Raw genomic sequence first — 144179 nt, 5'->3', positions numbered from 1 at the left:
TAAAAACTTCAGTATTTAAAAATACACTCTTCCCTGAAGTTTTTTTTTTTAGAGTACTTTATGGGATGTCATTCTAAGTGATCTGAACATGAAGGAAATATCGCCAAGATTTCTTTCATTTTCTCCTTCTCCACTTCTCCAAGGTACTTTTCTCATGCTCTCTTCAGCCAAACTCTATTGTGTGGACTGCTGTTTATTTGAAAATCCAGCAAGAAAAGGCCAGCAAGAAATTTCCCTCTAGAGCTATCACCAAAAAAATTATCTCCACACGGGGAGTTTCATGTTTTTGTGAGCTCATAAAAAAGTATAATATTTACTCTTGTACTCCGTAACATTTACTCGCGCTTTAATTTTTTGCCTAAGCTTAAAATACTGGTTTTGACATTTTTCCTCAAGAATGTGTTGCTTAGTCTGCCAAAAGGGAACTAACATGAGCTCAGGCTTTATTAAGGAGGTGAAATTTTACTGTGCTTCTTCCACCTTTAGAAAATTCTGTGTTGTAAAATTTGGCATTATTGTATATTCCAAATTCCACATGTACCAAACAAGCTAATTTAGGACAATGCAGACCAGATAGGCTTTTAAGCAGAAACTGTTCCTGGAACAAAATCTGACAGGTCTGCACTGCTGGAATAGGTTTGAGCCCTGGCTCTAAAATATTTTGGAGAGGTTTTCTCTCACCATATGGACTTTAAGAACAAAAATTCTCTGGAGTTGATGTAAACCTCCAAAACCAGATCCCTGAAATTTCAGCAAAGAGGCTAAAAGCTAACGGCAAAAGTTGACATCCACAGTGAAAGGAGTCCCACAGGACTTTGGGATACATAAATATGTATCTCCCCATACCCATGAGTATGTGGAAGGTAAATTCAGAATGGAATTTGTGGTCATGGCTTGTGGTTTGCATCACTAAATTGGTTGTCTGCAGCCAGAGCCCTAAAATCTACACCCTGAATTCTTTCTTCCTACAAATGCCTCTCATCATTTACTCTATACCACTGAGAATTCTGCACCACTTACTGTCTCTCATAATATATTTGTTTACTATTCAGTAAACCTCTTACCCTGCTTTGCTGTAAAAGCAGCTAGAGCCCTCCTGATTATTTTGTGGCTCATGTAGTATAAACAGCTCTATTGGAGCGGAGATTTCACAATGCGTCTACATAACCCGTATGAACATTGCTGGGAGGCTCTTGTTTCTGTCCAAGGTAAAAACCCACTCCTTCAGTAATGTACATCATGTTGTCCCTGAACACATCCCACCATAAAACACAAAAATGTGATGATCTGGAACCTCTAAACTTGCAGACTCCCATCACTCTCTCCTTTTGCACATATTCCCTTGTCCTTCCCAGTACACCATCTTCTGTGCTAACCCTCTGAGCCACCAAGGACAAAACATAGAATGGGATGCCTTTTGTATTTCACTGTCTCTCCAGACAACACATTAGTCATGCTTAGAAAAGCAGCACCTTTAAGGAATATGTTTCTCCAGAGACCCTTGCAAAAATAATCTGTAGTATTGGGGTTTATCTGTGTAATCATTCTGTAATCTGGGTCAAAACCAGCAATCTAAATGGTAAGCTTCTTTTCTCCTATGAAAAATGTTCACCTTCCAATCTAGAGCTGGAACATTTCAGACCTAAAGGACCTGCCTCACAGATTTATAAACTCTTCTCAAGACCCTGAGTTTGGGTGCCCAGTGCTCCTACTCTACCAGCATCCCTTTGTCAAATTACCACTCCAGACACTCATGAGAGCGAAGATATTCCATGGGAAATAAAGTAGTATTGGTTAGACCCCCTCCAGAGGAGACAGCAGAGTGCCATAGCCACCAGGAAACACCACAGCTTGCAGCCAGAGCTGGTTCTGACAGAATGTTTTTAACCCATCCCTTGGGGACACCTGAGTCCTGCTGCCTAGCTGAGGCCAGCAGTTTTGCTGACTCACCTTAAGCAGCAAATACATGAGAAGGACCTTCTTAAGGGATAAACCTACAGCTGGGCAGAGACAATGTGGGAGATGTGGAAGAGCTGTGCTGAGGAGAACACTGGGAACATAAAGCATCCAAGCCAGCTTACAACACAAGGGCACTCACAGTGCCAGCCCTCCAACAGTACAGAGTTAATGGGAAGCTGTTACATGCTGCCTCTGTCTCTTTCTTGGCAGTCCCTCAACTTCATAATTAAGAATGATGCAAGTGTGATTAGAATATTCAGCAAAATCCGAATAGTTTTTGGCTTCTACTAAGTTATTTCCCATGAATCCAAAGAGCTCAAAAGATCATTCTGAATAATAAGTTATTCTTATAGGGACAAGGTATCATTATCTAATATTCATCATGACAGAATATAGTCATCTCACAATTTATACTGCAGTATCCAAGATATTATCTAACATCCATTATCAGCTATGTCTTGAATTGCCTATATTACATTTATATAAAGAAATTCAGACAGGTGAGATGTTCTACAAAGAAGCCATCTTCAAACAAGCAAATGGGGGAAAAAGCACTGACTGCTATAAATATAATAAACTCCTACTGACGTCTCAGACTCATTACAGTTAACCAAAACATATAAAGGCTGATTATGTGGTAAAATAAATAGAGAGAAATAGCTTCCTTTCCTTTATAGGAAAGGAGGGAAGTGTAACAGCTACTCCTCATCTGCCCAACATGTTTCCCATCCTTTTTGTTAATGTCACATTCATAAAATAACCTGTTTTTTCCCCTTGATTTTGTAAAGCTAGGCTTTGAACACAATTTGGCATATAGGGAATGCAATTTGAGAGCTATATTTGCTGTTCCTAGGGAAGTAATTTAACTCATTTCTTTTTCAAATCCAAAAAATTAAAGAAATTTTGCAGTACTGTTGATATGCCAGTTCCTCCCTCTGTCTTACTGATAATCAGATACCAATGAGATGAAATTCATCATGCAACTAGGCAACTAGGGTACCAGAAAGGTTTTAATAGATTTAATCCTGTCAAAAACCTCACAGAAAGATAAAACCCACCAGGTATGTAATCAGTGGCAGAAGAGTTAGATCATTCTAATTACTCATCTTCTCAACACAAACTAGCACACCTAAACTCTCATGATTTGATAACCCTGGGGAAAAAAGCTATTTTGGAATAATAATGGTTAATATAATTTCAGGTAAAACAGACAGGATCCTGATGTCAAAATATATATTTGGAAAAGATTTTCTATGGTGAGTTTGCTCATGTTTTTTTCCCTTGCACATCATGAGGATTTAATCTTGCCTGGAATTTTCATCACCACTTTCTTATTGATGATGTTAAAAAGACAAAGTCAGACTTGGTAGGATGCTAGAGAAGACAAGATTTCCCTGGAGCCTGGGAGGGACTGAGCCAATTCCTCTTAGCCCACGGATGAGCTTCAGTACCTGTGCTGGGGCAGGCAAAGCAGGTAGTGAGGATGAGCCCTTCTTCCCTTCTCTCCACTCTGCTTCAAAATCCTGCTACTGCAACTATAAAATTCAGTTTGCTTGTGATGCCAAGATGCCTGAGGAGCAAACAGGGCAGATTTACCACGCTGAGTGCATTTATTCAAAGTCTTTCTGGTTTTGTCTTTTAAATTATTGAACAGCAGAGTGAAATAAATGAAAAAGGGACATCAAAACACAACCGCAGTGTCCTGGGGTGACTTTATGATACTGGTATCCCCAATCGTCTGGTTTATGTTATATATTAAGCTCTGTACCTTTAAGACTGGCTCTGAGAGCAAAAGAGGGGGAAAAAGAAGCCGCAGTTTGTGTTAAAGAAAATATAACTCCCACACATCTCGCTCCTGGACTGTGTTGTCTGCAGCACAGACAGACAGCGGGACAGAGCTTCTCCCTGGCTTTTAGTTAGTTTTAGCTAGCTGAGGCAGAAGAATTCCCCGGACCTTTGGTTTTTTTTCCTTTTTCTTGGATCTGTGCAAGCCTGCTCTGGACTGAACACCCAGCTAAACCCCGGGAGCCCACGCCTGTGGCCCACCAGGGCCTGGGCCTCGGCACTTTTCCAGCGCTGGAGGGACTGATAAGAAACTGAGCAAGCCGAGCTACACACCACATGAAAAGGACTTTTCTTCCTAGATTTGCCATCCCATCGAACAGCAAGAGGTTTTATTATTTAATATTATTCAATTTTCTGTTAAATAAACAGCTTTTTCCACTTCTCTCCAAAGAAATTTTTTCCCTTTCCCGGACCGGTTGGTGGGGAGGGGCATTTCCCTGGGGAAATCCCCATCCAGAGTTTTCCTCCCTAATTTGCCCTAAACTAAGACATATACAGCTTTTGGCGCCCAACGTGGGGCGAGAGAAAGTGGAAAAACCTGTACTGATTGTTGGTTGTATTTTTGGTTGTATTTATTCTGTGTTAAGATAAAGCAGTCAGTAGCCATGTTGTTTGGATACATAATATCTCTCGGGGTGGAAGCCTTCATGTCGATCTGGTCCCTAGAATTTTTTGAGGTTTTAATACTTGTCTTTTCCCTCTTTCACAATAGAGGGGCATGGATTAGAATGGTTATTGTGCTGGGCTTGGTGATAATTATTTGTAGGAAGTTTATAGAACTACTGAAGTTTCTGTCAGGTATGTTTGGCTTATGGTTTCTTCGCCCGACCCTGCCTCCCAGTCCCAGTAGCACATTTTGGGAGTTTATTGGTAATTGTACCCAGTTTGTTAGAGGAAGAGCAGGGGATGAGGCTTTTCAGCCTTTTCTTTCCTTTTTCTCCTTTGAATCTGTTATGTCCCTCTTTGAGAATATCCAGTTTCCCCTGAGTGTTAAGGATACTACTTTCCTGGTAGTTCAGCTGTTAAGCTTCCTCTATACGGCCTGTAACTTCTCTAGAGTGAGGGCTGAGATATCCAGAGGAGCCAATGAAACCCCTGTCCCAGAAGTAGGCTCAGGTGTGAAAAATCCTGAGTGGAGTAGAGAATGGGAAAGAATTGGCCGAACTCTGGAGGAATTTTCTGATTCCCCAGCCTGGGAATTTTCACGTGAACAAATTCAGAACCCAGATGAAGTAGGGAAATATCTGGAAGAGAATTGCTGTGATGATTCTAAGAAGAAAAATTTCATTGCAATAAGCTGGGCCCTAGTGTATGCTTATCGCACGCTGCTAGATACTGTAGGGCAGGCAGATAAATCAGCAGCTACCCCAGTCACTCAGGCTGCAGCCAAGTCAGCAGCCAAACCAGACAGTGAGCCTAAGCCAGCAGCCAAACCAGACAGTGAGCCTAAGCCAGTGGCCACACCAGACAGTGAACCTAAGCCAGTGTCTGTTGCTCCTACCACGAGAGGTATGAAATTCAAAACCAAAACCGATCGGCCAGTAGATGATGATAATGGCGATGAGGGGGAAGGACCCTCAAGACCAGCAACTGATCAAAAATCAGAAGGCGCTGGTGAACCTTTCTCCCTGAAGGACCTTCGTGGCCTGAGGAAAGATTACACTCGACGACCTGATGAATCTATAATTAGTTGGTTAGTCCGTCTGTGGGATGCTGCAGGTGAGGCTACAGTTCTGGATGGCACTGAAGCGAGGCATCTGGGATCCCTGTCACATGATCCGGTTATCGATCAAGAAGTGATGAGGGGGGCTGACCCTTACAGTCTCTGGGAACGGGTCCTAAGAAGTGTGGCACAAAGATATCTGTGTGCAGACGATCTCTATATACAGCAAACTCGTTGGAAAACCATAGAACAAGGGATTCAGCGCTTGAGAGAAATGGCAATAGTAGAGATTGTCTTCGTGGGTGACTTAGGTACTAGAAATCCAGATTTGGTGCCATGTACATCTGTGATGTGGCGAAAACTTGTTCGACTTGGGCCACAAGAATATGCTTCTGCTTTAGCAACAATGAAGCGGGATGACCGAGAGGAGACTGTGCTGGATATGGCGAAGAAACTTCGAACATATGCAGATACCGTGCATGGCCCCATGCAGGCAACAATTGCAGCTGTGAGAACAGATATGCGAAACCTCCAAGACAAAATGGAAGAGAATTTCAAGAAACTCAAGGAAGATCTTCTTCCAGTCTCGGCAGTACAGTCCAAGAGCCCCGGGACCCAACGCAGAAATTCCCCAGATAGAGAGAAAAAGCTACGAGCTGAGCTGTGGTTTTTCCTACGTGACTGTGGAGAAAACATGAAAAGATGGGATGGAAAATCTACTGGTGCTCTGGCACAACGAGTGCGTGAATTAGAAGACAGCAAGACTCAGGGGGGATACTCCACCAAAAAGAAAGCCGCTCCAGTAGCCTGTAGTCAAACTGACAAGTATGATGATGACATGTCTGATTCTCTTGAAGGAACCTCCAAGACATATACCCAAGGAAAGAAGGATAACCAGGCTTAGAGGGGCCCTGCCTCTAGCCAGGTAGAGGCTAGGGAAAACCGTGTCTTTTGGACTGTGTGGATTCGTTGGCCTGGCACATCTGAACCACGAAAATATGAGGCCTTGGTTGACACTGGTGCCCAGTGCACCCTAATCCCATCAAAATATGTAGGGGCAGAATCTGTTTCTATTGCTGGTGTGACAGGGGGATCACAGGACTTTACTTTAGTGGAAGCTGATGTGAGCCTGACTGGAAATGAGTGGAAGAAACACCCCATTGTGACTGGCCCAGAGGCCCCGTGCATTTTGGGCATAGACTACCTCCGAAGTGGGTATTTTAAGGACCCAAAGGGGCTTAGGTGGGCATTTGGGATAGCAGCTGTAGAGACAGAGGGTGTCCAGCAACTGAACACCTTGCCTGGACTGTCAGAGAACCCATCTGCAGTAGGACTCCTGAAAGTGGAAGAACAGCGAGTACCAATTGCCACCTCGACGGTGCATCGCCGACAGTATAGAACAACTCGAGATGCTGTGATCCCCATCCACAAGATGATCCGAGAGCTGGAGAGCCAAGGGGTGGTCAGCAAAACCCACTCACCCTTCAACAGCCCCATCTGGCCTGTGCGTAAATCTGAAGGAGAATGGAGATTGACTGTGGACTATCGTGCATTGAATGAAGTGACTCCACCTCTGAGCGCTGCCGTGCCGGACATGCTGGAGCTCCAGTACGAGCTGGAGTCCAAAGCAGCAAAGTGGTATGCCACTATTGACATTGCCAATGCATTTTTCTCCATTCCCCTGGCAGCAGAATGTAGGCCTCAGTTTGCTTTCACGTGGAGGGGAGTGCAGTACACCTGGAACCGACTGCCCCAGGGGTGGAAGCACAGCCCCACCATCTGCCATGGACTGATCCAGGCTGCCCTGGAAAAGAGTGAGGCTCCGGAACATCTGCAGTACATTGATGACATCATTGTTTGGGGAAAGACGGCTGAAGAGGTCTTTAAGAAAGGAGAGAAAATCATCCAAGTTCTCCTGAAAGCCGGTTTTGCCATCAAGAAGAGCAAAGTTAAGGGACCAGCTCGTGAGATTCAGTTTCTGGGGGTAAAGTGGCAAGATGGACGGCGTCAGATCCCTACTGATGTCATCAACAAGATCACAGCAATGTCTCCACCAGCCAACAAGAAGGAAACACAAGCTTTCCTAGGTGCCATAGGTTTTTGGAGGATGCACATTCCTGAGTACAGTCAGATTGTGAGCCCTCTTTACCTGGTCACCCGCAAAAAGAACACTTTCCAGTGGGGCCCTGAACAACAACAAGCCTTTGCTCAGATTAAGCAGGAGATCGCTCATGCAGTAGCCCTTGGCCCAGTCAGGACAGGACCAGATGTGAAGAACGTGCTCTACTCTGCAGCCGGGAGCCATGGTCTGTCCTGGAGCCTGTGGCAGAAAGTGCCTGGGGAGACTCGAGGCCGACCACTGGGATTCTGGAGCCGAAGCTACAGAGGGTCCGAAGCCAACTACACTCCCACAGAGAAGGAAATCTTAGCTGCCTATGAAGGAGTTCAAGCTGCCTCAGAAGTGATTGGCACAGAAGCACAACTCCTCCTGGCACCCCGACTGCCAGTGCTGGGGTGGATGTTTAAAGGAAAGGTTCCCTCTACCCACCACGCCACCGACGCTACATGGAGCAAGTGGATCGCCCTCATCACGCAGCGCGCCCGTATTGGAAACCCAAATCGCCCTGGGATTTTGGAGATAATTACAAACTGGCCTGAAGGTGAAAACTTTGATCTCACTGATGAAGAGGAGCAGGAACAAGTGACACGGGCTGAAGAAGCTCCACCATATAACCAACTTCCAGCAGAAGAAACACGCTACGCTCTGTTCACTGATGGTTCCTGTCGCATTGTAGGGATGAACCGGAAGTGGAAAGCAGCCGTATGGAGCCCCACACGACAGGTCGCAGAGGCCACTGAAGGAGAAGGTGGATCAAGCCAACTTGCTGAACTCAAAGCTGTTCAACTGGCCCTGGACATTGCTGAAAGAGAGAAGTGGCCAAAACTCTATCTCTACACTGATTCATGGATGGTAGCCAATGCTCTGTGGGGATGGCTGGAAAGGTGGAAAAGAGCCAACTGGCAACGCAGAGGAAAGCCAATCTGGGCTGCTGATGAGTGGAAAGACATCGCCACCAGGGTAGAGAAACTGTCTGTGAGGGTCCGTCATGTAGATGCCCATGTCCCCAAGAGTAGGGCTAATGAAGAGCACCGAAACAATGAGCAGGTGGATCAGGCTGCAAAGATAGAGGTGTCAAAGATAGACTTAGATTGGCAACACAAGGGAGAGTTGTTCCTAGCTCGATGGGCCCATGATGCCTCAGGCCATCAGGGTAGAGATGCCACCTATAAGTGGGCACGAGACCGAGGGGTGGATCTAACCATGGACAGTATTTCCCAGGTTATCCATGACTGTGAGACGTGTGCCACGATCAAGCAAGCCAAGCGGTTGAAGCCCCTCTGGTACGGTGGGCGGTGGTCCAGATACAAGTATGGGGAGGCCTGGCAGATTGACTACATCACACTGCCCCAAACCCGCCAAGGAAAGCGCTACGTGCTCACGATGGTAGAAGCCACCACTGGATGGTTGGAAACCTACCCTGTGCCTCATGCTACAGCCCGGAACACCATCCTGGGACTTGAGAAGCAGGTCCTTTGGAGGCACGGCACCCCTGAGAGGATTGAGTCAGACAATGGGACTCATTTCAAGAATAACCTTATAAACAGCTGGGCTAGGGAACATGGCATTGAGTGGGTGTACCATATCCCCTACCATGCACCTGCTGCAGGGAAAGTGGAGAGGTACAATGGACTGTTAAAGACTACCTTGAAAGCATTGGGTGGGGGATCTTTCAAAAATTGGGAGCAGCATCTAGCAAAGGCCACCTGGATAGTTAACACCCGAGGTTCCACCAACCGAGCAGGCCCAGCCCAGTCCGAGGCCCTGTATATAGTAGACGGAGACAAAGTCCCAGCGGTACATCTCAGAGGTTTGTTAGGAAAGACAGTTTGGATCAATTCTACTTCGAGTGCAAACAAACCCATTCGTGGGGTTGTTTTTGCTCAGGGACCGGGTTGCACATGGTGGATAATGCGGAAAGATGGAACAACACAATGTGTACCTCAGGGAGATCTGATGGTTGGGTGAAGATCGTGAATTAATTCCCTTGTCTGTATAATGTATGTGTTGTAGAGTTAAAATATATATATATATTAATTTTGATAATAAGTTGACGATATGGGGATAAGGGGTGGAATGTCCTGGGGTGACTTTATGATACTGGTATCCCCAATCGTCTGGTTTATGTTATATATTAAGCTCTGTACCTTTAAGACTGGCTCTGAGAGCAAAAGAGGGGGAAAAAGAAGCCGCAGTTTGTGTTAAAGAAAATATAACTCCCACACATCTCGCTCCTGGACTGTGTTGTCTGCAGCACAGACAGACAGCGGGACAGAGCTTCTCCCTGGCTTTTAGTTAGTTTTAGCTAGCTGAGGCAGAAGAATTCCCCGGACCTTTGGTTTTTTTTCCTTTTTCTTGGATCTGTGCAAGCCTGCTCTGGACTGAACACCCAGCTAAACCCCGGGAGCCCACGCCTGTGGCCCACCAGGGCCTGGGCCTCGGCACTTTTCCAGCGCTGGAGGGACTGATAAGAAACTGAGCAAGCCGAGCTACACACCACATGAAAAGGACTTTTCTTCCTAGATTTGCCATCCCATCGAACAGCAAGAGGTTTTATTATTTAATATTATTCAATTTTCTGTTAAATAAACAGCTTTTTCCACTTCTCTCCAAAGAAATTTTTTCCCTTTCCCGGACCGGTTGGTGGGGAGGGGCATTTCCCTGGGGAAATCCCCATCCAGAGTTTTCCTCCCTAATTTGCCCTAAACTAAGACACGCAGTCAGAGATCATTTAATGTTTGTTTTCCTCAAGGCAAAATATGTATCTTGATGTTGCATAATGTTGCTATAAATTGATTAATAATTTGACAAAATAAATTATTATTTGCTCATTTAAAGATTGCTTTTCCTTATGTCAGTCCCTTTTTGATGATGAGACATGTGCATGAAGTCCTTCTTAATATCAAGCCACAGCCATACTAGGATTTTTCTAAACCAGCGTGTATGGACGCAGTACCACGGTCCAGTTGACAAGGAGGTGATCAGTCAAAGATTGGATGTGATTATCTCAGAGGTCTTTTCCAACCTAAATGATCCTGTGATTTTGTGAAAAGGCTTTTGGCAGTGCCCCAAAACCAGCACCAGGCCTAATGCCCTAGAAAGGCCAAGGGATTGCTGGCCTGCCAGCACCACAAATACCCCAAGCTCTTTGAAGCAGGGATATTCCATCACTGCTTCCAACAGCCATTGGCAGGGGCAGGAACCCACAGAAATGCTGGATCTGTTTGGCCATAAGATGGGGTGTCACATATCTCACAGAACTAAAGAGAAAAAAATTGCTGCAGGGGGTGTAAAAGGAAGGCCCCGGCCCTGCAAAGCTTTGTGCAGGGAGGGCCCTGGTGCCCACAGCACAACTTAAATGTCTGGGGTCAAAAGACTCTTAAAGAATCCCTTTCCCCACTAATTCAAGTCTTTTCCATGCTGTTTGCAATTAAGGAATAATGTGTTTTGTTACAAATTGCACCTATCAGTCTTGACTTCCAAAAAAGTCAAGGGAAAGTTGTCTTCCCTTACTTCCACTCATGTAATTGGCAAGCACAAGCCAATATGCAGACTAAAAAGCAGTGGGTTTATCTATTGGAGTCTACATCCTTCTTCACTTCCAGGCCGCTTTGGTGACAGTGATTCTGGCTGGGCTTCTGGTCCCTTGTTGTACAGTAGTTCTAAACTGAAAAAAAAAAAGAAACAAAACAGAACAAACTTTGCAGAGCCAGCATTTCTTTTATAAAAATACTATCCTACTTTAAAGAAAAAAAAAAAAACATAAAGAGAAAAGCAAATATGTGAAAAAGAAAAAGAAAAAATGTTCAATCTCTTAAATACAATAATAAATACCCAAATCTCTCTGTAAATTATTTTGGAAATATGTACTGTGGTTCAGGTTTGGCTGTAGCACAGGAAGCTAGTCACCCTTGAGAAGAGATGCCAACAATTTTGCAGTGAGCAGTGTCATTCGAGTCTTCTATGTGAGCTGCAAGCCTTACAAAGAAGCCTTGTGGTGTTTCTGAGCTGGTGGTATTATTAGGCAACAGCATATGTAAGCATCCTTGACACATACAGCTTGTCAACACATTTCAATCTCAGGAGGAATCTAAATAAAATCTTTGCCTAGTACGTTCAATTCTGATCTCAAGAGGCATGAAGGAAAGGGGAGAGCAAGATTAACGCATACAAACTGTGGAGATCTTGGATTTTGAATCATCCAAAGCAATGAGAATCAGCAGTGGCTTACTTAATCTTTTATTTCCTTTCCATAATGAGCCTTCCTCTATGAATGCAGTTCTTTTGCCTTTCAGCTGTTTTCTGCCACTTTGTAAAGCAAACACAACTTCAAATTTGACAGTTTTGTTGTTGTTAGTCTGTGTTCTGGAACAAACTCTCCCATTGATCTAAAAAGCCAGAAACTCTCAGTCCCATCCTGCCCTCATCACAGTCTTGTCTCTACAGTGCAAAGACTTACTTCAACTTTTTGTTTTTTCAATGTTTTATCTCCCACCCACAACTACTCCCACATTTGTATTTCATCCTTAACCTTAAAAAGGGAAACCAAAACTAGCAATGCTGCAGGGCAGTGATACTGCATCCTATAAAGTGTCTGATCCTCAGCTGATAGAAATTTTTCTGACAAAACTTCAACTGCAAAAATATTTGCAGGACAAGGACAGCCAGTAACAAATTCTACCAGTCACAGCAGCATTACAAACACCCACAGAAAAATTGTTTATTTCTTCTGTCAAACAGCTTCTGAGGGAGGACACGTTTTGGGAGTTGTTGCTTCTTAAAGCCTGCAGCGTATGAGCAATATTAGCTAGGTTTGTAACCTCTTGTTGGAACAGCTATATTTAATAAGAGCAGTCCCTCTGAATGTGACAGGGAAGCTGTCTACTTCACACCCAGACACCCACAGCAATGAGCAGCAGATGCCTCTGATACAGAACAACTACTGGGCAAGTATGTCAGGATACCTCCCCCAGTGTCACTTCCCTGCTTCAAATAGCCTGAAGTTTGGGCACATTCTCAAACAAAAATATGATCTACTGCTTAGCAGGCAAAGGATTTTTCTTCTTTTACTTTTTCTATGTTTTGGCGTAGATAAGCCTTTGCAAATAAAGCCTTCTTTAACAGTGATTGTCACTGTTGGCCAGATGCTGTGTAAGGAAGGACCTCTTTTGGTTCATTTGCAGTCTTCACAGACCAATTCAAGACTGCTTGTTTTTGTAGTATAAAAAGTTATAATGACAAGCATTACCACTGCATTGTTCAAATCATGGCATACGCAGCATTTCAAACCTGAGCATTTTTTTCCCTTTTACCCTTTAATTTCAGTTACTTTTTAAATCCAAAATACTACGCTCAGCTGAAGGATCCTAAATACTTGTAAAAAAAGGAAATTAAGATATGCAGTTTCCAGCTTCTTCAAATTCATGAATTATTTAATTTTAAACAAATCTTCATTTCATTTTCTTTTTTTTATTTTTTTAGTAGCTAGAAGAGATGAAGACATTTATAACACTTACTGGGAGAAAAAACTTTTTACTGAAAGAAACTTCTGGATTTATACCCAAAAGTCAGGCATTCAAGAATGATCTAAATGTAAGTATTTTAGCCCTGATGACTGGCCACCTGGTTTCATCTGCTTGGGTGTATACACAACCACACAAAAGCCTTCTGGCCACCTCCTATTTAACAAGGCAGATACTGCTGTGGCCCATTCACCCTTCCACACACCATCTCCTCTGTAGAACCTCAAACTGCAGTCTTGGGCCTGCTCCAGACACAGCCAGGTGTTGAAATGAAGGGAACATAAGAACATATGGGAAAATCAAATTTAAATGTGGGTTTGCCCTTAATCATAGGGTAAAGTCCCAGCAGAGGCAGTCACAGTTACTTTTCCCTTACCCATTTCCCTGGGTGTTCAACATAAACAACTCAGTACACTGGAGTCAAACATCCTACTCCCTAACACCCTTATGGCTGCTTCTAGCTCTAAGCAACTGTCACTAAAGCAAGGTTAATAATGCATGAAACCCCTTTGTGAATACACACTTTGCAAAACACTTCAAATCCATCATCACTTGTTTTTTAATGAAGAATGCACAGCCATGCAAACTACCCCACTTGGCCATGTGTGCACACATGGAGAGACAGAAAAAAGATGTTAAGAAAATGCTTCTGTTTCAAAGGTCTCATGATGAGACATTTCCCAGAAAATGGCATTTGGACTTCAAGACAGAGAAGCAAAAAAAAAGCCTCAACTCTAACAGTATCAGCTTCAGTAAGGTTTGGTAGAGAAGTATGGCAAACAACAGTGGAAACATTCCAATACTTACAGATGCAACTTCTTCTCTTTAAGTTATAAGTTAAGAAGAAAGCCAAAATGCTAAGTACAAGAGCTTGCTAAAAATATCACACAAGGAAACTAATCAAAGCTTAATCATGACTTGCTTAAATTCACTCATAATAATTTTAACTTAAACTTGTTATTAGAGTGGCCCAGGTCTTGGATTTCCCCCCTGACAACAGCAAAAACTGTTCAAAAGCACTACATAGCAGTGCTCACTGAGAGAAAAAAAGCTTTCCAGCAGTATAGGAGGAGGGTTCAGATGGGTGTAAATACTGCTTATAGTCTTAATATGTAAGGGCTATTTTGAGTTGTACTATCTGTTCCCTCTCTTTCTCCCACACAATGCAAGAGTTGTCATGATGAGCAGGGCTGCCGAAGTTTACAAAGCAGATCCAAACAAACATGTCCATTACCTGTCAAGCTCCTCAGTCCAGCACATCTGCCTATCCACCCCTGGTGCACTTTCACAGCTGGATTAAGATGATCTAAAGCCACACTCTCATCAGAAGGGGTAGAGCTGTCCCCAGCCACTTGTTCATGTTCTGTGCCAGAGGCTGGGGTCACACAAACGTCTGTCTGCTCAGACTCACAAGTTGATGCACAATTGAAAATTAACCCTGAAAAGCAAGGTTGCTGACTGAAAACATGTTCAGGTCACTGCACAGTTGCCTGTAAGTCAGCGCTGGTAGAAGGAAAGGAGCACACAAAGGCAGCAGACAAAGGGCAGCAGTGGTTGGTTCAGAGACGGCACGGATTTAGATCTGTCAGCAAACTGCACCCTGAAATCAATCCCTGCATTGCTCCATCTCCCAGGGACATCAGTTTGGTACATCTCTTGCTTCACAATGCGTGTTTCTGGAGCAGCCAGGAGCCCCTACCCAGGGAAGTGGGTTCAGAGCTCAATCTTCCACCTGCCTATCTCCTTAAGAATTCCAATTCGATCTCTGCTGCTCCATGCCCCATCCATAGTGATGGTAATCAACATTACCAAGATGTTGATAAAACTTCTCAGACTATATCAAAGTACAAATCCTCCTTTCCTTTTGGTATAGCTTCTCTGGAGAACATTTCTCTTAGAACCACATGCAACGTAATGAATAATTTTTCCTTACACTTTCACAGTCTACCTTGTCTGGTTTACCTGGTTTGATATAAATGGGATATTCAGCACAAGTTACCAAATACAAGTGTGTGAGATTAACATCAGGAGACAAGAAATTCTTGTCTGAGTTGCACATATCATCATGAGACTATCCATTGGTCATCAGCTCATTAACTAAAGATTACTGACTTCCCATCTGAGATGTCTGTAGATTCTGCCTGAGTACCAGGGGTCCTTTCTGTTTAGCAGACAATTTTTTTCAAAAAACCCTAAAAGTACAGACAGAAGACAAATAGCAGAATTTGGAAGAAAACTGTAGTTTGAATCACAGATACTTCAACCATCTGGCTCTGCGCAGGTTGATCATCTCACAACAGAGTCAGTTAAAACAAATACAAAATGAGGGACAGTCACGGTGGGACATCTAAACCACAGACTATTCACAAAACTGTTTCCCTCAAAGGTCTTTCTCAGTGCTCAGGGAACAACTCTGGAGGTGTGTTAAACGGGAGGAAGTTCACTCCAAGGAAGGAAAGGTCTAAGAAACAGACACTATAGGAATATAGGCACTTTGTAAGTTGGTCCCATGTAAGTATCATTTTGGAGTCTTGGTGGGAATAAGTATTGTTTTGATACTTATGTGAAAGCAATAGATAAGAGAATATGCAAATGAAGTTTAAGTTTATATTTTTATCACATTTCAGGGCTTTAAGATCTCCACATGGCAGGTTGGCAGGGTAGACATAGCAGATAATTCAAACAAAAAGCCAGAGGGAAAAAATACACTTTCCAATTTCAGAAAATAAAAATAATCAGAGAACAATTATCAGAGCTTGAACTATTTTTCCATTTGAAAATAGAACAAAGCAAGAGTTGAAGAGTGAGTTTTAAAAATTAATGATTCAGGCTTAACATGCTTTAGAGGAGATAAACTGGAATTTAAAACAGTTTTGTAAAACAGGGCGTGAAGTTGACAGCTACCCAGTAAGGGAGGGTTTGCCTCTTATTTGATTTCTGACATGAAAGTCACTAAATCCCAACTCTCCTGATGAATCACTGAGAGTGGGTTATGATAAGCCACAACTCTATATTTTTTGTTTCTTCAAAGTTTTGTGTTATGGTCCAATAAACAAGATTTCTCTTGAGTCATCGAGCAGTCAGCTATCAGCATGAGATTTATTTTCATTTTCTGAAGAGTATGAAGTGCCACCATCACTTAAGCCAAACAACTTAGTTCATTTTTGCTAAAGTAGACAAGACATATAGCTTGTTTCAACAATGGAAGAGGGCAATATTTTTAAAGCTAGCATATAGCATACTTGTGGTAAAAAATCAAGAAACCTTGATTCTTTTTGAGCATCTCTTTCTCCAGGCATTTGGGAAAGCAGTAAATCACAAACACATCTGTATATCAGAGTCTGTATCTGAAGGGATCCATTTTCTTGATGCTGTCATTTATAACCATCTATTACCACAGCTTGTAATCTACACCTGTTTGTCCACAAGTGGACCAAGAGCATTATCCTAGAGTATACAGCATACAGATTTAGCTCTACAGGGGATTTTTGATAGTTGTCAATATCTTATATGGCCATAACATTTCCAACCAACTAAATCCTAGACAGGAGCTGTCACTAGCCCCTTGCTGGGAGGGAGAGAAACTATTAAACATACATCAAACCAGCTGCCATGCAAACCTAAAATGCAAGAAAAAAAAAAGTACAAATAGATTTATGGAAAATGTCAGGGGGAAAAAAATCCAAAACCAAACAAAACCCAGTGGTTTGAGGCTAATGGCAACCACAAGATTTTCAAAGTACATTCATACGCAATAACAACAGCCTACAGAGCTGACAGCATCTGCTCTCTGGCCTTTCACAGTTTAAAATGCAAGTAGGTCCTTCAGAATGAATCAAGGCAAAGAGAGCAGGAACAATTTCTAAAAAGGAGTAAAACATTCTATAGCTGTTAATCATTACCACACTTTAGTAGGAAAAGTGAATAACTAGCTCTTTTGATCCTAATTTATTTTTTACCAGATTTTACCCAAATGTACAGCTTGACACAAAACATATGCAACCAATCTGGGACCTGGCTCTCAAAGATGGTGATGCAACTTTATGTTCATTTAAGTTGCATGTCAATGGGAATCAGGTGTGTCAAGCATCTTTCTGGATTGGGAACCTTAATGAAGGCAGACAAGATTTATCTCTCTCGTCCATTTCTCCATTCACCAAATTTACCCTGTGGCTTCTTTGTCAGGTCTCAGCCTTGGTAGGAAATGTGTTCTTCCTCACAGATGATCAGCTCTTTGCAGATATTGCCATTTTTGCTTAGTCTGCTCTATCACTGTCCATGGAAAGAAAGACCTCTTTTCAGAAGAGTTGCAAGTGAGGAAGGCTGTGGCGTCCCCCTTTCTGGAGATATTCAAAATCCATCTGAACATGGTCTGGAGCAACTGACTGAGTTTGGACCTGCTTAAGTGGGACCAGCTTAAGTGGGACCTGATAATCTCCAGAGGTCATCTCCCTCACAACCTCAACCACTCAGTGATTCTGTGATGTGCAACCTCCTCTCAGCCACCTGCAGAGAGATCTGTAGTTCTGAATTACAGAAAAAAAAAGGCTGCCAGAACAGAATTACCTTCAGAACAACAGCCAGAGCATTTGTGTGTCACATATAAACCACACAGCAATAAAACTCTCTCTTCAGGCCCAGTCTTTCTCATGGCTTAAGTATCTGCATATAAATACCTGTACCTTATATACCTATAAATACCTGTATCAGTTTGGGATTTACAGGTGATCTAGATTACAACAGATTATTTCTAGAGCAGAGAAGAAGCAATTTAAGACATTGCCTGGGAGCAGCACCAGGCCCCACTCTTTGTTTGGCAATATCTCTGCTTGAGCATCTGCAGGCAGGACTTGTGCACACCTGGCATCAGAGAGGATTCAAACCCACACACCTACTCTCTTAAAGCTACTGGAGTTTTGCAGAGGTTATGGGGGAGAAAGATGTTTAGCCACATTTTGTCAGAAGCCACACTGTTGGACCAGAGCTGTGCTTGTTCTCATGAGTGAAAGAAACCAGCAGTGTTTTTGCAGAAATGGGAAGAGCCATTCCCACTGCAGCATTACTTGAGCAAGATGATGAGAAGGAAAGGCTGGCTCATGCCAGGTCTCTCATTTCCCATGGATGAACTTCACAACCACCAACCAGCTCCACATACATGAGGACAGGGTGTCACTGACCCTCTTTACCCAATTGTTTGGGCAAGAGTGTCAACAACTACCATTTCCAGAATAACTTTTAGGTACCAGCTGCTGTCTTGCAGACATAGTGACTGACAGATATGATGGAAATTCTATAGCCCACAAACACACTCATCATCTGGGTCCCAAAGGAGGCTTGGAAATGTCTGAAAATTACCCTTTAAAACTTAGGCACTTAATTTTGCTAAACTCTACATGACTAAACCTTTTTGTATTTCTCTGAGGTATGACTGCAGGTAGGGACACATGAATTAAAAAAGACAAGAATGAGAACAGATTAGTATTAAACAAGCAATATAATATAGGAGAATATGAATTATGCAATACCCGATAGTTTATTAACTCGCTTTATTTGGCATTCTGCAGTGATAAATCCTGAGGAAAGACTGTTAGTGCCGTTTGGGGGACAAAAGTCTGAACAATTGAACAAGATTGGTTGTGCCTTTGGAGAAAAATATTTCTGCATGTCACTGTTCAAATTTGGCAACTGAAACAGGCAAAATCACCAAAAAGAGACAATTAGAATAATAGATGTTAAATAATGGCACCTGTAATAAATAATCTGTACAATTTATAAACTCTAGACTTAAAAGTCACTTAATTGCAAGCAGAATACAATCTCCCCAATGTATCAAATCTTATATTTTTCACTAAAAATGAACAGCCTAAACTTAGTCAATTTTAAATTTGACTCCATAAAATTATCTTTTTCTTAGCAGTGATCATAATGAAACACTGTGCTACTAAAGCTACCCATATTAATTTGTGAGGAGAGCAGTACAAAGATACTGCTCTAGCAGCAACTTTAACATTTACTAAAGTTGTTCATGGATTTTTATGTCCAGTCAGGAAGATTATTACTGTGGAGACTGTAAGTAAGTCTGGGCTGCTATGAAGCACCAGTGATAGACAAACAATTTCTGCTTCAAAGACCATAAATTCCTGTTGAGACTCCTCCTCACTTTCCAAGGGCTGTGTAGATTTACAGTTTTTATGTTATATTCTGTGACACAGTGGCTGTTGGCCCTTTCTGTTAAATATGTACCCCATGAGCATAAATAGAGTGTCTGTCTATACACATACATGGGTTTTAAAATGGGCTATAAATTAAGAAATCTTCCATCTTTCAGAAGAATCAATTGGATGTACACTGGAAGTCTACTTGAAGAGTCCTCCTCTTCTCTTGGCCCACCCCCAAATTGCACCAATCAAACATTGCAACCACCTCATCACCCATCTTCTTTGTAAAACCTGAACCACAAGGGCAGGACACAGGCCCAGTCCACATCTTCATAAATACTTCTCCATCAAGGCACTGTATCACCTGAATCAGAATTTTCATTGCCATCAAGGGAGGGATCTGTGGTCCTAATACCTCAAAAGACACAAAAAAAACCTTTTTCCTACAAATATAACTGCAAAATCAGCCTTTGCATCACTATGGCAGGACCTTAAGCTGAAAACAACTGTAATACGGTCACAGAGTAGAGTAGCGGCAACCTTATGGGTTTCCCTAGATAATATCCTTTGGACCATGAGCTGCACTGAAACTCCAGGCTTTCCAGAACTGAAGGGGAGATAAGTCTTCATGAACAAGTGTTGTGGACCAGCTTTGATAATCAGCCAAACTCCCTCCCAGTTCTCTCCCTGAGATGTTCACACCTCTTTGCTTGTTCCTGTCTTATTTAACTATTTTATTTAACTAATTTTTTAACTATTTATTTAGCTAACTTATTTAACAGGGGAGTAAATAGCAAGAACAGAAATAAAAAGTTTGTGGAGTGCAATAAAAACAGGGAGATTGCTTCCTGTTATGAGCTCAGTTTGGTGAAAATTAACTTAATTTGTTGCCTACCTCTTAGGGTGGCAGGAAACAAAAAGACAAACGCTGAAACAATACCTTTCCTTCCCCTGCCTTTCCCACAACCAGCCTCCTTCCTTCTCTCCTGCCTCCTCTACCAGCACCAGGAGGTTTGGGTGTAGATGAGGATGGACAATTATGATCTGTACACAGCAATTTCTATCTGCAACTCCCTCCTCCTGATATCTTCCCTCTGCTCTGGCATGGCTTTCCATTGCCTACAGTCCTTGTCAAGAAAGTCTGCTCTGAGATGGTCTCTCACTGGGCTGTGGTATCTGTTCTGGCACCTGGAGCACCTTCTCCTCCAGCCTTGTTTTTGAACCTAGTTGTTTCTCACCTTTTTTCCCTCCTCTTCTGCCTGCCCTGTATTTTCTGCCAATGTATCAAATCTTACGTTTTTCACTAAAACTGAACAGCCTAAACTTAGTTCATTTTAAATTTGACTCCATAAAATGATCTTTCTTAGCAGCGGTCATAAAGAAACATCGTGCTGCTAAAGCTTGAGCACATTTTCCCAGAGGCACCACCAGTTGGGCTGAGGGGCTCAGCTGTGTCCTGCAGTGGGTCCACTGGAGGCAGCCACGTCATGCAGACCTCGGTCTGTTCTCATGGGGGTCACCCAGTACATCAGCAGGATGAAAGAGGCAGCGCCACACTTCCAGTTTCTGCACCAGATGACTGTCAACACCTGCTTCGGGCCTTTTGGTACACACCAGATTGAGCACTCATTTCTGAAATCTGCCACTTGTGAGGCAATGGAAGCCCTGGCAAAGCACAAGGCTTTACTGTATAAAGCATTCTAAGAAAGAAATGAGTTAGAATGAAGAATGGAGTTATTTGGAAAGAATGTCCTTGCTGGTTTAAAAAACCTGCTGTGTAACTGGGAGAAATCCAGACTTGCAGACACCAGAAACAGAGAATGAGCTGGTGAATCTGCAGTGTCAGAAAGGAGAGGAAATGTCTTTTTGAAAAAATGTAAATTTATTGGCGCTTCAGTAAAGAACATGCAAATTTTAATTTTCATATATTTAAATGGTCCTGAAGTGTACAAGGTAGAGACTCCACAAATGTGTATTCCCACACTACAAACAGATGCCTTATTCTGCAAATTACATTTATCATTCATACCTGGAATAAATCCCCTTGTACTGTCACAAGGAACACTGAGCTCCCGTGAGTCTTTTGCAAGCATCAGTGCTTCCTTAGGTGAAACTTGGCAAATGCTACTGTTATATATAGCATCTACTAGACAGGAAAGCCCCTCATCTTGATGTGATCATATGTTCTACACCATAGCAAAGAAAAATCTCTAAATCTGAAGAACAAGATTGAGATGGAACAGACTGTTGCAAGCACTGCTCTGTATATTAGAGATTTAGACACATTTATGAGAGAATTTTCTTAACCATATAAAAATACCACATAGGGAGCTTAATTTCACTCTTGTTTTCAGTATTAAGCAACATTTGGAGGCATTTCAGGCAGCATTGTGGAATGAAATAAAAATAAATAATTATTGGTCTGAGAAATGAAATAAAAATAAATAATTATTGGTCTGTGATTTAAATATTAAAATGTTGCAGCTAGAAATCAATTATTATTCTGATCACTTTGAGCCCCTTTGTACTACTGGAGCTAAAGTCTGACCACAAAATTCTGTACTTCTGAAGACTAGCCATTTCTCAGAAGTATGAAAATATTCAGGGAAAAATAACCTGTTTGGGTCTCCACAGGCAAACTAGAGTTTAGATCTGGTAATATTCAAATGAACAAACAAAAAAGGCTCTCTCCATTTTCTAGCTGTAGACAATTTCTCTCAAGAAAATCTAAATGAAGTATGACTGCACAAGTTTCCCGAAGGCTCTGTTCTTTGCTTTGCCCTAGTTTTTATTTCTTCCCCTCAAGTAATGTCCGCAGGTTTTTCTGCTTTATTCTCAGCATAATTTTGTTTAGCAGTGGTCTTCCTACAGCAAATTCAAATAGTGCTGCTGTTTCTCGTTTAAAACTGAGAAGGTCTCTAACTACTTTAAGACCAAGGAAAACTGGATAATCAGTACTGGTCATGCTCTGGAGAGCACCCATGTGGCAGGTCATCTAAAAGGAAGTATACAGAATCAAATCTTTCCAGTCCTCTCCAGAGCAACCCTGTATTGATCAGTGTTTGCAGAAACACAGAAAACAGTGTCATACAGCCTGATGGGAACCAAAGATGCACAATGCTTGATCATTGACTTGTATGAGCATTGAATCCAGAGACATGATCTCAAGAATAACACAGAAATGTTAACAATTTAAATATTTTTCTAAATATTTTTCCTTTACTACCTGGCTAGAAGTTATAGCACTTGTACTTCTGTCTTCTCCATTTTCTAATCTTTAGCAGTGTAAGCTTCACAGTTTTGGGCTCAGCAAGAACAAGATATGCACTGTATACAATTTTAGGATCTCCATGGCTTTCATTTAATCCTCAATATGAATGTTTTGGAATCCAAAGTCAAACAACATTTCTGAGATTAGGTGTTGAAGAGCAGGAGATGAAGAGCAAGATAAAAACAAGCTAAAAGTTTCATCAACACAAAGCCAGAGGTGGGTGAAGGTGAGATTTTGAGCTGTTTTCTTCTAAACATCTGCTAAGGATGAGGCACTGATTGAAAACCACTGCATTTGAGCGGCTGCTCCGACTGCAGTAATTAGTCCTGCAATCACTGCATGCAGGTGTTTAATTACGGAGGTCCCGCTAGCAACATGGTTTTATTGAATTGGTGTTTTCCTTTTGTGGCTTTTGCTGATGTGTGCCCAGACTTGCTGGGATGGTATCCTTGGGAGAGCACATCTCTGACCTTCAGAGTTTATTTCAGCTGTCTGAAAACAGGCGGCTCCACAGGCCTGCTGGAGCCCAGGGCTGAGCATCACGGTGGGAGCAAGCAGGCTGGGCAAAGGTTGACCACTAAGGCACACCCTGAGGGAAGCATTAACTCCTGACTTCCAGGACACACATCACCTTTAACCAGCCATCCCAAGATCGGGATTAGAATTTTCCCTCATTCACAGCAGCACCAAAAGCCATTTTAAAAGTCTGGTTGTTATCTCACATTAGATCAAAACCTCCAGGACAAACCACACTGAAAAGTTCTTTGCTAGTTCCATAAAACAAGAATAAAAGCATAATCTATTTTACTGCTTTAAACCATCTCTTAAGTGTATAAAAAAGGAGCTCCCTTTTAAACAACCATTTGTAGTCAGCTTCACATTTCTTTCCCAGAAGCACAAAATTCCTATTCCAACATTATGAACAAAAAAATCTTCATGCTGAGACTGACAACTACATGCTTAAAGAGTGGTACAACCACTTTCACTTTTACAGCGAAAATAACCAATTGCTTATGAAGTTTGTTATTCTCTCCTCAGGAAGGCAGGTGATTTGAAAGAAACAACATAGAGTTGGCCCAATGGAGTGAGCAACATTCTTAAAAATTTCTGCAAATGAAATCCAATGTTCACTAGCATTTGTGATCAGTCTTTGTTCATTCATCTCTCCTTCCTTTCTATATACTGCCAGTGTCCACAGCTGAACTTCTGAGAGCCTTCCTCAGGGATTTATCCCCAAGAACAGAAATACACTTCTCTGAAGATGTGCACACCAGAAGTTCCAGCACTAATCACTTCTGTCAGAAGTACAATACACATTTTATAGACATTGAACACTGCCTTCAACAATGGTAGATCCATCACATCCAACAGGCTCTTTAATTACTTTCACTTTCAATCTTGTGCAACACACACACTCCCAAAATGTACTGTGATGGTTATCCCCTGAACCAGGCTCCTCACTACTACAAGCCAACTGCTAATCTTCAGACCCAGTGTTCCCCTCCTTATGCACAGACTTGGCAAGGCTGAGCAGCAGCTGACACTCAGCTTTCTCACCTTTTAAAGCATTTACAGCAAATTTATGATGCTCTCTCACCATGTGTACAAGAACATTGGAAGCATTTTTATGAGGAAGGCTGTCAATCAAGACCAGCTCTTTATGTAAAGGATGTGATTTCATCAGATGGGAATTAATCCAGGGAAGCCTTATAAACCAAGCTATGAAGGATGCTAAATATGACAACTTGGTGTCTGTCAGTGGTGTGAAGTTGCAGGCAGAGCTCTGAGCACGTGAAGCCCATGATGAGTGGACACCTAACCTACACCTCATCCCCATGCTGACAGCTTCAGGGTGCCCTGGGATGCCAGACACAGAAGACTCTTCTGGCTGTCATTTTTTGGCCCTCAATAACCTCTGAGTAATACTTCAGAAGTACTGAAAGCTAGAGTGGTCTCCTCCTGACAGCCATGACATTGTTTTCTAAGAGCTGCTCACTTAAAACCTGCTGCCAGGACTACCCTGACCAAAAAATAAACAAAACCCACAGCTGTGTGTAGAGTGTTTGCTTTACAAAACTGCAACAGAAGCGCTGGAGTCTGCTGCTCTTGCTTTACTCCTAACAAAAGAGAAACATCACCTGGGGCTGGAAAGGACAGTGACTACTGCTAGGAAACTGAAATGCCAGAAGTTTGCTCCATCCTCACCAGTAAAATTTCTGGAGACACACAGGACGCATACCAAATGTGTTTGTAGAAACATCAGGATTAATCCTGCAGAGCACACAAGAGCAGTGTTGTGTTTACACCCCAGACTATCCCAGAAGGTGTTCTGTGTCTCCTCTTGTACCAGCATCAGCCTTCATCCGTGTAGTGATGTTCAGGCACAGGCTGTGATGAGGAGAGCTGCGCTTGCAGAGCATCCCTTACGCCACCCCTGTACCCACAGGGCTTGTGCTCCGTGGGCAGGACTGAGAAGAGCTGTGCTGGACACAATTTGCCTGGAAGCTGCTTTCTGTTGCAATAAGCTGCACTGCACAAAAAGGTTTGACGATGGAGCACAGTGGGAAATCTGAGCTGTCAAAGGGCTGAGCAAGGCTCGCTCGGATAGCCTCTCACCCACGGATGTGGTCACTTCCTAAATGTAAGAATTTTACGTGACCTCTGTCTCTCCCAATAAAAGCAACATCTCAATTCACAAAGCAGGACCTTTGTTTTTATTCATCAAGATTTCAGAAACAAAAATACAGGTCTGAGCAATTATCCTCGGAGAAAAAGCAACAGAATAACTGGAATGCATTAGCCATAAATGAGGCAATTAAGTCTAACCTTTGCTAACCTGGCAGGCCAATGGTATAAACAGTATGCCAGGAGTTATTTGGGTCCTGTAGATGCCCTTTAAAAAGCCAATTATCTGGAAATGAGTGACTCTGTCAGATGACAATGTAGCAGTCCTTCAGAAAGCGCTGGGAGGGGGGTGTGAGGGGGTGTCTCTCTGCCTGGGCCCGCATGCAGCTTTCCAGTATAATTGAACAGCTCTCCTTGTTCAGAGGGAGGCAAAGGTTTCTTTCAGTGGAAGGTCTTTGAAATTAATTACACTGCCTCTTACTGGGGACCAGTAGGGCACACTTGCTTGGATGCTATGTCAACATGTGAGTAGGTTACTAAGGCGAAAAAAAAATGTACAAATGTGAAGCAAAAAAAGACAGGGGTCACAGCAAGATGTATGAGAGTACCAAGTGTCAAAAGTACCAGGATGAGATAAAACACAGCTAACTCAGTTTTACTAAAAAAAGAAAGAAGAAAATGCTATAATGGTTGTCAGGGCACATATACAAATAATGATTATGAAGGACAGGCATGCCCACCTGCAAAACACTGTCCAAGGACAGGAACAGAAGGGGAAAGGAGAGCCTTGATTTCAATTTGGCTTTATAAACAAAAATGCATTTTCAGAAAGAGCAGCACATCAGTCATGGGACTTCTCTAGGTGACATGGCTGACCTCACAACAGGTATCTCCATCAGTCAGTGGGGGGGATTCCAGGTCCCAGTGCAAATTCAGCTCCATTATTTTGCCTCATCCCTGATTTTTTTTTTTTTTAAAATTCATGAAACGACCTAAAACTACACTGCCCTTCTAAGACTCAGCAAGGGAGAATCAGGAAAGGAAGGCAATGAATGACAGTTACCTGCCATCCTTCTCCCTATCTACATGCCTCTCCTCCCTCAGCTGTCTCACTCCCATCTCACCCCATCCTCACTTACCCCACTGCTCTGAGCATCCATCCCATCTGTCCTTCACTCTCACACTCCAGCACCCTCAAGCACCAGAGACTGTAAAAGGGCATCAAAGACCACGTTCATGAGCTAGCAGCAGGATGCAGGCCAGCATGTGCCATGTGGACACATAGCCAAAGGATATTGCTGCTGCTTCTTTGAGATGGGCCCTGGCTAGCTGCATGATGGTCAGGGGGCTCACGATGCTCTTGGGGTCTCCTCTTGCCCAGACCACTTCTTTCTGCCTGTGCAGGATGATGGGCTGGTTCTCGCTGGCCCCAGTGACGCACAAAAGCCATCGCACATGAGGAGCCTCTAAAGCAGTGTGAGGCCAGTGCTGTCAGGGGTGATGAAATTATGCACAAAAAACACTGTTGCTGGTGTAGGTTCCTGTCTTTGCATGTACTTGTCTTCACAGGCCAACAAGAGAGAATATGAAAATCCATAAAGCAGCAGCAGAGGGCAGAGAGCAATCAGAAAAACATGAGATTGTAAAACAATGAAGTACTGCATCATAATCATATGCTCAATTTTGACACACAGACTGTATGGCTACAGCTTTGGAAAATTGAACATGACAATCACAGCATCCAAAGAAAGCGAAACAAACAGCAAAACTAACCACATCCGTAAGCTCTGTAACTATCCCATACAGCACTGCCCCCAAAAAAACCTTTTAATCCTCATTTGTTAGTTTCCCACCCCAAATTCTGATTTCAACAGTAGACTGTTTTCTCCCAGGAGGCTGTAAAGGACACACTTCACTCACACCTCAGCAGCTGCTGCTCTGTAACAGCATTTTCTCTCTGTGCCAGTCTGTTACACAGGTGACCTGGACAAAAAGCATCTCCTGGGGTATTGCACTTTTAATGAGCTGGGGACTCTTAACAAAAACAGATTTGCAAATTTTATATTTAATAGAGCTTTCAGTATAAGTAACTAAAATGCACAGACCATTAATTAAGCTGCTTGTTTTGGCTTATTGTATTAGCAGAACTCTCTGGTGATCTGACTACACATTACCCTTTACTCAACGACAGCAACTGTTAGTGTACCTGATCTGACATTCATAGAGCTTTACAGTTCCTTTTCTAAGAAAAAACATCTCTAGAGAAAGTAATCCTGTGGTCCTTCCAATGAATCGTAAGACAAAGAGCACACTAAGCTCTTCTCAGCAGCACCAGTCTCCTCTGTTATTAACTTCCCACTCAGTCTACTTAATGCACACCCCACTGACACTGGACCCAGCAGCCTGCTTCTTGGAGGTGTTTAAACAAAGTCTTACCAATTCATCTCTACTCCCTCATACTTCTTTTCCTTTTCATTAACTGCTTAGGCCTGGGTTTTCCCCTCATTTATGTTATCATGGCAGCAGTTTCCATACACCTCAAGCCACCTTCTGTTCAATAATGACTAAAGTCTCAATGTTGCTTTCAGCTTTGTGTTGACTCAGTCCTGCTGAGAAAGCCCAAGATTAGGTCTGCTCACACTGCAGCCTGGACATGTCTTTCCATCGACTGACAATAGGAAAAGCATTAGTACAGAGGGTAAAAAACCTTACAATCTCTACTTAGTGCTTTTGAAATCAATAAGGGCTCTCACTCAGATCTGACCTTCAATCCAGTACACAGGACAACTACAAAAAAACCCCAAAGCCTGGAGGTTACTAATGAACACAGCAAGTAAATCTCAAACACCTCAGACATCCTTTGGAAAACAGTAGAAAATGTGGAGGGCAGACCTAACCTTGTGCTACAAGTTCAGCAGAGCAGACTTTCTTATTTATGGATGATGTGAGAATCAGCTCCTTCTGCCGTATAAGATTTACCCACTTCAAGAAACTGGCAAAAACATGAAAGACAGAAGGCTCTTTGGAAAATATTTTTTTTATTATTTTCCTTGGAAAATAAAAATTATATTTGATTCTATTGCAAAGTATTTGCTCCTTCCACACCTGGGAACAAATCCTGTTCTCCTGAAGTCATAGCAAGCACCATTTACTGACAAGCGCCATAGAGATGGAGTTCACTGATCTGTCTTCACACACATGCCTTATAGCAAAGAGATTTCTCTTCTTCCCTATATTCTGCATTCAGTTCAGCTTCCTTTCATATGGAAAAAATGCCCACAACAGGGAAACATTCCAGCAGTCTTGTTCTTGCATATGTAGAGTTCAGCCATGGTTCTCATTAGATATTGTACAGAAATAAGCCTAATATTCCAAAGATTAATTTTACAGCCTTTGTAGCACTTCTTCCTTTGCCCACAGCACACCTCCACTCCTATTTTTATGGTGCTTCATGTGATGTTCATGATCTGCAGACCTTCAGCATCCTCTCTCTGCTGATTCTACCCCTGCATGACCAGTGCCTGCTGTCCCCTCTTTCAGAACCTGGAGAAGTCATCCTGCTCAGAGAGGTTTCTTCATCACCACAGTCTGCCCAAACCTACTACCTCACGTTTGACCATCTGAATTCCTTCAAAACAGCCTCTATACAGTTTTTTCTTACAGTCTACCATAAATGCTCTTCTCTCATTTAGCTCAGTTCCTTAGATATTGCCTGCATGGGAATCCAAACAGATCTACACTGGCCATCCAGCCTTTCTTACTTATTTAACTCACTCTCGTTCTTCTGTGCATATTCTTCTTTCACAACTCATTTCTCTGTCTTTAATCTCTCTTTCCAGCCATTATCAATCCAAATATTTTTTTCTCTTCCTTTTAAAGGTTTTGATTATTCTTTGCTGATCAGTTACATGTTGTTCAGATGGTATTGGCCAAAGACCAAATAACAGGTCTGAATCAGTGCACTGTAACATCACAGCCTACCCCTCTGTCCTCATTTGTTAACAGGACTTCTCATCAGCACCATTTCAGGGTAGCAGCTACATTTCCCATGGTAATTAATGCCCATTTGTGAAGTCCCTCTGCTGCTTAAACTCCAAGAGTTTAGCTTCACACATGTGTGAAGTCAGTGTGTATGAGTTCTTAACTCCAGCTGCACACAGCAGCCAGAATATGGATGGATAGTGACATTAAATGCTCTCATAAGTGACGAGTTTTGACCTCTCCCTGGAAATCTCCCAGCTTCAGAAGAGATACCAAGCAGTTGTCACCTGGAAAAGTTAAACACATCGTGGCAATGGGCAGCAGAAGGTACCTCAAGTACCAGGAGGGAGAAAACTGGCTAAGGGGAATAGAAGCAAAAATAAAAACCACTTTATCTGAAAGACTCTTAATCAAAAGCAAACCTTAATAGCAATGCCCAGAAATCGCAATGCTCCCTCAATATAATGTCCATGGTGGCAATTAAACTGAAGGGGAAAACATGATACAACATTTGAGTTTGGAATTGTAACAAACCTTTGCCTTTAGGTCTACACTAAATGTTTGCTAGCATTCATACAGGAAAAGTAATCAAGGATTGGAATTACCTCTATTCATCTGTTTGGGTTATTCTTGCCTCACAGAGCTGTAAAGACACAGAACTCCCTATTTATTTTTTTCCCAACAAAACCAAATGATTACCAGTTTGTTTCCATACTCAAACCTGAAATAAAAACAAGGATCCCACACACTCCTTGTGAAGCCTCTACAAAGGGATGCTTTCTCGGAACAGATTGCAGTAATATGGGTCTTCTAAGGCAGGGACTCAGCAAACATAAAACCTAAGGGCTATGATCTACCTTTCTTTTTTTTATGTACTGGAAAGGCAGAATAAATGGTTTGTTTTGCTTGATATAAATCTTCTTTTTGTTTAGAACTTTTGTTAAAAAAATTAGGTATGTCAAAAATATTACATCTTTACTCCAAAACAACCCAGAAATATCATGTAGGAAATAGGGTTCTGCACGTTTAGCATTGACAGATCTTCTTCTATTTGCCAGGATTTTAAGATAAATCTATTTTATAGACAACCTACAAAAGAGAATTGTCAACAGTCCTAGAACTAAGAATTGCCCAGCTTAAGTTAATCATTCATTTATAATGTATGATCCTACTAGTACTCTAATCATTCATAAAAAAAAGGGATAGGCAAGATAATCTTACATTATGAAAAGAAACAAAAGCAAAAATTCTATATGTCATTTTAGCACATCTTAGAAGAGCAACAAGAAGTCCCACTTTTTTCATTTTGCAAATAATTACATCAGTAATTTAGGAGTTTCACCATTATTTCCAAATGCATTATTTACAAGAGGAAGTTTCGATTAAACCACTTATTAAGCCTAATTAATTGAAGTTGCATGACTTCTACATGAGTGCACTTGTTTTTGTTCAAGGGAGTCTTACTTGCACTTGGTCCTTTTTCTAATCAGCCTAAACAAAATCAATATATCAGATTTGATGCCGTCTTTTGGTAGTTGAAGGATGAGTTCCAAGTCATTTAGTTACAATTAATTTGGAAACACTTTCTCTACTACAGAAAGCCTACTGAAATTGCCTTTTTCTCTTATCTGAGAATCAATCATTTCACTTAAAGATGGGGAGGGGTGAGGGGTACATCCCTTCACTCTGCAGTATTAAGTGACTAATTAATATTTTCCAGGTAACATTTTAAGTTAAGAGGAAAAGGAGAACTTAGACAATAACAATTTGTCAGAGCTTGAGGAAAGGCTCCTGTCACACAAATGGCCGTGGCTGTTTAGCAACACCAGGAACTCCCACGAGCTGCTCCACACAAGGTGTAACACAAAAAGGTTTGCCGTAGTTTTGACTCATCTTCCCTCTCTTCCCACTCACATCCCACTAACTTTTCTAAGTATTTTTCATTTGGTTCTTCCATTCAACAGCTCCTTCAGGTTTTCTCATGTCTCCTGCATCATTCCTTGTCCATTTTATATCCTCTCTTGTCCTTCTTTCCCTTTGTCTCCCTCCTTCTCCCATTTTTTCTTCTCCAACACCATTCCTAGGCATTGTAAATGTGACTGCTCAGCAATCAAGTAGAAGGGGAAAACCCAGGAACCGAGGGAACCTTACTGCCTAAGTCTAACTTGAAATAGACTGACACGGGAGCAATTAGAATGTAATTTTATGTAATAAGATGATTTATTCATTAGTACAAGGCAGGGATAAAAGCTTACAGCTGATGAGAGATGCAGGTTTGTTACAGCTGTCAGTTCCACCAGCAAAATGTATTAGTCATTTAATTTCCTTTTTTTAAAAAAAAAAAACACCAAAAGCATCCTATAATTACATGTATGTGCCCTTCCTTATAGCAGTAGATTTTGCACAGAGTTCTTTATTTTCATAATGAAAGGAGAACAATTAAAGTGTCATGAGATGATTGGTTTGCCACTGAGTTTGATTGACCATATACTACAAAAAAAACAGTATTTTTTAAAATAAAAAGTAAGATATTGGAATCAAAATACCTATATTTTTCATAGAAGGAAGGTTAATAAGTATCAGGCACCTGAAGTACACTCTTAGCCAAGAGATTTATACAGAAATTCACATGGTTTCTTTTCAAGGACAGCTGCTTTAACAGGAGTCAGCTCTTATTCCTTTATTTCTTTCAAAGCAATTTCAGCCTACAAGTCTGATTATCAACATCAAAAGCACTTCCAAGGTTGGCCTTCCAACCCATAATGATTAGTCCCAGCAAAAGATTGCCATAGAAAGCATCTGCATCATTGATGACATGTGGAAGAGAATGAGAACATCAAGACTGGTTCATCATCTCACACACCAGCCACAAGGCCTGAGACTGCAGAAAGTAAAGAGCACTCTGCTTTGCCTATCAGTGGTCACAACCGGAGAGCACACTTCCCACTTTGCACTACCTCCTAGGATGAATTTATGGCCCTGTTAACATCTTGGACACCAAGATGAAGCACAAAGAGCCAGCTCATGATAAAATAGGAGGCTTCTGGTGTCATGGTCCTCCCCAGGGCTGCCCTTTCTGGAATAAGGTGGCCATTCTTACTCCTGTTCCCCTCCATGACTTGCCAGCACAAGCTGCCAGCTCCTGGTGGGACCTTGAGCTTGCTTGAGGTTTTCCTGGTTCAGAAAACTGCCCCCCAAACATCATGATCCCCTAATTAGCTGCTGAATGTGCCTGCAACAGAGCTGATCACCTCAGCAATCCTTTGTCATTCAAGTGACAAAGGTTTTCCTTTCAGTTAAACTACACCAAGTATTTTCAGATTCAAACTTTCCCCCATCAGTCATCAAGATCACAAACACATATAAAGTACTTACACACCTGCTCAGCTTGCAGGTGCACAGCAACCCATTCAAACACCCCCTCCAAGAAATCTCAGGAGGAATTTCCCTTTACTGAGGCAGAGGGGAACCACCTGCCTGTGCCAATCACCAGCAGGTTGGGAGAGGTGATTCTTCCCTTTTACTCAGCACTGGTGAGTCCTCTAGACCACAAGGTGCAGTTCTGGGCTCACAGATACAAAAAGCGACATGTACATGCTGGAGAAAGTGGAATAAAAATTCATGAAGATGCTACATGGACAGAGGGTGTGGGGAATTTGCCACACCCAGAGAGGTGGAGAGCTCACAGCCTGAAAACTGGAAGGCTCAGGGGTGATCTTATCAAAGTGTATAAATATCAGATAAGAGAGTGTAAAACGAAGTGAAGAAAACTCTAAGTGAAAGGACACAAAGGGCACAAACTGAAATACAAGACATTCCATTTAAACGTAAGAAAAGCTGAGGTTTTTTTATTGTCAGGCTGATCAAATAATGGAATTGTCTCTCAAATGGAGACATTTGAGGTCTGCATCTCTGAAGATATTTACCACCCAACGTGGTACACAGCAGCCTGCTGTAGTTGATCTTGCTTTGGACAGGAGATAGGACTAGACAATCTCCTGCTGTCCCTTTCAACCTTGCAAAGAATGAGGTGGGTTTCTTTACCTTCTCCTGGTTCAGGATTCCCCCTCAGCCTTTGATCTTCAGTTTTTCTGAGAAAGAGGCTAATAGCAAAAATACAGTATGAGCTAATGGTCTGGAACACTTTGCTCCCTTTAAAAAACAAGTCAGCTTCCATCATACTTGTGTATTATTAGTAGTGTTACTCCTACCAGGAACAGCTGAACAAAAGCAGGAGGTGTATTTCTCAGAAGTTCCCCTCCTTCTGCTGCTTATTTCTCTGTATGAAGGCAGCTGTGACTGGAATAACATAAGTACCTCTGCAGCAGATATGCCAAACAAGAGCAGTAAAGGGAAGTCAACAGCAATTTATGTCCTATTTAGAAAGATACACTATTTTTGTAGTCAGGTACTGTTTGTAAAAAAACAAGTGACATCAAAACAGCCTGTAAGAGTCTCAAGGAACAAAGTCAGGCCCATTTAGACAAAGTCAGTTCCATTTACAGCAGATATTTGAGAGACAATTGGGTCCCATACAAATACTGATGTAAATGCAGTTTCCTGCCCAGCCCATGACAATTTTCCAGAGCGTAGTGTGTTATCTGGCAAGTCTTCCCCTGTGAAAAACATATAGGCAGCATACTCTAAATAGAATGTTGTCCAGCAGGATCAGGCACTTGTGGGTATTTTCAGCCCTGGATCCAAACAAAGCTCAGTATCTTGCAAATCATCTACCTGTAACATTCTGGCCACAAAAGAGGGTTGCTGCTTGCAGCAATGGATTTGACAACCAGCTATGGACAGCAGGCCTTTGCATAAAATAGATTAAAAACTTTTAAAACTGATTTAGAGATGTTCTGAACAAGACTTTATAATGGAGAAAGCCTTTGTTGAAGTCATCCTTGCAAGTAGAACCTATTAATTTGAGTGCTGCAGGTCTTCTGCAAATGTCAGGTTGCCTTTGGTAGAAAGCAACTCGTGTGCAGCTTCCAATAAAGGAAAAATGTCAGCCGCTTTTTAAGCTTCCTTGGGCTGACACATCTCAATTGCACACAGTTAACCCAGGTCTCTGTTCCCTACCATCTGCAACAGAGAGTTTATGACACAGGTTTCCTCTTTTTTATTTACTCACTTCTAGATACTTCAAGTTCACACATTTTTTTTCTTTCTGAAACTAACCTACCTAATAGTGATGGCTTAAGGCAAAGTGATACATTAAAATACATTTCAAAAGATAGAGCCAAACAGAACAGAAGAATAGTTATCCAGCCCAGCCCCCACTCAACAGTAACTATACATACCTATGTCAGTCTGACAGACACCTTATCTCACTACAAACCCATACACTCCAGAGTTTAATTATGCTGAATTAGAATGGGGTTTTCCCTGCTAATATCATGGAGTCATAGGGTGATTCGTGTTGGAAAGGACCTTAAAGATCATCCAGTTCCAACCCCTGCTGGCTTTCACTAGACCAGGTTGCTGAGAGCCCCATCCAACCTGGCCTTGAACACTTCCAGGGATGGGGCATCCACAACTTCTCTGGGTAACCTCTTCCACCCTCAGAGTAAACAATTTCTTCCTAATATCTGATCTAAACCTACCCTCAGTTTGAAGCCATATCTAACTTTAACTTCCTTTGCTGTAAAATTCAATTCATTTATTCCCAAAGGGACAGGAACAACACCTCCATTTTGTTCAGCCCTGTTCTAGGTTTCTGCCTCTTTGAAGAATTAAACCTTCTCTTTATCCAAGCCTTTTTTCTAGTCCACAGATCTAAGTCTGTAGACATTTGACTTTATTTGTTATTATTGTCATTGTTATTATTTTTGATATTATTAATATTAGACTCTATATCTCTGGTGAGTTTTTATTCTTCCTTGATGACTGATGGTGAAATCTAGAAAAGGTACCTTGGCCAAAAAGAGTTTCTTTGTTATTTTACTGGAATGAGAGATCGTAGTATCGAAGTCACTGGGCCTGTTTTAAGTCTCAAAAAATTCTGTCTTCTCCAATTGTTTATGCTTCAGTTGTTTGGCATTCAACTTGATAAAACAAATTTAGCCTGGTTTTTAGGCTACTAACATGAGCAGTGTATGGTCAAAATACATAATTTTGTATGTCCTTTAGAAGTGACATAATCTTGCACAGCAACTTATGCAAATTGAAGTGAGTTATCATACTAAGAGTTGTAAAAACAATGAAAAAATTGGGAGATATTGTACAGTGGCTGATAGTTCATGGGTCATTCCAGAATTCACATATCTTTTCCAATGGCACAATTGAACCACTTTTCACAGAGGCCCACAGAGCAGAGATGTAGGTGAATTAAATGAAAACCAGAAAGCAGCAGTCACAGAGGAATCTAAATGCAAATACCAAAATGCATACCTGTATGCATGCCAGTGCAGGATAGTTTCAGCTGTCCTTAAAATGGGCAGACACTATGGATGCTAACTGTGAAACAGAGAAGCACAGTGCCTGTGTAAATTACAGGCCACATAGCTTTCTCAGTCTTGCCTGAGAAAGTGGCCTGGGAAAATCATGGGGAAGAATTAAAACAATCCTCAGAGACAGAAAACAGCCTTGCAGGTGCACCGTGCAGGTGCTTGCAGGTGTCTGTTCCTTGTTTTCTTTGCAGGAGAAGGTCGAGGGGTGGTGAGCCCCACTGACCAATGATGGTGATATGTTTGTTTACTAGCCAATAAGAGTTTCCTTTCTGTACTTTCCACGTATCAGTCTATAAAAAAGACCTGAAGTAATAAACTAAGAGAAATTCTCCCGATTGACTCCTGAGAGAGTCTGTGTCGTTCTTCCAGCCGTTCCTAATAGAGTGACAAGACACAAGGCAGAGAGGGACCCTGGCAAGCATTTTTAAAACCCATGGTTTGGGTCAGTGAAAAGTGCTGCCTCTTCATGTCACAGTATCATTAATTGGCCAAGACAGTGCCATGAGCCAACGCCCCAGCACTTTCAGCTTGTATGGCATTTACATTAGCATAAGCTTATTTATATATCAATGCCTATCAGTATCTGAAAGGAGCATGGCAAGAGGATGGAGCCAGGCTCTTCTCAGCAATACTGAAAAATAAGACAAGAGGCAATGCAGTACACAGGAAGTTACACCTGAATATGAAGAACTTGTTTACTGTGCAGGTGACTGAGCAGTGAAGCTGCTTGCCCAGGGTTGGCTCCCTCACTGGAGACACAATTCTGTGCCTGGTGCTCTAGGAAGGCCCTGCTTGAGCAGGGAGGCTGGACAAGATGATCCACTGTGGTCCCTTCCAACCTCATCCATTCTGTGACTCTGTGAACTGAGGGCACTGATTTTACAGTGAATGATGGGTTCAAAAATGCTGGTCATATATTTACATGCCCATATAAATTCTTCTCAGCACTGGTTCCTGAAAAGCAACATTACTAGAGCAAATTCATTCCCATGAAGTAAGGCAAGTTCTGATTTAATAATGTATCTCTACCTACCTATCTGTCTGAAGACTGATCCTTTCTATAGGGCTTTCCAAACTTCAGGTTTAGTAGGTGGCAGGTACTGTGGCTGGTGCGGCACCTAGAAAGAGGGGACATTCCAAAACAAATCACACAGCTTGAGGATTTTAAAGTGTAAGTGAATCTACAGAGACTAATGGGAAAAGCATATTTTCTGTAATTAAATTAGAGCCATCAACTATTTGAGGGCCTGACAGTACTTCTGTAGTAGCATTGACTTAACATTAAGCAAGTGCTGATCGCTTCCTGCATAAGTCAGCCCAGGATCACTCTGCAAGTGTCTGTGCACTGATCCATAGTGGAAGGTCTCCTTCAGCAAATGAACAATTTATTTCTAAATGCATTTCTAAACAATTTGAGCGAACTATAAATTTTAGCTTGAGGTAGTGGTCATTTGATAATCTAAATACCTTAATGAGCCAGTGAAACACTGAGGCACTGGAAGCTTTTTTGTAGATTTAAGAGGTCAGAGGGACAGATTTACTATGTATACATAGGGACAATCAGACCTGCTCTCTCTCCTACAACCAGGGTGAGACAAGACAATTCTGCCACCTTACTGTTGAGCTGTTTATCTGATGACACACTAAAAAAAGAAATGAATAGATTTATGAATCATAAAATTATACTAACTGCAGCAGATGACGAAATTCATGACTCAGGCTACTAAGATTACCATGTTCCAAATTATACTACTTGCATTTCTTTTATTTATTGCTTTGCAGCTAGTATATTTTGTAGTTATCATCAATTAAGCGACAGTCATAAACCGAACTTTTTAAAGATAAAAAATTGATCGTGATGTTGAGCCAAAAAGCAAATAAAAACGTCAAAAGATTAACATTATAAATGCCCTGAGGTATTAGGATATTAACACAACTTGCCAGCCTGTCAGCACACTCTGGACTAGGAAATTTTCAATACACTGAGTATTCAATAAAACAGATTCAGCATTTTGGCTCACCTAACAGCAATAGCAGGTTGTTTCTTGACACTGTGTTCTTGCAAGGGACTGAAACTGTAACTTCTGTTAGAGTTAGGAGCAGCAGGAGCTAATCCTACCACCTGTGTTTGAAAGTGTATGGGTGGTATGTACAGGCGCTATCAAGTACGCCTCAGATGAACTACTTAGAGCAAGTTCCTGTGCATATTTATTAAGCTTCCTAGCAAAACCTGTCTTTTTTAAGAGACACTTGCACTGAAACAAAAATACCCAGGAAGGAAAAAGAGGCATTCAAAAACCAAGTCATTGGTATCCAGTATCTCCCCGACTTCCTCACATCATTTCTGTCTGCAGCTAGTAGGAACAGAGCACTATAAATAAGAGTGAGATTTTTGATCCTATATTTAAAGAATAGCTCTTCCCTAGTAAAACAGTGGGAAAATCTGCAGTACACGTGCAGACATGGCTGGAAGTTTATCATTAAGTTGTACGGGAAAAGGCAAATCACTACAAAGTACCCAAATGTTCAGCCTCACAGTTTATGCACATTAGCAGTCATGTTACTTGCAAATGGCACCATGAAATAAATAACAGTGTCTCCAAGAGAACACTAGCACCAAATCATTCTCACTATCTACAATAGCAACATTCGAAGGGGCAACATAAGGAATATGGAAATACAAAGTCTGTCAAGTCATAGTGACCGAACTAGAAAGCCACAACAGCAAAAGTTGTCCCAAGAATGTAGCAGCTTTGAAGCTATGTCACTGTAGTACAATAAAGTCAGGTTCTGGTTAACAAAATATTTTTTAAAAGTATTAGGAAAATTATATTAGTGTAAACATACTGTTGTCCATCCAGAACAACTTTGAAACATTTCTTTCTTTCATGTGATATGTTGGAAACTGTGGCCTTAACTGTGCCTGCCAGTCACAACCAGCCCTTGAGGAGGGCTTAGCTTTGCTTTTGTAGAATCACCATTTTGAAAATTATCTTAAATTAGAAGGAAAAAAAGTTGCTGTGGGACAGAGTTGCATTTCCCAACAGCAGATTTTAACTTTAAACAAAGTTCTATGAGAAAAAAAAAAGGTTTTTAAAATAGCACCACTTCTACTTCATCAGCTTTTACCTGCATCTCCTCATCTAGAGGCTTTTCCTTTGAACCCAGCTTTCATCACAGTAGTTGGACCAAACCATCTTCACTCTACTTGCTGCAAAATAATTCTCACAGTTTCTCTCCTGAGGGAGATGAAATCGATCCTGGAAACTGAAAGGCTTGCACACAAAGAAATCCTCTGAGCTGTGCTGGTTATACAGATTCGCTCTGCACGTGACTTTTACGCTGCACAAGGCTTCTTGTGTGTTTATTCAGGGTTTCAGCTGGTAGGACTTGCACAGCTTGCAATTTACCACAGTTCTTGCAAACACAGCATAAAAATTTGAAGTGTGTTAATTATCATTTAAAAATCCTTCTACAGAGCTTCAAGACACTGGAAATACTGTCTGCTGGATACATAACTCTTATTCTCTTTCAAGAATTGTCCTAGTGTCTACTCTACTGCTGCTTTGGCAGGGCAATAACTTAACCTGCTCCAGGGTACATTAGGCAACATTATTAAAAACTTGCATTTCACAGATCTTCAGGTTCTGGTAACACCACAAGAGACTATCTTTGAGAGCAACAGAGAAACTTTATTGCCAGAGTAGTGAGAGAGAACAAAAGAAAAGTTCTCAAGAATTTGGTTAGAAAGAAAAGCTGCAGCAGCACATGGAGGGTTCAGTAAGTGATGGAGAGGAGGATGTAGGTGTTCCCTCAGCTCTTGCAGCTAACTGCATGCACCCAAGGCTGTAACATGCACTTTTACAGCACAGGCATTGTAGGCCACATCTGGGAGAAAAACCCAAGGCACACCTGATAAGGACAAAACCTGCTGTTGAGGCATCCAAAGGAATATCATCTTGCATCTCAAAGCCCCAAGGTTCTCATTCATCATCTTTGACTTCAAACAAGGACTGTTTCTCCAGAGCTGACACATCTGTCAGTATCCACTGTAACAATGCCAGGTGGTGCAGCTCTTGCCTTTGCTGAAACACTGGGCCACGGGGTTGGAAAAGGAGGTCAGAAAGAAGCCAGAGGGCAGCTAAGATGACAGATTAAACTCACAATACCAAATTCAGAATACCAGAAACTTCTGGTCCACACTAAGACTGCCAAGATGAGACAGAACAGATCTGGTCTGCTTGACCATGCTACCAGTTGATAAGGTTGCAGGAAAGTTGAGCAGCTGAAAGTTCACAAGAGAAGAAAGGCATGTCAGAGAGTTTTGACAAGCTTTCCCATCTCTGCAGTACAGGAAGTGGAAGGGGGTCTCTCCCACAGGCCTCAGGCAGCTAAATAGCTACTGGCAACACATGAGGTGACAAATACAAACCAACATCACATCTTCACACAGCAGAGCAATTCTTTTTTCTCTCCACTTGTTGGTAACCTAACTTACAACATTAACACAGATGCTAGACATACATAACATACTAAAATATATTTACAAAAAGTCCAATTCAGCATTTTAACTCGGGCTTCTATGTGGTGTGGTCTTGATGTATTGCACTCCCTGAACCTAAAGCTGCCAAAACCCGACTCCAACTCTTGATCCCGTGAGCCATCACCACTTGCAGTAACAGCAGATTCAGGACAATTTTGAAAATCTAGCCATGGTGTCTCTGCTGTGAAAAACACACAGTCCAAGACAACTTCTGCAGGAGCTATGACACGACACACTATCCCTAGAGCCTGTCAGCACACACCCAGAAATCTGAGGAAAGTTTTCACCAGTTTTGAATTATGTGAATGAAGATCAGGCTCTCAAACATTCATCACAGTCTAGAAAGCCATCAACTTGCAAGCTATCAGACTCCTGATTTGAAATCAGGATAAATTCATGTCAGTTTCCTTGCAAATTGGGGGAATTAAGTGACTGCAGATGAAATCAATCTTTGCCCATTTAAGGGGAGCTGTTGAGGGAGTTACCTATGAAGGAATATAATTTAACCTGCAGGCTATACATACTTGCAGGAAAAAACTGTTAAAATACCAGTGAGTGTTAGTTAGAAGGACTCTTAACTAGCAGAAATCTATTTTGAAGTACAAGATACCCACCCCAACCCTTCTCAAAACTACACAGGCACAAGTATTAAATACTGATGAAGTGAGCAGCAAACCACCTGGAAAGATGTAGCAATGTTATTATGGATGTTAAGGTAGGCACGAAGAATAAGAGGAGCAGAAGAGCAGGAGTCTCCAGAACTGACCAGAGCTGCAGCTGAAAGAGATGTCTCAAACCACACAGCAGGCAGTCCATTACCATAGATTAGTATTCAGCTTTGGCAGGAGAGCTGTGCAACACGACCCTGATCCAACCTATTTTCTTAAGGCCTCTGGCAAATAAGAAAGGAAAAAGAAAGCCAGAGCTACAAAATTACCATAGAAAATGTCAGCATAGAAACAAACAGAACTGCTGACACTAAAACTTTAATCAAAGTTAAATTCAAATAGAAAAGGCTGATACATAACAAAAGGTTTCCGAATACTTACAGCTAGTGAAGGAATTTTGAATAACCTGCAATTTATTTTTGTTTCATCAAGCATACATGAAGGCTTCTGGTTTCAGAAAACCAAGGAGGTTAACAATTTGAGAATTTAAGTACACTTTAGTTTGCATGGACACCGGATCAGGAAAACAAGGAAAATATTTATTCTAACATTTGTTACACAGCACAATACAAACAATCAGGTTAGTCTAACCTCTCTTCTTTGTTCAACGTTCATTGAAATTAGAATTAGAATGCTGATAATGAAATTATTAAAATTTTAGCTAATAATGAAAGAGTGCAATCAGTATTTTGAAAGCATTCCACAAAACTTCTTAAATGTTTACATTCATTGATGAGGCATTATTCTGCTGCAATTTCTGTAATGAAAATATTTATCACATTAACCAAAAATTCTACATAAAAATACTTTTTATGTCATAAAAATACTTTTTTATATTTTACTGTCTTTGGTTATATACACTTTACAGAAATAAAAAAATCAGCAAATTATAATGAAAAGAGGATGAGCATCTTACCCACTATTCCACATTAAAAAAAATCTAATTTTGGTTTAAGGACAGAAAACCAAGAATAATATCAAACATGAGCCTGCCAAGGGTATCTTCTATCCACTGTGGACTATATTATTGTACCTGAGGGTTCTCCAATTTCCCTGGTGCTGCTGCTTGCCTATTACATACTGCATTTTGACATTCTTCATCCAACAACAGGCAGCTTCAGAAACTCTTCTGCAAAATAGCAGTCTGCTGTCTGACAACAGCGCTGTCCAAGAGCAACACCCAGAGGCTAAATATACTGCTACAGCAACACTGCACACTGACCTGCTCCTCTCTGAGAAGAAAGGAAACCCTCATAAACAACAATTTCCTGTAAAGATAAAGAGCTGACAGAACTTTTTCAATAGAAGTATCAACAGCCAAGTGTTGCAAGGCAAACAAGCCCATTCATGAAAATCACACCCTCACAGCTACTGCAAAAAGAAAAAAATTAATAATAGGTGATATATGCACACAGAGCAAGTAAAGAGTAGGTTTTTGCAAAGGTGTGTATAGAATATTTTGGTTGGCAGCAGCACAGCAAAGGAGCAACTGGAAGAATGGCTGCTCTCTAAAAGGTCAATTGCATTTTTCAAAGGCAAAAAGAAAAGAGGAAGGGTGCTCACCATTTCTTTTACCAGTTTTCAGAGCAGCATACTGGGGTCTTGACTTAAATCCTGAAGGCAGTTACTGTAAGAACAACCGGTCTATGCAATAAAAATAAATCTTCAGCAAAAAAATAATGCCCTAGAACATCTTTAAGAGGAATATGTAATTTGGATTTAGAGCATGAAGAGGGATAGAAAACTCAATTAAAAACCAACTCACTAAAGCCTCATCTTAAAGATCTCTGGCATCTAACAAGACTGGTCTCTCTAAATTTAAAGCCTACATATGACTAAAAGAAAAAGGCTGACAAACCAAGAAAATAATCATTAAAATCACATTTATAACCCCAAATACTTAATTAGATAGAAAGAAAACACAGTGAAGACTGTATAATTTCAAAAAATAAGTGCACCTACCAAATACTTTTCTATACTTTGATATTTCAGATCAGGTCAATAATTTCAAAACAGAAGTCTCAAACACCTGATGGTAAACTCTTCATCTGTTGAATAGGATTTGCTCCGTTCTCCTTGACTGATCACTACTTTTTTCACTTTGTTGTCTCAGAATTTTGTTTTTTATGCAGCTCATACTCTTCACCTGGTTGCAGTGAAACTGGAATCACATCAGTTGTGAGGAAGCAATCATTCCTCAGCACCTGCTCAGGCATCAGTCTGCTATAGCAGAACAAATTCAGGAGAAGAGATTTAACTTTATCATCCTGCAAACAGAGGGAGAAGGATTTCATCAGGAAGCAAAACAAACTCGATTACAAATAACAACCAAGCATTTGATGAATACATCTTTTAAGTGCTTAGGGCCTAAAGCCTTCAAAAGATGTAGTACCATAGCATTCCCAATGGACAGCAACACTCAGCATCATAGTGCTCATTAGCAACAAAATTTAAACAAATGTTCAGCACCAGGTCTGGCAACCCAGTGCCAGCCAGAAGAATGTGAAGTTTTGAAATTTTGAAATATGAATTCACCAAACTACTAGAAATTACACAAATACCCAAGTTGGTTTTTCTACTGAGAACAAATGAAACAGGTTGCTTCTATAACTTTATCTTTTAACTTTTGTCATATTGTTTTATATCTCTACAGGAGCAAATGGGAAGAAAAATACAAAGTAATGGACTCTTAATCAATCAACAGCAGCTATTTTGCTATTAAAACATCACTTACACTTAGGCTCTTTGGGTTTATCTGAAGGGATTACATTCCCAAATACTTAGCACATTAACAGCACTAGATTCCATACATAAAACATAAATCCTCAGCTCTATACAGATGCATAAATATCAGCTGTTGAGGAGGAGCAGCACACACTGGATTTGGGTAAGGGAACTATAAGAAAGACAATCTCAAATGCTGATCTAGAAATCTAGATTACCAAAATTCAACAGGCACAGAATTTTTACACAGGAAGTCTTGCTTGTTCACACACTCCAAGGCAGGAACTCCTCTGACCTGGGTCAATATTAACAGAAAAATACAAGATAACTGTACATCTCTCACCTATCCTTATTTCACCCAGAGAGAAGGATATGGGATGTAAGGGATTGTACACAAGTAGCCAAAAACTTGAAGACAGAAACAAGCCAATTCCAACTCTTTCACTAATTACCAGAGTGACTCTGGAGAATTAGTCACTTCCAAAGTAACCTGAAATCTGGGTTAAAAGATGAGATCTGAAGACTGTGGATCTTGCAGGCATAAAGGATTGTTCAATATTTATAAAACATTTTAAATACTCGAAGGAAAATCCCTAGCAAAGAGGATCCAAATGCATGCAAAGAAATGCAGGAGTGAACCATGACTACACTCTTAAAAGTAAAGTGAAGAAAATCTGAGCATTTGAGGAGCTTGAAAAGATTTGTACTTGCTTATTTGCATTTCAAGATACTGTCAAATGTCTGTCAACAACAAATATCCCCTTCTCACACAAAGGAAACTGAAAATTGATTCTACAAGGAATAGGGCTGTAGAACAACATTTCATGGTGTTTACTCCATTTCATTGTGTTTGATCTTACTTGCTTTTTTATTTTTTTTTAATACACAAAACTGGATGTTGAAACAGACTGAACATTGAATCTTGGTATGGCTAAATGAGTGGCAGCAAGATCTTACTGCTAAACATTGCTCTGGCTACAGATTTACCTAACATTAATATCCCTGTTTTGAAGCCTTACATTGTTTTCCTGTGGCAATTTTACATTTGCTGAAAACAACAAAAATTTTACTAGTTACAAGTGTGCAATTCCTCTGGGCACGAGATTGAGATGGAAGGGAAATTACCAGTCTGTCAGGAGCCTGCAGATGGGCATGGAGATTAATTCCGAATAAGCTGATTATAGATAAAGCACTTTGAAGCAAAATAGATTTTCCCCAAGAACTGGGACAAGGATTAACAGCCAGAGGTCTAAAAGACTCCCCAAGAAACAGCTGAAAGATATTTATTAGTATTACAGTTCTTAGTAAAACTCTCATCTGTATTTCTGTGCTCTGCAAGCAGCACAGATTGCTTTCTGGTGAACTCAAGTGCTTGGGGCACAGGCGTGAACACACATCCAGAATGAATCCTTAACCACTGCCAGCAGAGCTGTGCTGATTAAGATTGCATCACCTTACAAAGTCAAAATCAAATATTTCTTTTCATCAGGTAAAAAAAAAAAAGTCAAAGAAATTTGCTCTTATTAATAGCTGTAAATATTTTAATCCTTGCTAAAAACAATACCAGCTAAATTCATTAATGGTTTGTGAGGTAAGAGCAGCTCCTTCCACTTCAGAAGGTACCTGTGACAGAAGAACACAGAAGTATAATTCCCTGAAACTGGCCATTAAAATTTTGATTTGTGTACTTCAGACCTTATTTATAGAACATTATCATGGCAGAAATTTTATGGAAAGCAGAAGTGAAGCAACCAGCTTTAATGTCCCTAGCAATCTTTTCTACATCCTTGAAGTAAATGTTTTCCTTTCCATGAGAAAAAGTTAGAGGGTTTTAGTATCTAAGGATTATTATGAGCAATCCTGAATGTTGCTCAGGGCAGATGGTTTTGTACAAGTTTTGTGAAATATGTTTAAAGCCCCCTAGCTGGCCCTAATGTTCAGTCATGAAGTACTGAATCTTCTTTCCTGTAGTATTGTGTGTTTCATGAGATTCATTTAATTTTTAATAAAAAATCCATCAATTATAATGAGCAGTAAGATACACTCTTAACAGGATAACCTCCCTGCTCAAATGCTGCATGTTTTATTCTTCTGTTTTCCATGGTAGTATCCCATTGGAAATAATTTTGCAGAAGGATTTGTTACACAGTCCTATGCATTATCAGTAATGCTTTCACCACTGCAGAAAATAGTCAAAGTGAAGTTATTGAAAGACATACTGTAGAGAAATCATGTAATAAAACAAGATTATTTACTGTACTGTGCAAGTGATATGCAGTGATACATTCACTACCCTGCCAGGACAATGCAGCCACTACATCTGTGTCGGCCTGATACTGGATCATGGCATTTCCTTAACCTAAACACAGTAAACAAGATATATCCAGCTCATAATGGACACAATTGTAATTTAAATCTATGCTTAAACAATCATCTCTTTAAAGCTGGCAAAAAATACACAAGTATAACTAAGAAAGCGGAATTTATTGTTTGGTCTTAACTCCTGGCCAGAGGATTGAAAGATTATAGAAAATAGTTGCCCGAGAAAATGAACCTGAGGAAAGACAAGCACTCAGGTAAAGAATGCCCAGATATGAGTCACATAAAATGATGTGCTAATGATTAGCATCCAAGAGAAAGGTAAATTAGTGAAGATTGACTTCAAAGTTGGAAAACCAAATTGTGAAGCATGAAAGTGCACAGATCTGCTTCTTATTCTCAGTCACTGAGACCCTGGGGAAGGACAAGCTTCAAAAAAGGGTCTGCAAATAGAGTTCAAGGAGACACCAGTTGCTGTCATAAGGCAGGCAAAGAATAATAGTTGAGAGTAGAAAGAATGAAAACATTGACAACAATTTGTATCATGCAGGGTTCACTTACATGTGTAGATTAGTTTCAGAGTACTAGGAAAACTTGCTGCACAAAAAAGAAACTTAAAACAAAGAATAAAAGGCACAGTACATTTTTTCAACTGCATTTACATTATTAAAATTTAATTTGGCTGGTTTAATAATGTTCAAACACTGTGCAGTCATTGTGTAGTAAGACAGATGAAAAAAAGCCAACCTCCTGACTTCAGAAAAAAAAATAGGTTTCTAATACAAATACCTCCTTTGAGGCTGAATCTCCATGGCTTATTCTCCAAGTCTATAACACAGGATCATTCAATTATTAGTTGTTCCTTCTGAGATCTGAGTTAAATATTAAGAAAACTCTGGGGCTTTCTACCTTCTCAATTTATATCCATGCAGGCTATCCAGAATTATGCAAATAGTCAATTAAGAACATTTTTTTCAGCCCAGCACTTCAAATGAAATATTTCTATTTAAAATCCAACCAACTACCTCTATATGAGAACAGCCTTACCTTCCTCATCTGACAATTGGCTTACCACAACAACATCTACCTCATGTGTTTCATCTTCTTTTTATGCCAAATTCCTAGTTTTGAATGCAAAGTGGTAAATGAAAAGATATATAACACATTACACTGGTGGGTTTCCCCTTTAGTTTAACAAAACCAAACATCAGTCAAGGCAATTCACCAGGTTCCAAATGAAAATGGATTGATATGAAAAATGGCAAGGAAAGATTTTTTTCTAATTTTACAATAGGGTAAAACAGGCAAAGGGCTCAAGTTTCCCTTACACAGAAACTAAAGGAAAAAAAATAATGCCAGAAGAAACTCTAAGAAGACAAAAGAAATAGACTTTTAAAAATATGGCTGAAAAGTTCCTGTCAAAGTTGTATGTTAAAGAAATGCTGAGGGGTAAGCACACACTGACAAATGTGAATTTTGGACGCATAAACCAAGTAAAATCCCCCCAGTCTTCACTATTGTCTGGAAGTGTGTGTGAGTACAGCATTTTTCCGACACTACCTGCAGGTTAAGCTGAAAATGCCTCAGTCCTAGAGATTACACAGAGAGCAAAAGGTATTTGGTCAGTGCTGGGCTCTTGGGACACAGATCAGCAGAGAATTCGAAAAATCACTGTCTCCATTTTTGAGGTGACACTGCTATGAAATGAGGGAGAACACAATTTCAGATGCCCAGCATGAAACTGGCAACTTCTGAACACAATACTAAGAATTTTCCATCAAATGATCAATGCAACACCAAGTCTGAGCTGAACATTAGTTAGGTGTGGAGCAATCTGAAATTCACCTGGCAAACCTGGATGAAGTTCCCAAATGCTTATCTTGCTGCACCCCAGCTATTCTCTTCAAAAAGAATCAGTCATTTGTAAAAATGTGTTCCTTTTGGGTTTTGGTGGGGGGTTTTTTCTGTTGTTTTGTTTTGAGTGGGTTTTTTGGGGGTATTTTGGGGTGTTTTTTTCTGGTTTTTTGTTTATTTGTTTTTGTTGTTTTTTTGTTTTGTTTTGTTATGTTATTTTATGGGGGCTGGGGGGTTAGTTTGGTTTTTTTTTTGTTTGAGGGTTTTTTTTATTTCTTTTTGTTCTTTTGATGTTGTTGGGTTTTTTTTACATTTTCTTTTATCCTCACTTCTTTGTGAAAAATCCCCTAGAACAAAGCAAGATCTGAATAACGGTAGCAAAAGTGTTCTAACTAAATCCTACCATGTTAATAATTTATAAACATCTATGATGTCAAGTTACACTTTTTACAATCTATTTCATCACTCATTCATCCAAATAGAAAAATTACTTACTTTTAAGCAATTGCTCTCTAAATGGGGAATAAAACAAAATGAAGAGTGATTTTTATATGAATCATCTTCACCTTCTTAGCACAGGTAACCAATGGTGGTTACCCATCAACTTCCAGTTCACATCTCTGTTAGGAATTGTTCCTAAAATGCAGCAGCACAGGAGACTTTACTGAAGCCATCCCTGTGGAGATGATGGAAGTGCCAGCATTTGACACAAAGACCCACCCATATTCCTGAAGCTCATGCAAAGTCACTGCATGGGAACATGAGCACTTGCTGGGTAGCTTGTGGCTCTTCAAATCTGGGAGCTTTACCAAGCTGAGGAGGCAGAAATAGAGTGCCAGAAGACAACAAGGAGGTGGAGGTGATGCTGACACACCACCTAATGCTGGAAAGTAAACTGCTTTCTCCTTCCTGGCATACCATACACTAAGAAACTATTAAAGCTCATAAGGTGGCAGAGAATACAAACTGCAAAATGTCTCAAATTAAAAAAAAAAAAAAAATTTACAAATACAAAAAGACATTCAGCACTATTTTGAAGAATTTAGTTCTGCCAGGTTGCCTATTTTTTCTTCTCTGCCTTCCTGCTTTTTCCCTATTATTAATTGCTTCCCCCCTTCTGGTTTAGAACATATTTTGGGACCATCAACTGTCAAAATAAAAGCCAGGCCCTGAGTTTCTCCCCCTTTTATGATGGCAACCAGCACCAGCTGTGGCTGGACTGGAGGAGACAAGTTTGCAGATTGGCAGGAGCCCTTGGTAACAGACCAGTTGCCAGCTCCATCTTTTTGTGACCAGGCAGAAAGAAGGAGCACTGAGTGGTACTGACACCCTTAGAGAGAAAGCACAAACCTGATCCAGGCTGTGAACCATGGGTGAAACTTCCCTGCTCTGTCACACCAGCTGCTCATTCCAGCACAGCCAACACCTGCAAGTCTTCCTCAGCTCTTGTACTTTTCACAATTACACTATCTGTACCTAGAATGACTTTTCAGAAAATTCAGCTGAGAACAGGCAGTACAATTCCCTGTCTATGACGGCTGGAATTGATTTTTATGTTAAGTAAAAGAGAAGCTTTTTATGTCATTTCAAAATCGCTGTAATTATTGGACTGCATTAGGAATAGCAAAGTCTGTGTATAATGCTCATTCTGCTATTATTCCAAGCAACAGTAGTCTACTGCTTCCATATAACAGTTCTAGAGTTAAATGTATTCTCAAATGCATATTTTACTCAGTTTCCTTCCTGGAAACCCAAGAGAACCTCTGAAAACCTAATCACTGAGAAAGGTGTTCCCTTTATTTATGAGACAAGCCAAATGTTCTAGCCTTTTGCCTACTTGTTTCCTAAGACAAAAAACTTTTTTTTTTTAATTTATTTTAATTAGCCAGTCACATATAAAAGCAACAGCAATGTCATTAATCCACTAGCAACACCAGGTTCCGTAATTCATTCATTTTTTTCTCCAGTAGGCAGGCATTTTCTTCATGTCACCTCATTACTCAAGAATCCTTTTCCCAATAGGTTTCCTTAGTGCATCTCATTTTAAATCCCTCTTGAGAGCTTTCTGCCCCTTTACAATGCTCAGAGGCAAATGTGCAGGTTCTTTTTTTCCTTAAGCACACCATTAGAATAATTAATAAACAATCAAACCAACAGCAGTGAAGCTGAAGTAGTATTCAGCTTCTTTAAAGCTCTCCGAGGGATAGTGGGGAACCCTGAAAACTGGAACAGATGTTGGCTTCTGTCACCAAGGAGAAGATACACACATTATTAACAAAGTTAAAAGTAACCAGCACAGTAGAAAGAGTTGGACAAAACTGCTCATGCTGTGGACAGCACCTGTCACCAGAGGGAATTCGTTAACAGCACATGTCATGGCTGGAGACTGAAACAGAAAAGTACATCTACTTTTTTTCACTTGATGGTTGGTTAGTGGAGATTTTTTGTTTTTTAAACCATTCAAGTTTGGTCTCAGGGGCCTGTAAAACTTTCATATTTAAAGGCAAAATTGAACTCAGAAAACACAAACTGTTCTACATAGTTACTTATTTGGAATAGACAAAATTAATGTTTCTTAACCCATCTGAACAACAACAGACAAAGTTCCAATGCTATAAATTTTGTTCTCATCAAACAGCTTCCACGTTAACTGGGCCTTTAAGCTTTTCACAGTTCTCTTAACAGATAATAAGTAGTGAGTAACATGACTTCTGTTCAACAATTCCTCTGCCTGTTTTTTTGAACTAGGAAGAAAAGAAAAAAATCACAAATTGTTAAATCTTTCTGTTTTAATGCTTTATTCAAATGAGTTAAAGAAACAGCCTGGAGCCTATTTGAATTCAGCTTTTCAAGGTCCTTCCCCACAGAAGAGGGTTTCTATTGTGTTTCATTTTAATTACATTAACAATCTTCTGAAAAACCAATATTCTCCTTAAAGCTCAATCCCCTTAAGCTACATATTACTGATTTGTCACAAATCTAGAGATTCCAGCTTCCAATGCTTTACTTTTTAAGAAAGTATCTTTGTATTTAAATGTATGAAATGAAGCATTGACTAAGGCAATGTACCACTGGGATTCTGAAGCTTTAATCCAACCAACCTGTCATCACCAATATACTCCCAGAATTTTCTTCTAAAAAGATGAAGGGACATTTATCAAAAAGAAATTGTATCAGAAAGGGTTAGAAATTAATAAGGCATAAGCTCATCCCAAAATTGGCCAAGTATCTATTTTGCATGACAGTGAATATACTTTGCTCCTGGTGAACTTATATATAGATTTATTGTAAGTACTCATAGTTACTCCCTTCTGTGCTTCATCATGCATCCTGAGCTAGAGTGAGGGAGTAAAGATTGAGAGTCATTCCTCATTTATGCACACCAACCTTTAAGATGTGAAACCTTGACTGATAAATTCCATTGTTAACAAAAAAAATTGTTTTATCAGATTTTTCTCTCTCTTCTTATAGAGATTCAAAAAGGGAAGTTAGCAAGTCTAAGAGTTCATTCAGGAGTTTCCACAAAATAAAACTGCCTGGTATTTCTATGCAGAAGTCATGAAGAAATTTCATATTCCACATGCTACTAAAGAGGTTTTTTTAAGGCTAGCACAGTTAAATATATATGGAATAGTAAAGCACACAGGCAGTGAGAGTCACTGGCTCTATCTAAAGCACAGTCACAAGCTAAACTCCTGGGTTTTTGTTGGTATGATGCTACATCAAAGGATGGATGCGATATTGACTGAAATGGCCATTCTCTGGCACAGCAGGGACTCATTGCAGAGACAGTGCAAGTACCTCAGAGTGAGCAAGAGAGAATGCAGGAAATGCTTATTGGAAAATGCAAATAACTGAGAAAAAGGCTAACACCAGCACAGAAAAAGAGTATCGGTAAGGCAAGAACACCTGTCCCATGCCAAACGAAAGTGATGAAAAACTGTTAATCTCTTCAGACTAGAAAGAGTAAATTTACACATACACATGGACCCAGAGAGGCAATCCCATTATTTCAAACAGAATTTTCACCTTTATTTTCAGCACATGCACAAAAACTCGGTAAAGCTCAAAGAAAGCTTCTCAGTATGTAGAGAGGGGAGAACCAGTTTTCCCAATATTTTTTGGTTAAGCCAACTCAAGAATTTCATCCCCACTGCAAACCACTTCCTCTGAATCTGAAGATGCTTATAGCATCAGGTTACAATACTCCAAAGAGCAGATAGAAAAAAAAAACCAAACCTACCCAAGCAATGAGCCTTGCAATTGAAAATAAGTTAGCAATCAGCAAAAACAAGTAAGAAATGCAAAGAGTTAGACTTACTGGAAATATAATCAGGATTCGTGTCAGATCTCACCTCACACTTGAGTAATATAACAATTTCTAGAACTAACAGCTTTGAGATTCACCAGGCAAAAATAAAGTTAATTATTCCCTTGATTGAGTTTTATTTTCCTAATCTCATTTTGCATTTTATCAAAATATGGAACACTAGAAGAATCAAAATCCCTCTCCTACTGAGTTTCATGTTAAAAATCAACACGTGCTGCCCACACAGAAGTACACAAGATTTCAATTCCTATATGGTACTGCCTGAGATGAAGACCCATCCTGGGATCTATTTCACAGTTTATCAAGTGTGGCATGAGGTTAAAGATTTCACCAGAAAACCATAAGTATTTTCATAAAAGTCAGAAATAATTTCAATATATAAATTGCAGAAAGGGACAGAGAAAAGTCAGTAAAATCAGCTTATAATTATAATTCGTATTGTTTAGTAAAATTTTGTTGCTCATATCTGCAAAAGAAGAGATATTACATCGGCAACCAGAACTAAAATAGAAATATGGTCCTGTATTTAACAGGAAAGATACACAGTCATAACAGGAACCTTCAAACTCCACCTTGTTCATCTACCTATCAAACTTGTGTATTCCACTAAATATTGTGAAAATGTTTTATTGTCTTAAGCTTAAAGGAACAAAAAGAAGAAAACCTTGAACAGTGAGTTCAAACACTGCTGCCCCCAAAAGCCTGGAGATATGAATTGGAAAGGAGTCATACAAGCTCTGAAATTTTCCATGTCTGTCACTGGCACAAATCTATACATTTCCTATTGTATAGATTCTCATAGACACTGCAGTAGATGAATTTGGATTCAGAAAAAGAGGGAGAGGAGTATGTATTTAAAATACAGACAAGAGAAATGCTTCAAAGAAGCTTTTCCTCTACACAATTTCTCACTCTTTTTTAAAGGAGGTAGAAGTTAAATTGCAACAGAAAAATTGCATAGCAAAAGTTGAAGTGACAAAGAAGGATAAATGAAAATTTCTTCCTTGATCTACCAACTTGTGCTCTACCAATCCATACCACATTTCTGTACATTTCCTGTGCCTATGAAGCTTTTGCAGAAGAGTTCAGATTTGATATAGGTAAACCAAAGTTGTTACTAAGCTAACAAACTTTAGCCATGCTTCTACATGCAGAGTACCACTCTGAATTGCAGTTACAAAAAACCACCTGCACATTTGTTTGCCCCCTCTAATAACCAACATGATTATAAACAGCTGTAAGTAATTATATTCATTAACATTACACTCTCCATGACATGCACTAAGTCTAAACTGCTGCATCTGGCTACAGTAAATGCTCTGGGTAATGAAATGCAAGAGCAGAAAACTTACTCCCTGTGAGAGGGCACAACCTTTGTGATTATGTCAAACTCACACGGGCAGGGAGGTTGTGCTGACACAAACAGAATATTTACAAGCAATAGTCACAAGAAGGAGATTGAGGAAGCTGGGCCTGCAGGAGCAGAGAAGGAGCAGCTGACCATCTTTCCAGGAAGATTGAGTCCTAAACTGAGAAAAAAACAGATATTAAGCACAGGGGTAGGAAAGTCTCAAAGATACCTACCTACTTTGCGCTTCCTTTACAAGCAGAACTCAGTGAATAGTAATCCACTTGCACCATCCACCTCCTTTCAAGACAAAAAACCTGCACTCCATTTCACTGCTCCAAACCTCCCATAACTCAGACTGAGACAGAGCATCAGAATGCTATTACAGAATGGTGTGCACTTCATCTGTATAAATCCTCCACACTCAGTATTTCAATGAAAAAGAGAATCTATTATATACTTGTCTGCAGCCTGTACCTACATCACATCTGGTCAGATCAGCTTCTCTTCACATCGTCCTTCATCACCACCTTCAGAAACAGAACCTTTTAAAATCTGAAATCTTTATATTGAAAGGCCACTTGAAAGACCTAATTCAAGCATTTCAGTCATACAATCAAGGTGGAAGAGCACACCCAAAATCATACTTGCACAAAAGCACTGACATTTCTGTTTTCTTTTCAAAGGACATCTTTTATATAAACTCCAGCTCATTGCACCAACAATAAAGGAAAATTAACACTCTATTCTTCAATGCATTACCTTTTGCTCTCTATTGAGACACTGAGATTTAGAGCCATTCTTCATATGCACAGTCTCCCTGCCACAAACAGCTGTCCCAACGCCTCACAAGCTTGGATAGACAGTGTCACATTTCATCATTTTCACCAACACAAAAGATTGATTGTTCATCGTACCTCTTAGATGTCACTTAACCAGTCAGCAAGAATTTGCAGAGTTGTGTCCATATTATTTCTAACACAAATTAATTTCTTTGTTTTAACACTCTTCCACTCAAAGAACTGTTGAAACACCTCCTGAGTCATCTGCTTCAGAATATTGACCGTACATCATCTCCAGAGAAGCTGTCAGCTCCTGTGTGTCAAGTGAATCAAACAAAAAAAGGTTGGAATATCTGATGAATTCTGTGACCACATATGACCTATTAAAATCAAGATTCATTTAACACAGAAAAAAATAACACTATCTGCTGGTGTAAAAGTACTTTCACTACAAAAGTCTCTTTCTATATCCAGTGAAGTATATCTTACTTTACATTCCACTTTCCTATAAGATCAAGTGCCAGTATGTTATTTAGAAAATGTAATGCAGAAAAGAATCTCACATAGAGATAATTAACTCTAATTTTTAAACTGAAAGCATGGAAGAAAAATACAACACAAAAAGCTTAACAGCTCATAAGAAGTTATTTGTATTCTTGTTACTTCTCCCCAATGGACTTTGTTATGCTCATCAGGATAAAGAGCTAAATGGGGTTCAATTTATTATGCTCCTTGGAGAACTGCACAAACTCAGAAAAAAATATGAGGAAACAAATTCAGAAAACAAAGTGAATTTGTACTGAGAAACAAGATGAGCAGACAAGGAATACTTCTGAATGTAAAGCCTTTTGACCCTTGAAATGCAGAGGTAAGAGCAACCAAGCAGAGCAACAAGTAAAATGACTGACACCACCACTAGAGGTTGGAACAGCAGTGGCCTCCCCTTTCTGAGGGCTGCAGGTATTGTGGAGTTGTGGAAATGAGTCTAACCAGTTTTGTGGAATTATGCATGATGATGCCACAACCTGAACTGGCACTACAAACACACCACAGCAAAAGTTCAGATTAGGGCCAAAAGAGTAAGAATTTCCTCACATTATAATTACTGAATACAGTGGCAAAAAAAAAAAAAATCCAGAACAAACAGCATTTTATAAAAATTATAAATCTACTTTCATAACAAGAGCTGCTACAATGAGCAGCATTCATTCCGTGCAATCAGCTATTTAAACAGCAATTTCCAACTGAGCCAAATGGCATGGGCTTTGTACAAATATGCTTCCCTATAAGTAAGTACCAGGAAGAGGGAAGAGGTTTGTGCTGTATTTATGGAGACTATTTAAATCATTAAAGTTCACAACATAATTTCCTTGCGTTTTCTTAATAGTTGGGATTCAGTACACCAGGAAATGGCAGGGCAAGGTAACAGCCAGGTTTAAATGGAGCACTCTGAAGGAGAGAGAAAAAATCAGCCCATTTAACAGCAGTCCAAAGTGGGTAACAGAGCAGAGAAAAGTGATCAGTAACAGTTTAATATCCAATATCACACTCTGTTTACAAAAATTATAGCACTAGTCACACCAGAAGAGTATCTGCATGTATTCCATCTTTCCTCGAGGGAAGAATCCTGTAAATTACATCCTGTTTATTCCCATTTATTTTTCATACTATAAACACAGTTCTCTAAAACACTGGCAATTTCACCAGCATGTGGATGCAGAAGCAGGTTCCAGCTCCTATTGCAAGAGAGGATCATCAATACTGTTAAGCTAAAGCTCAAAATTGAATCAACACAATCAAATTACTAGCAGTATTTCAGTACCTCTTCAAATATTTTCAAAACACTCTTAAAATTTCACTGCTGTACAATTATCTAGAAGATGCTTAATGCCTACCACCTAGTGGATTTGCACAGCATAACCTTTAAGCATGCACACAGACAAAAATACCCAAACAAACTATAAAACAGAAAAAACCATACAAGCAACATAGCAAACTTTTCTCCATCTGAAGGAGCAGGATACTCACAGAGCCTCCAGCAACAGAGCCACAGAGTGCTACCTATCCAGTGTCTTTACAATTAGATATTAGATACCAATCTGTATATCAGACCATTAAAAAAAAGTGTATCAAACATTTTTAAATGGCATTGAAAAATGAATCCATTGGAAATTAAGCAATTCCATGAAAATTTAAATGCTTCAATTCATTACTACTGCTCCAACCTTACACAAACTTATGTGCAGACTGTAACCTTGGTGATTATTCAGAAGAATGCAATCTCATATATGTGTGGATGAATAAATCTCTGGAATTTGTACAGACAAGCTGCCCAAATACAAAATTTTACCTCTCCACATACACTTGCAATCAAAATTAAGGGAAGTAATATTTCTGAAGTAAAAAAGAAGAAAATATATTCTGATAATAAAGGCCAGTAAAATTTTCATTGGCAAAGTCCTCTGCCAAAGTTCTTACTGCCACTATGGAGCCTATTTCCCCATCTATATCCTTACTTTCTGTTGTTGGGCTGGCTGGGAGGAAAAGAGACTCCTGGTTGGGAAGCACATAATCCAACCAACCAGCACACTACCACAATTTACAGGGAAACTGCATTGACATTGACTTTGATTGTAGGTTTTCTCATTAGCACTTGACTTCTAAATATTCTGTGCTTTGTGAAGTCCTGTCAGTCACCAAACACAGTACCATGAAATAAAAGCTAATGCTCAAATCCAGAATCTAGATAATAATTCCCCTCTGGAAACAAAACTTCTAGGAGACCAGGATCAAAAGTTCTATTAAAAACTACAGGTGTCAGCTGTACAGCTTCACTTGGAAGTGTAGCCTAAAGCTTCAGCCGCTGCTGCCAGGTCTCCAAGTACAAAATGTTTCACATTGAGCAAACAACCTCAACAGGTTCTCAGTGTTCCAAAATCAATACTGATCACAGCAACTTCCTCACCTGTAATGCTCTTGAGTCCTCAGACAGGGGCGGTTGATCCCCTTCCAAAATTAATTCTGTCACTGCTGAATACAAATTCCGCTGCACCTCATCTCACTTGATAATCAATTCATCTCTTTCTTCCTATGCAGAAGGAAAAGCAAGTCAGAAACTCTCACCCAAAGAACCTAGAAAGTGATACCAAATAAGCATTAATCCTTGTGAAGTATACATAACACAATACATACCTGATGAGAAATGAGTGAAAAACAAATTTTTTAACCTCTGCTCCTATGACATGACTACCTTGCTTCACAGAGCAAAAACATGACTACATGATTAGACATCTAAAGGAGGAGTTTCTGCATGAGTGCTGATAACAGTGTGGGTCTCAACTGCCACTGGAAACTTAAAATGTCCTAGCTGTCCTCTGGTTTTTGATTATATTACAGAATTTAGAATTTGGATATTCCACATGTCCATGCACCCAAAATAACATCCACAAAGTCACACTACAAAAGATTTCATGCTGGAAAAGAATTCTCAAGAATAAAAAGAAATCCTTGCCTTCCAGCAGGAAAATTAGGTGACCTGTGAACTCCCCAATGTTTCTCAGCAGAAAGGTCATTAAACTAAAGATAATTTTCTAGAAACAAAAACAAAAAGCTTCATTGAATGACTGGCAGGATTCATACCAGACAAGGTATCTATCAGACTCAGCAAAAACAGAACTTTTGAAATGGATGAAGGAAGTTAAAAATCCATTCTCAGAAGGAGGCTTGCAACATTCTTTTCACTGTGACTTAGCCCAACATGCCCACAGAAATATGAAAATATATATGAACATGGAAGACTGAGCTATAGCCTTAGAGACTCGCTGTAAAGTTTTGCTATTCCCTTATACATTCATCTCCAAAAATAAAAAGGTAAGTAAAATGACTGAAGTACCTTAATCACATTGTCCTGACATGTGTTCTCTTCCCTACCACACACACACAGATTCACCTCAAATTCTTGGAAAGTCTGATGTGGAGGGCAATGAGTGAGGAAACAGAACATAATAGAAGAATTAACATGGCACTAATACCAGTTTCACAAGGAGACAATGAGCAACCAACATAAATGTATCTGCAGATACAGTTAAAATAAGTATATAAAAATACAGGTTCAGAAGTGTTTCTAAATATAGTTTATCTAGTGAAATCTTAGAAATGGACTTCATCAGGATTTTTTAAGCATCCACAGAAGATTGACTAGAAACCTTTTACCTGTAACAAACAAGGGCAGAATGAGATCCAATGGTTGGAATAAATCCCCAAGTTGTAGCACACATTTCTTTGAAAGCTTAGATTAGCAATCAAACAGTTGCTGTAATTCAGGCAGACATTAATGGGCTGGATAACAAAAGCCAGTGCATTAAGTTCTACTATAGAAGATGAACAGAATTTATTCCTTCAACACTTAAAAATATGAAACAACAGAGAAGATCTAATAGGCACTCCTGCACTTTTGGGCATCTCTGGCAATCAAAAACACACCCTTTTGTTGCAGACTTACTTCTGGTTTTCCAGCATAAGTTTAGAGTTACTTTGTAAAAAAATACTGTAGCACACTGTGTGGAAAATAATAAGGACCCGATCTCATGAAAAACACTTGCCAAGACAAGATTTCTGTAGGATATCACTTCAAAAACATTAGCAATAGAAACTTAATGTAGCAGAAGATTCAACCAGGCAACCAAACTCCAGTTAATACCAGTTCAAACAGTAGAGAAAATTTAACAGTCTACACATGACTAAATTAAAATCCAGGAGCTCAACAGATGGCTTGGGAGCAACAGGACAAATCTCCCTCCAACCTGTGTGCCTGAGACAGTTCATGTCTCAGATAATGCCCATTAGATAACTTCACAGGGCATTAACTACACAGGCAGCATTTTAATAGTCTGCTTTACGAAGATGCAAGCTCTTCACACTAGCAAATTCACTTCACACTCGTAGAATTCAATTCCTTTAAAACCTGCTGAAGGCTTTTCAAAGTACAAAATTTAGTTTACTAAAAAAATACCCAGAACAACAACAACAAAAAAAAAAAACCACTAAAAAAAAAAAAAAACAAAAACTATGCAAACAACCACACAAACCACCCCACACAATCAACCACCAGGCTCAGTCACATCACCTTCCAAGCTAGCTTCCCATCTTGTTTCTGATAACTATAGCAATGCTTAAGAAAGTCCACAAGAGCAGGTTTTGCTCCCTTTAGTGCAAGCTACTACTTTGCAGTATATGGAGTAGCTAAATCTTGCTCTGGCATCAACTTGCATCTTTAAATGGTTCAAATTATCCCACCCTCCCCCACTTCTTTATTTTAATGAGCAATTGACTATTTCCCCTTTTTCAAACATTAACATGAATATTTTTTGATTCTTCCCACCAAAAAACCACACTGAATATGTACACTACAATCTCCAATACTTTTCAAAATTAAAATCACAAATTAGCTGACACATCCACATAAAAAAACTACAGTGTCTGAAAAGTCAGTATGTATATTACACCCTATTACTATGAGTACCTACTTGAGCTGCAAGCAAAGGAACTTCCAATTATCTTTCTTATTTTAACTGTAGAGCTGTCATCCTCTCAGCAACATTTCATGGGAGAGCTGGTAAAGTGGTCAGCCCCACTACATCCCTCTTTGGACACAGAATTTACATCAAGTTCTATTAGTTTTGAAATTATTTTTAAGCCTTTCCACTCCAGAAGAACTGTCTTTGTTATTTTCATACACACCATGTCCCTGTAATATCCCAGTTCACTGATTATCTCCTTATGTTTCCAAGACATATGTTTTATAAATACTTTAATAAGAACAAATGTTCCAGTCACTCATCTTTGTTTTTGGGACACTATCCAGGAGAGACACAATTAAACCATCATAAACTAACTAAGAAAGCACAGACAACGACAACTGAAATAATGCCATTTACTCTGCACTCAGATTTTATTGGGTTTACTCACACCTGTGATAGCTGTTTGACGTGCACCAGGTTTCCCCAAGGCAAGACAAGATGTTCAGTTCCAAGAGCTTCAAAACAAGTGAGGCTTGTGACAGCGAGAGAGGGCACCAGCACTTTGGGGATCTTGAAGGAAAAGCACATTGCTTAGGCAACTGAACAGGAAGATTTAACTCAGTAAAGCCAATTTTGACAGTTAGGTTGACAGATTCAGCAGAATTAAACAGTCTGCTTCAGTTTAATAGCCAGCTATCTCATCCATCTGTTTGAGTTTGCTGGGCTTCCTGTACAACGAATTTTAACTTCATTTTAACTGAGCTGGAAACAAAATCAGTGACATCATCACACTTGGTTGCACTATCAAAAATATTTTCTTGCCTACCTACAGTCAGTAAAATTTAAGTGGGTATGACAGGCAGAATACTAACCACACCTTTTTATTGTGTGCATCTTGGACATTTCTTCTGTTTGAAAATACCATAGCCAAGATTCTGTGGAATGGTACAACACAGAAAATAGATCCTTAAGAATTACTCTCAGCAAAATAATAAGTCAAGTCACTACACTGCCACAAATTTTGTGGCTCCACAACTCTATCGTGGTGCAAAGCTGATGCATCGTGTTATGCCACGCATCGTTAAACGATGCAACGTTTGCATCGTTACTTGAGCAAAACTCGTGTTCTGTATCCTTCACCAACCAAAGGTCTCAAAATACTTAGGACAAATTCCACAAGAGTCTGAGGATAGCCTGCTTCCAGCTGCTACCCAGTCATCTTGAAAACTGCATTAATTCTGCAGGGAGTTCTACACTTGCACACTCATTACCCCTTGCATACCCTGTGCAGCACTCAGACACTCCGGGGGATACCTGGCATTCAGCAGAACTCCTCTCTTCTCCATTGTTCCCCATTTAGAATATTTGTGAGACTGCTATGAAAACTTCCCCACTTCAGATAGCAAGGTTTTTATTTTTTTTTACAATGGCATATTCTTGAAAAGTCAGAAGATTTCATGTCATCATTCATTTGCACCTTAGCTTAGGCAACCAGGAATAATGTCAGAATGGGTGAGGAGATGGGGTGGGGGCTGTGGTGTTCTTGAATAAAAATACTTTTGAAGCCACACATGAGGCCATGCATTGTCAACACAAAATAAGAAGGCTACACGAATATACATGGAGCTACCAGAAGCATCAAAGTGCTGTAAGCTCATTTCAGCAGCATTTCAAGTATTTGGGCAGTGTAAGACACAATGCATCATGCAGACACAACTTCACTGTTAGTTATTCACAACTGAAACAGGTATCATTGTCCAGATTGTATAATATTTCAACAATTTAGTACATCACTCAAGTAGTCTTCAAGAACTAAAGGCCTTTTTCATGATGTTTATCATGGAAGAATGCTACTTGTTGGGGTTGGGAACACAAAAAAAAAGAAAAACAAAAGCAAAAACGTGAAGCACCTCGCACACACTGTCATTAGAATTGCACCAAAGAAACTATCTCCTCTGCCAAATGAATGCCTTTGAGACTCCCCAGTCACACCACTGAATCTGCATTTGTTCCAACTCTGATCCACATTAATAGTTTTCTTTCCCTTTATCTCCAAATCCAAACCAGACTGGAATCAAAGCCAAACTGGACAATGGGATGAAAACAAGTTCTAAGACAGCTTTGCTTTACTTGTGGACTGTTGTTTAACACGGTTCATGGACCCCACTGAGCTCAACCACACCTGTGATCCCCAGAAAGCTGCAACTGCTACTATTTCACGTGGGATCAGCAAAGTTTGTGAAAGTCAATCCCTAAACAGCCCTGTCTCACAACCTAGCTATTCTTCTACACACTACTCCCCCATACAGGATGCAACAGTAAAAATGCACCTGTTCATTAACACCTTAATGTTATCATGTTTAAACATTGAAATTGGGATTTAGCAAACAAAATAATTTCTCCAACAGCAATCAAATGTATGTCATGCTCCAGATGTTGTCCCATCCTCAAGTGACAAAAACAGAATTTACTTGGGTTCTCCCTGTAGCTCGTCATTTTTCTAGTCCGCAAGCCATAAAATTCAGTATAAAACGCAAAGCTTCTTAAGCAAACACAAGTGGTTTAGGTTATACTTGAAAATAGCCACAACGTGTTTGCTGTCACTGTCCCAGATGCACAGCCACCATCCCACCATCCCTTCCCTGCCATTCCAGGCGCCTGCCACAGAGCCCGGACCTGCCCCGCTCCCGAAAGCAGCACAGCCGCATCCTTAGCGCACACGCAGGCGCTTCCCCAGGTCTGTGGCTCCAGAGAAGCTGCGCTAGATGGCAGCTTCCCCCTGTCCAAATCCATCCTCCCGCACCACCGCTCCCCCTGCGCCTCCCCACAGAAGGGGAGCCCACCCTGGGGGGTGACATTCTGCTTTTGGAGAGGGCACTGAAGCAGTTTTTAACTATTACAGAACAGAAACCTTTTAGTTGCCCTGCTCTGATTTCCTTGCATTTCTTTATTAGCAAGGGTGTTAAAAAGTCTAGTTTTAATACACACAAAAAATAAAACTCCTCCAATACATCAGTTGTGGCAAAGGTGGCAAAGCCTTTTGTGTTATCTAGTGAAGGACAGATGTTTCCATGCTTTGCTGATGCTGTCCAGCTATGTATAAAACTAAAATACTATGTCAATAGCTGTTAAATTCTGGTTTCTAAGAAAAAAATAATTCCAAAATACCAAATTTCTGCATAAATGAATCCTTTATTGAGTTAAGTCATCCTCCATCCAAATCTTCTGCAATTTTTCCAAGGAACACAGAACAGTGAGACAAACCACCTTTATGGCCTGTGACAACTTCTCCCCAAAACAAATGTTCTTATTTGTGGTGCCTATGTTGTAAGGAGGAAATAACATTTTACCAGGATTTTTTATTCCTCACTCAGGGAAAACTCAGGTAGTTTAAAAATTAACTCTATTCATGCCCCTTGAACATACAGATTTTCAGATAACACCTGCCATGTTAATAACTTAGTTTCTTTCAAAAGGTAGCAGAAGCAATTTGTCTCATTCAGCTGTTAAATCACTTATTGTTTGTTTGGGTTTTTTAAGGAATGTGGGAGGACCAAAAATACATTCATTATACCTCAGTATTGACCGGGCTACATGTGGCAATTCCCTCCTGCTCCTGATTTCCCTTTTATCTTATTTCCTCTCTTGGCAGTTTTTTAACTCAAATTTCACACATACATGTACCAATCTACACTTTCCTCCTTAAAGGGGCTGATGGCCACTTCTATTTCAAGTCTCTTCCAGCTGCACTTTTCTCTCTTTTTTTAAAACTAGAAAAGTAATTTGGGCTACCCAAAGAAATACACCTCTCACAGCAATGCAAACACCCAAGGAACTCTGACTACCCAGTCACTTCTAGAAACGAGGTGCATTTACTAATTGCCATTTTCCCTGGAAATGGAAGTGAAAGCTCTTCTATTAAAGGGGCAGAAAGGAACCAAAGTCATCTGATAAACACCAAGAGACAGATAATGCAAATTCTAAAACGAGCTGCCAGAAAAACCCACAGGTTCCAGCCATGCTTTTGGGAAATACTCTCCTTTCCATACATGCAACACTACATTTTTCTTACAAAATTAAGAAAATTAAACTTCGGGGAAACAAGAAGCAGGCATGGCTTCAAGAGATAAGCAAGGCAATGATTAATAGTCCTGTTTTAAGAAAAAAATCATACCTAGCTTTTTTCGATGCTTTCACCCTAGCAGCCAAACTTCATGCTTTTATTATAACATAAGTACGTAGGGTTTGTTCAAAGCTTTCAGCAGTTTTCTTAGATGCTTCCTTCCCTATGAATTATTTATAATTTTTGGAGCAGTGTTTCAACAAAGCCAGGGAGAGATTCATCAGGAGTCACAACAGGCAGCCAGTGTTACTAACACACAGACCACAGTTTAGACTTTTGAAAACTTGAGATAAACACACATCGAGCTAGCCCTCCTCAAAACACTAACAAAATGCCTAGAAAGACATACAAACCAATGAGAATAATTTTATTCTCTTTAATAGTTTTGAAAAGATTAATGGTTAATTTCTTTCCTCTCATTTCAGTACTGCATTTCTCCAACTACTCCCCAATTGCTAGCAGGTCTCCAGAAAGCATGGAATTTTTTAATTCCCTGGCTAAAAATTCTAACCCATTAGTTCAGGGAGATGAAGTCCAGAGCCTCATTAAACTCCTCACACCCATCACTGCCACACCTCAAAGTGATGAAGCAAAACTCACTCTGAGTGCAGACAGCCTGACCTTCCTACAAGAAATATTCTTAAAACAAAATAAGGAATATTCTTGACCCAAAAAAAAAAAAACAAGCATCACACCAGGCTATATCCCTCAAGGGGCAACCTAAATTTAAAAACTCTTGCTCTCATTCCACAGAAATGTTCTTATAAAGTCCTCTTTAGGTATTGAAACAGTCTTTAAATGTTGTTACCCTCTCAGACTCACTTATATGATAACAAAACAAAAAGCAAAACCAAGAATGCCAACAAAGAGACAAAACAAAAAATAAAAAAGAAGGATTTAAATAATTCTGTATTTTCAGATGTGCACCCATAGTCTTCTGATGGCACTTTTTTAAAGTATCCCTCAAAGGCACCAACACCACAAATCACCCTTCTCAAATAAATAATTGCCTACCATAGTGTTTTTAGCGGTGAGCAAATATTTTCTCACTTAGGAATTCAATACAAAATAGTAATTAAAATTCATAGAAAACAGTCTTTTTAAAAAATCCTCAGACTGTATGTTCGATTTCCTTACGTTCAAATATTTTTTCTTAGCTGTGTTCTGTGGAAATTTAGTTTGCATAGAAGTGCACAAACATTGTTTCTTCAGTGGACTGACAACCCACACAATTACAGGTTGGTTTATGAAGAAACAGATTTCTAGGAAAAGTTAAGCAAATAACAAAGCTGGTTATGACTAATTTTAGTCTGCAAGAAAAAGAAACAGCTGTATGCTAGTTCAGGTTTGGGGGTATCAAAGGCATTTCTACAGCGGCAGATTTTCCTTTCATACCTCTTGTTCATACAACATTTTTCTGAATTCATGCAAATGCAGCATCTTTACACACAATCCCTTCACATTTCTGCTGTTTATCACACTTAAAACCATTCACAGCCTTTTTAACCATATCAGTAACTATTAATAAATACTGTGCTTCTCAGATAATGTCAGGAAGAAAAAAAAAGCATCCTTTTTAGAAGGCACCAGTTAAATATTCAAAAATTCCACAACTGCTATAATGCTTAGGAGCTTTTAGCCAAACACACAGATATCTGTTTTTCCCTCTAGGCTGGGAGAAAAAAAAATTACAGAAAACTCGTTGTGTTTTTCCAGTCACTAACTCAAAACTCCTTTTCATCCAAAATCCATCTCACCATACACTTATACGTTACAATACACACTTGTAATGAAGGACCTGGGAAAGTCAAAGTCCATTGTAGCTCAGATCTCCCATCTACTAAATAAGCCAAAGCTCATTACGGTTGGTGTTTGGAATCTCTACCCTAAAAGTTGTTTCTGTAACAAAAAAGAGTGATGTGAAGCAGTCTATCTCTGAGTACTGTGATGGTGCTGCACACTACCAAAGCTCCACTACACCCCAACACCAACTCCATCCTCACCTGCGTGGCCTTAGTTACATCCCAGCTTGTTTCCTTCTCAGCCATGCTCCCCCAAAAATGCCTGTGATGTGCAAAACATACAGAAATGGAACAGAGAATCTGCTGGCTGCTTCCTGCTCAGGCCAGTCAGGGCAGCTTTGTACATAAAAGTAACTCTACACTGTGTGCCAAAAAAAACAAGAAGTCCTCTTCCTTTTCAAAAAATCAGATTCACAACTGTAACTCAAAAAAAAAGGGCAGATCAGAGTATCAAAATAATTCGGTATGAGGCATTTTGCTATAAATTTTGACTATTTTGAAGAGCACCTCGTTTCAAATTAGTATTTGTTAACAGCACAGACTTGCCTAAATGATCTGACTTTAAATCAGGATTGGATACTGTGCCGGTATGTGGAAGGCTGTGCCCTCAGGTGATTCATTAACATGTTCCAAAAGCTCACATTATGGAACATTAGCAAATCCTAAACAAGTTTTTTTGGAGAACGTTATGCTCCTTACACCATCTCAACTTTCTGAATGCCAAGTACCATTTTTTTCCCACCCACAAGCATTTTCCTCAGCAGCCTGTTGCCATGGCAATCCTAGCAACTGCAGGACAAGTCTCTTTAAAAAGACTTCTGACAACAGCTGTATCTGCCAACTTAGCAGCACCTCTTGTCAATGTAATTACAAGTTGCAGAGAAACCGTTATCCCCTAACAGCTTGCATCAAACTGTGATAGCTGGCTTTATTTCATATAAGCACACTTTGTTACATTCCCACACAACTAAATCAACATAATATGTCTGTCCTGGTAGGCAAGCATACTTTTGCAATCCGTATTTGTGTTCAGTGAGTTCTTAATAGAGATAAATAAAGAGGGGATAGCTACAGAAAGCCTCGAGGACAAGCCTGTGGAAATTACATGGATGCTAAAACAAGCATCACTGCAAAATCTGCTTAGAGGCCTAACGTCCTGCAACCTTCACCTTCAACAAAGTTTTTTGGTATCTTCTCTACCTACAAGCTGCTACCCCTCCCTTCTTTTCAAAATCTTGCATTAAGATACATAAGAACAATCAGTCTCTGGGAGACAAAAGAGGAAGGTCAAGCTCTCCAACCAGCAACACTAATTTGCTACAACACTACTACTACTACAACAGTTTTTTACAGAGTAATGTCCTAATTCCCACCACCACAGCATGCACATGCACTCACATGTATTTTCTTTCCATTGAGTACCAGTACTACCTGCTGCTGAAAAGACAGGAATTAAAATTTATATTTTAGATACTCACTCCCAGCTTTTCATATACTCCCATCGCAGCAACTAAGCTGATCAGATGACTTAAACCAAGTGCCCTTTGACTTTCCACTGTCTTACTTTGGGCCAAATATATGGTTTCCAGTAAAATTCTGAGCTGGCAGCTACTCAGTCAGAGTGTTTACTGAAACTATTCATTTAGAAATTGGGAAAGGCCAGAATTGGCAGATAACAGCTTCATCATAATATCAAAATAAAAAAATAATTTGAAATACTGGGGAATGCACTCAAGACCTTTGCAGGATCTCTGGAAGAAATTAATCTTTTATTAACAGGGTTTTCCTCTTATTTCCTGTCCACTTCTGAAAACAAACTAGTTTTGCTGAAAACCAAGAGTGGATGGTATAGGGTCTGGAAAGCTACACAGAGAAAGCAAATTAAAAGGTAGCTCAAGCAATACAAACTCTTAAAAATAATTTTAAAAATATAGAAAAAATTAGACAACACAAAACTCCAGGGAAATGACAACAGATTTTCATCTGTTTTAAGTAATCATTTGGCAATGTCAATAGGACGAGAGGGAGGCCATGCACAATGGCTCTTGGAACCTCTTCTATATGATAGATGGATAGATAAGGCAAGCTGGACTGGAGCTCCCAACCTGGCAGCCTCTGCTCCCAAGCCAGGGGCTGGTGCAGCATGGGCAGTGCCAGTGCCCTTCCCTGAAGAGACACGCTATTAGGGCTGTGAAAGGTGTCCCAGAGAGGGAGGCTGGTATTAGCAGAACTTGTCCATGAGTCACAGGTGTACCTCAGAAGAGCTCAAAGCTTTTTTAAGTCCTGTTGCCATCAGGTCCTGAGCCTTTCATGCTCAGTGATGGTTAGGGGGAACTCCCACCTGCTATTCTCTCTTTTGACCAAAAGTTTGTACAGCAACCAGGCACTCAAGCAGCTCACAGGGGCAAGTGAATTTATCACAGGTTCTGTGACCAAGGGAGGTATTTAAGAACTTGGGTCAAACAGAAGTAGACCTGAAGCAAATCATACTCTAAAAATCACTTCCCCAGCACAACCTGAACCATTTTTGTGACAAAACCATTTAATTTCTAGAGTACGTTCATGGCAACAGATCAGACAGTCCTTTCCAGCCTGCCCTGCTTTCAGTTAAACAGATTCCTCCAGGGAATACTGTGCTGGTATTTGCAAGCATCTGTTACACGTCCTATCATCTAAATGCTTTAGAATTTGTTACTCCTCTGGTCACACATGTTTAAGTTCAGACCAGCTGGTATCTGCAGTGCCCAGAGCCTGTACTTCTCATCAACACTTGGACATTGCAAGTTTGGTGGAATTTTAAACATGTTTGGTCTATTCAGAATTTAAGTTTTTCCACAGTCACCTGACACAGCCTAATAAGAAAACGTACAAATCAGTGGAGATAATGTAAACCTCCTACAGAACTGTGCACTGACAACTCCTAGGATATAAGAATGCTGCAGGGGTGAATCTTCCATACTAAGGCCAGATGCCCTTCAGAGGAAAGAACAGAGAGAAATCTCTTACACTGGCATCTATCTAAAAGCTTAGTGACAAAACTTTAAGTAACAGAACAGATCTCTGCTGGCAACTTTTCTCTCTAAAGGCTACAATTAAGAAGCAATATACAAGACAAGCAATGTAATCTCATATTTCCATGCCAAACAGCCTGTCTAGACATTAACATTTTAAATAGGAACGACTAGCCTTCTGTATCAGTCTCCTAATGCTGATTAGCAGGTCTTTCAGGTCATTTCCATCAGAGCACAAAGCCTACCATTTTCATCAGAGAGAAGTTTTGAAATTAAATTACATTGCTTACCAACATTAACTGTCGCTCATGAATCCCTTTATCAAGAGATACAAACAGCACTTTGCAAATATGTCATGTTTGCCAGTCTTTTCATTGCAATTTTTTTAAAATACAGGTCATTTTAATGTCTGCCCCACATTATTCACTGTTTTAAAATGCATTCATGTAGCAGGTTTCAAAAAGAGAAAGATTCATTTATTACTATAATTTTGTATGTAGAACTGACATACGATTAAAAACTTCAATAAAAGAGTTCCTGCCTATTCGCTGTTGATCTCTTGCTGTATCAACATCTGTCTTTGGAAAAACAGCCACCATAAATTTGGAAATGAAGGAAATTAGGAATTTGGAGATTAGGAAAAAAAACTTCTCAAAAATGCCACTATGAAAATATAAGCATACATCAAACTGGTACTTGTGGAATGGAATACAGATCTTATGTTTACATTTTTCTACAAGTATCCCAACAGAATTATGAGGAAAAAAGTAATGCATTTGATATCTTATCCCTCATTAAAATATATGCTAATGCTTCAAAAACATAATCCTCTAAAAACAATAGATCAAAGTAAATTTTGTGACTTGAAAGACACCAACAGGTTACACAGCAGCCTCACATGGCTTTTCTCTTAATGTGTTGCTACAGCATTTTATTGACAGTGACATCTTAATACACATGACAAAGGAACAGGCCAGTCACAAAATACACATGCAGGGTTTGTTTTCTTCCTTTCCCAGGAAGAATGTAGAAAGTCATTTACCTACATACACAAAAATTCAGACACGCCTTTTAATTAGTTTGCAATACGCAAAACCACCAATAGCTCACACACAAAACCAAAAGCTGACATCATCTTTTTTATGCTTCTCATAGAACTTGCCTTCTCAAGAGTTCAGCACATTCATTACAGGTTTTTAAAAGATCTTTCTCACTTCTTGAGATGGAGCAAAGAACCACTTCTCTTAAAAAAGCATTGCACTCCTGTTAGAGAAAGCCCGTAATGTATACTGGATTAAGAAAGATAATTCACTATTCAAGGTATATTACTTTCTTGTAGCATTTCCTGGATTGTTAAAGAAACCCCAAAGAATTCCATAATTTTACTGAAGTGCGAAGTGCAGCAAGTCTTGCTCACACAAAATAAGCATTTTCTTTAGGAGAGCCAACAGTCCTTAAAGAGAACTTAAGAGAATATAACCCACAACATATTTGAAGATCAAGCAAGTACCTTAAAAAGTGGTTGCATAGAATTAAAGCTTTTACATCCAGGTAAAAAACAAACTCCATACATAAATACACAAATTACTTACTTTTCTAAAGGCAGCTTTGACAGAAACATCATTAGTCCAAGGACAAGCTTCAGTCAACACACAACTTGTTTTCAAGAAGTCATTACATCTTCTGACATTCAAAGTGTGGAGAGAGCATACAAGTTATCACCTATCATTTTTCATAGATGCTTGATGGCTTATAAAAGCCAAAAATTAAATTAAAACAGTCTCGCTGCTGTTGAGACAAGTAATGCCCCACCTTAAGCTTTTAGTCCTAGGTGCATTTGCAAGCCTGGTCTCATGTTCTTCCAAGAATTAATGAATTGGATCAGGACAGGTAATGTAACTCAGATAAATAGTTTGCAATGAACATTTTTTAGAGTTTAATTACCAGCTAAAAGTATGCAGATCTTACTTTCCAATCCTTCCTCACAAATACTAGCATGTACCTGGTATCCATTCTTTCTCTCCTTAATCAAAGGAGACAGCAGCTCTGGGGTATCCCTCATTCCCTTTACATGAAAGACTTGGGGTTTGGGTTGGCTGAGAGAAGCATCTTTACTTACAACTTAGTATCTGAACCATTGTAAAACAAGGTCAGTTCCAGAAATATGGCTTTTGGTAGACAACATTCTACTTGTAATTCAAAGTAAAAGATCCAGAGTTCAGAGCTGGAAAGAAAACACCTGTGCAGCTGAATATTTCGATAACCTTAGAACCACACTCCTAGACTTTGTACCTTAAGATATTAAACAAAACACTCTGACTGAGTCTCAATGCCAGAATAAGAACCCAAAGGAGAATTACCTATGATTATTAAATCTAAAAACCTCTTTATAAGAAAAAGTTATTCCATAAACAGAATGAGCAAAGTTTGCCCCACCTCCCCAAATTCCTTCTGGTGACACAACAAGCAGCATTGCCTCCTCCAGCTAGCTCAAAGCTGCACAGATTCTGACCAATATGCCTACACCAATTAGCCAGCAGACCAAAGAGGAAAGGCAACCTGTGGTACTCCTTCTGGATTTTCCCCTCTCCCTGCTGCAACCCTCATATTAAGGAAAACTATTCATTGTTCAGGTATTTTTACTTTTTCTCACTGCCCCCTTCCAATATCCTCCTGCCCACCTACGTAAAAAATTGATGTTTTTAGGGCAGGAGATACACTCCCTGTGGGACTCCAACTGCCTCCTATATTATTCTTCAACACCAAATATTTTAGCCCTCAATTTATTTATTTTTTGGCCTACCAAATATTCCTGAAAGCACAGGTACAAACTTATTTGTGCAACAGATTCTCACTCATCATGTATTCATTTAATGAACAATTCTTTTTGATATTACAGAAAAGAATAACTGATCACAGTCTGAAGAGGAACAATAGTACTTGAAATTCAGCAATCTGACTTAGATTATTTTTCTTTTTCCAAAATGAAATGCTATATTTTGCCCATACTTCTACAGAAACTTGCTAGGAGAGAGAGGATAAGATTAAACACCTCAGTTAGAATCAAATAGTTTTGAAAGTACTCAGCTGGTGTGTAACAGGATACTCTGCCTAGAATGGGGCAAACCAACTTGAACAACGCCCTTTTTGCAAAGCTATCTGTGCTGCTTTTGGTGTTGAACAATGCTGAAAGCAGACTGACTCATCAGCTCCAAAATTAAACATCCTGAGAGTGAGGTGAAGATGTAGCTGGCCTGGTAAAGTGCCTGATAAAAGAAGGAAAAAGTGATACTGCTGATAACTTGTCTAAAGCTGCTGAACTGACACAGCTGGCCTGCAGACGTCTGAGTGAGCAGTCCCAATCTTTAATGGCAGGGTCTTCTGACTTCCCCCTTCTTGGGGTGTCTGTGGAGATCCTCCCTTGACTTGGGGGTGCCCCTCAAGGTTATTCCTCCAGGCTGAGCAAAAGAGATTTGCCTACAATCTTTGGTAGGAGTCAGTAACATCAATCTCTACTTGATTTTGGTTCTGAACTGGTTTTGCTAGCTTTCCCATAATTGCTTCAATATTGCTTAAAAACAGAGAATTAGACTGTACCAATAGTTGTAGCTTCTACCTGTGGAGTAAATGATTCTGATTAAACTGTTTTAGTCTAATCATAATCATAATAAATTAAATATTTTATATAAATATATCTGGTTTGCCATCCTTAATTCTGCAGGACTATGTTGTACAAAGGTTCGATTACACTTGGATTATCCTTTAGACATAAACTGTTGATTAAGTCTGGGGCTAAGATTGGATCCAGCCACATTCCACTGAGGAGTTCAGAAAGCAAGGGAGTTCTTTCTGCGCCACATGACTCAACTAATAAACTTTGTGTGAGGCTCCCATTCTGTCTGTGACACAGCATCACACAGGTGAGAGGTTAATGGCTGAGCCTGGCACCTTCCCTAGGGAGGTAACTAAAGGAGCCCATGGGGTCAGTGCCCTGCCATGCCAGACAGGTACAGTGAATGTGAAATCAGAGCTAAAAACACTGTAAAGCAAGTAATGATTCCTTCTGCCAGAAGAGAGATGCTAAAGGTTCCAAAGCAGGTGTAGGCTTATAGACAAAATAGTATATTTAGTTCCAAAAAAACCTCCATAACAGGTACACCTGTGCGAGGTCTTTTAGACTGGAAAAACTTTGTTGTTTTTTCAATTATATTTGTGCTAAGAACAAATACTATCACTACTTGCAGAGTTGTCTCTTTTCTTAGGTCACATGGCTATAAACTACTACAGAGGCTGGGGGACAAACAGTCCTGAGACGTGCCAGCCATTTAATATGCACAGCATGCTGCTAAGACACTGACAACCTGACAAAGGAGCTGCAAGGATGCCATTACTGGCTGTGAATTCACACATGGCATTCTCCTCGCTCCCGAACCTGAGGCGGACAGACGTGGTTTATATTTAGTATCAGAAACACACAGAACGGGGAGGAGCTCCTTGCGCTCCACTTGGGATCACTGACCAGCGTCCACGATCGTAACAGCCAAGGAACATCTCAGCCCTTCCACAGGATGATCAAAACTAGCAAAGAAAATGCTGTTGTACACTCCAGGAATGTTATAATGTTGGCAAAATACTGATTTGAAAGCCAGCTATTTTAAAAATAAGACATGCTTAAGCACTGCCCAGGGCCTATACAATTAGGCTTGAACAGCTCAGAATGCTTGTGTGCATGAGAACAAAGCCTTTTCCCTGGTTCCTTGGATTAGGGTCAGAAACAGTTCATGCTTCCAGCTGAATGACAGATACACACCCTCCCAATAAATCACACAGGTGAATTGGTAACTTATCTATCCCACGATATTTTGTTCAAAGTTCATGGCTGCTCTCAGGAAAACAAACCAGCAGCAGGTACCTGTTAAACCGAGATCTTTATTTAACAGACCCTGCTTATGGCACACATACTAGCATTCACTCTCTGCTTTTATAATTTAAAAAAAAAAAAATACTCTTTTCTAGCAGATGTATAAAGAAATTTTTCAGTAGAATTGGAGGTTGCAATATTGATCCTGCAAACCGATCATTGGGTTTTCAGGATAAAAAATTCAAATTCCTCTTAAGATATGGTATCATTGTCCAGTTTTCACAGCTGACAGTGTTATGAGATGTATTGTATCTGGCTTTTTTATGTATCGATACCGATAACATTTCAGAAAAAAAGGTAGTATGCAAATACTAAGAAGTCAAAAATATGCCTTCTAGTAAGGAAGGCAAGTTTCTTTTCCTTGGACATCATTAACATGAGTGAAAGCAGTCAGAACTACTAAGCAGTATTTAATGCCATTGATATTTTTATCATCCAACCCGTTTTCCAACTAAAAAGAAGTATCAGTATGTAATGTAGTAATTTTTTATATCCTTAGAGTGGAAACAGTAAATAAGTTAAAGTACAGAATATTTTTTTAATTTGTTTAATAAAATCAGTTTGTGATGATCAAAGTATAGTTTAGTAGGTCTGAATTTGGCAGAGCTAGCATTTAAAGTAGACAAATAATGTCAACTCAAAATGTGAAACAATACATTATATCCGAAAAGGTATGTTCTCAGTATCAAAAGGAACACAAAATAAAAGTTTTTGTAACTGTTAGAACCTCTCTCTTTAACAATGTTTTGCTGTGAGAAAGCTTGCTTCTGCAACACACACTCAGATTTCCAGAACTTCATTCCTCCATGGGCATAGTAACAGGGATAAGCAGGAAACTAGAGTAAACTTCCACTACTAAGGTTGTAACAATCTCTTTGAAAAATAGCAATATTTTTTCTGTATTTTTTTTACTATTCTTCATGAATGTTATTTGTATTTGTTTCTTGATATTAGTGAAAACCCCATTTATTTTCAAGACCAAGCAGAGGATGTGTAGAACAGATTGCTTTCCAGGGCCAGAAGAGGGAGCTCAAATCAGGACTTTCACTTATTAGGCTAAAGCAGCATGTAACTGTAGAACTGAACAGTAAAGGTCCTTTTAAAACATTAATTAGACACCTTGATGTATCATGCAATTAAATTTAAGTAACGGATTAGCCTCTCTGATTGGCACCTGTAGAAATGGCAATATAAGTCAGAGTTAAAGGTAAAAAGCTCTCTTAAAACTGAGCCTTCACACCACAGGTGGTATCTGAACAAAATCCAAGTTACCCTGCAGTAAATGCCCTCAGACTCACCTCTTCTCCTTTTCCCATCAGGCACGTGGAGGCATTTTTTCCGATGGGAAACAAAGCTTTGTAGGCTTCTCCCAGTTCTTGCTGTAAAGTCTCAGTACACACACCTCCTGTAAAGCCTCCAGCCCAAGAGACACCTTCAGGTATTTGTAAGAACAAACTGACTTTCACCTCTCGGTTCTCAAAGCAGAATCAGTTAACTCAGGCTCTGCTTTTGCCTCCTAAGCTGCACTCTCTGACAGTTTTTCTGTACCAAGTTCTTGCTGTGCTGCTTGGCAGAATTAAACCACCACATGCATTAAATTTTATATTTTCCTGTCCACTACCTTTAAATACAACGTATGTTGCCGCAGCTCTCCATATGGACAAAGAATACAAAAGCACATCTCCCTGAGGTGATTCAGTCTGTGTTGGATCAGACATGAGGAATCTCTTGGATAAATAAGTTTGGACCAAACAGCATACAATTATTGCTTTACATGCTATAAATAACACATCCATTTCCGCTTAAGGTTTTCAGAAGTTTAGTGTAATAATTGTTATGGACAGTAACAGACAAACAGAATTGGGAGAATAGTACCACCAGAGAAATCTGGGATAAAGTACACAAGCAAGATCCTTTCAAGTAGCTCATAAGCGTGGAAATGGGTTTGCAAGTGTACAAAATGTCATATTTAAAAATAAATAATTATATGATGGGAAGAACAGAGCCTACAGAAGTGTGAGAGAAGAAGGGTACAATTGAATTTTATGTCAAGGTGATGAAATCAACAAAAAGAGAAAAAATATTTAAAGAAAATATTAAAATGTCAATATTAAAAGAACAAACCTCACCACATAAAATCCATAACCAAGATGAGTTTAAAGGACTCCACAAATAAAGAAAATGTAACATAAAAGTCTAAAAATAAGACATATCTTTTCTTTGCCCTCCTACAACCTAATATTTAAATACGAGGTTATTCTCTCAGACCTTAAACCCTCAGACCGCAACTCTCTAAATATACTTCTTCATTCTCAAAGAAATATCTTTGTAACAGTTCTGGAGATTAGAAACACATTGATTAAAGAACCAATTTTATTACAATGAGATAATTAAAAATTCATTTCAGCAAAGGACCAAAACAATAAATGAATGAATGAATAAATATAGGTATGTGGGTAGGCATAGAGAAAAATATTCAATCCAATAATGAGCAATGTGCCAAATAATAAATATTTATTCATTAATCTCATGGCTTCTTTGATGGTACTGGATTCCTCTCTCCCCGTTTAGCAGCTTTCTCCATTTTCAGCTGTAACAAAAAAAGACACCAGCAGTGGTTCAAACATTGATTAGCAAATCGGCTAACAAGGAAATATTAAACTTCTACATCCAGTCACAGATTTACCAGGGTGATGCATGCAGTGGAGAAAGGTACACAACATTATTATCCCACCCCAGCAAGACAAAGGAGCGCTTCCATAGCACTGCAGCTCCTCCCCTTTTGAAACCAGGCTGCCTTATCTCTGATAATGGCAATCTAGGTATTTAAGTATCCCTCAAGGCCAGTGTGCCTCACAAATGCTCTCGGGTTTATCTCGATGTCAATGAAAGGTGGAGCAGTTTTATTGCAGATGGCTCACAGAGCCAGTTGGATGAACCAGCAGACACAAAACCACACAGGAATGGTGCTGAACCTTCTCCCTGCTGACCCACAAGGCCACGACTTCCTCCTGTAAGATTTTTTTCCTCTTGCAGCGTGGTAAAACTTATCAACACACACATTTCACTCTGTCATTTTGTAGTAAGACTATTAATCCAAACAAATGTATCTGTAGTTTTTAGAAGCTATAATTTTTCTCAAGTACTGTTACACTTGTGAATGAAATCATATTTACAACAATTATATAAAAGGGATGCAGAGACTTTTGCATCCCATCTAACACATATGCTGCTATTAAAAATGTAAGAAAAAAAGAATTAACATGCTTTTTCCTGTCATAAAATAGTATTTAAAGGAAACGAGACTCATTGGGATCTCTACAAATGAACACACTGCTAAGTAAATGTTGGTCTACACAAAAATGCATTTTAAAACACTTTTCCCCCTTTGGAGGCTTGAGGTTTTTATCTAAAATTCCTACTAACTTTTGCAAAGAAAATAAAATCTTGGGGGGGGGGGGGGAGGAAGAAATAGAGAAATTTGAATTTGATATTTTCTGTGAACCAATGTAATATTTGTAACATCTGTCCATATTTTGTGATGATTTTCAAAACAAAGAAAATTATTTTGAATTTTACAAAGCTAGAACAGCTTTCTCCTTAACAAGCATCTTATTTCAAGCCAGCAAGCAAAACAGTGAAACAGTTTAGATTTTAAAAGTATGTAACATTGCCTTACAAAAGAATTCATAAACAGTTGAGACATACTTCAGCTGAGATGGTGGAGCTAAGGGACTAATGTGAGGAAAGAATAGGTATTTAAACATGTGGATAACCTGTAACACAGGGTATTTAAATTAAAGACAGTGTGGTAGAGAAGGCACCTCTACGTGAGTGATACAGATTATCTAATAAAAACCAAATTTAGCCAAACTTACACAGAGTCATTAAAAAAAAAAAAAATATAAAATTTTATAAGTAAAGTAGCAAACACACGGTCCTAAATGTCACAAGGGAGTTTCTGTGACTCTGTATTGTTGTTTCTTTTTGCCACAGAGTAAAATGTTTTGGTTTTCTGTAATAGAGAGTTACCTCAATTAAAACCTGCCTGATTAAGGTAAATGCCATCCCACACACAACTGACCTCCGAAGTCCTGTAGTAGCTCATAACTATATTTTAAAATTTATGTTAAGAAGCTAGCTTTCTCAGGAATTGATAAGGAATTATATAATGCATTTACATGCCATTTAAATCATACATGTAAGGGTTTTAAACATCCTCTTGTGAAAGTGTATTTAAATTAAGAAATAAGTGTAGTAACTTGCCCGTTCTTGATAGCGTTTTTCAAAGTAAGCCATGTCATCAGCTTCTGATTGTTTTCCATGAGAACCTCGCCCTGTGCCTCTTGAACTACCTGAAAAACAAAACATAAGCAAAAAAGAAAACCCCTTTTTTATTAATGATACCTGCTATTTTAATAGTTATGCTTTACATTTGGCAAAACCCATTTAAAATGGCACCTCACCTTTATAGGCAAGTACAAAACCCAGCATTTGTGAACAAAGAGAAACCTTTTTAGTCTAGGTTTGCACCTAAATTGTCTTAAAGAAGGTCAACACTTATAGTAATTGCTAAATGTTTTGTACTAAATAAGGGACATAAAATAAGTGTAAGTGATCCATAATCCCATTTAGAAAAAGCTTTCTGGCAGAAGGCAGTTTCACAGGATTGTGCTGAATATGCACAACCCATTCAGAAATGACAAGTTTCTAAGAGAAATTAAGAATTTTAAAAACTGACCCAATGAATACATGACACCATTGATGGGAAACACTTAGAAACACTAAGAAAAAAACTAATTTAAGGTAAAAAAAAACATTGCAAGCAAAACCAGCAAGCACTAAGTTATTCAAAGATGTGAATTACATGAATGTTGTACTAACCACACAGCAAGGCTTCAATACTCCTTTCAATGCCTTGAGCATCCTTCAATTCATTAATAAAATCAATTAATTTTATATAAAATTCTTTTTGTATAACAATATTATCCTACTTATACATCACCTGCTATTTGTGGCATGGTTTGAGTGGAACTCGAAGGCCCCTGAAATGCTTTCAGAAATGGATGATCCATGCTAGTAATGGGGGCTTCTAAAAGTTCAGCAGAAGGAGCACCTATCAGAAAATAAGTTGAATGAAAACAATAATTAACTCTGGAAGATACAGTCCTAAAACATACCCTGGGGTCAAAACAAGGTTACAGATTCATATCTACAACTCTCAGCACAGACCCCATAAACTGGAGTTAACAAAAGCATTACAAGGATGGCTTCAAAAAGATTGAAAAGCTTTGTTTCTTCAATTACTACAGTAATGTTTTAGTTTCTAAACTTCAGACAAATCCAGGAATCCAGATCAGAATTTAAAAAATAAATTATGGGTATGTGGCAATAATAGATAAAATAAAAAATAATAATAAAAATTATAAAATTTAAATACATTTTAATTGAAATATTAAATAATAATAATAATTAATAAAAGTAAAAATAATAGATAAAACAATATAGATGAAACATGTGCATTATTAAATGACACAAAATCAAGGAGAAGAAAAATTATCAAGACCAACTGACGTATCCATTAAAAAGGTCTACCAATTACCTCTTTTTTTTATTCTGAACAGCTATTAACCTTTGAGTTTGGAAACAAAAATGCTGTAAATATATAACCAAGAAATACCTGGGCAGTACTAGGCTAAAGGACTAACATAAATAGAACATGGGAGTACCAGGTTACAGGAAGTATTAGAACTTACAGGTTCTCTCTAAAGGATATGCTGCATTTCAAGCAGAAGCAACTGGGCTGAACACCAGAATTGTTGAAAAATAGTTTTTTATCAGCTCACTACAGGGAGCAGGACAATGTGATCCCTTAACACCTGAGGACAGCTGTAAAGGAGCAGTCTTTCTGCAGCTCTACTCCTATTCATCCAATTTGCTTTCCAACTTTGAAACTCCACTTTTCAAAACCCAGGTGAAGAATTAAAATTTCATCTCAGATCAGCTGCACATACCTATTCCACTGTCATCAAGCCTCATGTAGCCTTCTGCTAGTGAACTAAAACCAGTCAGTCCTCCCATGGCAGCGTAAGGAACATCCTGCCCCACGGGCTTTCCCTGGGCTAAGCGCTCCTCTTTCGTTTCCACAACTGTTTCGTGAGCATATGCTGGCTGCCCACACGCGCAGGTAAAGCAGCTATGAAAGCCTGAACACTTGGAACCTGAGAAACAAATAAATGAGTGAGATGGTGATGGGATATAAGCATCCAGGTGTATGAAAAGTCTGTATGAAAGAGAAAGGATCACTCTTGGGATTAGATCATTAGTCAGAGGATCTTACTGAGCCAAGTTCCAAGTACCTCTGAGGATGGAGATTCCACCCCTCTGAGCAGCCTGGACCAATGCTGGATCAGAAATTTCTGATATCTGACTTTATTTCTTATGTTGCAACTTGTGTTCATTGCCTTTAACAAGATGCCCTTCCATCCACTTACAACAAATAAAAAGAAAAGATGTTCTGACACCGTGTAAAGCTGACAACCTGCCATCATTTTGGCATCATTCCCTCCAAAGGTGTTTAGCAGGGCTATATCAGTGTTGCAGGGCAAAGAAACTTTATATCATAACTTATTACACAAATTACAATTTAAATGTCTTTTAAAATTTGCAAAATTTTCTCAGTAGCAAATAGAGACTGTGGAATCAACAAAATGGGTTCTATACAGGAGTATCATTAGACTGACTTTCAGGGTTTTTTTAAGCTTACACAGCCACAGGATGTAATTGAAATAGTTATACAAATGTTAGATGACATTCAGAAAGAATTAAGTGACCTGTCTGCCCTACCTACAACTACAACTGTCATCAAAACCCCTCTAGAGCAATGATGTGACCAAGAAATTGAGGAAGTTATGTTGTAAATGTTTCATTATACAAATTGCCCTGTTTCCAGCTCACAGTTCGTTTTGTAGAGCACCATGAAAGATTTCTTTAAATCTTTTGTAATATGTTGATCACATTCTTGATAATATTAAAGGCTTTTTCATGTTATTTTGGGCACTCTTCAGTAACAGAACTCTGTGTTTGGACACAGAATATAGTATATGCAATATATACAGAGCAAAAAGCAGTTAAGTTTTTCAGTAATAACTTATCTGTCACATTAGATTTATCAACACTGGAGAAGACTAATGCCATTACATTAAAACAACAAGTCCAAAATAGAAGTAATTCTTGTAACTTCACTTTGAAATCTGTAAAGCCCTCAGAAGTGTCTGGTATTTCTTGAGAAATGCTAAGCAGAAAGCATTATATATATTAATATTGGAAACAGCCTGTTCTATGCATTCAGCCTGAATTATCCAGATAAACAACTTAAGATTTTCACATTACTTAGTGTAAATTCTGAAAGGCTGTCATATAGATATTTTTGGTTTATTCTGTGGGATAACAGCTGGGTTTTTTTGTTGTTGTTGTTGTTTACTGGGTTTTTTTGTTTACTGTTTTTTTCTGTACAAAATAAAGACATTCCATGAATTAAATTTAATAACAGTACAGAACTCCAGCAAAAAGAAAATCTTCATCTTACATAATTTGAGGTTTCCAACTAAAACATCCTCATGCATTATTTATTTCCTGTGGTTAATAATTGCTGTTGTTTCATAACATTCACCTCAAACAACTGTAGCAAAAAGATTCTTCTTAACCCATTCTTTAAGATCTTGCTGAAATTCCATTCCCATTTGAATTTCTGGACCCACAATCTCTATGGTCATGAGCCACTTTGTTACAGAGTGCTAGCAATAGAATTATTTGGGAACAGTATACTACTTCCTGCTGAGTTGAGAAAAGACATAAAAATATATTAATGTTATAGTCAACTAGGCAATAGAGGAACGGAGATCAACACTTCTCTGTCTCAAACTACCAAGTTCAGGTAGAAAAGGCACATGCATGCAGCTGGAAGTGACAAACTGCAAACAGGGTGCTTTCCTACTGTCTATCTCCAGGCATCTGTCTTCATAAGCACTTGATCAGCTATCTGAAGCATTCAGAGATTAAAACTCTTTACGCAACCCGGGGAAATGAAGGATGTTGTTCTAAACCCTCCTGTGCAAAAGGTGATGTCTTCCTTCCCACTTCTCATCCTTCCTCAAGGATGAAAACACACATTGGTGACTAGAGCAGCACACACCCAATACCCTGGGCAGAGCACAGCTCCCTCACATGCTGTTCCTGTTGAGTTTCCTGGCAAAGAGTGCTGCAAGCCCAGCAGTAACTTACAGGAGTTACAGGGAAACCCAGGTGCTGGGCTGTGCTGGTCAGCGAAGTGCTTGCAGCGGCAGCGGACGGGCTGGGTGCCGTTCAGGGGGACAAAGTGGTAGGACTGGCACAGGCAACCCTTCACTCTGCAAGGCACACAGATAGGGCGCTCTTTGGGAAGCACCTCATAGTCTGTTTTGTGTTGTTTATACCTAAAACAGGAAAAGCAATAACTTTTATTACTTTAGTATTAGCATTTATCAGAAAACTACTTGAAAGGCTTGCCATTTACCGCACAACTTTTATTTTGAAGCAGCTTTAATTGTATTATTTACTCTTAATTGTTAATTTGCAATTAAATATGTAATAGCAGGTGGTTTTGCATCTATTAGTTACATAAATATCACATATCCTTATGTCTCATTTTGAGAGCTCTACCAGAATCAATCTGATCTAAGTTAACTCATGCTTTGCAGCTGAATTTATTGAGACTACAAAATCATTTTGGTCTCAAAAATATATTGACATTTGAATTTACAAACAGTCCTTACTATTTAAAACATAATTTTCTCAACCCTTAAATCTTAAATAAACTTGCTTATGTGCTTCTGGGAATATTTCACATTTTTCTGATTTTTAAAAATAGCAGAGGGTAAAAGAAGGGAAGGTACCCACCGGTGAGTGCAAAAGCACAGTGTCTCTGGTCCCACAAGCTTACAGTCCATGCCAGCTGGTGATCTCCAGCTCACATACAACCTGTTCTGTAGCCGAGCTGGTAATACTTTTCTTTTGTACTCCTCATATTCCGCTGGTGTAAAGAGCTTCCCTCCATCATCATCACCTACAATTCTGTATGCATGGCATAAAAAAAGCCATAAGAAAATGAAGACAATAAAAGTAGGTTTCTGCAGATTTCTTTTTTTTAAATAATATATAACAGAACTTTTCCTGTAAATGCAAAACCAATCTTGTATTTAATATTACTCTTCTAATAGTTTAACAGAACTATAGCTGATTTTTAGATAATATTTTTTGAATAATGCTCTTTTAAAAAATTTGCTCTGATGGACTGGAAACCAGTTCTAAGAAAGAAGAAAAAAATCAATGCAGCAAACTCCCAGGGGTTCTTTTGGAAAAAAAAAAAAGTAATGAGCATCAAGGGTCATGTAACCAGTCAGCTCTGCCTCAGACTTCTTGACTGACCTCTGGCAAGTCACTTCACCCATCTACACCCAACTGTACTGCAAATTTGTATCAGGAGGTTAATCTGAGTATTCATCTGCAAGCAGGTAACCCCACTGCCATCAAAGTAACAAACAACACATCCAAGTTGCATTCTGATTTGCAAGAAGGCTATGCTAATTTCTGTAGCTGAAGTTGGTGGGAGCTGTATCACTCAATTCAGACAGGCCCATTTGTTTAAGCAATCACTGTGTTCAAGTTCAAGGTCATTGAGTAGCTGTAACTCTGGAGCAGCATCCAAAATCTGCATTCATGGAAACAACTAAGGACAATAAATAAAATATGTAAAATACAATTGAGACTTAACTGCAGCACTTACCTGTGCTGAAAGTGATTTCATTAGTGTCTGTAAATATTTCGGTTATTCTATTGGTTATGCTAAAACATGCTGAAAGAGTTACTCTGTCAAATATTCTGTGGATTTGTGCACTGCCAGCACTGTACAGCACCAGAATAACAAGCCAACACAACACTATCACTTGCATGTCAACCCAGCCAACACCCACTGAATCACTGCACATCTTACGTAAGAAACACCACTGTGCCTTCCTCTAGTGTTTTATTTAAGGTTTTCCTAAACTAAATTAAGATCTCATCTCAGCACAACGACTGCGTGTATATTTAGCCTTTCGAGAGGACCGCTGACAAGATTAGCGAAGACACGCATCAGTGTAGGGGATTTATACAATGCAAAACTTGGAACTTGTGATGCACAGAAGTCCGTGTGCTCTGAAAGAAAAGAAAGAGCAGTACGGCTGGCAGACCGCTATTTAATGGTCTGGATTGGGCGGGACCTTAAAGACCACCTAATTGCAGCGCCCCTGTCGTGGGCAGGGAAGGCACTGGTAGACCAGATGGCCTCCCACAGCACATCTCCTCTGCCGGGCGGGCCGGGATGCGAGGGACGATGCGTGACTCCACTGCTGACAGCCGAGGATTGCAACGCGTCCTCACCAGGGCGCTCCAGCCGCGGCACCTCCGACCGCGCCAGGGAGCGGCGGGCGCTGCGTGCGGCTCAGCGAAGCCGCCGCAGACCCCGAAGCGGCCAATTCAGCAGGGCCGGAGGCGAGCATCCCTCCCGGAGGAATCCCGGGCCGCGGGCCGGCTACAGGGGCTGCGACACGGCTGGAAACGCCCGTCCCCCGCCCCAGCGACCCCAGGGCGCCGCCCCTGCGCGCTCACCGCCGGTACTCCGCGTACTCCTGCAGGGCCCGCGCGTCCGCCCGCAGCCGCTCCATGCCCGCGGCAGCGCGCTGCCGGCCGGCCGGGCCCCGGCGCCGCCCGCGCACCGACAGCGCAGGCGGCAGTGCTCCGGCAGGCTCCGGGAGGCTCCGGGAGGCAGGCGGGGCAGAGGCGGGGGACAGCGGGGACAGGCGGGGGAGCGGGCGGCTCCGGGAGGTGTGCGCGGCCGCCGGGGCACGGCCAGCCCCGCGCCGGGCGCTGTCCCGGCCGCTCGTTACCGGGCGACGAGTCACACACCGGGGCGAGGCTTTATTCTAGTCTTTATTCTTCTCGGGCTTATTCTAGCTTGCGCAAAGCAGCGAACTAGGCGGTAGCCCACAAAAGGCTAAGTCATCAGAACTTTGCGCTATTTATTACATTTTACGAAGGCATCAGCGTTCATTGGCTACAAATTGCATAATTTTTCTATTAATTAGTACCTATTTGCTAGTCATACCTCTCACTTGTCATGCTAATTAGTACACAGGTACGGTTCTGCCCATTTGAGCCTGGGGTCTGTTTTGAGTACGTGGTCTCGATGACCCACAGATGGAATTACCTTTTCCCCCAGTTACTGCTCAGTTCTGCTGGCTTCAGTCATGGTGGCTCTCGTCCAAACAGTCCATTCATCTTGGAATTGTCTTCTCTTTTCCTTAAAACAAAAAATTAGCCGAGCATACAATGCAATTCTCAGTGCAATTGCTCAACCATAACTGTCCAGCTATGGCTACTGATGAACAACTAAAAAAATTGCAAAGTTTGATTCAGATCTTGAGGGGCTCGATATCAAGGACAGGACACGTGTGGTGTGCGCATGCTGTGGGAAGGCGGTCACCCCCTGTGCACCTTAGGATGGACATGCTCCCAGCAGCAGTGCCAGGGCATGGCCACACACACTCACCCACAAGTGCCACCCAGAAGGGCACCTATGGTCTTGGGTGCCACCAGCCACACAGCACAGCACCCAAGACCTTCCAGTGCCTGCTCTGTACCCACATTGCCCTCTGCTGCTGCTGCTGCTTCGACCACCACTTCTCTGGTGGGTAGGTGAGGGGTATTTTTGGTTGGTCACTGATTCTTCTTCCTTTACAAAATAAAATATGTGCTCCATTAGAAAATACCTTTTGCTCATAGTTCAGGACTACAGGAGGCCAACTTTGCGAAATTTTCTAATCAAAAATGGCTCTTAGACCAGCAACCTGCAGGTCCCAAGTCATCTCCATATGCTACAATCAATGTAACCACATTGGAACAATTCCTTCAATGTATTTTTAGTGAATCCACCACAGGCTGCTATCTGTGTAAATCGACTGCTTCCCCTTGATACAAACAGACTGGCCACAAAGTGACCAAATATGTGAAGAAAAAATATAGCACATTTTCCTTATCAGAGCTTTAGGAAATTGGTATTTAAATTTTGCTCTGCCTGCTGGCATAAGCTATGAGCCTTCAGACTGTCAAATTGAGATCAAAGAAGAAAGGTTTTTCCCACCCCATACAATGATACTACCCTGGAAATAAAAGATACAGCAATTCAGGAAAATCTCCACATAGTTTTGAACTGGGAAAGCCACCAGCAATGCAGCAGAAGGTGAAGAGGAATGTCAGTACCAAGGCAATGGTTTGCCAAAACATCCCCCAGAGAGAGATGAAACAACAGGAACACTCTCAGGTTCCCAGCAGTATCCAAATAAGGTGATGGGGCATATGGTCTGGGCATTTGTCCTGTGGCTATGCCACATGTATAAGGAATTCCAGCAGAGCAAACAGCACTGCCACACTGACACATTCTGTCACACTGAGATCTGAACACGAACAGGTCACCCTCAAAGGCAGGAAAGAGATGGGAGCAAGTCCTCACTGCAGTCAGTACATCTTCAAGTAACCTAGTGGAAGAAAATAAAATCACAGAAAAAAATGCAGGATTGTCTGGGAAAAGTCAGGGAGGAGAAAATTCCTCCTCTGACCAAAACTTTGAAAAAAAAAAACAAATGGGGGAAAGGGGATCTTGAAACCAAGATTAGAAGCTCTGCGGACAGAGAGTTTGAATATACTGAGGAAGACACTGCTCCACAGGAGCTGCACAAAACTGAAGATCTCTCAGATACCTCATCTGTATGCACATTTTGCTGGTGCCAGGGATCCCAGCACTGCCAATAAAGGGGGGAGGTGTGGGGAAGAGGAAGAGCTCTGGCAAGCCTGGTTCACACAGAATGAGCAGATCTCCTGTGTCATGGGTTGATGTGCCTCATCTGTGCAAGATCTTTGTTAAAAACAGACCCCTGAAATACAAGTTTGGGTCTAGAGAGAAGAGCCAGGTTTCTTAATTAGGCAGCTTTCAGTGAGGGATACAAACGTTAGTCTGTACGTCACTCATGTCAGTGTTTATGCATGAACAGCCAGTGAGAACTTATTGAGAGTAGGAAATCAAGTCATTTTTTTGTGAGGCATCTGTCCTATGAACTACTTCCCATTAAAAAAATTGGGGATTTTTTTCCCTGGATTTGACTACAGCAAGTGCTTTGCAATACATATAGTGCCCAGTTTATTAGCACCCAGGGCTAATAAGATCCCTCCACCTCAAGATCTGCTTGTATCCAAATCTGGATCAATAGACTTACTTGGGAATATATATAAAAAGATACTTTGCAACTCAGAAATTGAGTTCTTAGCTAATAAAGGTATCTCAAACACTCCCTTTTTACTGTCATAGCATGAGTATTAGAATACATTTTGAATTTAGAAAACCCATTCCTGTCTCTTATCCCTTCTAAGAGATTGCTAATAAACATCCAAAATAAAATTCATTAAAGACTGCTCAAAACAATTTTTTTTTTTTGTAAACTACCAAATAATTTTGAATAGTGGGGAATAAAAAAAAGAGAAGGCTTTCTGCTACCGTAAAGAAACTATGACACAAGGTAAGTAAAAGGAACAGGAATCCAGATGGCATGTTTTACCTCCTGTAGTTGTGATGTAGCATACGGATACTGCTGGCCCAAGATCTCTGAACACATCAAAGTGGGTTGAACATATGGACACATACTTACAGTACAGCTCTTTGAGACCTAAGGTGCTGCCTACACATCAAAGGCAACAGCTTAATGCTTCACAGGGTGTTGACAGTCTCCCTCAACACCCTCTGTTAACAATAAAATGTGTGACCCTTTAAATTTTTTAAAACACTTACAAGTTTGACAAGTGCTTAAAATTATTCTTAGTGAAACATCTATAAATTGAGGATAGCCACTTCCCTAATGCAAAAACAATTAATTTAGGAAAAACCTGGTTTTATATTTTAGACCTCAAGCCATCATTTTGAAGCAGTAGTCAGTCATTGTATTTCTATGGATCTGGTCAATGACTATCTGATTAGCTCTTCTGAAAATGAGAAGAATTTAAGTGGCATAAAGCATAACAGAAGCATTTTCTGCCTAATTGTTTCCTCCCTCCACATGTGTTACCAATATCCCAATACACTTAAATGCAAGTACCATTTTATAAACTTCTAACCATGACCATGTACTATGCTACAATAAAAATTAGTTTGTGTATTATTAAACCTAATTTACAGTATTTAAAAATGTTAACATGTTTTTCTTCAGCTTTGCTATCAGAGAATCAGAACCCAATTAGACACCAACTGACAAAATAAGTTGATGAATGCCACAGGGACTATGGAAGCTCATGTGCAAGCAAGGATCAATTAATAATGAAAGGTTTTTGCTGGAGGTACTGACAAACACAGTTGGGAAACTTGTAGTAATTAAGATCACTTAGAGATAATTCAGCAGCACGTGATGCCACTGGTACTTAAGAGATGTGACTCCATGAATGTATGCTGTTGAGTAGAGGCAATAGCAGTTGTTGGTTGTTGTAAAGTTGTTTATTGCATGAATACATCAGTCTCGAAGGTAAAGAGTTCAGAGTATTAAAAGTCTGTGCTAAAAACTTTCTGGCATAGAGTCCTGATGTTCCAAGCAGCAGCAGCAGCTTCTTTTCTCCTTCTTTCTTCATGCGGGTTTTTTTCACCCCAATACAGGGAGATTTTATTCATAAATCATCCAATCAGCTAAAAACACGATTCTAACACATTCTTCCTACACCAAACTGAGTTTAATTCTAATGTGCGAAAGTAGCGTCAGTTGTTACCCAAAATCTATGTATATAGTTTTATCTGTTGATGCAAAAAGTTCTACCCCATGACACTGTTCTATCTAGAAACGCAAGCAATGTTCTAGTATGTTTTTGTTATGTCTGGAGCTAAGTTTGTTTTGTAAAAGGTAACACTACTAAACTTTAAACTAGGCTTCAGGGCTTATTACTAGCTAACACAGTCTCTTAAGGCACTTAAGATATATTTCTACTTACTTAAAACTAAAACTTACACTCCTTCTTCATGTCTGTGGCTTAATATATTTCAGTTTCTCTAAGGCTCCAATTCAATCCCTGCATTCCTTTCTCTCTCTGAGGGACTCAGAGAGGCTTCTATTTCATGCATTCCAACAGTATGTAATGTTAATTTTTTTTAAAATTTGGCTTCATTTTAATAACCTAAAGGATATTTTCAAATGCCTATGTATGTCATTCCTTCTTTCTTCAAACTGAAATCAGTGAAATACCCATTCAGTACCAGTCTTTTCCACATGAAAAACAGCAGAAGTCTAATTCACTTTTTTGGCTGCTACAAAGGAAAGTCCCCCATTTCACTCTTGACTTTGAAGATGGCATGCTATCAGATACAGTAAACTGAACCCCAAAGACAGCAGACTCCTTGTTTTGTAAAGTACAAAATTATGAAAGAGCACAATCATTAGGTAAGGAGGCTCATATTTGGATTAATTGTTAATTGACATTATATATCACCTTTCAAAATACACCTATTTTACATAAGAATGTTTTAGACATTCAGCTCATTCCATTAGTCAGTGTATTTTTAGGAATTAAAAGGTTTTCAAGAAAACGTAATAAACAGGGATGTTTAATTTTATGCAATCATTTCTCTAAATAACTTCTTGATAGAAGTTCCCAATTTTACTCTGCTTCTGCATTCCCATGAACAAAGGCTAATAAATACCCCCAGAACATGTACCTGCACAGGAGGTGCTTGGTTGCTAAAGCAACTTGCACACATCACAAACATGACACTGTTTGGAAACCTCTGCATTAGCAAATACTTTTAATTAGAATTCAGATCTATCTAGTGAGCTTCTTAAAATGACTGTGTTATTGAAAACCCAGGATTTAGAAGTTACTTGGAAAAGCAGACAACTGTGCAATATGTGATGCATAATACTGGGTGCCAAGGATACTGATGTTTCACCACACTAAGCACAAGAATCTGTATACCCTGGGCTATGTTTCTGTATTTTTAAAATTATTTCATTTAAAACATATCAGTAAACTTCTGTGACCTTAACAGTGCATAGGCAGCTTGTTAAGAGTTGTCTCAGAGGAGTGTCTGTCCATCTGTCCATACATTTATCCCAAAAGTTCTTTAATGTGGAACCACTCAGCACTTCTATTTCACATACCATTGTGAAAAAATGCTTGGATATCTTCATTATGTTAAGATTACTATGCAGAGATTCAAAACTATTTATTTAGATGAAAAAAGCAACCAAAAGGATGAGAGGAAAAAAAGACAGTTTCCCCAAGTCTTTGCCTGCCAGGTATTTAGTTGTAGAACTCAAGGGCTTGTACTGAGACCTCTGCTGTTTCTTTCTATTTAGACAGCAATCAATATATACTCTTCTCTTTTTATTTTTCTTCATTAGAACTTTTGTTTGGAAGTGGATCTTGAACATTTTTTTGCTACCTACATTAAGCAATCAATCAGTGGCACAGAAGTACTGCAAATTACCTAGTGAAATCAGCTGATAAACACTCATGAGGCAAATTACAGCTGAGAAAATTCAAGTCCCCTAATTTACCAAAAGATTTCAAGAACGAAACCAAAACACACCTCCATCCCCCAAATCAGCAGGTTTTTATATAACAGAGGTTCTATGTCCTCCTGCCTTCCAAAGAACAGAAGGAGAAGAAAGAAAAGGAAGTAATACCTCAAACCCCATCCAGCCTAAGAACCAACCAACCATAAGGACATTCCATATACACAAAACTCAAATTAGGTCACTTTGGGGGGCTTCACGATGTCATCTGAAATGAGAATACACAGTTACATCATAAAAACTGCAGCACAGCAGAAATACTACTTAAATATTCCTCAGAAAGAAAAAAATATGCTTGCCAATACAATCAAATCCTGTGATACTATCAAGCATTTTGGACCTGGGCTACGTTGTAGGCTTTCTCTTGCTTTTCTTCACAAGCCCTTGGGTTCTTTACACAACCTCCTACCTTTGTAGGGCTGCCACACCTCTCACATGTCCTATATGGGAGGCTGCAGGCTAGAACATGCACGTCTTCCTACTACTGCTGTTAATAGGGAAGTCAGCTGAGACCCTCCCTTGGTCCCTCCTTGACCCTTTTTTACCTTAGCCTGCACACCTTAAGTTTAGTTTTGCCACTCTGAAAAGAACTGTGTTTTTATAGCACAAAGGTTTTGTTTTGTAACAATCAAGTATCTAGGAAATAAACCAGATGGATATAAAAATCTATCTATCTATCTATCTATCTATCTATCTATCTATCTATCTATCTATCACGTTGTCAATCTGCAGGTTCAAAAGAAGTTCTGTACATATCTTCTTTACTCTTAGGTTACACAGTGAAGTCTCCACCATTAAAGATCTAAATCAGTTCTTTTATTTTCATTTCTTTTCTCCCCTGACCTCTCACCCGAGGTAAGTTTCAGGGCATTAGAATGTCAAGAGCAGAAGAACTCAGTGACTAAGAAGGAAGAATACCAGAAAGAGTACTACTAAAACTCAGAGATGTACAATTTTCCAATCCAGAAACTGATAGAGCACATGTAGCAAGAATGACAAGACCATTTAATTACAAAAAAAACCCAAAAAACCAAAAACTAACCAACCAAAAAAAAAACCCAGGAACATTTACAAGTACAATTAAAAATTTATTTTTCTCTTTCTGCATTGAAGTGAGTACATGTTTACACACAATGTGACAAAAAAAAATCATCTGGATACTAAAGAAGTACTAACTAAGATTGCAATTGTATTTTCCTTTATAACCATCGAGATTATCAGCAGGGAAACAGAAGAAAGGGAAAAATCACATAACTTTGCCTGCTATATCACCCAGCACCTCTGATTTCACTCATCCCCAAAAGTTCACTGACAGGACACTTTTGGCAAAAGTCCCTGAACATTCTGTCCCCCTCAAACATTCAGTACAGTTTAAAAAACAGGTTCAGTGGCACTTCAATATGATTTCAGTAACATTTGAGATACAGTGCACCCACACTGCATGCAATTCACTTTGCTGTAAGGCTGACTTAAACATAAGGCAAACATTACCTTAGCTCTCAAATATGCCATGATTAGACACCCTTAGTACATATACTTCTGTTAAATGCAGAGATGCCTTGATTCCCTTCATTGCTTTTCTTCTGATCAAGAAAGCAATTCAGGGAGATGGTATGCTTCTCCAAAAACAAACTGCAAGGCATTAAAATGTTAATAACAAACAGCAATGAATAAAAATAAACTGTATTCACATATCCAAAACTTATTTCCATCACTTAAATAATTTTATCTGCAATTACAAAATACATATACTTAAATATCTTTTTAAGAAATAATCATCTAAGATATCACAGATGATGATTTGCTTTTGATACTCTAACTGCCCTATCTCTGGCATAAAGATAAACCTGGACAGTGTTACTACCTAGAATGTTTTCCTATTATAATAAATTTTCTTAAATATACAGTAAATTCTCTTTAACTATTCTGACAGATAGTGCAAATAAAGACATTCTTTGGGTCACAATTTTAAAATATTACCACCATTGCTATCCTCAATTTAACATTGTTTTAGTAAGTAAGTAAGAAAATATTTTAAGTGTACACATCTTCTAGCATCTGTTTAGCAACACATTTTCCTGTTACCTTGGCCTAATGCAGATCACAAAAAATGAATAAGCTACAATACTGCTCACCTATCCAAAAGATATGTTATAGTCATACTTAAATAAATATATTTAGAAACCTACCTATAAGTTTCCTGTTGCTTTCCACATATTGTTATTATCCAAGGACCTACTACATCAAATCATATCAAAATATCTTTAGAGACAATGAAGATCACTTCAGAAGCACTGCTCAAAGGCAATGAAATAATGCTTTGAGAACCTAAGCACATGTTAGGCCTACATAGATCCAAGCACATTGTAGAATACAATAGTTTACGCTTGTTTTAGAGTCAACTACTGCTTTGCCCTAACCAGAGACAAAAAGCTTATCTTAAATATTATCCATCAATGATGTAGCAACACAAAGTGGCCCTGTTTGCTATCTAATGTTGCTTGCTGGCTTTACACGTTTATTTGAAGTCACTGGCACCTGATGGTTAGTTCCATTAGTGTTATTTGTTGCTGAGCCATTCACAACGATGTAATCAACCTTGTTTTCCAATTTCACCAGGCGCTGTAAGATGTCATCCAGAAGAACAGCAATTGTTCTCTTAAGATCAGCTGAAGATAATGGAAAAAACAAATTACAGCCTGTTATTTACTCTGTGTGGAAAAGAACTGCCACTTCAATGTACTCACACATCTTAAGACTTGCTATCCTCCCTACCACACTTTTTGGAAAGGAGCGCAGATTGGTCTAGAAGTACAGAATGAACCAGCTGCTTGATTTTTCTTTAATAACATTCTTTGTTATTTTAGGGGAGATAGCACCATAACAGGGAACTGTGAAGGCACTCGATTAAATATTAGAGTGTGAGACCAAAACCACTAGTTGGAACATTACAAGTGGCTATTCAAAGGTATTATTTCAAATTTCATCCAGACAACAGCATTGAAATACTCAGCTATGTAATGTTTTAGCCTTGGATGCAAGAGATTATATCTAAATACTTTCCAGCATAAAAAAAAGTAGTTAATGGCTTCCCCCTAAATGACAGTTCTAGCCCATAGAAAAGCTGTTATTAGAAGGTATCTTATTGGTTCTTATGTAAGCTATAAAGCAAGGGTAAAAAAAAAAATAAAAAATCTATCTACATCTTCATTGAATGAAAAGTAAGAGGTAAGATGGTAAAAAAAATACCACGTTCTGGAAAAAAAACCAGTAACATCTTTCAACAAAAAACTATTTACACTGTTGCCAATCACCATGTTATATGAGATTTGAAAAACATTAACAAAGTTACCAGGTTTATCAAGCTGTTATATTCCCCCTACACAGAAAGACATCTACAAACTCTGTCTCTACCCACTGCCCTCTAATCAGTTCTTAACAAAGCAGAAAGATTGGGGAGAAAAATCACAGGCATCAAAGTGAAAAAATAGGAGTAAAACAGGTAAAATTAAAAATTAGTAGCAAATTAAATTTCAAAGAAAGAAGTACCTCTCTCTAAAATTAATTAGTTTTTGTTTAGTAAGTAATGTTAACTCCGAAAAAATTAAAAAAAAATGCTTAACAATTCAAGTCAGAGCAGGGTCTGCTGTCAATAACAGAGGGTGGGACATGTACTCTGTAGTATCATTTTGTGCTCAACAGTCTGAGGGAAGGAACTGTCAAGCTTTAATTCTAATGATCAGCAGGCAGATCAAGAGATGACTTAAGTTTATATTAAACTTCAGACAACACCGCAGAAGTCTCATTTGGAAATACACTGTAAGACTTATAGAGAGGAGAAAGCTGCAGTACACAAGGACTTTTTAGGTTTTTTTAAATGGCAGAGAAACTTAATTTATAAATAAATTATAAATAAATAAATAATATAAATATATATAAATAATATAAATATATATAAATAAATAAAGGAAGTCCTTGATGACAAAAAAGAAAAAGGGAGGAGAAAACAGGGAAGAAAAGAGAAAGCAGTCTTCTACTGTCATAAAAATTAATTTTGAGAATTAAAGGATTAAAGTTTTTAACACTTTTTACTGTCCTACTCTTCCTGGGTTGCTCCTTCACATCTTTGTCAACTCATCACAGACTTGCTTCCTTCTTCCTTAGCAGCAGCAAAAAGACTTCAGGCACATTTTTGCTACTTGCACTCTCACCAAATGCCTATAATGGGCATCCTATAACAGGCAGATCCATTAAGGAAATCTTAAGGGGATCAAAGTTCATTATTACACATCTTTTGAGATACTATTTTTTAAAATAAACATTTTTAATTATCTTTTCAGTATTTCAGGAGATAGTAAATACTGGCAACCTATTCATCAAGTTAGGTACATATTCACAAGACAGGCAAATCAGAGATATGATGCACTAAGTATTACAGCTCGCAAGACAAGGGACCTTATCTCTTATGGCTGCTTCTAAAACAAGGGGAGACTCTGCCAAATTCCTAATTGCCTTGCAGTCTCCAGACTACAAACTCAATTAATATGTTGCTTTGTCGTTGCATTTTAAGAAGAACAAAATTGAAGAAATGAAAGCAAGAAGTTAGCAATGAGGTACTAGAAGAATCAGGAATGTTGATGTGACTTAATAAAAAACTTTGTCCCTGTGTCAAGCACATGCTTATTTCTCAATAGCTGAAGATTCAAAGGAGGACAAATGTGCTGTTACTTCTGTAACTAACTGTATTCATGTACTTGAAGAGATCTGAAGCTTGATTTTGCAACTCATCTTCATCTTCAACTTCTTAGAATAAACTAAAATCAGATCAATTAATACAGAGAGGTTTTTTTCTGCTGAAGAGCATATACTACTTAAAAAAAAATAAATTATAACTTTACAGTTTTCAGAAAAAGAATATATTCAAGTAACAAGTATGGCTTTCTTCCTCTTACCATATCCTGACATAGAGGCTCCACCACCACCATTCATTAGGTTTTTATTTTCTTCTGCAAGTGCTTTGACATATCTTTTACTGAGATCTAATATCTGTCCACGCAACTCAGCACTGCTTTGGCGTCTTGGATACTGAAATGTGTAGCGTAGCAGCATCAAACCCCAAATGATTCCAAAGACTAGTAAAAACATACTCAGTTTCTGGGACATATTCTTCCTTGAAAATGTTAGAAACATTTCTGATGAAGGCCACAGACACGTCCTAATTTCAAGAAAAGTAACTGAATTTCGCTTTGTCAAATTATATTACATATTAAACAAAAATAATATTTTTATAAAGTGAAAAATCTTCTGGCTGGATCATCTTGAATATATCTTCTCATGTTTTAGCTCGTCTTGATTCCTGAAATTTGTAAAGTACCACTTGGTTATTCAAAACTGCTATAGTTATTGAGATAAAGAACAAATATCAGTTTCCAAATACATTATTGCATCATCTAGAAAACAAGTTTTGTTATCTGCTTAGAGGTTCAGTTATATTTCCTTGTCACCTGTTATTTACAGGGTTTCTTCTTCCTATTTTTACCGATTTTATTCTCCAAAAATCAGAACTTCTGTGCTTCCACAAAGCACCTTAAGTATTTTAAATACTTGAATTTAAACTGACCTTAAACCCAAATGCATTTGAAAGAAAATGTAGTGTCTAGAAGAGACCTGTGTAACATTTCTGTACAACATTGTGATGAGTTATTCACATACATCTACACATAAGTTCTTGTAAAATTATTTACTTTTCATTCTTCATTTTAAAGTACAGTGCAAGTGTGAACAGACAACACATGGAATGATGTTTCTTGGTTGGTTAGTTAGTTCAAAGTTTCCTCTCCTGGCTTTGTACACCATTAAGGTTTTTTATTTGTTCTGGTGTCTTACTATTGAATAAAGAGACATAACCAAAATAAATTGGCACATTTCACTTCACCATTTTACTTCGACTTGAAGAAATGTCTTACCATAGTACCCAATTCTGATCCTTCAACAGATTAAGGCTTCAGGAGGAAAGCAAATGGTAGGAAAGCTTCAGCAGTTAAATAACAAATGTTCAGATAGTTTGAAGCAGTTTGAGCCACACATCTTCAGGGATCTCTGTACTGGGAAAAAAAGAAAGATATAAACAAAAAGTGAAGATATCTCCATTTACCTGTGGAGTAGTTGCAGTTGAAGGCTTCAAGCTACATGCTTTTAAAACATTTTCAAACCTACCTTCAAGCACTTGTTATGGGAGACCATAGAATTACTCTCCATTTTATCATGAATGCATGCATTTGAATGTCCAATATGACTTTAACGTACTTTTAAAAGAAAGCTTGGTAAGAATCTCACTCAGCATCTCTTCTTGGGTTATAAGACAGTGACAACAGATATTCCAGATTCATCATATATGTACATGCACGTATATTTACATAGGCATCATTCTCTTATTAATTGTTAACTGTCAAACAGATCCCACATTTTTAGACTCTTTCCATGTGTATACCTCATATTTCTCATTTTTCATCCATCTCTGACATGACTCCAATTATTCAATATTTTCTTAAAAGAGAATTTCAATTATTTAACATCATCCAGATAAAGCTACTCATTTTATACAATAGTTACATTTATCCTCACTATTCCTAGTTCTTCCCCACATATCACCTCACACAAGCATTTTTAAGACTGAAATTACACAAGCAATGGAGTTCCTCACCAGACTTTCTGTATTGGCACTTACGCCTTGGGTTTGTATCAGAACACTGAGACCGAGTTTCTCGTGCTGCTGAGCTCTCATCTAAACCTAACTCTGCCTCCACGGCACTTTTCATCCCCTCCACTGGCCAGTTCCATTGGCCTTATGCCAACACGGTCTGCTGCCAACACAAGAGGCACGGCCAGCAGGGCGCCGAGCCCTGCTTGTCGCTTACCCTTCACCTTCACTCTTCAGATAATCCCCTCAACAGGCAAGCCAGCATGCCTGATTCAAGTGGCAAATGTTTTAAGTGCTGTAAAATCAACATGCATATCTAAATTATTCTGAAAATTATTAACCCAAGGCAGGGGCGACATTAGGACTTGGACACCAAAGCTGCCATAAAGTAACAACCATTTGAGTGTCTAACGCCCTATGGCAGCCACTGCCAGTACATAAACCCTTACTGCTGGCTGCACTAATGCAAGTGGCAATCCCAAGTCACTGAGTGAGGAACAGCTCACCCTGCACTGGGAGGTATGAGCCTGCACAAGGACAGACAGAGAGCACGCAGTAATTTCAACTCTCACTGTAAATGCAGTCGGATATAAAGTAAGGATGTACTTTGTTCAAGGAATGTGCTTATCCCCCCAAAACTGTTTTAAGATATTAATTTGTCTTAAGTACATAAAATAAGAGGGAAAACAGTAAAAACTTACATTCCACAGCACGAATATCTGGAACTTAAGATGGTTTAAGATTTCCTGACACAGATCTTCCCCAAACATGCACTAACAAAAACCTCTTTCTCCTAGCTCTGTGCCAAATCCATGGCTCTGCACTCAGACTTTAAAGCATAAACTGTACACACATCAATATGCATCTACATAATCTCTGAACAGTATCAAATATGATGTAAAACATTATGAGGCCCAGGAGAAGAGTATTCATGTGATGGCTCAGAAGACCAAACAGTATCTCTCAAGAAGAGACCATAAGCTTCAAACCCCATTCCCACAAGTCTCTACTTCTTCTACTAAAAAGAAAAAAAAAAAAAAAAAAGAAAAAAAAAGACTGAAAAGAACAGATAACTCTTATAAAACTTAAATTTAGTTCAGCTATCCATAGAACACCAGCCATATCTCATCCTGAAGCATTTAGACAGTATCACTACAGTCATTTGGAATAGAAGTAACTCTGCCATCACACTGTAAATAAGACCACAAGCCAGGATAAGAGGTCTAGCCAAGTGGAAGAGATTGAATAAACTGCCAGGCAGCAGCAGGAATTGCAGAATGGGCCATCACCATGTATATCTGATTCACAGGGCACACGCTGACTACTGGAACTAATGGAAATCAAGGACTTAACCTGCTGGGAAATTGCATAACACCCACATACCGACACTAGGCAAAGGAATTGGGAGCAAGGTATGCCAAAATGAAGGCAACTATTTGTACTTGTCACTTTTCCTACAAACTTCTAAAGGCCATTCCCCTTTCATGAATTCCAGCATAATCGCAAAGGTCTGGAGATTTGATCTCTTCTTTCCCCCTGAATTGCATGCACTTCTAGTGACTCATAAGACACTCCCTGCAAGACCCTTGGGGCTTAAAAAAAGAAAAAAAAAAGTGAGCTTATACCCACATAATTTGGAAGTAGGGAAAAAAAAAGTACCAGAGCAGCAAGCATATAGATTAGGAAGGAAATAGCACAGTACAATGGATTGGAATATTCTTGTACCTCTCATTGCCCTGAGGGGTCAGCAGTTCTCTACAAGAACATTATAATTTCAACAAAACTTGGACTCAGTATGGACCTTTGTTTTCAGTAATTTAGAGGTAGTATCCCGTAAGATAACAGCACATATTAAAGAAAGTACACTGCCTCTCATGATCTTTATTATCCCTCATTCTCTAAAAGCACACAATATGCTGAGCTGGAAATCATCCCTGAGCAGGAAAAAAAAGAAGCTGAGACTTCCTTCTTCACAGATTTATCCTGGATAGAAATGCTAGCATACCACTCTCTCAAATGCAGCTGAGGGACTTCCGTGGCAAAGGCAAAGCAGTGCAGAGAGCAACAGGAAAAAACAATGTGTCAGAGCTACACCTTGCTGTAATTCCTACCATCTCCAAACATGGAGACTGAGACAAAAGCAAGACATCTGTGAAGACGAAGGAGTACAACCAGAACAAAATTTGAAAATCTGAGGAGGGAAAGAAAATAAACAAAACCCCAAACCAGCAAACCCAAAACAAAACAAAATATTCCACAAAACAAACCCAAATCAAACAGAACTCCTGAGTAGACTTCAGACAAAATGGCAATCCAAGAATCCATGAAGAAGAGAATGTCTTCCAGATAATCCTTTCAATAAGCAGCCTAAAGTAACCAATTCAAGTGCCAGTTTTCCAAAGAATTTTAAATCAGCATAGTATTTTAAATCAGCATGCATATTTAAATTATTGTAAAAGTTACAAGCCCAAGCCAGGAACAACATAAGAACTTGGAGCAACAACCAATTCCTGAATGAGGATCTGACACTAGGTTTGCCTTTCACAGACATATAAAGAGCTTGGTTTTCTTCACTGTTGCCACTGCTGATTTTCAAAAAGTACTGCCAAAACCTACCAATGTGGATACAACTTTATCCAGTGGTATCACAACACTGACATCCGTCTGGCAAGAAAAACAATGAACTAAGGCACTCATCCACTCCAAAACAAAATAATGTCTCTATCCTGTATTTCAGAATCAGTCATATATAAATTACATTATTGACTGCATGAAACAAAAGGAGCAAAGGCAAAAGAAAGAGCTACAGAAAATGCATTATATGTTCCATAACAAAGGAAAGTTAACTTACTTAAGTAGTATCAGACTTCAGTTTGAATACTGACCCTTCTCCATGGAAACCAGCCCATACTTACAAAATATCCTTCTTGAATTTTTTTTGCAAAGTCTTCCTCAGATTCTGCTTTACCCATTCCCAGAAAAACCAAGAGATTGTATTAACATACAACCCAAAAATTAAATGGTTTATAACGCAAAGGAATGCCTCACACATGCTCTGAAACAACCTCAGGTTATCAGAAAAACAAGGCATACCTAAATCCTTAAAAGCTTAATGCACTTTACAGCACTGCCACTTCTGCCAGTCAATTGGCTCATGAAAGACCAGCACATATTCATCATAATTTTTCTAGCCTGCCCAAGAGACTCCAGCCTTCCTAAACCACTAGAAATGGTTGTAGGGCAAATTTAAACCTGTCCTGCAAAGATGATTTGTGTACCTTCTAGTTTTGAAAAATGTACAGGACAGATAACGGTAATTATTTGTAAGAGAAAAAGAAAGCAGCAGGTCCATAAGGTATTTTTGGTAGTTATTAATAAGCAGTTAGCAGATGCAAAGCATACAGAAAACCAAAGCCTGAGAGAAACCCATTTCATTCAAAGATCAAAAATATTTCTAAGAATAAAGCCAAGAAAAATGAAGTGAAAAGAATATTGTTAACATACAGTCCAATAAAGTCACCTATTTGGTCATATGTTTTGAAAGACAGAATCTCAAATATTAAGGCAGTAGTGCCTCAGTGATGTTCTACAGACCTAGACAGGTCTCTAACAGACTCGTATATTAGGAAAGTAGGCTTTGTAAGTGGGAATTTTCTCCATCTATTACTTACTACCACAATATTTATCTGTTCCTCACTTTCAAATTATGATCAATAACAACATGACACCATGCATTCAAGAGCAGGTCTGGCTTTGCAACTGGATATTAACTGCATAAAAAGAAGTGATTTATCAAGACAGAGCTTAAAAAAGAAAAGCCATATACAGTCATAGAAGCGTGCTTCCAATTAAAGAAGAAGTGGAAAAAATCTTGTAATAGAACAGCCAGCAGACAGAAGTCAGGACAGTACAAATAAAAGCTGACATTAACAATTACTATAAAATAATTGTACAGTACAAAATTGGAATTTATTACCATCTCCGTGGGAGCACAAAAATATTATTAAATTATTAGCAATTTAAAATTACCATACTAAAATTACATCTGTACAAGAAATTACTATTAAATTCATGGCAACAAACATCCCTCAGTACAGAGAGGGTACTGTATCAGTAAACAAGAAACTGCCTTTAAAAATGCAGAGTGATACTTCATTGCAATAGCCAACAAACATTTCAGGAAGACAAGAATCACTGGGCATTACAGAACACCAGGTAAAAAAATTCCACAGTAGCATCAAGCTCCATTCTATTACTTTCCCTTTTTTTTCATCTATTTGCAGAGTGCACCCTCTGGCCCATTTACCTCTGTGGCCTCCAAAGAATTTTGTTTCCTAATTTTTCTACAGAAAACTTTGAGCATCATTCAGCTCACTATTCAATCATGTTGACCATTCTGAAACCAGACAGGCTGGTTCTATGTTATTTGGAAAACCCTCAGTCCTTTCTGTGAAGCAATGAAAATGGGGAGTCTAAAGAATGACTGACACACATCAAAACAGCAGAGAACATATTCACTATCCAATTAATTTTAGAAGACTGATACAATGAAATAAGCTAGAAGCCCAGGAGCTCACATGCTGAGACTTTTCGGAATGCCGAAAATGATGTTCGTATTTGGGTAATTTGCAGTCTTAGATGGCTGTTGGTTTGGCTGTAGGTGAAAAATCTGCATGAGGTGCAGCTGACCAACAGGCGCCCAAAGAAGTGTTTACACAGAGCCCTGATTAAAACTGGTGCATAAGGAAGACCCACATTCCTCATATTTTTATGAGTACACAAGCTCCTGAGAAGATGCCAATGAAACTACTGTCCTGTACTGGCACATCCATACTGGTGACTGCTGCAGACCAACACTGTACTTTGGGTCCCAGGTTCATTAATCAGGCTCACTCAGACAGCTGTACAGCACCATGAAAGAGCAGGATATTCCACTCAGAACCAACCATGAACAGCAACGCCAGTTCCCATACATATTCAGCTGCCTTTTGATAAGATTTACTCTTAGCACCTCAAGTATTCCTACTACTGCTGCTGTAAAATCTGGTCAACAGAAAAGCATCACAGCATACAGGGAAAAGAGGATACTGTACTGACAAAACCTCAGCAATGCCTGACAAAACAGAGCCCACCAAAATGTGCTGATGAAACTCAAGGGTCCTTCCAGACTGCATCACAGATAAGTAGAGACTGTTTATATTAATAGCTGCTAGACTCAAGTGAAAATAACAGTACTATAAAACATGCTGCTATCTTAAGAACAGGTAGGAAGGCATACTTCTGGGCATAAAAAGGGCTGCACTATCACTACAAAGGCTGCTGGGCTGCAGGTTTTAGCAGTTCTGTACCACTTTCAGAGCATGCTGCCAAAGGAGTCTGCTTTTGTGTCTTTTCCAGGACATCTATCTTTATACCTTCTCCTACAGCATGTGTTCCTTCATTCCCTGCTTCTACATACCCAAGACCTGCCATTACCTTGGCACACTGAAAAAAAAATCTTTTTGCCTTATTGCTAGCTGCCTTTTGGGGAACACCTTCAATGGATATTCCAAGTGAAAGAAACATGAGGTTTAAGGGAATAGCAAAAAAGTGTAACTACCAAAAATACCTATTCTTCTACAAAGAAAGAAGAAAATCTTGTGCATTCCCAACAGTTCCTGTCTCTCAAGGCAGCCAAGGGATATATGGCCAACAAAAGTCACAGCTCATCAAACAGACAGTGTTGTTGCTGCTGACGAGCTGCTGGGACTACCTCAGACATATCTTAAACCAGGAACGGTTTTACCTCCTACAGGCTTCTAAGAACAGCACCAATTTGTCTTGTAGATGAACTTCGAGTTGAGAGAACAAACATATTGCTTTAGACTTGAAAACCCACACAGCAAGCTTACAGTGGCTCTGGTATAAAATTATCTGAGAGCCCAAACACTAGACTACCTTTTGTCAGTACTTAAGAAATGTTGGAGAGCTATTTCTATTTAAATGCCTGCATTCCTATTTTAATAGTTTTTGTTTTACACTTTCTACCAATAATTATTTTAATTCTGCATTGTGTCTAAGAAGCCTCATCAAGTACCTAAGAGTACTTTTTTTTTTCCAACACCTTCCCCTTTATTTTGCCTACTAGTGCCAGTGAATGTTTTTAAAATAAACCAACCATTTAAAAACAGAAATTCTTTGTTCCTTGCCTATGGGCAGTCAGCCAAGATTCAAGAGTTTGAGAGGGGAAATGGCTTGGCAAGGCTTGTGAAGAAAATTAAAGCAAGCAGATATCAATTGGGACAGTATATCAATAACGACAGTATGTTACACCTGCTGAACCTCCCCTCCTCCCACTAGGTCCATCTGGGCCCCAAAACATTTCTACATCTATCTCTGTATCAGATTCTTAATAATAGTGAAGAAATATTAAAAAAAAAAAAAAAATCTCAGCTTCATTTTCCCTGGGATACTTTTCTCTCTTCATGCTTTATTGCCACCAATCAGGTCACTGTAGTATCCTTGCTCCTTGATAAGTCACTTATGACTGAGCACAAGGCACTTTCTTGGCTTCTCATTTCCCAGTAACACCGCCACAATTTATTAATTGCAGGCTATGACAAGTACCCCCATAGTACTCCCTTGGGAAATTTCGCAGCTGTCTTTGTATCACTCTTTCCAAAGCCCCCGAGACTCCAAAACTTCCTCCTGAGATGATAATGTTTAGCTAATTTTGACTAGCTTTACAGAGAGTCAAGCCTACAGCATGATGCACATAAGTTACTGTTAAGAGAGGGACTTTCACTGAACATTTTAAAGAGACCTAAAATGAAGGCAGGTGTTTAAAGAGAATTAAGAGGGGAGGGCCCAGACAACTAACAGAGTGACAGCTGCAATGGGGGAGAAATTGCCACACATGTACACACAGTGCACCACACAAGCACTGTTCCTGTAGAATGGCAACCAAAAAAGGGACTTGTTCCACTGGGGAGAGAGGAAAAATTTAACTTGTCTGGTTTTCTTTCAAGAAACCTGTACAATTCAATCTGAGTATGAATTTGTCCAATAAAATTATGTTTCTATGGCAAAACTGCAATACAGATGAGGCTTTGGATTCATGCTCCTTCCCAGTAGGCCGACCCAAGTGAAGATTTGAGAAAAGTAACACTGGAGGAAACATTAAAGACAAGTGATCATTTTCTACATCTTTTCTTCTACAATCTTATTTCTAGATTGACTTGTCAGCTCAACATAGCATAATAATGGATTATGACAGACACTAGTTAACTGTAACACCTCAGTGGTGTGCACTGCAAAATACTTTATTCTTAACATTGAGGAAAATGCACCCAGAAATTTAACTGGATTATTTATATCATGGTAGCCTCCTGTTTCTTTAGTATTACAGAAGAAACCAATTTAATTGGGATAAGTTTTACATTCCCTTGTCTAGGCCTCTACTTCAGGCCCTATTTTACATGGGCAAAGTACCCATTCAGTTCTGAGCAATCCAAAATTAATCTCCTAAATTACATAGGCAAATGCTAATACACCTATTTTTTTTGTAAAGTTTTTTTGAAAACCATAGAAGAAAATATAAGAGGCTGTTATTAATAATGCTCAGTTGAGAAAACCCAGCTCATAAAATGATACAAATTATCAATCACAGGTGAAAGAGGTAGTTAAAAAACACAAAACACAAATAGCATATAAAATATATTTTAGCAGTAAACTTGTACCAGGAAAAACAGATTCATCTGAGTGACTTAGCCTCAGCAATTTTTGACAGCTACTCGAAAATGGCTATTTTTGACACTTACTAGTCTTTAGATACATTGACTACACAGCTGACAATTTTAGCTGACAGCATGCATTTATCCTACTTACAGTTTAGGCAAGATGCAAGAACTAGTCCCCTTTACTATTCTCGGAAAATGTACAAGTGATCATGAACTCCAGGGGAAATATCTCACTTTTAGCAGCTAAATGACATCCAATCCCCAAGATACATCACAATCTGTGATTAGCTGATACCAATGCCTCCTTCAAGGAGATAACAGCCAAAAGGAGTCTCTAAAAGCAGATACTACAAAAGCTTTAAAAAGAAAAAGGGAAACGGGAGGGGGAGGGAGGAAAGGAAGTACCTTTATTTCCGACTGTAAAAAACTTCAGGAAACAGACCAAAGGAATTCCAGCATAATTGCTTAATTCTCTGGAGCTCTCAGGTACCTATTAAATACCTATATATTTTAACACCTAAAATAACAAAAAGAGGCTGGAAAAACTTAGGTTTTATACACATGTGCATATACACACGTGCATAAAGTCAAAAGAGGAACAAAGATAACAATAAATTTCTCTATTTGATCTAAAACTGCAACCACACTGCTTGTGACACTACCAGAAGATGCTACTCACAATCTAATATATCTTCATATTGTCTCCTTTCTCTGCTATTCTCATGACAGTAAAACAGCAATTCATTACATTTGCTCCAAAATTAACACTACATTACAGTTAGGACAAATCACATGCACACTAGGATGTACATCATGTTCATATTCTGAAAGTTCTCTTAAAATAAAAGAGGTTGCAATTCCTACAAAGATCGCTTTTCACAATGAAAAAACACATTTGTCTGCCCCCAGCTCACCCACTGAGGGGGCAAAACAACAAACCCCTCCAAAACAGCAACCAAAAATAACTAGTTAACCCAGTCTGAACTGTTCTAAGAAAACCCCACATCATGTCACAGCATAGAACAAAAATTTTCTCTGCTTGTTTTGTGGCACACAAACACAGAAATTACACTCCACTCTCGCTGTCAGTATCTTTTAGATGACAAGAGACATAAAAGAGAATTTACAGGATGCTACCATGTTAGGTTAGGGAATCTAAGAGAGAGTTTATTAATAATGAATGATGAACAAAGCTACCAAAATAAGGTAGAGATAATAGTACGTTATATATATTTACCAAAATAAGTGCAGTAAAGGTAAGTGCAGTCAAAACATCATCAGATGTTACAGATAAAAGCCATTTTATTATATTGTAAGAAGGAAGTGTTATTCTGCAACACTTGCTGTCAGGAAATTCCATACATTATAATCTCCTAAAACTGAATGTTTCAAATCTTGCAGACATCATTCAGTATTACTTTTTCCTATTTCTTCAATAGTACCAAAGAGACCCATTTCAGTGAAATGAAACCCGTTTGTTTTGGTTTTTTTTTAAGCAGACCTGTTAGTGCCGGAAGATCACTTAATCTGACATTGTTAGGGATCCTGCCTTTGCCTGAATATGAATTTTTTTTTTTTCCTTCCTGTAAGTTCCATCACATCACTGTAATTATGCTGTGCCTATTTGGAAGTTATATCCTTACAGCAGAAGGCATCGATCTTGCAGAGTCACTGCAGGCACAGCTTAAGACTGGAAGACCACCGCTAGCGGTGAAGGAAACCAGAACACCCTCGTTTGCTCCAGCGCTTCCTCGCCACCCAAGGACACTGCATCACAGCCCTGGGACACGGATCGCGGCCGCAGGAACCCCAGCACAACTCACCGCGCCTCGGCGGGGCCCGCAGTGACAGCGCCGCAGCCGCCTCGACAGCCGCGCAGGTACCGGGACCCGCCGGCGAGGAAGCCCGAAGGAAGACGAGCCTGTCCCGCAACTCCCGAAGGAGGGGCGGACCAATGCGGCCGCTCAGGCGCGGTGCGGACCCGCGTGTGCGGGAGAGCCGCAGCCGCCCTGCGCCATCCCGGTCCCGCCCGAGCGTGCGCCACCCCCAGCCGTTCCCCCGTGAAAACACGGCACGGACGGACGAGCGGGGGGATGGACGGACGGACGGGCCTCCCCCCACGCTCCCGCCGCCCCGGCCGAGGGCGCGGCTCTGGGGCTCTGCCGGGGCGCCCCCCGCGCAGCGCCCCCCGCCGGCCGCCCCGCGCTACCTGCGCTCGCTGACGCCTCCGCCGCCTCCTCCCGGCCCGCGCCCGCGCGCCGCTTCCGCCCGCGCCGCGCGCCCGAAGCCCCGCCCCCGCCGCAGCGCGCGCCCCCCGCCCGGCCGGCGCCGCGAGCGCCCCCCAGCGGCGGGAGGGAGGTGCGGCAGCGGCGTGAGGGGACGGGCGCCGCGCCCCGCGGCTCGGCGGGGAATTCGCCCTCGTCCGTGCACTGGGCAGCGGGACGGGACTGGGCATGTTTAGTCCAGAGAAGACTGAGACGAGGGTCTCATCAGTGCATTTAAATATCTCAGAGGCGAGTGCCAAGAGGACTGTGCCAGACTTTTTGGTGGTGCCCCGAGACGGGACGGCGAGCAAAGGCTGTGAACTGAAACACAAGAAGTTCCACCTCAACATGAGGAAGAAATTCTTCGTGTTGAGGATGGCAGAGCACTGGAACCGGCTGCCCAGGGAGGTCATGGGGTCTCCCTCTCTGGAGACATTCAAAACCCAACTGGGCTCGTTCCTGTGTCACCTGCTCAAGGTGACCCTGCCTTGGCTGGGGGTTGGAATAGGGGATCTCCAGAGGTCCCTTCCAACCAACCCTAACAATTCTCTGATTGTTAGTGGCTGAGGTGTTATTAACCTTCCTCCCCCCTGCACCCGTGATGATTGCCTAAATAAAATTCATAGTGAGTGCAGGACTGTGCTAGAGAGTTACCCCAGGCTCTTCCTGCAAGGTGCTGTTTACAGGAAGTAAGTTAGTGTCAGTTAAGAAAAGGTGAACATAAGGGCAAAGTAAAGAACATGTTCAACAGCTGCAGAGTTGATAGCATTCAGAAGTACCTGTTGGTCACCTTATCTCAATCCCTTCAGCATGTGTCTCCTAGCATACGTCAGAGGCCATCTGGCTTCTCCCTGCTTTTCAGCCTTCGTATTCTGCACAGGTTAGATGCAGGACAAATTGTCATTTAAGCGCGATGCTGTTCTACAAAAAGGAATATTGATACATCAGAGTGGTTAATAGCCTAGACCTAAATATACAGACAAGATTGTTGGCAGGTGCTAGATGATGAATCTGAGATGTGTGGTGAAAAACTTCATGACAAAATAGTATCAAGCACCATGTTTCTCTTCAGTGACATATGAAAATCAAACTTTAAAAGGATTTATATAGTCCTTATATTTGTGGGTAACAATACTCTTGGTATAACTTCAAGGGCAGATAAAAGCCTAGGACTGCAGGTATGTTGTAGTGTTCCGTATTATTTGTCAAAAAAAAAAAAAAAAACTCAAACAAACAAAAACCAGAATTAGATTGTTGCTGTAACGTTATTTCATTCCTCTCCTGCCAATCATCTGTAGACCTTTCAAATTTAATTCGCATAGCTATTGCTCTATCCTTTTCAAATATGTACTATGAATTTCCTCTCCTAATATATTTAAACTGCTAAGTGGTAATGGCTAGAGAACAGCACACTAATCAATATGCTCTGTGATTAGCATAGCTTCTACCTCCTCACTTAACCAGTTAATCCTATAATCTGTATATGCAGATAAGAATACATTCAACTTTGTACTTCCCTTACTGCCACTACTGTTTTTCCCTCTTCCTGATCCCTTACCAGTGATTTATACCCTTTCACTTTAGGGAATGGACCTGATATGGGCCTATATTTCCCCCAGAAATGAATTTTTTCCCAAAATTTTTGAATACTCTTACTTACTACTGCATTAAAGCTAACACTGTATTAAACTACTGTATTAATATTTCTTGAGAAACCTCTATAAGGCATGCTTGAAAATATGTAATTATGTCATGTATCCTTTAGGCCATGTCTAGATGTTTTCTGTGTTAAAATTATCTTCCATTTAGGAGAGACACTCCCAAAGACCCAGATCAACCTTGTAGTCTTAGTAATTAACTAGTGTAAACTGAAATATAATATAAAATAATTGTTGTCTTTATGGTCCAGGAAACTACAGTGAAGTCATCGCAGAGAACAATGAAGGCAGATAAGTTATGGAAAAAAAAGGTGAATGCAGCTTGTAGTTATCAGTTCAAAATGTAAAATTGATTCGACTTTTGAAAAATAGGTATTTTTGTCAGCAACTGCCATTTTCATTTACATTTAATTGCCAGAACATTTTAGGATAACAGAAATGAAAAAAATCTGCTGGAATAATGCAAATGTCTTGAATGTGTGCATCAGACCTAGTCTAACTTTCAGGAACTGAAATCGCAATGTGACCTATAGCTAGATCTCATACATGTACATGTTAACAAAAAGTGTATTCCTGTCCTTTATTCTCCTGACCTTCCCCTCCCTCCCCTGCTTGTTTTTTTTTGGTAGTTTTTTTAGTGCAACCATTATGTATTTTCAGTGGGTCCTACATACTCCATTTTTTCCTGTGATCCATTCTATGGTAGAAGACTGATTAGTATTTTCATCTCAGAATTTAAGCATGTCCTTCATGCTCATTCCTTTTTGTTCCTGTAGTTAGAATATAGGCAACAGGATCAGAATATGCCAGAACAGTATGTGATCTTGCAGAATAAGTACTTTACTAATAAAGTTACATTTGAAAAGGGAGATGAACAAATACATCTACCAGAGCTGAACAGAGTAGAGCTGCTATAAAAGGCAGATTATGACATGGATTCAGAATTGCTTTTGGAAAGTGAGACATCAGAAGAGTCTAAATCTCAAGCCAGCCTCCTAGGAATGAAAATTTAATTGCAATTAAACAGGAACTAAGGAATTGACTGAAACTTTTTAAGTGGCTTGTGAGAAACTTTTACACAAAATTAAATATTTTACAGACCCAGATGACAAGGAAGACTTTTCCTCAATACTGCCTTCTTTACCACTGCGAGATAATTTACTCATCAGTCAATTATTTCCTTCTGAATCACCAAGGAAAAAGAGCAAGGGCTGGCATGTACAGTACCAGCATTCCCTTTAAAACAGAAGCACAAAATAACATCATTTATGGTCTAGGTAGGAAGAAACAGAACTATTCCTGTAAAGAGTGTATGTCAAAGCTCTGTTAGAAGCTCAGGTTGTGGTGACCACTGGCTACCAGTGTTCCTGTGACGTCTCCACTGGGACAAACCACCAGTTGTGAACCCAGTGCTTTCCTGCACTGACAGAGCAAGTTTAGCTGTTTCATCATCTTTGGAAATTTTCTGACTCTAGGAACTACATACCTGTCTGAAATGCCTGCAAGATACCAGCTGCTACAGCTATTGGTGCATGCTAGAGGAGGAAGCTGCACAAGATCGATCCAGGATCGGGGAAACCTTTCTGTGGTGACTGAGCAGAAAGGATAAAGCTTTCAACAAAATCATGGTTCAAATGCAATTCTCATAAAGACAAAATTTAGGCCTTTGGTTCGTAGAAGCTCACAAGACCAGATCCTGTGACTTTGCCTCCATGTGTGTACAATAAAATCAGCCCTCCAGCGCTGCATATTAAATATCCTCTTGCCATAACAAAACACGGACCCATACGAATTCATATGATTGCATAAACACATTCAAGAGCAGTCCTCGTAGGAGACGGGAGGAGGCCTTTGTGCGTGGAGTGGCAGGAAGGGTATGGGGCTGTCCAGAAATAAGTTCCTTTCAGCCGGTGTGCAAAAGGCCACTCCACACACACAGAGTCGAGGTATTTGATTTATTGACAGCTCTGCCAGAAAGGGGCGCCCGGTAGGAAATCCACAAAGCCTTCACCATGACTCCCGAAACTTTTCACTGTTTATACATTTTAGCAAACAAAGGCGCCAATGTTCACTGGATACAAGTTAACTCGTTCTCTTAATTAGTATTCTATATTCTATTGGTTAATTATTATCTCGCTTCTCATGCTAATTAGCCTGCATGCTTAGTCTTTCTCTTCTTTTGAGTCGGTGGGTTTCTTGAGTCGGTGGTCTGTGAGTCGGTCACAGATCTCCCCCTGCCGGAATTACCTTTTACCCAGTCAGAGCTGCTTCACTACAGTCGCCAAGTTGTCTTTAATATTTTTTTTCCTTATCGTGGGAGTTCTGCCAAATGTCCTTGTGGCTCGTGAATTCTGCATTCATTGTGTCTACTATCAGTGGTACATCCTTCTTCCCTAGCTTTGTTAACCTCCCCCTAGGTGGCATATCATTGAAACGTGTCCACCCCTGAACCTTCACAAGGCAATTCTATCGACAGCTAACTTGTCTTTTTAACGCCAGGACACCACTTAGCGCTTGCTTCTCAGCTGTCTCTTTCAGGGATTAAATCTCCCTTCTTACTGATTAGGCTTGAAAGCTCACAAATATCAGACATCAAAAAACATCCTTTCAAAGGATATTTGTTTACATATTCCACATTTCGCAGCAACAGCAACAGCACCCCCACACCTGAAGGGGCGGGGCCGGGGACCAGCGCGCTCGTTCCCGCTGTGGCCCAGGCGCGCTCCCGGGGCGGAGGGGGCGAGCATGCGCAGCGGGTCTCCCTGCAGCGTTCGTCGCCTCCTTTGTGAGGGGCGGGCGCGGCCCCGCCCCGAGCGCGGTGCCGGGCGCAGACGGAGCGGCCGCGGCGGCGCCATTTTGCGGCGGTGCGGGAGGCGCGGGCGGGAGGTGGCGGTGGCGGTGCCGGTAATAGCGGCAATAGCGGTAACGGCGGCGATAACAGCGGCCGTGGGTGTTGTTGCTGCTAATCGGGACTAGTGTCCCCCCTTCGCCCCAGCCCCGTGGCCAGGACTCTGCCGACATGAGCGACGTGGAGGAGAACAACTTCGAGGGGAGGGTGAGTGGCCTCCCCTGCGCGGGCCGTGTCGAGAGGGGCATCGGATCCGGGGGCGATGGGTGGCGGCACTTGGCGTCCTCGGGCCTAGCGGGGGTGGGGGCAGTGCAGCTTGGCTCTAAAATGGCTCCTTCAGGTGCCCGAGGCTTGCCTGGGCCGTGGGTGACGGCCCGCGTCCCTCTCCGCTGCCCGCGTCTCTCCCTCACGCTCCCCGCTCCCGTCGCCCCGGCGGGGTGCGGGCGCCGGGTCCCGGTGCTGCGGCTCGGCCCCCGCCCAGCCAGCGCAGACTGATCCTGTGCAAACGGCGCTGCCGTAGCCCCGGTGTTCCTCCCCGCTGCTCTGCTTTCTTCCCGCGGTCCCGGGCCGCCTTGTTGCCGCCGGGCCCGGAGGTCCCTGTCTTGCCCGTTCCCGCTTCCCCGGCCGCGGCCGGGCCGCCGAGGCCTCCTCCCGCCCGAAAGAGGAGGGACCCCGCGTCCTTTTGTGCGAGGTGCGCGGTCTCTCCCGGCTTAGGAGCTGCCTCGGGCCGGGCCTCCTCCGGCCACTGGGGAGGTCCGGCCGTCGTTATTAAACCATTGAAAGTCATCGATCGTGCAGCTGAAGGCTTCGAACGAGCTGCTGTGGCTTTGTAACCTCGTTAGGCCTGTGTATTCCGTCTGATGGCTGCGGGTTTTCATGTACACGTGTGACAGGTCCCTTCCATTTTCAGTGTTTTTGTGGTTTTGTTTTTGTTTTGTTTTGTTTTTTATTGATCAAGGCCAGCAAGAATTAGTAGCTGCTTGAAACAGGAACGAAATGTGTGCTCCTCCATCACAATTTACTTTTTTTTTTTTTTTTCCGATTTGCAGAGGTTTTCTTTTTGTTTGTGCTTTTAAGAGATTCTTTAGAGGAACACCTGAGCATCCTCTTGGTGGCTCTCTCTGATGATCCAGTGACAGCAGCTTTGCAGTACATCTATAGTTACTGTCTGGGGAAACAAGCAATAAAATCTTGAAAGAATGGCATTACCTTCCAAAAATTTATTTTACATGACTATTGTTGCCATTTTTGTGGTGATTAAAAAACAAAATCATAGGCTGCAAGTTCTTTACCTACCTATGCAATAACTGCTGCTGCTTCTTTGAGTGAGGTAAACAAAATCTGCTCTTGTGTTGATTGCTTGGACAAAAGGTGGTTGCGTAGCTAAGCAATATTGGGGTAAATAAACAGATCTCTGCAGGGGAAACTACTAAGTTTCAGAAACTTAAGCAATGAGTATGCTTGGGTTTTGGGGTTTTTTTTCTCTTTTTTTAGGATAATGTTAATCTCCCATTTTACAGTCAAGATTTATATTAAGGATTATTTTTTTGTTTGTATTCACCGTGTGGGTAATTGTTAGGAAAGAAATTAGGTTAATTGTCAGAACATTGGTATTGGGATCTTTTATGGATCTGTTGTTTATGTTACAAAGCTGTTACAGCTCTGTACTTTCAGTATTTCTGCACACTACCGCCTGCCAAACGTAGAAGTAAAATGTTTTGAGAGTACCTGAAGTCTGAAAAGTCCTACACAGTACACAGTTTCTGTGACTTCAGCTTATCAGTTGTTCCTTTTTTTTTGTGATGGAAAATTTACCTGTTGGAAAGAACTGCTGACTGTGTTGAGTCTTCATTTGGAAAACTTCTTTTGTTTTTGCTCCCTGCACTGAAATTTCTCAATCGATATGGCATAACTGAGCATAATGGCAGGTACTTCATAGATTTCTAGTTGAGGATTTTGTAGCTCTACTGAAGAACATTTGTAAGCCTTTTTTTTTTTTTTTCAGTAATACTGCTTTGTTGTGATGGTACTAAATTTTTCGAAATAAATTATATTTCAGACTAATGTTTTATATTTCATTTTCAAATGAAAGTGCACACAAACATAAAATTAAGTACATGTAATTTTGAGGGTGTCGTGTTCAGTCTGCTATTCCCAAATGGATAGGACTCTGTCAGGCACTGAATGTCCTGGTGCTTCAGTTTGCTACATCCCGGCACGGGGCACTTTTCAGAAGTTTTCACTGGGAGAAAGAACTGCAGAATCTGGAAGAAAGTTTGTAAAGAACCTGTTTTTGTGGAATTTGGCACAAATAACAATTCTGAGTACCCTTTCAATTCTTCCACCCCCTCTCAGTTTAAGTGCTAGTTAGTGTGATGTGCTTTTAAAAACTGAATGCTAAAGGAGTAAGGGAGTATTTAGTTTAAGGCCTTTTATATTTGTGTAGATGCTTATTGTCCCAAAATCGCTTCAGTGAAAGTTGAGAATGAGCATCAATTTTTAAATGCTAATTTTATCAACAGTAAGATACTGTGTGTGCTTGTCTCTAATTTATGCTTTTAAAATCATATTAACTAATCTGAACAGGAAATTAATAATTATGGAAATAACTTCCCAATGAAATAGCTTAGTTTGCACTTCCAAAAACTTCCATTTCTAAAGTATTGCATAAAATCACTGTAGGGCCTTTCCTTCTTGAGCTCATTCCTTTGCACTTTTTTTTAAAAGCAAATGTTAATAGAATATGCTCGGAGTAATCAATATCTGTCTGCTCTGTTTTTGTGTCATTTTGTTTCAACTTAAGCAAGCTCTCTATTAAGAATGTGGCTGATTGAACAGAAGAAAGCCCCCTCCTCAAGCATGATGATTTAATGGAAAGAAATTGACAGAAGAATTAAAAATATAGTGGATGTGCTAGAGCTAAGTTTATAGACATTAAGAATAAAAAATATATTAAATTGTGCTTCTTCTCTAGTGACTTGGTTTTGCAAACATCAAAGTATTTTGTCATCATTGAAAGCTTTTTGCAAGCAGATTAGACAAATGAGGCCTTTTTTATCTTTTATTTCTGGCAGATAGCAGGTAGCACTTACTTCCTTTTATATTTTTTGTTATTTTTTATAGGCTATTATTTATTTGGTGTCCAATCTGTGGTGCAACTTTAGATGTTTCCCAGAGCAATGGACAAAAGGGAGTCTGAACAGACTTGCACTTCAGTAGCTCAACTTGATACTTTGACAGGTTTTTTTTTTTGTCTTTTGAGCTTTTGGTAACATTATTTCTGCAATCTTAATGGTTTTGTCGTTTTCCACCAGTATTAATGTGTTGTTTTGTCTAAATAGGCAAAAACTTTCATCAGAACAAAGGCAAAATTCCATTTTACAACTCTATATTTGTTATTTTCATTCTAAATGATCCTGCACTATGCAGGATCTTACAGTGACATAAATAGTATAATCTAATGAAACATTTCAATAAATGGATTTTCAAATGGATTTTGCACGAGGCCCATCTTGTAGAAGGAAATACGTATATTTCATAGGTACACAAGTTGGTTTTGAGTTAGTTTAGCTGTGCAAGTGCCTTATATTTGCTTCATGAAGTTTGGATGCAAAATACTTAAACAAGTATGGAATTACCTAACTGATGAACTTTAAATTGATTTCTTTGGCAATAAAAATCCCAGCGGTGTCAGGGTCGGGCTTGCTTAGCTCTTCCATCTCTCCTGCAGTGGCAGTCTGCCACCTCTACAGAAAAGAAGGAATGTTGCTTCCCACACCTTTTCAAACACAAGCACAATGGACTGCTAATGCTCAGGGATTCTGCACTCACTTGGAGTGTGCTGTGATCACCCTGCAGTGTTTAATGACCAGTGTGGGAGTTTTTCTGGAAGTCAAATTTTTATTTTTTGTTGATTTAATCAAACTTAATATATTCTGCATTGTTCTGGACCTTGTCAGCTTGGAGGACTGCTCCTTTTGAACACAAATTCTCTTTACTGTCTTCCATGTGTGATAGAGGAATGACTACAGAACCCTTCCTTCAGTGAGAAGGTTAACTTGTAATTCCAAATAGTTTATTGTTGAAGCTTCTTTTTTTTATTTGTTTTCTTAAGGGGGATCATTGAGGAATACATAGTTTGCTTATGTTAGTAGCTTTTAAAATACCCATATCTTCAAGGTAACAACTTATGTGATACTTTTTATGCAACAGCTTATTATGTGTACTATTGTAACATTTATAGAAGAGTAGCTAATTAAGGGATTCATTTTATTTTTAGTATAGGGACGGAACACAGTATTAAGCAAAAAGGATTTAACTTCTCTTGTGAGTTCCAAGGAAAGTTGGTAGATTCCTGCCAAAGCGTGATCTTGTCCTCATAAGTGAGATGTCAGTAGCTTAACAGTTTTATCCAGCAAATGTGGGTTGCTGCTAAATTAATGTTTCTTTTTTGACTGCTTATGTTTTTCTGTCCCTTTTTAATACAGTTCAACTTCATTTTTGTTTGTTTGTTTTTGGTTTTTTTTAGTTTGGGTAGGAGTTTTTAACAGGATTTTTGGAAATGGTCTTGCAAGACCATTTATCCTGTCCTTTTTTTCACCCCAGATCAAATTAATTTCACCTGAAATTTCTGTGTGATTTAATGGTTTGGGTATTTTTTTCATTTCCCTTGCTTTGCTATAGAAAGCTTAATTTAAATTTACATTGTTATTTTTCAGTTGGCATCTCACTTTAAATTTTGATAGCCTTTCAGTCATACTTGTAAATTGTAAGGTGAGGGTTAGGTAAAGGCATGACAAGTTCAGGACAGAAGAGCAGTCTGAAAAACGGGGTTGGTTTGATGGGAATGTTGGTTGGTTGGTCAGTTTGTTTTGTTGTGGTTCCCCCTCCATGTTCTTTATCATACATTCTCTTGATGGGTGGAAAATAGAAAGAATACTTCAAGACATGTGAATTCTCCTCTGCATAAAAGTGTTTTAAATGCTTTTAAAATAGTGATTACATTGGAAAATAGGATTTCTTTTGAAAAAATGCAAGGGATTTAAGTGTTAGATGGAACTTTTGGATCAGTTAAACAGTTTGGAAGAAGTACATGGACTGACTGATGCCTGGCTCAGATGTATCATTAATGTTGGTAATTGTTCAGTGTCTGGGTTTATATGACTGTGGAGTAATGGGAGAGGAGGAGAGATCTTTTCCATATCACTGTGGTTTGTAACTCTTCTTGGAAAGAAAGAAAGTAACAAGGATAAAAAATACTCATCGGTGCTCTCTTTAAATGCTTCTAGCTGTGCATTTTATCCAGAGAATCAGTAAGCTGAAACCTTAGGTTTTGTGTTTTGTCTATGATTTTGTATCCAAGTTGCAATTCTTGGTGAATCATTAGTTCCCTTTCCTGGTGTGTTTTGAGGAAACCACTACATCTGACTCTCAAGAAACACACTGTTACAATTGAGTTGGGGTTTTTTTTTAATTTGTTTTGGGGGGGGGGGAGAGTGTATGTTTTTTATTTGGGTGGGTGGGTGTTTTGGGGAGAGGTGTTTGCTGGCAAAAGTATTATTGGCAGATGCAGGATTTGTTGTGAAAGGGAAGTTTGATCTGAGGAGTATTACAAAGCTCTGTTTCTTTTCCTGCAGGCTCTAGTGACAGCAAATATAGATAGTTTGAAATGGGGATAGTGAATTATCTGCCTACAAGTTTGTAAAGATGAAAGTAGTGACTGGACAGCTGCATAATGAAGCCCAAGGCATTAAGATAGGTACTGTTTAGTTGGAAGCTGGTGGGATGAGGAGCTGAGTTTAAGCTGAGTCTAGTCTCTGGCCCTTAAATGTCTGAGGATCTTTAAAACAGGAAGATAAAAAAGTTCTGAGGATCCAAAGTGTAATTTTAGTCTTTCCTCTTCCACACAATATTTAGTTTTTGTGGTAAGAACAGCTAAGAGGAGAATGCATAGGTTGCTTTAAGACCAGTGCAAAATTGAGGTGTTTTAGTGCTTTGGGGTAATAGAGTTGTCTGGTTTCTTACGTTAAAGATGATTCACTAAGAATGTTGAATACTTCTGTCATACATATTGCAGAATGGATATAAATAATTCATGAAGAACAATTGTGTTGGTCTATGGTGTGGACTAATATACAGCTTGCTAATTGTTTAATTATAGTGAGAAGTAGAGGAGAAAAATTCTTTGAAATCTCCCCTTGTATCTCCTTGAATCCCTTAATCCCTGCCTGTAGTCTTGCTGATACAAATACTACTAGGTACTTTTTCAGCATCATCCTTAAGTCCTTAAACTTTTTCAGGTTATTGTGATTCCCCTAGTCTCCTTTAGAAGGAAGCATTGTAGGAGTTGTAACTAGGTGAACTATGCTGCATCAGAAGACGAGATGTACTTGCTTGCCAATGACAATGTGCAACTGCTATCAGGTAATCTCTCTTCAGCTGCAGTTTACACCTACAGTTACTTGGCTGAGGAAGTTTGAAATCTCTAAGAATTTACATGGTCCCCTCTGTCACTGCAGTTTTCAAGTTGTATGTTTGTGAATACAGCCCCTAAAGGTCTTAAACAGATATTTCCAAAAGGACTTAACCCATATTAAATTATATTATATTTGCTTTTGTCAGCTTTATACAGATTTGGTGTCTTAGCTGATATTATTAAAGGCTCTGTGGGTGGTATTGTAAGATGCTTCACTTGGATAATGAAGAACTAAACTGACTTCAACATTGTATGGGAGCAATTTGGTCCATGGTATTTTTGGCATCTCCCAATACTTCTAGATTTTTCAGGATCAGGAGGGTGGGGGTGGGGGGGTTGCCTTTGTTCAAGTTTCCAGAGTTCTTGTTCAGGAATTGATCCTTCAGATGTAAAAAGTATGGACAGTGCAGTATCCTTATGAAGACAGAGTGTCTGAGGATGGTGAATTCTTTGTCTTTTTGCGGGTGTTTTCTAAATCTGATGTCACTTTGAGTGTTTTTCTTTATTACTGATGATTTTTACTAGGGAGAGAAATACAAATAGTTCCCAGAGAAATTGGCAATTGTTGCAAGGGGTGAGTTATAAAGAGAAGAATTTAGGAGGCTGTCAAACATTGAACAGTACAAAGACAGGCGAGGTGATAAAAAAATTGTGTTAGTGATTATAAGATAAATATTTCTTTATTGCAAACAGTGGATTTCAAATGTCAAAACAACAAATTGGTAATATTTAAAGGCATGTACATAATTTATTTTATTGAAGTCCTGTGGTTAGCTCAGAACATGGCCATCTTCATAAGGATAACATGTTAGGCAGACCCAATTACCTGGTCTGCCTTTCACAGCCAAGCTTTGAATTTGGCCTTCGCTGTTAAAGTTTGGCAGGCCTATCATCCTAGTAGGTGACGTTCTCTGTGAATCCTTCATCCTTTCTATTGAGGTAAAGGGGAATGGTAGTGTGGCTCTAATAGTCGTTAGTAAGGAGCCTCTCGGGTTCCATTTCTGGTGAATTTACTGTCTTGAAAGAGGAGGACAGCATCCTTTGAAAAGGAACTCCAGCGCAAAGTAATGAAGACTTTTAACTGCAAAATAAAATGCAAATCTGGACATAGGTAGAGTAAGAAAGAGAAGAAATTGTGAGGACAGTCAGGAGGAGAAATCATGCAAATAAACATGAAATGTAATATCTTTGGGAGGGGAACTTGGTATGCATTATTTTCATTAAGTATTTTGTGAAGTTGCAAATGTATATAGCATACTATTCTGTAGGGATTTTTATAGCTAAGCTCCCTAGAAATGCTGTACACTATAAAATGTGAGGAAATCCTAACCTGCTCTTTGTTTGCTTGTTTTCCTAGTTTTTCTCTTGTGTGCCTTACCATGCAAGAAAAAAACTCTTCCCTGTTTTTACTTCTATTGGATTGCTTTAACTGTATGATTCTACATCTTAGTTTATATGGATTATATAAGGAAAACAGGATAACAATGAGGAAGAAAAACTAGGAGGAATAATAATTTATGTTGCTTATACCTGTGTGCATGTATTATGCGAGTAAGTATGTGCATAGATAGGTTTTGAGTGGAAATCTTTGGCCATTCTGTTGAACTGAGAGTGTCTTAGTAATCTGTAGGAGTAAAATGTGGGATATTCGATACTAAGAAGCACATAGTTATTATTTTAGGGGGGGGAATCACTGATACTAATACTTCAATATATTTGTGCTAATTAGTTTTTAGTGTATCTATGTATCGTACCAAAAAAATCTCAGAGGGGAGGAGGGTAGCTTTGCAAATACAGTAAAACACTGAGAACTCAGTAAGCTTATTGTTAGAACATAGACACTTATACAGTTTTAAAGATATTTTTTTAAAAAGTTGTTTTATAAAATAGTTTCTTGCACTTTACCTGCTGGCTTTTCAATTTGGTAGATAACATCTGAACTCCAGCAGAGTTTTATAATCCCCACGTGCTTAAATATACTAAATGTTCTTTTTCCATTAAGGTTAATGTTCGTGAAGAAATTGAAGAGTTTTTTCCAAGAATGTGGAAGATAAATCAAGATAAAAGAAGGCTAATGAAAAGTATTAAAGATCAGAAAATTAAAATTGAATGGGGGAAAAAATTGAACAGAAGATTGGTCAGATAGAAGCACTTGAATATTTTTTTAAGGCTATAATGAATTGTTTGAATTGGGGAAGAATACACGAAGTATGAAAAATGAAAAACTCAATGAAGAATGAAGAAAAGTAGAAAGCAAGAGTGAAGTAGAATTAAAAGAATCTGGAAGAATGAATGGGTCCTAGGTTAAGTAAATGTATGGTTTATGTTCCAGTGTCTGTATGATCAAGTTGTAGATGAATTTGCATGATTACTTAGTTAATAGCGAATTGGTGATCTGGTTCAAGCAGGGACCTATTTGAGGCAAGCATACAATATTAACAGTGGGTTAGCAAAATGAAATTTGTTTTGGAGGGTATTGCCTAACCATTTATTTTTCAGGAGCAATCAATATAATAGAATTACTGTACTTTAAATGTTAGGAGTTAGGCATTTACACAACCAATACCATTTTTAATACTGTCTTTTTTGTTAGGAGTCTCGCTCCCAGTCAAAATCTCCAGCTGGGAGTCCTGCTCGTGTAAAATCAGAGAGCAGGTCAGGATCTCGCAGTCCGTCGAGGGCTTCCAAACATTCTGAATCGCACTCTAGGTCAAGATCAAAGTCAAGGTATGTTCAGAAAGTTATTCATGTCAGCTCAGTGTTACTGTTATTTTAGTAGGTTGATGAAATTTCTTTTCCCCTGTTGTAAAAACGATAAACTTTTTTGGAATGTATTAACAGGGATATGTTAATTTGCCTGTTTGTGCTCATATAGGTGGACAAAGATGGGGAATTATTTAATGGGTATGACTAGAGAAAATACTATAATTAGAAGTAGTAATGTAGAACTCACAACTGAAATAAGTAGGTTTGTCTTTTCCAGAAGAGAGAGAATGAATTGCATTTCTGTTCTGTGAAGCTCCTGCTTCCTTCTCCCAAAATTGTTTATGGGGGAATTCCTGTGTGGACCTTCCCTTTAGGGGGAAAAAACCAAGTCAGGTGAGACCTGGTGCAAAGGATCAGGGTTAGATAAAAAGTGTAAGCTGTCTAATTGTTGGAAATATGTGTGTGTGAATGTTCTTGACATTCTTTCATTGGAGGCTTTAAAAATATAATCAAAAACTATGTCATAAATTTGGTTTGGATAGGTTCTTGATTTATGAGAGTTTTAAGATTTAAATTCATTTTTCAATGCTGCACATGTCTTTCACTGTACTTCTCTACCCCAAGTATGGATTTGTGGAGATAAAGCTTTATAGCTCTTGGTTCTGACGAAGCTTGCACAGATCAGAAGAGAATGTCTTGGGCTTTTTTCTCTAAATATGCCATAAGTATTACCTGGTTTATACTACCTGTCTTCTTTATTCCCTTTTTCCAACATATTGATGAAAATGGAGAGAGCTACCAAATCTAATAACCAAGAAAGAAACCAGAAGACAGCATTTGTAGCACTAGAGGAGAAGAAGGAATAGTCTTACATTGTTTCTCCTTCCCAGTTCTTGGGAGAGTTCAGTAATACATCTTTTTTATTTATATGCTTTATACCAGAGCAACTGAAAGAGTTGCTGTGCTCTGAATTTGCCGAAGTTCAGCTAATATTACAAGTTCTCTTCTTGCAATGTTTAGCCAGATGATTACCTGTTTTAAACAGCTTATTGTCAGCAAGATGTTTGCAAAGAAGTGCTTGAGGAGTAGAGCAGGTGTTTTCTGGTTTGCCTTTTTTTTTTTGGTCTGGAGTAATTTTCTTGCCTGGACAGACTTTGCTTGTAGATATTGCAGCGCTGAAGTCCTGCCAGATTTTTCAATTTTTCAGTCAAAACAGTCCCTTTCAGTGGCATATCTAGTTTCTGGGTCACTGTGCAGTTGTTAGTTAGATAAGCAGCCAAGCTGATGTAAATTTAAACTCTGAAATTCCTGAAAACTGTAATGAGTATAGTCCTCAGTGTACGTGAGAAGTACTCTCAGAGTTAAAAATGGTGCTATCAAGCAGGTTATTAGAGATCCATGCAATCTTTGGATATGCAAGGTAGAAGAAGCTCAATGGCTTTAATTGTAGGCATCATCTAAAAAAAGTTTGTTCTCTAGAAAATGTATGGTTTACAGTTCAATACAGTATGACCATATGCATGACCTGACTAAAGGCTTTGTCTTTGTCGAAGATCCAGGTCCAGAAGACATTCGCACAGACGTTACACGCGGTCCAGATCCCATTCTCATTCCCATAGGAGACGTTCTCGAAGCAGATCGTACACACCAGAATACCGTCGTCGAAGGAGCCGTAGTCATTCTCCAATGTCCAACAGGAGAAGGCACACCGGCAGCAGAGTATGTCATGTTCAAAAGAGCTGAGTATTGACAAAACAATTGCTGCTTGTATCAGTGTGTAGTCCAGGTTACCTGCAGGCTGAGTTTGACATGCTGTTATATCACTGGAGGATATGGGAATTGGCTGGGAGTGGGTTGGGGGCTGTGTGTGGAGCAATCACTATCCTTACAGCTGAGCACTTATTTCTTGGGCCTTCAGCTGACAGGGAAGTTGTGGAAATTAATTGAAAAACATTCTATTGCAAGTCAGTATGTGCAGATACAGTGACATGGGCTCCCATCAGCTCTAGAAGTTGTGCAGTTCTGATTTTCTTTTTCTGTTACAGTTCCAAGTATATGTACCCTTTACAAAGATGAGACCACCTCTGTGTGTGTTGGCAACCTGACAGTATTGATAAGATTAACATAGGGACCCATAGAAGGAAATTCCCAAATGTTTATTTGCTTATAGAGCATATGTTGCAAGTTGCTTGTGATTTTATGCTTCTGATTATTTAATTTGCTTTACCTTGAAGTAAAGCCCTGTGCTGTTAGGTAATATGAAAATCTTCATAGTGGACTAGAAAAATTCACACTTGTGAAAAGGAGGTACAGTCAGTCTTTCAAAATGTAAATGAGAAGTGTCTCTGTATGAGCAGGAGAGAGTATAGTTACACCAATCAAAATCTAAAATACTAATCTTGTCATTCTGATATTTCTGTGTCCTTCTTTGTAACAGCAGAATGGTTGAGCTTGAAAGGGATCTTTGGAAATTAGCTAGTCCAGCTCCCCCTAAAGCAGGTGCACCTAGGGCAGGTTCTACAGGATCACATGCAGGTGTGTTTTGACCACCTCTAGAAAAGGAGACTTGGCAGCCTCTCTGGTCAGTGTGTTCCAGTGCTCAGACAACCTCAAAGAAATTTTCCTTCACATTTAGATGGAATGTGCCATGTTTCAGTTTGTGCCTGTTGCCCCTTGTCCGGTTGCTTAGCAGCACTGAGGGCAGTCTGGCCCCATCTTTGTGATGCCTGCCCATGAAATATTTGTATGCATTGATAAGATGCCCTCTCAGTCATCTATTCTCCAATTTAAACAGGCCCAGCTGTCTGAGCCTTTCATTAATAGGGAAGTACTCCAATCTTCTAATCATCTTCATAGCCTTCCAGTCCAGTTTCTTCTCTAACCTGTTTCAGTGCTTTAGCTTCTTGTTTCACATCACTCCAAGCTGATCTAAATGAATGTCACTGCACACAACTACACAGCTCTCCCTTTCCTTGTTGAGGGCAGTGATATATTTCTGATCCTTTTAGTTTTAATCTGGTTTGGCCTGCAAATTTTTTTATTAATTCTTTCAAAAAGCATACAGAGTTTTTATGCAGTCCTATCTTGGTGAAGCAGATCACCAGGAGCAGGTTGGTACCAGTGTGAGGCAGCGGACAAAAGGGGGAAGAGGCAAGACTCCAGCAGTGCTAGCATGCAGTGGCTGAAGCTGTGGTGAAGCAATGTACATAGTAGCTTTTTATGGATTGTTGCCAGCATCTAATCATGATGAAGTAAATATTAATCTAGTGACTTGAAAAATAGGCAGAAATAGCTGAACTTCAAGAGGGTTAGCCATCTTTCTGGGGAAAGATAGAAGAATCCACTTTACTACTTTAGGAAATACTAGGATGCTTTGCTATGTGAAGATATTTTTCTGCCTTTGGAAATGACTTTGTGAAACACTATGAGTGTTTTCACAGTGAATTTTTCAGTATTTCTAAGGAATAGTTCTAACAGTGTCAAAATGAAACTAAAATCAGACAAGATTTGAAATCCCCTTAATAACAAGGTCCTAATGACACCAGGAAAATTGCTAGCAATTTTGCCACTTCTTTTCTTGTAGAGAGAGCTTGCATACTGGGTTGATGGGAGGCAGTACAAAAACCTAATACAAATGCCCTTTAGTCCTCCACAGTCAGTTTTGGCCTTCCAGTGTTTGTATAGTTGTCACTTGGCACTTAAGGTCTGCAGACTGATCTCAGGACATCTCTTGCCTCAGAAAAATTAATAGGGTTTATGTGTAAGAGAGATGTTAAAAAAGGTATGGATGTGTGGAGGAATTTATCCAAACAATGATTTAAAAGACAGTTTTCATTATACTTACAGGAGTTCAGTAATAAAATGAGCATAGTTGCCAGTGCCATTGAACTATCAGATTGAAATATGGAGTAAAAAATACATATCTTGATGTGTATAATTAAAACTTTTGAATTAAAAACTGCCAGGTCTTTTGCTCTTCCACTATAGTGAGGAATTGCAGAAGATTCATGTCTTAAAGCAGAAATTTGAACTTTGACAAATGGAAAAAAAGGGACTTCAAATATATTAATAGTGTGGGCATCTTTTTGTCACAATAGGGTCCTGAACAAATCTTTGAATAATCTTTGAATAAGGCTGAAAAGCAGGCTCTGAGGCATAAATTATTATGCTTAGCTGAAATTTGCATTTCAGTTTCAGATGTGTCAACTTCCAGTTGTTATTTTGGGAGAAACATTAAATCTCTGTGCTTGTTGCTGGTATTTTAAATTGCTGTCTCTAGTATTGCAGGTACCAGACACAGAACTGAAGAACATGTTGATTTTGATCAAAATTATTTTTACAGAGGATTTGGCATTAGTTATAATTCTCTGGCATGTAGAGAAATTTTGATCCTAAAAGAGAACTTGTACCCTGTACTATTATATATTTGACTTTGTCTAGTTGAAGTGAAATCTATGAAGTATCCCACATAATGTTAGAGAGTCAAGAGTTTTGTGCTGAAGAAATATGCATGCTTTTGGATTACAGTTTCACAGTACTGGCCTTAAACATTTGTTGCTCTCTAGACGAAAAAAGCAGGTGCCTTTTATCCAGTTGACAAGTGGAAAGATTAACTTACAAATGTAAATATTGACTTTCACTATAGTTGGTAGGAAATGCTGAGGTGGAGGAAGTATCAGTAGATGCTGGATTATAGTTCACTTGTCTGTGCTTAGAAGCTCAAGTGCTCACATGTAGTATGGGCAGCTGGAGGCAGTGTTTGCTCTATAGTGCCTATGATGACCATGCAAAAGGGCTGAAGGTGAGAGTTAAGGCTGGCAGACCTGTTCTCAGCACAGATTTCTATGTGGTGTCCTTGTTGTGCCCCTTCTTGGTAATTTCAGTATGAAATACTGATAACATGGGTTCCTCTTGTTCTGTAGCTTTTCTGTAAATCAGAATGCTTAAATTCTATCAACTGAGTTTTTTACCAACATGAGAAATCTGTCTTGGTCTTTTTTATAAAATTAAAACCATTGAAAGTAGTTGCTTTTTGAAATTATAATTAGAGTGATAACTGTTGAAGTGTTAAGATGTGTATTAACCGGTTCAGTTTTCTTCAGATTATTTTTTTTATAATTGATGATTTTTGATATAAGAATTATTTAATTTTATTTTTTTAAAAATAAAATTAATTTGAGTTGAATATTTGTGTTACCAGGCTAATCCAGATCCTAATACCTGTCTTGGAGTGTTTGGTCTCAGTTTGTACACTACTGAGAGAGATTTACGTGAGGTCTTCTCCCGTTACGGACCTTTGACCGGTGTCAATGTGGTTTATGATCAACGGACTGGACGATCAAGAGGATTTGCTTTCGTTTATTTTGAGAGAATTGATGATTCTAAGGAGGTAAATGCATGCTTTGCTACTTTTTTCAGGTGTGCTCTTTATGCATTATCTTCATTAATTGTCTGTAAAAAGAAAACAAGTTTTTGAGTGTGTATTCTCTAGGAGATTCTCACACTGAGATTAATTTAAAATGCTTTGTTCAAGTTGTGTGGCACTTCTAAACAAATGAAGCATTTGAGTCCAGTGTTCAGATGCGTGGGCAGATTTTGAGCATAGTCTGTTACTTCAAAATGCAAATAAATCATTGAGGCTTCTATATCTAAAGTATTTTTGAAACATTTTGGAAATTAAAATCTTACATTTTGTGGATGAAAATTCTGGAGTTTCCCTTTGCATTTTCTCCTCTTAGGCATGTCATTGTACGTTTGAAAAACGGTGGGGTTTGTCTTGAGTTGTGCCTTGGTCAGTTGCTTTCCTGGTTGTTTAACAGATAGCTGTTAATAGCTAGTCTGAGTTGTTAGTATAATTGATCTGTAAGGAAAGAATCAGAATATGAACAGCAGCCTGTGTTACAATTCATGACATTACAATATACGATAAGTAGTAGACTTTTATACCCCTGTAATGCTACCATGAACTTAACCACATTTACTGAAATTTGTAGATTAAGGTGCTGTCAAAAGTAAAGACGCCCTCTAAAAAAAGTCTTCAAGCCTGCACTGTGTGATTATCTCTTTCTTTGGGATAAACTGAGTCATACACTTCATCTTGTTTATGAATTAATAGGTTTGGGCAGATGTGCTGTTTGATACTGTGTGCATTTGTTAAGTTTATTTATAAAGAGATACTAAATACAACCCCTCTCTTTAAAAATCATTTAGCATTAAAGGCAGGGAGAATGACAACTCTGGAACCTATCAGGAGCTGAAAAATAAGAACTCGGATGCTACTTGATATTTTAATGAAAAAAAACTGGTTTGTGGATTACTTGATTGAGCTATACTTAGTGTTTGTCTGACTTCTAGTATGATCCAACTGAGAATCAGTTTATGAGAAGAGTAGTCTTTGTGTATGTATTTATATGTGGTTGTTGCAGGTTATAGAGGTACGTAAAAGGACACAAAACTTTAGTGTCCCTTGTATATTTTCTTGCAGTCTCAGTTGAACAGGTAGGTAAAGAGGTTCATGGGGTGCATAGCTGTATATCCATCTGTCTTTAAGGGCCTGCTCTCTTCTAACTTCTAGCCTGGTATTTCTGTTCACACTGAATTTGTTGGGTGTTTGAAAAAGTGGCTGTTTTGTGAAACACTTCACATCCAAAATATTTGCGCAGTATTCCTTGGCACATTCATATACAAGTTTTCTGTCTTACAGCTTCATATGTCTTTAGAAGTAGGTTTTTTTCCTGGTTGCCACGGGCAATGGTCATGCATGAGACCATGAATTTCTTAAAATGTTCCATGTAAATAGTATGAAGTAATTTGTTTAGTATAAAGCTGTTTTGGCAGATGCTGTGAAACTGGAATGTGAAGGAAAACAAAAAGGGATGTTACTTGCATTCAGAAATACGGAGGTCAAGATTAGGGCCTGAAGCAGGAACTGAAATAATTTGGAATGCAATTAAACCCATTTTTCTTTTCTCCAACGGGTTGGTGCCTGAAGAGGGGGAAAGGATGCAAATCCTCCCAACACCTGGAACTTAAATAACTGAAATACTTTGGCAAGAAGGACAGAAGCAAAACTTGTTTATTTGACTTATTTGATGGGCCTTGAGGACAGATTTGAAGATTGCAGTAAATGGCAGCAGGTGTTGAAAAGGGGAGATACATAAATGTAGGTACATACATTTACATACATACATACAAATGTAGGTATAGATAGATATTTAACTGTAGGTGTGAAATTTTGTGACAGGCCCTGTAGGAGAAGAATGAAGGAAATGAAGCAATGTTTGGACGAAAGTCTGGAAAGTTGAGTATGCGTTTTGTTCTCTGTTTGGAAGATAGTCTGAAAAGCTGAGTTTATATTAAAGCAATGGTACTTGAATTACTTCTGTTCTGAGTAGGTAACCCTTGTTAAAAATAATAATTTTAAAAACTCCAACCAACCAAAAACAATAACCAGAGTTCCAAACCTTCAACATCCTAAACATCTAAATAAAGAAATGAGCTGTTTAACTTAATTCCAGCCCTTTTAAAGATGGATGGATTAAATGAGAGTAGAACTCTACAGGAAAATGAGGATTTTCCATAATCCTCACTATTGCCCTTCAGAAAGGCTAACACAGGGAAGCATCTCAGCAGACATGCTCTGAAATACAGGTAATACTAAAATTTTGCATCAAATTAGTTGTGAGTAGTTTAAACTTTCATAACTTGAAGATTGATCAGTGTCAGATGTGCATGGATTCTCTTGAGCTGAAATCCCTCAGGATATTTGTCATCCCTGTTACCACTTTTAAAAACTGGATCAGTTATTGAACTAATTAAAATGCTACTTTGGGTCATGATTCTGAAACCAAGTTGTACAGTGTCCGTAAGTTGGTAAAGACATTTTGAATTGTCAGCTAGCTCTCTATATATTGGAACTCCAAAGACAATGTAAAATAGCATTTCTTCAGGGTGATAACGATACTTCTCAGTGTCCTAAAAACACTGAATGGGCAGATTTAAAGTTTATTTTTACTTAGACTGTTTTAAAAATTCAGAATCTCAGATTTTGACACCATAGCAGCCTTGTTAGCTGTTCATGAGCATCTTGATTATAAAGAGGAACACTAGCTTAGCTTTTGATTACTACACAGAGAAGCTGTCAAAAGCATCACAGTAGCTTCAGACATTCCACTATAACAGGGCTGAGGAAGTTTTCAAAGCATGTGTCCAATCCAGGAGATTACTTGTAGAATATGTTCTATTCTGTTTGAAACTCTGCTGAGGTTAAGATGAAACTTCATAATCAGACAGAAGGTTCCTTTTCCAGCAGATGTCTTTTATTGCAGTGGTGTAGTGTGTGTAAAATTACACTTGACTGGATTCTTAGGTTTTGATCCATATTGAAGATATTCATGGACACTGTCTTGAGTTCGAAGTGTGATAACAGACAGCAAATATCAAGGACTGATGATGTCTTAGGAAACAACTGATGAATCGTTATCTAGAAACATGAGGTTTTGGTATGCCGATGTTCTTGTCTGTCACCTTGTTCAAAGCCTGTTTGAAAAGCTTCTGTTATTATGTACCTGTTTTTAGAATGGGTATAGTGGGTTTCATTTTTTGTGAAGTTGTTTTATTTCAAAAAGTTGTTGTTTTTTAAAAAATATTTGCTATTGTTTTTTTTTCCTTGGGTGATGCAGTGTCTTGTCTTTGCCACCCTTTTCCAAGTCAGAACTATGTGGGCAACATGCAAAGGGCATTATCTGTAAACATCAGTTCAAGACTTGTTTCTCACACTCTTACGGAGTTTGCAGTATTGGCAATGCTGGCATGGAGCCAGTGTTGTAATGTTTTGCAATATTTTCACTAAATTATAGAGGATATTCATCTGTCCATCACATAAGGATTTTCTTCCTGTGTTTTAGAGGATCAGAAACTTCTATGTACTCGGATGAGAAAAAAATTAGTTGATGGGGGAGGAATTGATTGTGTCAGGGTCTTACTTAACAGTAAGTTGAGAAAATCACGAGTGAAAAGTGCTGGCTGTTCTAGGGCTGTTCTGGTAACTTAAAACAGTTATCAGGGATTTCATATGCTGCTAAATCAGCTTTTCAGTAGCTCAGACTGTGAAGTGTTAGTTGTTTAAACTGAGGCTACTGTGAATGTACTGTCTGTAGGAGGATCTCATCTAAGAAGCAGCAGCTACAGCAGCTGTTGGCAATACGGAATTTTCTAATGTTAGTTAAATGTTCTTCAAAAAGTTTTTACCATCTTTCCAGAACGATTTTCTGATGTACTGTTCATTAATAATCAGCACAAACCGTTAACATCATTCAGTTGCCAAAGACCAGAATAATTATGGAGTTCATCGGTTCAATCTGAAAAACATATAATCTGTGGTACAAGAAGACAAGCTTAGAACCAATGTTATTGAACAAAACTCCTATGGCTTGTTGAAAAAATGGTTTAAGTATTGTTCAAAAACAACTCTAACAGGAAAGAGTACTAGAAGGTCTTAAATGTTCAGAATTACAAGTTACTTCTGGTGACTCTGAAATACCATGAAATTACTGATACTTAAAGGAACATCCAGTTCCTCATATTCTCTAAAATCCTGTATTGACTCTGAAGCTCTAAAATATGCTTTAAAGGTAATACATTAAATCTGTCAGTGTTTTTAGTCTAATAATTGTATATGTTTAAAAGTTGAAATCTCAAACTAGAGAATGGAAGTGGAGTATTGTTCAAAAGTGAAATGGACACTTGAACTGAACTTGACAGACCGCAGCAGGTGTAAAAAGATGAGTTTCTTAATTTCTTTATTAATTCCATCAGATTTTTTTTTTTTTTTAGAATTTTCTTTCAGTTGTTCTCAGTAAATCTAGAACTGAATGGGTAATCAATATACTGGAGGGGGGAATCTAATCCATTGTGTCTTTCATCCTTTGCTGTACCTGTGATAGAGTAGAGGTGATGTTTTTATCAGTGGCATTAAATGCAGTAGAGAAGAACTTCTGGTAAAAAAACAAACCCCCAAAACTACGTTGAGGGGAAAAAAATAAAAGGCAGTACCTTGTGTTATTTTAAAATTGTGAGAACACATTTTCAAAATAAGTCACAATATAAGCTGCTCATGTTTGACTATATAAGTGTACTCAGTCTGTATTTTGCTAACTTTGTAGTGATGTCAAGTTATTGAAATAGTTACCCAGACTGAAAGTCTTTAATTTTTTAGTGGGTTATTGATTGCTTAACTAATACCAGCCACCCATGTAAGTTTGTGCATTTAATTAAAAGTTGTGTTTCCAAACTTGTTTTACTCTACCTTAACTGGTCATACACGTAGAAAATATCACATACTTTATTAAATATCAAATTACATTGAAATCTTTGTTAAATTTAATGCTTTCTGTCTTTGAGCCACTGGAGATGCTACTGTAGTTCAGGAACTGCTCATTTTGTCAAACCAACACCTTGTAGATAATCAGTTCTCTTGTTATGGATAGTCTGCTGAAGGTTTAAAACTCTAAAACTTTAAAAATGTAATCCAAGATTAATCCTATGCCATTCCCAGTCCTAGTTCTATTTTCTGACTGCAGACATATAGATGTGTATTCTAGCCTACAAAAACCAAGTTTTCCATAGAATTTGCTACCAGAATTAATACATGTTTATAGGAATGCTGTTTTCTTGCTTACTGTCCTCTTGCAAAAACCATACAAGTCTTTTAACAACATTCAGATATTTGGATAAGAATCCAGGTTGTAATAAAAATAGATTGGTGACAGTTAGACTCCTAAGAGAGCATTGTGTGTCTTAAAAATCAAATAATATTGGGGTTTTTCTTTTAAAAGTTTCATTTTATCATCTTAAACAGTATTTGAGAACGTCCTCAGCATTGTTAGAAAGAATATGCAATTTTTTCTCTTTGACACTCAAATAGTCTTAACACAGCAGTCATGCACACCCAAAACCAGCAAGAAAAGGAAACTGAAATTTGTTTTGAACATGACATACAAGAAGACTGTAATATCCAAAATTTTCTTGTAAACTCCTTTAACTTTCAATAAAGCACAGAAATGCCGGTGATTAGGATCACTAATATATTTTTACAGCCTTCATACAGAATAAATACTGTTGCATCAATTACGTGAGCACAGTTTTCAGAGAGGTCTATCTATTAAAGATTTTCTTTATTTTAATTTTTTTTTAGTTGGCGGTTATTTCTGACAGCTGCTGAACCATAAGAAAATTAATGTTTTAATATTTGGTAGGACATTAGACATTATGGCCAGGGTGTCAGGAGTTCTGTGCAGTCTGTTAACCATGAACTAATCTTTATCCACTGAAATGTAACACATTTCCTGGTATTTCTAAAACAAACAGGCAACATTTAATTCTGCATTTCTCTTGCTGGTATGTTGCTCTTCTCTGTACTGCTCCCCCTGTCAGAGAACTCTTCCTCTTGAAGAGGTGTTTGTTGGCTTAACTAAAGAAGACACACATGCCAGATGTTCTGGATTTGGGGTGGCTTCTTGTCAGCTAAGCTTACTATTCTTCAAATTGTTGACTGGACTTAAAAATGCCATGCAGCAGAAAATTTCTTAAAAGTTAACTTGCTGCATTTCCAGAAAGATGCTTTTCATCATAAAGGTAATTTTTCAGCCAGACATTTGCAGCCTTCATTGTTAGGTTTGTGCACACATACTTTTCTAGGATGCATGCACAGATTTATTTTAATTTACGTCATTATGGGGAAAAAAAAATGTGTTAAGGCTAGAAAACTAAAGATGAGGAGTGTGTTTTAGTCACAAAATATACCTTAGTGTATGTTGAAGGACTTGGAATGCTCTTTGCTGTGCCTTGCAGTTGGCTAAATGTAGTTAGTTTTGTACAGGAACACAAATCACTAGATGGCGATATAGTATGGACACAAACAGCATTATTAAAATACAAACTCAGTCTTGATAAATGCATTAGTGATCATCAGTCACTTCCAGTTTGGGCACAGCAGTTAAAACATGCTGATGTCAGGTTTCTGTATCTCCTTTATGGCATGTATGTAAGCTCAGTAAGGCTCTTGTTAGAGTTGAGATTTTTGAATAACTGTTTAATTATTCAACAAAAAAAATTCCATGCTAAAGAGGCAGCTTTATGTTTTGAGGTTGGTCGTTGTTTTTTGCCAATAAAAAAATTGCAAAGTGGTTATGTTCTTTACTCAAGATTGTAACAGTGTGTCTTCTCCACACATGAAAAATTAAAATCTTGTGTATTGGACTAAGTGCTGTGCTTAGTGTTGAGAAGTAGGAGGTGTGTATTGGTATTTCAGAGATCCTGTAGCAGCTATCAAAATCTATTAAAATTCAAAAAGCAAAATTTTAAAAATCCTTTCAAGTCAATCATTAGCTGTTAAAATTAACTGTTGTGGATTTGTTGTCTGTTGGGGTTTGTGTTTTTAGGTTACTTTTGCCTGAATAAAATTCTCAAAAGTACGCTCTGCTCCTTTGAAAAACTTACTTTGATGGTTTGAGTTTGTGAAAGGCCATTGTATTGATTCTCAGAGTGAAGAAGCTGGGGCTGGAACACCCAGCAAGTGTGTGCAGGGGCTGCGGGCGGTTCTGAGGGCACGGGCGTCTGAGCGCAGACCCTTGTGTGTATCACTTAAGCGAGCTGCTATTGTGAGAGGGAGTGGGGAGGAAGGTTGTAATTAGGTATCCATGTAGGCTGAACCCGCCATTTTACTAAGCTCTGCTGAAGTAGGTCCTTGTAAGGGAGATGGCAGGAGGCTGGGAGAGCATGAAATGGCAGCCGACGAGCAGTAATCCGGCCATATGCACCCTACAGGAAGCCACTGTTTTGCACAGCTTTTGAATCCGCCCGTCCCCTCTGGGTCAGAGACGGCGGTAGGAAAGATGCAGTTTTCAGAAAAATGCTGTTTTGACTTTGAATTTACCTTTCAGATGGGTAGAAGATAAAGTCTAGGGAGAGTGGCTGTGTTAGTGGTTAGCCTGTGCTCCCTTAAGAAGGGATTGAGAGTCTCATGAGTTCGGCACCCCAGTGCAGTCCTGTAACCACCGGCAGACGGGCATGGGGACAAGAGATGAGCCAGTCGCCACAGTGGGGCACTAGTAACCAGTCTAAACATGACAGGTTCTGGGCTTGTATTTCTGGTGGAAAATACTGTGTTTCTGCATTGCCTTCCATAGTTACCAGTAGGCTGCAGATTTCACATCCCTGTTCCTTGTCTCTCCTGCAGGCGATGGAGCATGCAAATGGAATGGAGCTGGATGGCAGGAGGATTCGAGTGGATTACTCAATCACCAAGAGAGCACATACACCCACGCCAGGCATCTACATGGGCAGGCCAACACAGTAAGTTCAATAGGATTAAACTGAATGCTGGATTCTGTTTGAAGAAATTACTAATATAAAGAATGCAGTACTGTGGTTCACATACACTCTTAAATACTACTGTAGTTTATCTTTATTTATAAAAATATTGAAGGACCTGTTATTAAAAAATAATATCTAGCATCATCAATTGATGTATCCTTAGCCTGCTGAAATACTAAGGTGGCCATTTGCCCTTGATTTTGATAGGAATTAGAGTCAGATCCATTGTTTTTCTGGGAGTTTTTGCGGGTGTTTTTATTTAAATATTTTGTTTGTATATTTTTGTGGTATAGTCTTCAAGTGTCTGATTTACTACCCGACCACTTTAAAAATATTTTAAATACTTTGTAATAATTTATCTAATAATTTAACTCAAGGTGAAGACTAGATATATAAAGGGGGTTTTGTTTTTGTTTTATCTTTTCCCCTAATAGCAGTGGAGGAGGTGGTGGCGGTGGAGCAGGTCGTCGCCGGGACTCATATTATGACAGGGGGTATGACAGAGGATATGACAGATATGAAGAATATGACTACAGATACAGGTACCTAATCTTTATTTTATTTCTTTAACAGTGGGTTTGGTGATTTGTTGAAAAGTTGGATGACAAAACACATTATTCAGTTTATAGTAATATTCTGCATTCATGCCTATTATGTATTAGAGCCTCATTCACATATGTTTTGTGGGATTAAAGTAGTCAGAATCTTCAGTGTTTATGGAATTTGGTTTTTCTGTTGGGCAGGGGGTTAATTTTGCTATGTGAAGGAGGTGTAGAGCATGTACCCCCGGGAATCAAGTGGACAGATAAAAAGGGAACTCATTTTTCTATGCTGTATATAGAATCAGGGACAGCTGATACACACTGCTGTTTAAAAAGGGATTATTTGTAGATGGGATTTTTAATGCTTGACATTTCATAACCATCTTGCTGTTTAGAAAGTTATCTGGTTTCAGAGAATGTTGTTCAGCAAGAATTGCAGGCATCTGGAAAAGCACTTCATGTAAGGCTAGTGAAAATTTATTAAATTCTTTGTCTGGGAATATCTTAGAGTTTAAATACATCAAATAGAGAAATATGAAAGCATTTGTTAAATAACCATAAGCCACAGCCAAATAAAGCAGAAATCATTCATGCAGGCCAAGTCTTTCAGTGCTAAGGAAGTGGTTCTGTTCTGTAGAAGTGATGTGAATAAGGGTTCTTTCATAATGGAAGTTGTTTGGTTTCTTTTTTAATTTCCTTTAAAGGAGACGATCACCATCGCCTTATTATAGTCGATACCGATCGCGATCGAGATCCCGTTCCTATAGTCCAAGTAAGTAAATACAAGTGAATAAACAGAGTCTGGCTGACATAAACATTGTTATATGAATTGATCAATGGGAATTCTGAATGTGAAAGCAAAAAAAGCTGGGCACAGTTAAGCTGAGATAATGTGTACAGTTAGTTTATGAATGTGTAATTAGTAATTGTGTCATCTTTTGTTTTTTCCAGGACGCTACTGAAGATTAGAAGAGGACTTGATTTTTAAATACAAAGTTCAGATCTTTAGCATCCCTACTGCTTTCCATCTTCCCTTTCTTGTTCTCCTTCCGGCTCTTTCACAAGTCTTTGGTTCATTTAGAATATACATATTTTCAGTTGAAGTATTCCTATTTTCCATCCCTTCTTATTGTAATACTCTTAAATATTGTAATTGTTGTAGTTTTTGTGTAGTAAAACATCTTGAGTAAAATGAAATAGAGAAACCCAAAGTGCTGATACATTTTGGAAGTCATTCCTATTTCGTTTTTAAAACAGTTGGACTCCTGACTAATCAGAAGAGAGCATTGATATTTTTAAAGCTTGCATGTCATATGTAGTATACACACTCGGATACTTTAACATAAACCTGCATTTCCAAGTAACTTGTTAATCTTTCTGTTAAAATGTTTACCTATTACTTTGATAAACAAGTAATGACTTTGAGCCTTTTCTGTAATGATAAATTTGCTTAGATAGTCATGAACCAGAGGATTGGTTTTTTTGTTTTTGGGGGGTTTTTTTGGTTGGTTTTTTTTGTTGTTATTGTTTTTTTTAATGTGTCAAGTAGTTGCTTTGAGAGTAGACTATTTGAGCTAGATCAGAATTTGGTATTTGACTGACTGGGAGAATAGATCCTTGTACACTCAAAATTAAGGCTGTGTGTTTTATAGAAAAAGTTTCTGGATTGCTACACAGTGGATAACAGTTGAAATTAAAATTGTTTAATTCCTGGGGTCTTCGTGGTACTTGGCTGAGTATTTCCCCTTATTTGGTGCAGAAGAAAAAATATTTATTGAACATAGCAATTAGTTATATAATTTGCTGTTCATGAAAGAAAAAGTCACAAACTTTTTTGTATTAAAATAATGATGGAGCAAGTTTTGTTTTCAATCCTTTTTGAACTTTTGGAAGTATGGATGGAAAAACCTACAGCTACATGTAAACCTTTTTTTCCCCTCAATAAAAGTTAAGTCCACTGATAATGTGGTTTCTTGTCTTTCATTCTGCATTTTGTGTCACTTTGGAATATAGGTTAAACCATACTTGGTACTGGGGTGTGGATGATAAAGTCGGCTTTTACCTGTCTTTTCAGGAGCCTTGTCTTCCCCGAGAATCAGTATGTGGTTATGTGAGATGGCTAAGCAGGGTGGGTAGTCCAGCTTTCTCTTCTGCCATCATTGTCACTTGCTGGAGTTGTGGTGAGATGGTTGAATGAGAGAAACACTACTGACTTTGTTTAGCTTTCTGGCAAGTGGCTGGTTGAATGTTGATGTTGCTGCAGCAAAAGGAATAAGACCACAAAGCCCTTGCAGCAAATTTCCATCGTGATTGTCAGGGAAGGCCACCAGAAGAGTTTGTCATGATTTTAAGAGGGTAAGTATATAAAATGTAATTGCATTAGCTATTTCTTAGTCTTGGTTCTAGAAACTATTAACAAGTAGTTAAAAAAAACACCATCACACATCTTAAAAGCTTGATAGAATATGCCAGGAGAAACTGGTGACAAAACAAGTTCTAACTGGTTACTGCTCAATACCTTTGAATCCAGGATGTCTTATCCATAAATTGCAGTTGAAAATTCTTAAATTGAAAGCAGAGTAGCTGAAACAGTGACATTAAATCTTTCACCTCTGATGAATTTACCAGTTAATTATTGGTGATCCAGACAAATTAGGAAATATTAAGAAAATTATTTTGTTTAAAGCAAGGTCGCAATATCGCAAGACAATAAACTGTTGGTATATTTAATTTTGGTTTTGTTCTTTCAAAACATGGTTACCCAGTGTGACACCCAGGTACAAGAAGGGCTGGAAGGAGGATCTAGGGAACTACAGGCCTTGGTGCCCAGGGTGGTTGTGGAGCAGCTATCTTGAGTGCCGGCTCAGGACAACCAAGGGATCAGGCCCTAACAGCATGCGTTTAGGAAAGGTGGGTCCTGCCTGACCAACCCGATCTCCTGTGACCTGGTGACTCACTTAGTGGATGAGGGAAAGGCTGTGGGTCTTGTCTGGACTGCAGCAATACCTTGGATAGAAACTGTCTCCCATGGCAATCTCCTGGAAAAGCTGGCAGTCCCATGGTTTGGACTGGTGCACTCTTCACTGAATAAAAAACATTATGGATATCTGGTCCCGGAGGGTGGAGGGGAATGGTGCTACATCCAGCTGTTGGCTGGTCACAGAAGGTTCCCCAGGGCTCAGCACTTCCCATATCTTTTCTCAGGGGTCTGAGAAAATCTCAGGGATGAGGGGATTGAGTGCACCGTCAGCAAGCTTGCAGATAATGGCAGGTTTGGGTGGGAGTGTTGATCTGCAGGAAGATAGGAAGGTTCTGCAGGATCTGGGATCCCAGGGATCTGGGCAGGCTGGATCGATGAGGTTCAATAAGGTGAAGTGTCAAGTCCTACACTTGGGTCACAGCAGCTCCAGACAGTGCTAAAAAAGCACCTGGGAATGGTGGTCCATAAGCTGGCTGAACCTGAGCTAGGAGTAAGCCCAGCTGGCCAAGAAGGCCGATGGCAGACTGGCTTGGATCAAGGATAGTGTGGACAGCAAGATCAGCGATTGATCCCCTGTGCTCAGCACTGTTGAGACCACAGTTTTGAGCTCCTGAGTTCAAGGAAGACATTGAGGTGCTGGAGCATGTCCTGAGAAGGGCAGTGGAGCTGGGGAAGGGTCTTGAGCACAAGTCCTGTGTGGAATCTCTAAGGGAGCTGAGGGGGTTTAACCTGGAGAAAAGGAGGCTCCGGGTGACTGCATCACTCCACAACTGCCTGAAGCTGTAGAGCAGTGGAGGTCAGTCTCTTCTTCTAGAAAGTGATGGAACAAGAGGGCCATGGCCTCAAGCTGTGCCAGGGGAGGTTCAGGTCAGACATTAGGAGGGATCTCTTGACAAAGGGTCACACATTGGAATGGATTCCCTGCCCAGGGAGGTGGTGTGTTCCAATATGGCACTTACTGCTACCGTGGTGGTTGGTCAAAGGTTGGATTTGATGTCAGAGGTCTTTTCCAGCCTGGATCATTCTGTGTGAGTTATGGAAAGCAATGTACTGGAACAGTGGGGCAGCCAGATGCAAAAGCATGGGCAGTTGCAGTTGCAGTGAAGGTTGAGGGAGGCATTCAGGCACAGGGAATTAGGATAAAAGGAAGTGAGAGAGAGAGGTGGCTACTTACTGCATTTATGGTATTTGTGGCCTGTAATTGTCAAGGCTTGAGAAGTTGTATTCGCTGGCTAGAGAGCAGTTCAGCAAATATGGTGTCTGGAAGCTGAAGGAGTGTTGCAATACGTAGCTTGGAGATTGTTGTTTCCAACAGATAGATCTGTTGGCCTAAACATCCTACTTGGCACAAGTCCATATAAAGTTATCAGTGGTAGCAGCATTGCATTACATGATTCATTTTATGCTTCATGTTCAGTGATGTAAGGCAGTCAACTTGAAGAACAGGTGAAAGTGGTAATTCTTACTGTCCTGGACATACTTGTAGATGTCTGAAATGTATGAATAATTGCTGGACTTAATTGGCCATCTCTAAAACTGGCAGTCCTGAAAAGGACAAGGTAATTTGCAGCTGTTTCCTCATTTGTGGGTGGGGTTTTTTTGGTTGATTGGTTGGTTTGTTGGTTGGGGTTTTTAAACTGAGATCACTTGGGCAAAGATCTCTGGATTAGCAGGTTTTTTTTAACTTTTGTGGTTTGCATTCTCCCCAGGAATGGAAGCCTCATCTCTGCTTTGTTGTCAATGCATTTAGGAACACTGTTTCTTTAAGCTCCAGGTTCTATATATGAAATTAATTAGCCAAAGTAATTTTTACACTGTTTCTCCAAACACAGCTACTGAAACATACATACTTTTCTCTAGACGTTTTTGTACTTTTAGTCCTAGGTGAATTATTAGTGTAGTCAGAACTCTGAACAAATATTACTCTCTTGCAACAAAGTGAAAACAAGTCAACCTAATTAAAAAAAACAAACTTGATAATACTCTGTGCTAGTTCACAAGAAGCTGAAGTTCAGAATGAACTGCAGGGAATATTTAAATACTGACTTAAGACAAACCTGACGTTTATCAAGGTTTATGTATAGCCTCAATTCTAGGCGTAGCCTAGAGAATGCAAGATAACATTTGTTCTTAAATATGCTGTGTTCCCAAATGCTTCCAAGAAGTGGCCACAAGAAGTTCACAACAGCTGCTACCCAGGCTAGTCTGAGACTGTGTATGTAATGGAAAATTTGCACCCAGTGACAACAGTTAAGAGACATACTGGTTTACATGTGGAGACAGAATACCTTCCAGGAGGGGTTGTGTGTATGGACAATGCACATGAGGTGAAGTTTATTAAGACTGTTGTTTAGTCATTTGTCCTATGTAACTATACTTCAAATCTGTACTGACGTTAAGACTTGGTATTGCAGTACTCAGCAAAGCATTTTTGGCTGTAGTGCTGCATGATGTGGGCATGGTGAGGCCTAGGCATCTAGAGCATGCTTTTTGGGAAAACACCTTCTCTGCAGGGCTTCACAAAGTAACAACAGATCAGGCAGATTTAACACCACTGCCACCCTTTACTGTCAGTCTCCTTAGCTGCTGCAGTCCTCTAGAACTAATGTGAATAACCAGAGAAGAAAAACAATCTGGGCTAAACATTTTCTATTGCTTTCTACAAAAGCAATTTTTTTTTTTTGGCTGCGCAAATGATGTGAATGAATTTCCCTCATTCTCACAGTCACTGCCCTTGCCTTTTAAACAGCAGTATAAAGGAGAGCACAAAATGCACTTAAGCCGCCTCACCTGCAGGACTTGTAGACAATTTCTTTCTTACTGACATTTTACTTCTACATAAAATCTTTCAGGTAGCACTGCATCTGTACATGGACAGATAGGGACTGGTAGGTTCAGAAGAGGAATGTTTTTCTCTGATTCATACACTTGTATTTGTAAATACAACACTTTGATCAAGTAAAGATAAAAAACAGTCTGCCTTAAGTAGTTTGGTATGTCCAGAGAGCACAAAAAATAGCATCATCACACTTTCTCAGTTTGAGGTAACTTGTTACTAAACTGGAACAAATAAACCCTAATGCTTTTCCTTCTATTGCTTTAGATACAGAAGTTGAAACATTCACTAAAACTGGCAGATACACTATTGGCCTTCAGCGGGTCTGTTGCTGAATTTCCTGAGGAAGTGAGAGACCACCTTACACAGAATGATTTCTTAACCTTTGTGGTAGCGACTGAGGCTACATTTTTGATATCTTATGGTAGATCTCTTTCACATTCAAATAGCAACTAAGTTGTCTTGGCAAAACATGAAAGAAGATCTTTGTCAACAAAGGTCTGCAAAATTTTCTTTAGGTTAGCTCTTAACAAGCAGCTATGGTGCAAATAATTGTCCCACTGCACAAAAGGCTAGTGGTGCTTCCTGTGTAAGATTATTTTTTAAGCTTAAAATGTAGTTGTTTCTCTGTAACCCCCTTTTTCTCTTTTTTTCTTTTGTACTTGGTGGAGCCTTCCAGCTGTGAAGGGATCTGATACATTAGGGGTCACGAATGGAGAACTGTGGTTACCAAGAGCTAATATTGGTGTAATTAATTGTTCCACCAGTCTGATCTGTGATTCCACCCTCATTCTTCTTCCAGTACTGCATTAGGACAAGGATGCACTCTCTGCACAGCTTCAAGTTCAGTAATTTAGAATCTGCCAAAACTTCCAGGCTCAATTTTCTCGTGCTGACCCAGTCCCATAATACTTGGATTACAGCAGCAGTGGTAAGCGGCACAGGGTAATCCTCCATCATGTTTCTTTGTCTTTCAAGATTTACCCCAAAGGCAAGTACAGACAGAGAACTCCTCAAGTAGCTTTCAGGTGTATCACAGGAGCTTGTATAGAACTTTATATTTTCTTTAAATAAATAAATAAAATCTAAAAAGTAACTTGGTAGAACAGTGGATCAGTTCTGTGTGAAGTCCAGTCTTGCAGCTCTTTAGATGGAAGAACCATGGACTGCGCAGACCCCTTTTTCTCACTGTTCCATTTTGCTCCATTTCTCAGCATAAGTAGCCAGTCTTTTGCCAGTTTGGACCCAAGGTTATGAAGGAGATGTGTATTTTCAGTACTACCTCAATAATCTTAAAATGGCCTTCTTTGTCTCATGGTAGAAATCCCATAAAACTTGCGGAGATAAAGACAACCTGATGGATGGCTAAAGGTAGCTGATGTTTGTACACTATATGATGTTAGGATTTAATAATTTGCAGTGACTCTGTCTTTCGCAGGTTCTGTGGAAGCAGATGCCTAACTCCCACAACAGTGCAGGAGAGAGGAACCATGGAGCATTGATTACTAAATCACTGTTGATGATACATGATTCCACTACACTAACAACACACATCATTACAAATACTGCCTAGTGTCTAATCTCACAAAAAACACACAAACTGCCTTCATCAGGGAACATTCAGCTGGTTGATGACTCTTGTGTGCACTGCTGGGGTATTTTGGTGTGATCTGAACTGTGGTAGGACGGCAACAGAATGGAGGACTTAGCCAGCCAGCAGCTGTCTCCTGCTTCTCACCTTTCACAGTCTAATATGCTATCCTAGTGCTCCTATTTCTTGTCTCCTCCTTGATCTAGATGTCAGCTTTCTCCAGACCACTGGATTCAGTGCAGGATTGGGGAGAGAGGAGTATCATTTAGGGAACAAAAAGGTGATCTCTTTCGCACTGAAAAATCCCAGATGCCAAATCCCATGATCATTTTACAGCTAAATTCTGTTTGGTTGATGATACTTTCTTCCAGGTAGAGCTGCTAATTTGTATTTCTGTGTTGTATCTTTAACAGCTTTGCATGGTAAATGCTTAGGAACTGATCTCTCAAAAAAAACCCCTCAGAAATCCCCCAAAACAATGATTCTCACCCCCACAACAAAAAACCACGCCATGCCCCAAAGAATTTAACAGTGCATCAAATACAACTTCAATCTGACAATTTATAGTTCTAGGAAGCATGAATATTTTTCTTCCTTCACAGCAATTAATTAACTTTAGAGGAAGGTTAATTACAGGTAGTCAAGCTTCCCATTAGCTAAACACTGACTTGCCCAGCTGCTGCCCCTAGCCAGGTGTGGGGTTGCTGCTCAGCACCTCTTGCTCTCACTGGCTCTCTTCTCCTCCCACTGCAAGGTGTGGAGCACAGGAAAGTGTACCAAATGCTCTGTTCTCCTTGGCAGAGAGGGCAAAAAAAGAAGAGATAACAGGTCCTAACCTGCATTTCACATTCCAAAGCCTTTCTTCTTCATGTATCAGCGGACATCTGAACAGGGAAGATGCCAGCCTCATCCCACTGGACCATGTCCAAAGGAACATCTAGCAGATCTGCTGCCTCTTTAGAGCAGGTAAGGCAGGGTTATTTGCCGAGCTGAAGACGACATTCTTGCTTGTGTCCAAGTATCCTTCATATGTTTACAACAAATATAAGTAATATTTAAAGTGGCTGATGCCAAATCTTCTGCTTGAGCAGTGAGAGTAGCACAAATAACCACGGCTGTTGCTGTGCAGTCAGGGTGGCCCTGAACACCCCTCCAACACAGCTGGCTCTGCCAAGGCTGCGTGTGATACCATCACATCCACTGCTGACACTTCAGAGAAAAGGTAGCAAGAGCAAAACTTCACTAAAAAACCTAAAAACCTCTGTTGCTGGGCTCACATGCAGAGTAGAACATAAAGTGTAGGGTTTTTTGTTGTTTTAAAATTAAACATTCTGTCGAAGTCTTGATTTCCAGACTGTTTTATATACTGTCTGTTTTTATAATTTCTATCTACTGGAGGCTAGAAGGGAACCCATACAGCAACTCGTCTGTGAATTTCACAGAAAGGAGTTAAGAAAAATAGGTCTTCAAAATATAAAAAGACAAAACCTTATGGAAGTTAACAACTGGACTAAATATTGATATAGCTGAAAATATTCCCTTGAAAGGAAAATTCATACTGGAATTATACCTGATGTGATGGGAATGTAGAACTGGATGAGTGCATGGGTAACCTTGGAGAGAAGATTTGCTCTCAGTTTTCCACATATGAAGATGAAGCTAATAAGTGCTCTTCTTCCAGTGTTTTTTTACTTTGTCTGTTTCAGCTTTGGAAGATGGTGGGCGATTCACAAGAGGATCTGTGAAAGATGATTGAACAATGTTATATAATCAAAAATAAGTTTAGGAAGTCTAAGCTAATACTGACAGAACACATAAGAGTAGCTTCATGCATAGGGACAGCCGTAAGGACTGGGCTGTCCGGTCCCAAGCAGATGTCACTGGAGATGAGTTTTCAGAGGATCCAGTTCTGGAGCTAAAAATTACAAGAGGTTTCTTTCTCATGTGGATTCAGATGATGAAGGAACAAAGAGCTTCAGTTTGAGGAGAGGGTTGAGCCCCATGTCTCAATCCATGTTTATCCCACCCACCCATGATGTCCTCAGTCCAGGGCTGGTGGGAAGGCCGCTCCTTGCTGAGCAGCCCTGCAGTTGCAGGCTGCACATTGCAGAGCAGTTGGAAATGCAGGCTCAAACACCAAGACATTTAAAAAATATTACAAAATCCATGTTTTGATATTCCCTTAAACTTCTACAGTTTAGCACATCTTTGATTTTACCACAGAGTTAATTTAGGTCTTCAAAGGCAGAGAACCTGAGATCTTAACTGCAGAAAT

General features: G+C 39.4%; 4 protein-coding genes and 1 long non-coding RNA gene across 14 annotated transcripts; 2 read left to right on the top strand and 3 right to left on the bottom strand.

Moving 5' to 3' along the window:
- Positions 1-54462: 54462 nt before the first annotated feature.
- LOC131576703 (uncharacterized) lies at positions 54463-74850 on the bottom strand. Its single transcript, XR_009277044.1, has 3 exons — positions 74835-74850; positions 57126-57248; positions 54463-54473 (listed from the first exon to the last, which is right to left on the bottom strand). It is a non-coding gene; the product is annotated as an uncharacterized LOC131576703 (long non-coding RNA).
- A 385-nt stretch (positions 74851-75235) lies between these two features.
- FAM221A (family with sequence similarity 221 member A) lies at positions 75236-84374 on the bottom strand. The gene is made up of 7 exons (XM_058832769.1): positions 84223-84374; positions 82474-82647; positions 81820-82010; positions 79551-79757; positions 78542-78652; positions 77803-77891; positions 75236-76126 (listed from the first exon to the last, which is right to left on the bottom strand). Exons 1-7 carry the CDS (start codon positions 84276-84278, stop codon positions 76064-76066), a joined length of 891 nt encoding a protein of 296 aa, XP_058688752.1. The 5' UTR covers positions 84279-84374; the 3' UTR covers positions 75236-76063.
- Positions 84375-91279: 6905 nt separating this feature from the next.
- On the bottom strand, positions 91280-106957 carry CCDC126 (coiled-coil domain containing 126). 6 transcript variants are annotated; one of them, XM_058832773.1, is made up of 4 exons: positions 106840-106957; positions 96179-96311; positions 95165-95568; positions 91280-92881 (listed from the first exon to the last, which is right to left on the bottom strand). In XM_058832773.1, the coding sequence occupies exons 3-4, from the start codon at positions 95400-95402 to the stop codon at positions 92700-92702; spliced, it is 420 nt and encodes a 139-aa protein (XP_058688756.1). In that variant the 5' UTR covers positions 95403-95568; positions 96179-96311; positions 106840-106957; the 3' UTR covers positions 91280-92699. The 6 variants fall into 6 exon arrangements, with proteins under 6 accessions (XP_058688756.1, XP_058688755.1, XP_058688753.1 ...); XM_058832772.1 differs by having other exon boundaries at positions 96179-96316; positions 106840-106942; XM_058832770.1 differs by lacking the exon at positions 106840-106957 and adding an exon at positions 106454-106593 and having other exon boundaries at positions 96179-96316.
- LOC131575472 (basic proline-rich protein-like) lies at positions 105807-107091 on the top strand. Its single transcript, XM_058831057.1, has 2 exons — positions 105807-105836; positions 106375-107091. Exons 1-2 carry the CDS (start codon positions 105807-105809, stop codon positions 107089-107091), a joined length of 747 nt encoding a protein of 248 aa, XP_058687040.1.
- Positions 107092-111346: 4255 nt separating this feature from the next.
- On the top strand, positions 111347-136458 carry TRA2A (transformer 2 alpha homolog). Of its 5 annotated transcripts, XM_058830927.1 has the most exons (9): positions 111377-111607; positions 119878-120189; positions 120469-120602; positions 122135-122300; positions 125782-125970; positions 133819-133934; positions 134390-134497; positions 135202-135269; positions 135449-136458. In XM_058830927.1, exons 4-9 carry the CDS (start codon positions 122268-122270, stop codon positions 135457-135459), a joined length of 525 nt encoding a protein of 174 aa, XP_058686910.1. In that variant the 5' UTR covers positions 111377-111607; positions 119878-120189; positions 120469-120602; positions 122135-122267; the 3' UTR covers positions 135460-136458. The 5 variants fall into 5 exon arrangements, with proteins under 5 accessions (XP_058686909.1, XP_058686908.1, XP_058686907.1 ...); XM_058830926.1 differs by lacking the exon at positions 119878-120189 and having other exon boundaries at positions 111347-111607; positions 122141-122300; XM_058830925.1 differs by lacking the exon at positions 119878-120189 and having other exon boundaries at positions 111347-111607; positions 134393-134497.
- The last annotated feature ends 7721 nt before the right edge of the window (positions 136459-144179 follow it).

This window comes from Poecile atricapillus, chromosome 2, assembly GCF_030490865.1.
Source record: "Poecile atricapillus isolate bPoeAtr1 chromosome 2, bPoeAtr1.hap1, whole genome shotgun sequence".
NCBI lineage: Eukaryota > Metazoa > Chordata > Aves > Passeriformes > Paridae > Poecile > Poecile atricapillus.
The sequence above is the reverse complement of the archived record's forward strand: the minus strand, read 5'-3'. Positions and strand labels throughout refer to the sequence as shown.

Bases quoted from the DNA above. Each gene is read 5' to 3' on its own strand.
- FAM221A (XM_058832769.1), bottom strand. From the start codon at position 84,278: ATGGAGCGGCTGCGGGCGGACGCGCGGGCCCTGCAGGAGTACGCGGAG. The intron at 78,653-79,550 runs GTATGTGCAGCT...ATTTTCTGATAG, and splicing joins GCTTGATGACAGTGGAATAG to GTGCTCCTTCTGCTGAACTT. The intron at 77,892-78,541 runs GTGATGTATAAG...TTTGTTTTTCAG, and splicing joins AACCATGCCACAAATAGCAG to GTAGTTCAAGAGGCACAGGG.
- CCDC126 (XM_058832773.1), bottom strand. From the start codon at position 95,402: ATGTTTCTAACATTTTCAAGGAAGAATATGTCCCAGAAACTGAGTATG. The intron at 92,882-95,164 runs GTAAGAGGAAGA...CATTATCTTCAG, and splicing joins AGCCTCTATGTCAGGATATG to CTGATCTTAAGAGAACAATT.
- TRA2A (XM_058830924.1), top strand. From the start codon at position 111,572: ATGAGCGACGTGGAGGAGAACAACTTCGAGGGGAGG. The intron at 122,301-125,781 runs GTATGTCATGTT...TTGTGTTACCAG, and splicing joins GAAGGCACACCGGCAGCAGA to GCTAATCCAGATCCTAATAC. The intron at 125,971-133,818 runs GTAAATGCATGC...TCTCTCCTGCAG, and splicing joins GAATTGATGATTCTAAGGAG to GCGATGGAGCATGCAAATGG.
- LOC131575472 (XM_058831057.1), top strand. From the start codon at position 105,807: ATGAATGATGAACAAAGCTACCAAAATAAG. The intron at 105,837-106,374 runs GTAGAGATAATA...CGTTTGCTCCAG, and splicing joins AACAAAGCTACCAAAATAAG to CGCTTCCTCGCCACCCAAGG.